This window comes from Anomaloglossus baeobatrachus, chromosome 5, assembly GCF_048569485.1.
Source record: "Anomaloglossus baeobatrachus isolate aAnoBae1 chromosome 5, aAnoBae1.hap1, whole genome shotgun sequence".
Classification (NCBI taxonomy): domain Eukaryota; kingdom Metazoa; phylum Chordata; class Amphibia; order Anura; family Aromobatidae; genus Anomaloglossus; species Anomaloglossus baeobatrachus.
In genome coordinates, this window is record NC_134357.1 from 598,444,646 (window position 1) to 598,588,824 (window position 144,179).

Consider the following 144,179-nt stretch of genomic DNA (forward strand, 5'->3'; position numbering starts at 1 on the left):
CCCCCTCCCTGGGCTGTGCCTCTCTCTCTGACTCCCCCTCCCTGGGCTGTGCCTCTCTCTCTGACTCCCCCTCCCTGGGCTGTGCCTCTCTCCGACTCCCCCTCCCTGGGCTGTGCCTCTCTCTCTGATTCCCCCTCCCTGTTCTGTGTCTCTCTCCGACTCACCCTCCCTGGGCTGTGCCTCTCTCCGACTCCCCCTCCCTGGGCTGTGCCTCTCTCTGACTCACCTTCCCTGGGCTGTGCCACTCTCCGACTCCCCCTCCCTGGGCTGTGTCTCCCTCTCCTACTCCACCTCCCTGAGCTGTGTCTCCCTCTCCGACTCCCCCTCCCTGGGCTGTGTCTCTCTCCGACTCCGCCTCCCTGGGCTGTGCCTCTCTCTCTGACTCCCCCTCCCTGGGCTGTGTCTCTCTCCGACTCCCCCTCCCTGGAATGTGCCTCTCTCTGACTCCCCTCCCTGGGCTGTGTCTCTGTCTCCGACTCCCCCTCCCTGGGCCGTGTCTCTCTCTCTGACTCCCCCTCCCTGGGCTGTGTCTCTCTCCGACTCCCCCTCCCTGGGCTGTGCCTCTCTCTCTGATTCCCCCTCCCTGGGCTGTGTCTCTCTCCGACTCACCCTCCCTGGGCTGTGCCTCTCTCCGACTCCCCCTCCCTGGGCTGTGCCTTTCTCTGACTCACCTTCCCTGGGCTGTGCCTCTCTCCGACTCCCCCTCCCTGGGCTGTGTCTCCCTCTCCTACTCCCCCTCCCTGAGCTGTGTCTCCCTCTCCGACTCCCCCTCCCTGGGCTGTGCCTCCCTCCGACTCCCCCTCCCTGGGCTGTGCCTCTCTCCGACTCCCCCTCCCTGGGCTGTGCCTCTCTCCGACTCCCCCTCCCTGGGCTGTGCCTCTCTCCGACTCCCCCTCCCTGGGCTGTGCTTCTCTCCGACTCCCCCTCCCTGGGCTGTGCCTCTCTCCGACTCCCCCTCCCTGGGCTGTGCCTCTCTCCGACTCCGCCTCCCTGGGCTGTGCCTCTCTCTCTGACTCCCCCTCTCTGGGCTGTGTCTCTCTCCGACTCCCCCTCCCTGGAATGTGCCTCTCTCTGACTCCCCTCCCTGGGCTGTGTCTCTGTCTCCGACTCCCCCTCCCTGGGCCGTGTCTCTCCCCGACTCCCCCTCCCTGGGCTGTGTCTCTCTCCGACTCCCCCTCCCTGGGCTGTGTCTCTCTCCGACTCCCCCTCCCTGGGCTGTGTCTCTCTCTCCGACTCCCCCTCCCTGGGCTGTGTCTCTCTCTGACTCCCCTCCCTGGGCTGTGTCTCTGTCTCTGACTCCCCCTCCTTGGGCTGTGTCTCTCTCCGACTCCCCCTCCCTGGGCTGTGTCTCTCTCCGACTCCCCCTCCCTGGGCTGTGTCTCTCTCCGACTCCCCCTCCCTGTGCTGTGTCTCTCTCCGACTCCCCCTCCCTGGGCTGTGTCTCTCTCTCCGACTCCCCCTCCCTGGGCTGTGTCTCTCTCTCTCTGACTCCCCTCCCTGGGCTGTGTCTCTGTCTCCGACTCCCCCTCCCTGGGCTGTGCCTCTTTCCCCGATTCCCCCTCCCTGAGCTGTGCCTCTCTCTCTGACTCCCCTCCCTGAGCTGTGCCTCTCTCTCTGACTCCCCCTCCCTGGGCTGTGCCTCTCTCTCTGACTCCCCCTCCCTGGGCTGTGCCTCTCTCTCTGACTCCCCCTCCCTGGGCTGTGTCTCTCTCCGACTCCCCCTCCCTGGGCTGTGCCTCTCTCTCTGATTCCCTTTCCCTGTTCTGTGTCTCTCTCCGACTCACCCTCCCTGGGCTGTGCCTCTCTCCGACTCCCCCTCCCTGGGCTGTGCCTCTCTCTGACTCACCTTCCCTGGGCTGTGCCTCTCTCCGACTCCCCCTCCCTGGGCTGTGTCTCCCTCTCCTACTCCCCCTCCCTGAGCTGTGTCTCTCTCTCCGACTCCCCCTCCCTGGGCTGTGTCTCTCTCCGACTCCGCCTCCCTGGGCTGTGCCTCTCTCTCTGACTCCCCCTCCCTGGGCTGTGTCTCTCTCCGACTCCCCCTCCCTGGAATGTGCCTCTCTCTGACTCCCCTCCCTGGGCTGTGTCTCTGTCTCCGACTCCCCCTCCCTGGGCCGTGTCTCTCTCTCTGACTCCCCCTCCCTGGGCTGTGTCTCTCTCCGACTCCCCCTCCCTGGGCTGTGCCTCTCTCTCTGATTCCCCCTCCCTGGGCTGTGTCTCTCTCCGACTCACCCTCCCTGGGCTGTGCCTCTCTCCGACTCACCCTCCCTGGGCTGTGCCTCTCTCTGACTCACCTTCCCTGGGCTGTGCCTCTCTCCGACTCCCCCTCCCTGGGCTGTGTCTCCCTCTCCTACTCCCCCTCCCTGAGCTGTGTCTCCCTCTCCGACTCCCCCTCCCTGGGCTGTACCTCTCTCCGACTCCCCCTCCCTGGGCTGTGCCTCTCTCCGACTCCCCCTCCCTGGGCTGTGCCTCTCTCCGACTCCCCCTCCCTGGGCTGTGCCTCTCTCTGACTCCCCCTCCCTGGGCTGTGCCTCTCTCCGACTCCCCCTCCCTGGGCTGTGCCTCTCTCCGACTCCCCCTCCCTGGGCTGTGCCTCTCTCCGACTCCCCCTCCCTGGGCTGTGCCTCTCTCCGACTCCCCCTCCCTGGGCTGTGCCTCTCTCTGACTCCCCCTCCCTGGGCTGTGTCTCTCTCTCCTACTCCCTCTCCCTGGATTGTGTCTCTCTCTCCTACTACCCCTCCCTGGGCTGTACCTCTGTCCGACTCCCCCTCCCTGGGCTGTGCCTCTCTCTCCTACTCCCCCTCCCTGGGCTGTACCTCTGTCCGACTCCCCCTCCCTGGGCTGTGCCTCTCTCCTACTCCCCCTCCCTGGGCTGTGCCTCTCTCCTACTCCACCTCCCTGGGCTGTGCCTCTCTCTGACTCCCCCTCCCTGGGCTGTGCCTATCTCTCCTACTCCCCCTCCCTGGGCTGTGCCTATCTCTCCTACTCCCCCTCCCTGGGCTGTGCCTGTCTCTCCTACTCCCCCTCCCTGGGCTGTGTCTCTCTCTCCTACTCCCCCTCCCTGGGCTGTGCCTCTCTCTCTGACTCCCCCTCCCTGGGCTTTGCCTCTCTCTGACTCCCCCTCCCTTTGCTGTGTCTCTCTCCTACTCCCCCTCCCTGGACTGTGTCTCTCTCCGACTCCCCCTCCCTGGGCTGTGTCTCCCTCTCCTACTCCCCCTCCCTGGGATGTGTCTCCCTCTCCGACTCCCCCTCCCTGGGCTGTGTCTCTCTCCGACTCTCCCTCCCTGGGCTGTGCCTCTCTCTCTGACTCCCCCTCCCTGGGCTGTGCCTCTCTCTCTGACTCCCCCTCCCTGGGCTGTGCCTCTCTCTCTGACTCCCCCTCCCTGGGCTGTGCCTCTCTCTCTGACTCCCCCTCCCTGGGCTGTGTCTCTCTCCGACTCCCCCTCCCTGGGCTGTGCCTCTCTCTCTGATTCCCCCTCCCTGTTCTGTGTCTCTCTCCGACTCACCCTCCCTGGGCTGTGCCTCTCTCCGACTCCCCCTCCCTGGGCTGTGCCTCTCTCTGACTCACCTTCCCTGGGCTGTGCCTCTCTCCGACTCCCCCTCCCTGGGCTGTGTCTCCCTCACCTACTCCCCCTCCCTGAGCTGTGTCTCCCTCTCCGACTCCCCCTCCCTGGGCTGTGTCTCTCTCCGACTCCGCCTCCCTGGGCTGTGCCTCTCTCTCTGACTCCCCCTCCCTGGGCTGTGTCTCTCTCCGACTCCCCCTCCCTGGAATGTGCCTCTCTCTGACTCCCCTCCCTGGGCTGTGTCTCTGTCTCCGACTCCCCCTCCCTGGGCCGTGTCTCTCTCTCTGACTCCCCCTCCCTGGGCTGTGTCTCTCTCCGACTCCCCCTCCCTGGGCTGTGCCTCTCTCTCTGATTCCCCCTCCCTGGGCTGTGTCTCTCTCCGACTCACCCTCCCTGGGCTGTGCCTCTCTCCGACTCCCCCTCCCTGGGCTGTGCCTCTCTCTGACTCACCTTCCCTGGGCTGTGCCTCTCTCCGACTCCCCCTCCCTGGGCTGTGTCTCCCTCTCCTACTCCCCCTCCCTGAGCTGTGTCTCCCTCTCCGACTCCCCCTCCCTGGGCTGTGTCTCTCTCCGACTCCGCCTCCCTGGGCTGTGCCTCTCTCTCTGACTCCCCCTCCCTGGGCTGTGTCTCTCTCCGACTCCCCCTCCCTGGAATGTGCCTCTCTCTGACTCCCCTCCCTGGGCTGTGTCTCTGTCTCCGACTCCCCCTCCCTGGGCCGTGTCTCTCCCCGACTCCCCCTCCCTGGGCTGTGTCTCTCTCCGACTCCCCCTCCCTGGGCTGTGTCTCTCTCCGACTCCCCCTCCCTGGGCTGTGTCTCTCTCTCCGACTCCCCCTCCTTGGGCTGTGTCTCTCTCCGACTCCCCCTCCCTGGGCTGTGTCTCTCTCCGACTCCCCCTCCCTGGGCTGTGTCTCTCTCCGACTCCCCCTCCCTGTGCTGTGTCTCTCTCCGACTCCCCCTCCCTGGGCTGTGTCTCTCTCTCCGACTCCCCCTCCCTGGGCTGTGTCTCTCTCTCTCTGACTCCCCTCCCTGGGCTGTGTCTCTGTCTCCGACTCCCCCTCCCTGGGCTGTGCCTCTTTCCCCGATTCCCCCTCCCTGAGCTGTGCCTCTCTCTCTGACTCCCCTCCCTGGGCTGTGTATCTCTCTCCGACTCCCCCTCCCTGGGCTGTGTCTCTCTCTGACTCCCCTCCCTGGGCTGTGTCTCTGTCTCCGACTCCCCCTCCCTGGGCCGTGTCTCTCCCCGACTCCCCCTCCCTGGGCTGTGTCTCTCTCCCCGACTCCCACTCCCTGGGCTGTGTCTCTCTCTCTGACTCCCCTCCCTGGGCTGTGTCTGTATCTCCGACTCCCCCTCCCTGGGCTGTGTCTCTGTCTCCGACTCCCCCTCCCTGGGCCGTGTCTCTCCCCGACTCCCCCTCCCTGGGCTGTGTCTCTCTCTCCTACTCCCCCTCCCTGGACCGCGTCTCTCCCCGACTCCCCCTCCCTGGGCTGTGTCTCTCTCTCCTACTCCCCCTCCCTGGGCTGTGTCTCTCTCCCCGACTCCCCCTCCCTGGGCTGTGTCTCTCTCTCTGACTCCCCTCCCTGGGCTGTGTCTGTATCTCCGACTCCCCCTCCCTGGGCTGTGTCTCTCTCTCCTACTCCCCCTCCCTGGGCCGCGTCTCTCCCCGACTCCCCCTCCCTGGGCTGTGTCTCTCCCCGACTCCCCCTCCCTGGGCTGTGTCTCTCTCTCCTACTCCCCCTCCCTGGGCTGTGTCTCTCCCCGACTCCCCCTCCCTGGGCTGTGTCTGTGTCTCCGACTCCCCCTCCCTGGGCTGTGTCTCTCCCCGACTCCCCCTCCCTGGGCTGTGCCTCTCTCTCTGACTCCCCCTCCCTGGGCTGTGTCTCTCTCCTACTCCCCCTCCCTGGGCTGTGTCTGTGTCTCCGACTCCCTCTCCCTGGGCTGTGTCTCTCCCCGACTCCCCCTCCCCCTCCCTGGGCTGTGTCTCTCCCCGACTCCCCGTCCCTGGGCTGTGCCTCTCTCTCTGATTCCCCCTCCCTGTTCTGTGTCTCTCTCCGACTCACCCTCCCTGGGCTGTGCCTCTCTCCGACTCCCCCTCCCTGGGCTGTGCCTCTCTCTGACTCACCTTCCCTGGGCTGTGCCTCTCTCCGACTCCCCCTCCCTGGGCTGTGTCTCCCTCTCCTACTCCCCCTCCCTGAGCTGTGTCTCCCTCTCCGACTCCCCCTCCCTGGGCTGTGTCTCTCTCCGACTCCGCCTCCCTGGGCTGTGCCTCTCTCTCTGACTCCCCCTCCCTGGGCTGTGTCTCTCTCCGACTCCCCCTCCCTGGGCTGTGTCTCTCTCCGACTCCCCCTCCCTGGGCTGTGCCTCTCTCTCTGATTCCCCCTCCCTGGGCTGTGTCTCTCTCCGACTCACCCTCCCTGGGCTGTGCCTCTCTCCGACTCCCCCTCCCTGGGCTGTGCCTCTCTCTGACTCACCTTCCCTGGGCTGTGTCTCTCTCCGACTCCCCCTCCCTGGGCTGTGTCTCCCTCTCCTACTCCCCCTCCCTGAGCTGTGTCTCCCTCTCCGACTCCCCCTCCCTGGGCTGTGCCTCTCTCCGACTCCCCCTCCCTGGGCTGTGCCTCTCTCCGACTCCCCCTCCCTGGGCTGTGCCTCTCTCCGACTCCCCCTCCCTGGGCTGTGCCTCTCTCCGACTCCCCCTCCCTGGGCTGTGCCTCTCTCCGACTCCCCTCCCTGGGCTGTGCCTCTCTCCGACTCCCCCTCCCTGGGCTGTGCCTCTCTCCGACTCCCCCTCCCTGGGCTGTGCCTCTCTCCGACTCCGCCTCCCTGGGCTGTGCCTCTCTCCGACTCCCCCTCCCTGGGCTGTGCCTCTCTCCGACTCCCCCTCCCTGGGCTGTGTCTCTCTCTCCTACTCCCTCTCCCTGGGTTGTGTCTCTCTCTCCTACTCCCCCTCCCTGGGCTGTACCTCTGTCCGACTCCCCCTCCCTGGGCTGTGCCTCTCTCTCTGACTCCCCTCCCTGGGCTGTGTCTGTATCTCCGACTCCCCCTCCCTGGGCTGTGTCTCTCTCTCCTACTCCCCCTCCCTGGGCCGCGTCTCTCCCCGACTCCCCCTCCCTGGGCTGTGTCTCTCCCCGACTCCCCCTCCCTGGGCTGTGTCTCTCTCTCCTACTCCCCCTCCCTGGGCTGTGTCTCTCCCCGACTCCCCCTCCCTGGGCTGTGTCTGTGTCTCCGACTCCCCCTCCCTGGGCTGTGTCTCTCCCCGACTCCCCCTCCCTGGGCTGTGCCTCTCTCTCTGACTCCCCCTCCCTGGGCTGTGTCTCTCTCCTACTCCCCCTCCCTGGGCTGTGTCTGTGTCTCCGACTCCCTCTCCCTGGGCTGTGTCTCTCCCCGACTCCCCCTCCCCCTCCCTGGGCTGTGTCTCTCCCCGACTCCCCCTCCCTGGGCTGTGCCTCTCTCTCTGATTCCCCCTCCCTGTTCTGTGTCTCTCTCCGACTCACCCTCCCTGGGCTGTGCCTCTCTCCGACTCCCCCTCCCTGGGCTGTGCCTCTCTCTGACTCACCTTCCCTGGGCTGTGCCTCTCTCCGACTCCCCCTCCCTGGGCTGTGTCTCCCTCTCCTACTCCCCCTCCCTGAGCTGTGTCTCCCTCTCCGACTCCCCCTCCCTGGGCTGTGTCTCTCTCCGACTCCGCCTCCCTGGGCTGTGCCTCTCTCTCTGACTCCCCCTCCCTGGGCTGTGTCTCTCTCCGACTCCCCCTCCCTGGGCTGTGTCTCTCTCCGACTCCCCCTCCCTGGGCTGTGCCTCTCTCTCTGATTCCCCCTCCCTGGGCTGTGTCTCTCTCCGACTCACCCTCCCTGGGCTGTGCCTCTCTCCGACTCCCCCTCCCTGGGCTGTGCCTCTCTCTGACTCACCTTCCCTGGGCTGTGTCTCTCTCCGACTCCCCCTCCCTGGGCTGTGTCTCCCTCTCCTACTCCCCCTCCCTGAGCTGTGTCTCCCTCTCCGACTCCCCCTCCCTGGGCTGTGCCTCTCTCCGACTCCCCCTCCCTGGGCTGTGCCTCTCTCCGACTCCCCCTCCCTGGGCTGTGCCTCTCTCCGACTCCCCCTCCCTGGGCTGTGCCTCTCTCCGACTCCCCCTCCCTGGGCTGTGCCTCTCTCCGACTCCCCTCCCTGGGCTGTGCCTCTCTCCGACTCCCCCTCCCTGGGCTGTGCCTCTCTCCGACTCCCCCTCCCTGGGCTGTGCCTCTCTCCGACTCCGCCTCCCTGGGCTGTGCCTCTCTCCGACTCCCCCTCCCTGGGCTGTGCCTCTCTCCGACTCCCCCTCCCTGGGCTGTGTCTCTCTCTCCTACTCCCTCTCCCTGGGTTGTGTCTCTCTCTCCTACTCCCCCTCCCTGGGCTGTACCTCTGTCCGACTCCCCCTCCCTGGGCTGTGCCTCTCTCTCCTACTCCCCCTCCCTGGGCTGTACCTCTGTCCGACTCCCCCTCCCTGGGCTGTGCCTCTCTCCGACTCCCCCTCCCTGGGCTGTGCCTCTCTCCGACTCCCCCTCCCTGGGCTGTGTCTCTCTCTCCTACTCCCTCTCCCTGGGTTGTGTCTCTCTCTCCTACTCCCCCTCCCTGGGCTGTACCTCTGTCCGACTCCCCCTCCCTGGGCTGTGCCTCTCTCTCCTACTCCCCCTCCCTGGGCTGTACCTCTGTCCGACTCCCCCTCCCTGGGCTGTGCCTCTCTCCTACTCCCCCTCCCTGGGCTGTGCCTCTCTCCTACTCCACCTCCCTGGGCTGTGCCTCTCTCCTACTCCACCTCCCTGGGCTGTGCCTCTCTCTGACTCCCCCTCCCTGGGCTGTGCCTATCTCTCCTACTCCCCCTCCCTGGGCTGTGCCTATCTCTCCTACTCCCCCTCCCTGGGCTGTGCCTGTCTCTCCTACTCCCCCTCCCTGGGCTGTGTCTCTCTCTCCTACTCCCCCTCCCTGGGCTGTGCCTCTCTCTCTGACTCCCCCTCCCTGGGCTTTGCCTCTCTCTGACTCCCCCTCCCTTTGCTGTGTCTCTCTCCTACTCCCCCTCCCTGGGCTGTGTCTCCCTCTCCTACTCCCCCTCCCTGGGCTGTGTCTCCCTCTCCGACTCCCCCTCCCTGGGCTGTGTCTCTCTCCGACTCCCCCTCCCTGGGCTGTGCCTCTCTCTCTGACTCCCCCTCCCTGGGCTGTGCCTCTCTCTCTGACTCCCCCTCCCTGGGCTGTGCCTCTCTCTCTGACTCCCCCTCCCTGGGCTGTGCCTCTCTCTCTGACTCCCCCTCCCTGGGCTGTGTCTCTCTCCGACTCCCCCTCCCTGGGCTGTGCCTCTCTCTCTGATTCCCCCTCCCTGTTCTGTGTCTCTCTCCGACTCACCCTCCCTGGGCTGTGCCTCTCTCCGACTCCCCCTCCCTGGGCTGTGCCTCTCTCTGACTCACCTTCCCTGGGCTGTGCCTCTCTCCGACTCCCCCTCCCTGGGCTGTGTCTCCCTCTCCTACTCCCCCTCCCTGAGCTGTGTCTCCCTCTCCGACTCCCCCTCCCTGGGCTGTGTCTCTCTCCGACTCCGCCTCCCTGGGCTGTGCCTCTCTCTCTGACTCCCCCTCCCTGGGCTGTGTCTCTCTCCGACTCCCCCTCCCTGGAATGTGCCTCTCTCTGACTCCCCTCCCTGGGCTGTGTCTCTGTCTCCGACTCCCCCTCCCTGGGCCGTGTCTCTCCCCGACTCCCCCTCCCTGGGCTGTGTCTCTCTCCGACTCCCCCTCCCTGGGCTGTGTCTCTCTCCGACTCCCCCTCCCTGGGCTGTGTCTCTCTCTCCGACTCCCCCTCCCTGGGCTGTGTCTCTCTCTGACTCCCCTCCCTGGGCTGTGTCTCTGTCTCTGACTCCCCCTCCTTGGGCTGTGTCTCTCTCCGACTCCCCCTCCCTGGGCTGTGTCTCTCTCCGACTCCCCCTCCCTGGGCTGTGTCTCTCTCCGACTCCCCCTCCCTGTGCTGTGTCTCTCTCCGACTCCCCCTCCCTGGGCTGTGTCTCTCTCTCCGACTCCCCCTCCCTGGGCTGTGTCTCTCTCTCTCTGACTCCCCTCCCTGGGCTGTGTCTCTGTCTCCGACTCCCCCTCCCTGGGCTGTGCCTCTTTCCCCGATTCCCCCTCCCTGAGCTGTGCCTCTCTCTCTGACTCCCCTCCCTGAGCTGTGCCTCTCTCTCTGACTCCCCCTCCCTGGGCTGTGTATCTCTCTCCGACTCCCCCTCCCTGGGCTGTGTATCTCTCTCCGACTCCCCCTCCCTGGGCTGTGTCTCTCTCTGACTCCCCTCCCTGGGCTGTGTCTCTGTCTCCGACTCCCCCTCCCTGGGCCGTGTCTCTCCCCGACTCCCCCTCCCTGGGCTGTGTCTCTCTCCCCGACTCCCCCTCCCTGGGCTGTGTCTCTCTCTCTGACACCCCTCCCTGGGCTGTGTCTGTATCTCCGACTCCCCCTCCCTGGGCTGTGTCTCTGTCTCCGACTCCCCCTCCCTGGGCCGTGTCTCTCCCCGACTCCCCCTCCCTGGGCTGTGTCTCTCTCTCCTACTCCCCCTCCCTGGACCGCGTCTCTCCCCGACTCCCCCTCCCTGGGCTGTGTCTCTCTCTCCTACTCCCCCTCCCTGGGCTGTGTCTGTGTCTCCGACTCCCCCTCCCTGGGCTGTGTCTCTCCCCGACTCCCCCTCCCTGGGCTGTGCCTCTCTCTCCTACTCCCCCTCCCTGGGCTGTGTCTCTCTCTCCTACTCCCCCTCCCTGGGCTGTGTCTGTGTCTCCGACTCCCCCTCTCTGGGCTGTGTCTCTCTCCCCGACTCCCCCTCCCTGGGCTGTGTCTCTCTCTCTGACTCCCCTCCCTGGGCTGTGTCTGTATCTCCGACTCCCCCTCCCTGGGCTGTGTCTCTGTCTCCGACTCCCCCTCCCTGGGCCGTGTCTCTCCCCGACTCCCCCTCCCTGGGCTGTGTCTGTGTCTCCGACTCCCCCTCCCTGGGCTGTGTCTCTCTCCCCGACTCCCCCTCCCTGGGCTGTGTCTCTCTCTCTGACTCCCCTCCCTGGGCTGTGTCTGTATCTCCGACTCCCCCTCCCTGGGCTGTGTCTCTCTCTCCTACTCCCCCTCCCTGGGCCGCGTCTCTCCCCGACTCCCCCTCCCTGGGCTGTGTCTCTCCCCGACTCCCCCTCCCTGGGCTGTGTCTCTCTCTCCTACTCCCCCTCCCTGGGCTGTGTCTCTCCCCGACTCCCCCTCCCTGGGCTGTGTCTGTGTCTCCGACTCCCCCTCCCTGGGCTGTGTCTCTCCCCGACTCCCCCTCCCTGGGCTGTGCCTCTCTCTCTGACTCCCCCTCCCTGGGCTGTGTCTCTCTCTCCTACTCCCCCTCCCTGGGCTGTGTCTGTGTCTCCGACTCCCTCTCCCTGGGCTGTGTCTCTCCCCGACTCCCCCTCCCCCTCCCTGGGCTGTGTCTCTCCCCGACTCCCCCTCCCTGGGCTGTGCCTCTCTCTCTGATTCCCCCTCCCTGTTCTGTGTCTCTCTCCGACTCACCCTCCCTGGGCTGTGCCTCTCTCCGACTCCCCCTCCCTGGGCTGTGCCTCTCTCTGACTCACCTTCCCTGGGCTGTGCCTCTCTCCGACTCCCCCTCCCTGGGCTGTGTCTCCCTCTCCTACTCCCCCTCCCTGAGCTGTGTCTCCCTCTCCGACTCCCCCTCCCTGGGCTGTGTCTCTCTCCGACTCCGCCTCCCTGGGCTGTGCCTCTCTCTCTGACTCCCCCTCCCTGGGCTGTGTCTCTCTCCGACTCCCCCTCCCTGGGCTGTGTCTCTCTCCGACTCCCCCTCCCTGGGCTGTGCCTCTCTCTCTGATTCCCCCTCCCTGGGCTGTGTCTCTCTCCGACTCACCCTCCCTGGGCTGTGCCTCTCTCCGACTCCCCCTCCCTGGGCTGTGCCTCTCTCTGACTCACCTTCCCTGGGCTGTGTCTCTCTCCGACTCCCCCTCCCTGGGCTGTGTCTCCCTCTCCTACTCCCCCTCCCTGAGCTGTGTCTCCCTCTCCGACTCCCCCTCCCTGGGCTGTGCCTCTCTCCGACTCCCCCTCCCTGGGCTGTGCCTCTCTCCGACTCCCCCTCCCTGGGCTGTGCCTCTCTCCGACTCCCCCTCCCTGGGCTGTGCCTCTCTCCGACTCCCCTCCCTGGGCTGTGCCTCTCTCCGACTCCCCTCCCTGGGCTGTGCCTCTCTCCGACTCCCCCTCCCTGGGCTGTGCCTCTCTCCGACTCCCCCTCCCTGGGCTGTGCCTCTCTCCGACTCCCCCTCCCTGGGCTGTGCCTCTCTCCGACTCCCCCTCCCTGGGCTGTGCCTCTCTCCGACTCCCCCTCCCTGGGCTGTGCCTCTCTCCGACTCCCCCTCCCTGGGCTGTGTCTCTCTCTCCTACTCCCTCTCCCTGGGTTGTGTCTCTCTCTCCTACTCCCCCTCCCTGGGCTGTACCTCTGTCCGACTCCCCCTCCCTGGGCTGTGCCTCTCTCTCCTACTCCCCCTCCCTGGGCTGTACCTCTGTCCGACTCCCCCTCCCTGGGCTGTGCCTCTCTCCTACTCCCCCTCCCTGGGCTGTGCCTCTCTCCTACTCCACCTCCCTGGGCTGTGCCTCTCTCCTACTCCCCCTCCCTGGGCTGTGCCTCTCTCTGACTCCCCCTCCCTGGGCTGTGCCTATCTCTCCTACTCCCCCTCCCTGGGCTGTGCCTATCTCTCCTACTCCCCCTCCCTGGGCTGTGCCTGTCTCTCCTACTCCCCCTCCCTGGGCTGTGTCTCTCTCTCCTACTCCCCCTCCCTGGGCTGTGCCTCTCTCTCTGACTCCCCCTCCCTGGGCTTTGCCTCTCTCTGACTCCCCCTCCCTTTGCTGTGTCTCTCTCCTACTCCCCCTCCCTGGACTGTGTCTCTCTCCGACTCCCCCTCCCTGGGCTGTGTCTCCCTCTCCTACTCCCCCTCCCTGGGCTGTGTCTCCCTCTCCGACTCCCCCTCCCTGGGCTGTGTCTCTCTCCGACTCCCCCTCCCTGGGCTGTGCCTCTCTCTCTGACTCCCCCTCCCTGGGCTGTGCCTCTCTCTCTGACTCCCCCTCCCTGGGCTGTGCCTCTCTCTCTGACTCCCCCTCCCTGGGCTGTGCCTCTCTCTCTGACTCCCCCTCCCTGGGCTGTGTCTCTCTCCGACTCCCCCTCCCTGGGCTGTGCCTCTCTCTCTGATTCCCCCTCCCTGTTCTGTGTCTCTCTCCGACTCACCCTCCCTGGGCTGTGCCTCTCTCCGACTCCCCCTCCCTGGGCTGTGCCTCTCTCTGACTCACCTTCCCTGGGCTGTGCCTCTCTCCGACTCCCCCTCCCTGGGCTGTGTCTCCCTCTCCTACTCCCCCTCCCTGAGCTGTGTCTCTCTCTCCGACTCCCCCTCCCTGGGCTGTGTCTCTCTCCGACTCCGCCTCCCTGGGCTGTGCCTCTCTCTCTGACTCCCCCTCCCTGGGCTGTGTCTCTCTCCGACTCCCCCTCCCTGGAATGTGCCTCTCTCTGACTCCCCTCCCTGGGCTGTGTCTCTGTCTCCGACTCCCCCTCCCTGGGCCGTGTCTCTCTCTCTGACTCCCCCTCCCTGGGCTGTGTCTCTCTCCGACTCCCCCTCCCTGGGCTGTGCCTCTCTCTCTGATTCCCCCTCCCTGGGCTGTGTCTCTCTCCGACTCACCCTCCCTGGGCTGTGCCTCTCTCCGACTCCCCCTCCCTGGGCTGTGCCTCTCTCTGACTCACCTTCCCTGGGCTGTGCCTCTCTCCGACTCCCCCTCCCTGGGCTGTGTCTCCCTCTCCTACTCCCCCTCCCTGAGCTGTGTCTCCCTCTCCGACTCCCCCTCCCTGGGCTGTACCTCTCTCCGACTCCCCCTCCCTGGGCTGTGCCTCTCTCCGACTCCCCCTCCCTGGGCTGTGCCTCTCTCCGACTCCCCCTCCCTGGGCTGTGCCTCTCTCCGACTCCCCCTCCCTTGGCTGTGCCTCTCTCCGACTCCCCCTCCCTGGGCTGTGCCTCTCTCCGACTTCCCCTCCCTGGGCTGTGCCTCTCTCCGACTCCCCCTCCCTGGGCTGTGCCTCTCTCCGACTCCCCCTCCCTGGGCTGTGCCTCTCTCTGACTCCCCCTCCCTGGGCTGTGTCTCTCTCTCCTACTCCCTCTCCCTGGATTGTGTCTCTCTCTCCTACTACCCCTCCCTGGGCTGTACCTCTGTCCGACTCCCCCTCCCTGGGCTGTGCCTCTCTCTCCTACTCCCCCTCCCTGGGCTGTACCTCTGTCCGACTCCCCCTCCCTGGGCTGTGCCTCTCTCCTACTCCCCCTCCCTGGGCTGTGCCTCTCTCCTACTCCACCTCCCTGGGCTGTGCCTCTCTCTGACTCCCCCTCCCTGGGCTGTGCCTATCTCTCCTACTCCCCCTCCCTGGGCTGTGCCTATCTCTCCTACTCCCCCTCCCTGGGCTGTGCCTGTCTCTCCTACTCCCCCTCCCTGGGCTGTGTCTCTCTCTCCTACTCCCCCTCCCTGGGCTGTGCCTCTCTCTCTGACTCCCCCTCCCTGGGCTTTGCCTCTCTCTGACTCCCCCTCCCTTTGCTGTGTCTCTCTCCTACTCCCCCTCCCTGGACTGTGTCTCTCTCCGACTCCCCCTCCGTGGGCTGTGTCTCCCTCTCCTACTCCCCCTCCCTGGGATGTGTCTCCCTCTCCGACTCCCCCTCCCTGGGCTGTGTCTCTCTCCGACTCTCCCTCCCTGGGCTGTGCCTCTCTCTCTGACTCCCCCTCCCTGGGCTGTGCCTCTCTCTCTGACTCCCCCTCCCTGGGCTGTGCCTCTCTCTCTGACTCCCCCTCCCTGGGCTGTGCCTCTCTCTCTGACTCCCCCTCCCTGGGCTGTGTCTCTCTCTGACTCCCCCTCCCTGGGCTGTGTCTCTCTCCGACTCCCCCTCCCTGGGCTGTGCCTCTCTCTCTGATTCCCCCTCCCTGTTCTGTGTCTCTCTCCGACTCACCCTCCCTGGGCTGTGCCTCTCTCCGACTCCCCCTCCCTGGGCTGTGCCTCTCTCTGACTCACCTTCCCTGGGCTGTGCCTCTCTCCGACTCCCCCTCCCTGGGCTGTGTCTCCCTCACCTACTCCCCCTCCCTGAGCTGTGTCTCCCTCTCCGACTCCCCCTCCCTGGGCTGTGTCTCTCTCCGACTCCGCCTCCCTGGGCTGTGCCTCTCTCTCTGACTCCCCCTCCCTGGGCTGTGTCTCTCTCCGACTCCCCCTCCCTGGAATGTGCCTCTCTCTGACTCCCCTCCCTGGGCTGTGTCTCTGTCTCCGACTCCCCCTCCCTGGGCCGTGTCTCTCTCTCTGACTCCCCCTCCCTGGGCTGTGTCTCTCTCCGACTCCCCCTCCCTGGGCTGTGCCTCTCTCTCTGATTCCCCCTCCCTGGGCTGTGTCTCTCTCCGACTCACCCTCCCTGGGCTGTGCCTCTCTCTGACTCACCTTCCCTGGGCTGTGCCTCTCTCCGACTCCCCCTCCCTGGGCTGTGTCTCCCTCTCCTACTCCCCCTCCCTGAGCTGTGTCTCCCTCTCCGACTCCCCCTCCCTGGGCTGTGTCTCTCTCCGACTCCCCCTCCCTGGGCTGTGTCTCTCTCCGACTCCCCCTCCCTGGAATGTGCCTCTCTCTGACTCCCCTCCCTGGGCTGTGTCTCTGTTTCCGACTCCCCCTCCCTGGGCCGTGTCTCTCCCCGACTCCCCCTCCCTGGGCTGTGTCTCTCTCTGTGAGGCAAATCCCGGGATATGAAGATGAATTATGACTCCAGTCATAGTCCCTCATCACTCCCTGGCAGTGCCCCCCTCCCTTCTTGTTCTCAGTGTTCCACTTACACCTCCATGGCCATGTCCTGTGATATGGAGATGAGGTGGTGTGGGAACAATGGACACAGGATGACTCCCTGCCGTCACCCTGTAGTAGGAGCTGCTATCTAATTAGCAAGGCTCTGGAAGTAGCCAGACAGAACGACTCCAGTAAAAAATGGTTCATATCTCGCAAGCCATATTTCCGATAAATATGGCAACCATAAAAATGGTGTCTCCGCATGCGGACGATGCCGGCACACCCTTTTTATGGGAGCAGGACTGTGAGGTAAATCCTGGGATATGAAGAGGAATTATGACTAGAAGTCATAATTGCTCTCATCACTCCCTGGCAGTGCCCCCCTCCCTCCTTGTTCCCAAATGTCCAGCATCTGTGAAGGTGTCACATCCCACTTACACCTCCAACAGCCATCTCCTCTGATATGGAGATGAGATGATGTGCGGACAATGGACACAGGATGGCTCCCTGCCGTCACCCTGTAACAAGAGTTGTATCTCATTAGCAAGGCTTGGAAGTAGCCAGACAGAACGACTCCAGTAAAAAATGGTTCATATCTCGCAAGCCATATCTCCGATAAATATGGCAACCATAAAAATGGTGTTTGCGCAGGCGGACGATGCTGGCACACCTTTTTTATGGAAGGGGGAGCTTGGGAAATACCCCAGGCGTGATATCAGCCATATGGGAACTCGTAGACAGGTCATGAGTCCCCTCGTTCTGTGGCTAAATTCATAACTGTCACAATGAGAGCATTGGCGTCCGCCTACGACGCTCCCAGGCAAAGTTATGGCCAATATCCCCTTTGCTGGATAATTCTGATCCATGCAGGGGGAGTGGCAGTGCTTCCCTGTGAGGTCACTAAGGTAGGAGGGGACCTGGATCTGCCCAGGTTGATAACCCTACTTCGGCCATTTTCCAGTGTTCTTCTGCTCGGGGGCCTGGTTGGGAAAGACCTGTGAGGAAGAATCCTAGAAACCTGGTCTACAGCGCCCCCCTGTGGCCAGACACACAAGGTAACTGATTGAATTGCATATCTGTTTGTAAACCATGCTTTATCTGTAACTGTACTCTGACATATGTATATTCTGTAGATTCCCTATTGTATATATTGTAGTTTCTAGTGTGCCTTAGGCGATTAAATTATATAATTAATCTTGGGCTGTTCTGTTATCTCGATCTTGAATCCCACGTCTGTGTGTTCGGCTAATAGTTACCGTAAATCGGTTGGTGGCAGCGAATTGTGCCAAGGATTATTGTGGGGAGGCCAGTGAGATTCGGGAAGATATTATATATTCCGCCCGCGGAGGTCGGGGGAATATATACCCTACTCTCACCGGGGACCCTTCAATAATCGGCATAAGTAGTATAGCGGCCTCCTTGCTTATGGTCGGGCAATTCCATAATTGGCCTGACTATAAGAGGGGCGCTAGAGAGCGCGTCACGTGCTCTGTCTGTCGGTCGGGAGGTATAAAGGAGGGGTGACCCCCACTTGTTACCCCCCGATTGTGACGTACTGGTAGCCAGCGCGGGGGATTTCTGAGTGACCCCCCCGGTGGTTTGTGACATATTGGTGGCAGCGGTGGGATCGAGATAATAGTGTGTGTGAGTGTGAGACCCATACTCCCAGACACTAAAGACTGCCTGCAGCAGCTGTGGCTGCTGGGGTCTTCAGACTAGCTCAACACTAGAGTGTCAGAGTGCAGATACTGTAAGGTGTGTGGAGGCATCAGGTGTCAGTTCTGTGTCAGTGACCAAAAGTCTGCAAGAATGGCTGAGAGCACCAGGAGCAAAGCCAAAGGAATGGCCGATGCTCAGGCCAGAGACGATGAGGAGGTTGTCCACGAGTCCTCCAGGAGCTCGACGCCAGAAAACAGCTCTGCAGAGGACATTGCACAACCTAGCAATTATGGACAAGATGAGGAGCAGCTCACCCAAGGGTCCTCAACGAGCCAGATGCCAGCCCTCCGCTCTGCAATGGACAGTGAATCACCAGGCTCCGCAGCGGGCCGCAGATCACCACGTGCCATTCCACCGAGCCTGGGAGGCTCGGATAGCCTTCTTCAAATGGCTATGGCCCTTCTCCAGGCTGGAGACCAGGAGGGCTACAAGGGACTCCTGGCAGAGCACAGGGCAGAGCGGCAGGCAGCGCGTGATGCTGAGGCTGCGGAGCGGCAAGCAGTGCGTGAGGCTGCGGAGCGGCAAGCAGCGCGTGAAGAGCGAGAGCGAGAGCGACAGGCAGAGCGTGACTACCAGCTGCAGCTAGCTCAGCTCCGGCCCTCATCAGCCACACGTGACCTTCAAGACACCAAACTTCCAAAGGTCCGTGTTGAGGACTTCCCAGTGCTGGAGAAGGATGGAGACTTGGACTCTTTCTTGACTGCTTTTGAACGGACTTGCTTGCAGCACCATCTGGACAAGGACCAGTGGGCCAAATACCTGACCCCCCGTTTAAGGGGTAAGGCCCTGGATGTCCTTGGGGACTTGCCTGCTGAGGCAGATCAGGGCTACGACCCCATCAAGCGGGCCCTGATCCAACAGTACAACCTCACCCCGGAGTCCTACCGCAAGAAGTTCCGGAGCCTACAGAAGGGACCAAAGGACTCCTGGGCTGACCACAGGCGGGCACTTGCCCGAGCTGCCGACCACTGGACCCAAGGCCTGCAGCTTTCCACCGGACCGGAGATCCTGGACTTGTTCATCACGGAGCAACTCTTGTGGAACTGCCCTGAGGATCTCCGCCAGTTCATCCGAGACCAGAAGCCAAAGGGGTCCACGGCTACAGCTGCCCTTGCCGATGACTACACCAACAACCGGGCCCCTGAGGCCAGGAGAGCGGCCACCAGCAGCACCTGGAGAGGGGGTAAGATGAATTCTGCGACTGCCCCACCTGCCCCTAGACTGCAGGGGGTGTCCCCCTCAACTCCCCTCTCCAGGCCCGTGGCAGAACCAAGACGGTGCCACCAGTGCAACCTACCTGGACACTTCAAGGCCATGTGCCCTCAGCGTCCCAAGGCCCCGGCTCCGTCCCCGTCCCAAGGGCCGCCCAAGGTGTATTGTGTGGGTGGGGGTGGTGGTAGGTCCCTGGACAGCTTCCAACCTGTCACCGTCGGCCGGTCTGTGACCATAGGACTGCGAGACAGCGCCTCGGAGGTGACTCTGGTGCGGCCTGAGATGGTGTCCTCCCAAGACTTGATCCCTGGAAAAACCCTCGCTGTCTCCGGGATTGGAGGCATTGACCCGGCGCTGCCTGTTGCTGACATTTATGTGGACTGGGGCGCAGGGCGAGGGGTGAGGGAGGTGGGGGTAACTGATCGGATCCCTGCAAACGTGCTACTTGGGACAGATTTGGGGCAAATAACCTCCCAGTTTGGCCCCGCCCCAAAGGCTGAACCTTCAGCCAGTGCTGACGTGCCTCCGGACAATGTTAATGTGTTATCTATGAATGATGTAAGGGAGGAGGGAGTGAACTCTGATATTTCTGCTTGCACAGACACCATAGACACACACTCAGCTGCAGCTGTGACAGGGGAGGGGGTCAGAGAAAGGTGTGACAATGCCTCTACAAGTAACCAGCCTGTGAGCTGGGATCTGCTGCCCTCTGCAGGGATAAGCAGAGAGCAGGGTGCTGCAGGGGGAGGACCAGTGTGTGGGGTGGGGGCTACCACAGCAAATGTGGGGTCCCCAGAGATTTCACAGCGGGGTTCTGTTGCTGCAGGGGGGGAACAGGCAGGTGAGATTGGGGCCGGTCCAGGAGCGGAAGTGCTCCCAGGTAAGATCTCGGTGCAGGGTTCCCCCACAACCGAGGTGTCAGGAAGCCAGGTAGGTCTGCCTGAACCGGCGACTTGGTCAGGAACGGAGGAGGAGCAGGCACGACCCACGGTCGCAGCGGCTGTGGCCGCTGTCACCCGCAGTGGGAGTGCTGGAAGCCAAGGGGCCTCCCGGAGGTCCGATAGCTCTTCCCCTTCTGACCAAGTGGCAGCCGAGTCAGGTGGAGGCCAGGACACAGGTCCCGGGGTACTGACCGAAGATGTGGCAGTCTCGTCGATTCTGGCCACATCTAGTCAGGGGTTTCAGGCAGCGTTAGAAGCTGACGACAGCCTGAAAGCTCTAAAGGAGCAGGCGGCACAGCCTCCCTCGGACTCGGACCCGGAGCGAGTGGTCTGGGACCAAGGACGGCTGTACCGGGCCACGGTCCAGCAGGGTTCACCGGAGGCGTGGCCCAGGGACCGACAGTTGGTGGTACCCTATCCGTTCCGGACGGAGTTGTTGCGGATCGCACATGAGATTCCGATGGCCGGACACCTAGGGATCGCTAAGACCAAGGCCAGGTTAAACCAGCATTTCTACTGGCCAAAAATGGGGGCCGATGTGGCTGCCTACTGCCGTTCGTGTGAAACCTGTCAGAGAGTGGGGAAGGCGGGGCCACGCCCCAAAGCCCCACTGGTATCTCTGCCCATCATCGATGAGCCTTTCAGGAGGGTGGCTGTGGATCTGGTCGGCCCGCTGGCCATCCCCAGCAGCTCCGGGAAACGCTTCATACTGACGGTAGTGGACTATGCCACCCGGTACCCAGAAGCAGTGGCCTTGTCGTCCATTCGGGCTGACAAGGTGGCCACCGCATTGCTGGAGATTTTCTCCCGAGTGGGTTTTCCCCAGGAAATGCTCACCGACCGGGGGACCCAATTCATGTCCCAGCTGATGGAGACCCTCTGTAAGCAAGTCCAGGTGCGACATCTGGTGGCCAGCCCGTACCATCCACAGACTAATGGCCTGTGCGAGCGGTTCAATGGCACCTTAAAGCAGATGCTTAAGATGTTGGTCGACTCCCATGGGCGTGACTGGGAGCGGTATCTCCCACACCTGTTATTTGCTTACCGGGAGGTTCCACAGGCCTCAACAGGATTCTCACCGTTTGAGCTCCTGTACGGGCGACGTGTGCGGGGCCCCCTGGCTCTGGTGAAAGAGGCTTGGGAAGGGGATTTGGCCACCCCTGGAGTGTCGGTTATCGAGTATGTCATGCGCTTCCGGGACAAAATGCAGGCCTTGACGCAACTGGTACACGACAATATGGCTCAAGCCCAGGCCGATCAGAAGCGTTGGTACGACCAGAACGCTTGTGAGAGGACCTACCAAGTGGGTCAAGAGGTGTGGGTACTGGTCCCCGTACCACAGGACAAGCTTCAGGCAGCCTGGGAAGGCCCATACCTCGTGTACCAGCAGCTCAACCCTGTGACGTACCTGGTCACCCTGGACCCTGCCCGTGGAAGGCGGAAGCCCTTCCATGTGAACATGATGAAGGCACATCATGAGCGGGAGGCATGTGCGCTCCCCGTGTGCAACCTGCCCGAGGAGGGAGAAGCGGAAACCCTCTTGGATATGCTAGCCCAGGTTAGGGCAGGCGGATCCATTGAGGATGTGGAGGTTGGCCACCAGCTCTTGGAGGACCAACGGTCCCAGCTGTGGGCCACCCTACACCCCTTCCGGGGGTTGTTTACCAACCAGCCCGGAAGGACTGACTTGGCTGTCCATCACGTGGACACTGGGGATCATCCCCCGATCCGGCGTTCAGCATATCGGGTCTCCCTGGAGGTGCAGCAACACATGCGCCAGGAGATTGACGAGATGCTGGAGCTGGGGGTGATCCAGGCATCCAACAGCGCTTGGGCCTCGCCTGTAGTCCTCGTCCCTAAGAAGGACCGAACCACTCGGTTCTGCGTGGACTACAGGGGGCTCAATGCTGTCACGGTCGCCGATGCGTACCCAATGCCACGCATCGATGACCTGCTCGATCAGTTGGCCGGGGCTCAGTACCTGACCATCATGGACCTGAGCCGGGGATATTGGCAGATCCCCCTGACTCGCAAGGCCAGGGAACGCTCTGCCTTTATTACCCCATTTGGACTGTACGAGTCCACGGTGATGCCATTCGGGATGAGGAATGCCCCTGCCACTTTCCAGCGGATGGTCAACACCCTGCTCAAGGGACTTGAAGGGTACGCGGCCGCGTACCTGGATGACATTGCCGTCTTCAGTCCCACCTGGGAGGACCACCTAGAGCATCTAGCACAGGTGCTCAGGCGGATCCACCGGGCAGGTTTGACCATCAAGCCGGGAAAGTGTCAGCTGGCCATGAGCGAGGTCCAGTACCTCGGTCACCGGGTAGGTGGGGGAACGCTGAAGCCCGAGCCTGAGAAAGTGGAGGCCATCGCATCCTGGCCCACCCCCAGGACCAAGAAGCAGGTGATGTCCTTCTTGGGGACCGCTGGGTACTATAGGAGGTTTGTTCCATGCTATAGTAGCCTGGCAAAGCCCTTGACGGACCTCACCAAGAAGAAGCTGCCCTCTGCAGTCGATTGGACAGTGGACTGCGAGACAGCCTTCCGGGCCCTAAAGGACGCCCTGTCCAGCCCGCCCGTGCTACAGGCAGCCGACTTCACGCGGCCGTTTGTAGTACAGACCGACGCCAGTGACTTCGGCCTCGGTGCGGTGCTCAGCCAGGTGGACTCTGCGAGCCAAGAGCACCCAGTCTTGTACCTGAGCAGGAAGCTGTTACCAAGGGAAGTGGCCTATTCTACAATGGAGAAGGAGTGCCTGGCCATAGTGTGGGCCCTGCAGCGTCTGCAACCCTATCTATACGGGCGCCACTTCATCGTGGAGACGGACCACAATCCCCTCAGCTGGTTGCACACCGTCTCTGGGACGAATGGGCGATTGTTGCGATGGAGCCTTGCGCTCCAGCAATACGACTTCACCATTCGCCACAAAAGGGGCCGTGACCACGGTAACGCAGACGGGCTGTCCCGACAAGGAGAGGTCGCGGACGGGCGCACGGGGGAACACCGGAGTGTGCTGCCCCCTAGCGCCCTCAAAAGGGGGGAGGTGTGAGGTAAATCCTGGGATATGAAGAGGAATTATGACTAGAAGTCATAATTGCTCTCATCACTCCCTGGCAGTGCCCCCCTCCCTCCTTGTTCCCAAATGTCCAGCATCTGTGAAGGTGTCACATCCCACTTACACCTCCAACAGCCATCTCCTCTGATATGGAGATGAGATGATGTGCGGACAATGGACACAGGATGGCTCCCTGCCGTCACCCTGTAACAAGAGTTGTATCTCATTAGCAAGGCTTGGAAGTAGCCAGACAGAACGACTCCAGTAAAAAATGGTTCATATCTCGCAAGCCATATCTCCGATAAATATGGCAACCATAAAAATGGTGTTTGCGCAGGCGGACGATGCTGGCACACCTTTTTTATGGAAGGGGGAGCTTGGGAAATACCCCAGGCGTGATATCAGCCATATGGGAACTCGTAGACAGGTCATGAGTCCCCTCGTTCTGTGGCTAAATTCATAACTGTCACAATGAGAGCATTGGCGTCCGCCTACGACGCTCCCAGGCAAAGTTATGGCCAATATCCCCTTTGCTGGATAATTCTGATCCATGCAGGGGGAGTGGCAGTGCTTCCCTGTGAGGTCACTAAGGTAGGAGGGGACCTGGATCTGCCCAGGTTGATAACCCTACTTCGGCCATTTTCCAGTGTTCTTCTGCTCGGGGGCCTGGTTGGGAAAGACCTGTGAGGAAGAATCCTAGAAACCTGGTCTACAGCGCCCCCCTGTGGCCAGACACACAAGGTAACTGATTGAATTGCATATCTGTTTGTAAACCATGCTTTATCTGTAACTGTACTCTGACATATGTATATTCTGTAGATTCCCTATTGTATATATTGTAGTTTCTAGTGTGCCTTAGGCGATTAAATTATATAATTAATCTTGGGCTGTTCTGTTATCTCGATCTTGAATCCCACGTCTGTGTGTTCGGCTAATAGTTACCGTAAATCGGTTGGTGGCAGCGAATTGTGCCAAGGATTATTGTGGGGAGGCCAGTGAGATTCGGGAAGATATTATATATTCCGCCCGCGGAGGTCGGGGGAATATATACCCTACTCTCACCGGGGACCCTTCAATAATCGGCATAAGTAGTATAGCGGCCTCCTTGCTTATGGTCGGGCAATTCCATAATTGGCCTGACTATAAGAGGGGCGCTAGAGAGCGCGTCACGTGCTCTGTCTGTCGGTCGGGAGGTATAAAGGAGGGGTGACCCCCACTTGTTACCCCCCGATTGTGACGTACTGGTAGCCAGCGCGGGGGATTTCTGAGTGACCCCCCCGGTGGTTTGTGACACTCTCTCTGACTCCCCCTCCCTGGGCTGTGTCTCTCTCCGACTCCCCCTCCCTGGAATGTGCCTCTCTCTGACTCCCTTCCCTGGGCTGTGTCTCTGTTTCCGACTCCCCCTCCCTGGGCCGTGTCTCTCCCCGACTCCCCCTCCCTGGGCTGTGTCTCTCTCTGTGAGGCAAATCCCGGGATATGAAGATGAATTATGACTCCAGTCATAGTCCCTCATCACTCCCTGGCAGTGCCCCCCTCCCTTCTTGTTCTCAGTGTTCCACTTACACCTCCATGGCCATGTCCTGTGATATGGAGATGAGGTGGTGTGGGAACAATGGACACAGGATGACTCCCTGCCGTCACCCTGTAGTAGGAGCTGCTATCTAATTAGCAAGGCTCTGGAAGTAGCCAGACAGAACGACTCCAGTAAAAAATGGTTCATATCTCGCAAGCCATATTTCCGATAAATATGGCAACCATAAAAATGGTGTCTCCGCATGCGGACGATGCCGGCACACCCTTTTTATGGGAGCAGGACATTGGGAAATGCCCCAGGCGTGATATCAGCCAGTGGGGAACTGGCAGACAGGTCATGAGTCCCCTCGTTCTGTAGCTAAATTCATAACTGTCACAATGAGAGCATTGGCGTCCGCCTACGACGCTCCCAGGCAAAGTTATGGCCCATATTCCATGTTGGGATATTGTCCATAACTCAAGCCAGGGGTGGAGCAGTGCTCCCTGTGAGGTCACGAAGGTAGGAGGGGACCTGGAATTGGCCAGGTTGATAACCCTACTTCGGCCATTTTCCAGTGTTCTTTTCGCTGGGGGCACGTGTAGGAAACATCTGTGGGAAGGATCCTAGAAACCTGGGTACAGCGCCCCCCTGTGGCCAGACGCAACAAGGTAACTGCTGGAACTGTGTATGCCTGTTTGTAACCCATGCTTTGATTGTAACTGTACTCTGACATATGTATATTCTGTAGATTCCCTATTGTATATATTGTAGTTTCTAGTGTGGCTTTAGGCTGATTAAATTATATAATTAATCTTGGGCTGTTCTGTTATCTCGATCTTGAATCCCACGTCTGTGTGTTCGGCTAATAGTTACCGTAAATCGGTTGGTGGCAGCGAATTGTGCCAAGGATTATTGTGGGGAGGCCAGTGAGATTCAGGGAGGTTTTATATATTCCGCCCGCGGAGGTCGGGGGAATATATACCCTACTCTCACCGGGGACCCTTCAATAATCGGCATAAGTAGTATAGCGGCCTCCTTGCTTATTGTCGGGCAATTCCATAATTGGCCTGACTATAAGAGGGGCGCTAGAGAGCGCGTCACGTGCTCTGTCTGTCGGTCGGGAGGTATAAAGGAGGGGTGACCCCCCACTTGTTACCCCCCGATTGTGACGTACTGGTAGCCAGCGCGGGGGATTTCTGAGTGACCCCCCCGGTGGTTTGTGACACTCTCCGACTCCCCCTCCCTGGGCTGTGTCTCTCTCCGACTCCCCCTCCCTGGGCTGTGTCTCTCTCTCCGACTCCCCCTCCCTGGGCTGTGTCTCTCTCTGACTCCCCTCCCTGGGCTGTGTCTCTGTCTCTGACTCCCCCTCCTTGGGCTGTGTCTCTCTCCGACTCCCCCTCCCTGGGCTGTGTCTCTCTCCGACTCCCCCTCCCTGGGCTGTGTCTCTCTCCGACTCCCCCTCCCTGTGCTGTGTCTCTCTCCGACTCCCCCTCCCTGGGCTGTGTCTCTCTCTCCGACTCCCCCTCCCTGGGCTGTGTCTCTCTCTCTCTGACTCCCCTCCCTGGGCTGTGTCTCTGTCTCCGACTCCCCCTCCCTGGGCTGTGCCTCTTTCCCCGATTCCCCCTCCCTGAGCTGTGCCTCTCTCTCTGACTCCCCTCCCTGAGCTGTGCCTCTCTCTCTGACTCCCCCTCCCTGGGCTGTGTATCTCTCTCCGACTCCCCCTCCCTGGGCTGTGTCTCTCTCTGACTCCCCTCCCTGGGCTGTGTCTCTGTCTCCGACTCCCCCTCCCTGGGCCGTGTCTCTCCCCGACTCCCCCTCCCTGGGCTGTGTCTCTCTCCCCGACTCCCCCTCCCTGGGCTGTGTCTCTCTCTCTGACTCCCCTCCCTGGGCTGTGTCTGTATCTCCGACTCCCCCTCCCTGGGCTGTGTCTCTGTCTCCGACTCCCCCTCCCTAGGCCGTGTCTCTCCCCGACTCCCCCTCCCTGGGCTGTGTCTCTCTCTCCTACTCCCCCTCCCTGGACCGCGTCTCTCCCCGACTCCCCCTCCCTGGGCTGTGTCTCTCTCTCCTACTCCCCCTCCCTGGGCTGTGTCTGTGTCTCCGACTCCCCCTCCCTGGGCTGTGTCTCTCCCCGACTCCCCCTCCCTGGGCTGTGCCTCTCTCTCTGACTCCCCCTCCCTGGGCTGTGTCTCTCTCTCCTACTCCCCCTCCCTGGGCTGTGTCTGTGTCTCCGACTCCCCCTCCCTGGGCTGTGTCTCTCTCCCCGACTCCCCCTCCCTGGGCTGTGTCTCTCTCTCTGACTCCCCTCCCTGGGCTGTGTCTGTATCTCCGACTCCCCCTCCCTGGGCTGTGTCTCTGTCTCCGACTCCCCCTCCCTGGGCCGTGTCTCTCCCCGACTCCCCCTCCCTGGGCTGTGTCTGTGTCTCCGACTCCCCCTCCCTGGGCTGTGTCTCTCTCCCCGACTCCCCCTCCCTGGGCTGTGTCTCTCTCTCTGACTCCCCTCCCTGGGCTGTGTCTGTATCTCCGACTCCCCCTCCCTGGGCTGTGTCTCTCTCTCCTACTCCCCCTCCCTGGGCCGCGTCTCTCCCCGACTCCCCCTCCCTGGGCTGTGTCTCTCCCCGACTCCCCCTCCCTGGGCTGTGTCTCTCTCTCCTACTCCCCCTCCCTGGGCTGTGTCTCTCCCCGACTCCCCCTCCCTGGGCTGTGTCTGTGTCTCCGACTCCCCCTCCCTGGGCTGTGTCTCTCCCCGACTCCCCCTCCCTGGGCTGTGCCTCTCTCTCTGACTCCCCCTCCCTGGGCTGTGTCTCTCTCTCCTACTCCCCCTCCCTGGGCTGTGTCTGTGTCTCCGACTCCCTCTCCCTGGGCTGTGTCTCTCCCCGACTCCCCCTCCCCCTCCCTGGGCTGTGTCTCTCCCCGACTCCCCCTCCTCCTCCCTGGGCTGTGTCTCTCCCCGACTCCCCCTCCTCCTCCCTGGGCCGCGTCTCTCCCCGACTCCCCCTCCCTGGGCTGTGTCTCTCCCCGACTCCCCCTCCCTGGGCTGTGTCTCTCTCTCCTACTCCCCCTCCCTGGGCTGTGTCTCTCCCCGACTCCCCCTCCCTGGGCTGTGTCTGTGTCTCCGACTCCCCCTCCCTGGGCTGTGTCTCTCCCCGACTCCCCCTCCCTGGGCTGTGCCTCTCTCTCTGACTCCCCCTCCCTGGGCTGTGCCTCTCTCTCCTACTCCCCCTCCCTGGGCTGTGTCTGTGTCTCCGACTCCCTCTCCCTGGGCTGTGTCTCTCCCCGACTCCCCCTCCCCCTCCCTGGGCTGTGTCTCTCCCCGACTCCCCCTCCCTGGGCTGTGCCTCTCTCTCTGATTCCCCCTCCCTGTTCTGTGTCTCTCTCCGACTCACCCTCCCTGGGCTGTGCCTCTCTCCGACTCCCCCTCCCTGGGCTGTGCCTCTCTCTGACTCACCTTCCCTGGGCTGTGCCTCTCTCCGACTCCCCCTCCCTGGGCTGTGTCTCCCTCTCCTACTCCCCCTCCCTGAGCTGTGTCTCCCTCTCCGACTCCCCCTCCCTGGGCTGTGTCTCTCTCCGACTCCGCCTCCCTGGGCTGTGCCTCTCTCTCTGACTCCCCCTCCCTGGGCTGTGTCTCTCTCCGACTCCCCCTCCCTGGGCTGTGTCTCTCTCCGACTCCCCCTCCCTGGGCTGTGCCTCTCTCTCTGATTCCCCCTCCCTGGGCTGTGTCTCTCTCCGACTCACCCTCCCTGGGCTGTGCCTCTCTCCGACTCCCCCTCCCTGGGCTGTGCCTCTCTCTGACTCACCTTCCCTGGGCTGTGTCTCTCTCCGACTCCCCCTCCCTGGGCTGTGTCTCCCTCTCCTACTCCCCCTCCCTGAGCTGTGTCTCCCTCTCCGACTCCCCCTCCCTGGGCTGTGCCTCTCTCCGACTCCCCCTCCCTGGGCTGTGCCTCTCTCCGACTCCCCCTCCCTGGGCTGTGCCTCTCTCCGACTCCCCCTCCCTGGGCTGTGCCTCTCTCCGACTCCCCTCCCTGGGCTGTGCCTCTCTCCGACTCCCCTCCCTGGGCTGTGCCTCTCTCCGACTCCCCCTCCCTGGGCTGTGCCTCTCTCCGACTCCCCCTCCCTGGGCTGTGCCTCTCTCCGACTCCCCCTCCCTGGGCTGTGCCTCTCTCCGACTCCCCCTCCCTGGGCTGTGCCTCTCTCCGACTCCCCCTCCCTGGGCTGTGCCTCTCTCCGACTCCCCCTCCCTGGGCTGTGTCTCTCTCTCCTACTCCCTCTCCCTGGGTTGTGTCTCTCTCTCCTACTCCCCCTCCCTGGGCTGTACCTCTGTCCGACTCCCCCTCCCTGGGCTGTGCCTCTCTCTCCTACTCCCCCTCCCTGGGCTGTACCTCTGTCCGACTCCCCCTCCCTGGGCTGTGCCTCTCTCCTACTCCCCCTCCCTGGGCTGTGCCTCTCTCCTACTCCACCTCCCTGGGCTGTGCCTCTCTCCTACTCCACCTCCCTGGGCTGTGCCTCTCTCTGACTCCCCCTCCCTGGGCTGTGCCTATCTCTCCTACTCCCCCTCCCTGGGCTGTGCCTATCTCTCCTACTCCCCCTCCCTGGGCTGTGCCTGTCTCTCCTACTCCCCCTCCCTGGGCTGTGTCTCTCTCTCCTACTCCCCCTCCCTGGGCTGTGCCTCTCTCTCTGACTCCCCCTCCCTGGGCTTTGCCTCTCTCTGACTCCCCCTCCCTTTGCTGTGTCTCTCTCCTACTCCCCCTCCCTGGACTGTGTCTCTCTCCGACTCCCCCTCCCTGGGCTGTGTCTCCCTCTCCTACTCCCCCTCCCTGGGCTGTGTCTCCCTCTCCGACTCCCCCTCCCTGGGCTGTGTCTCTCTCCGACTCCCCCTCCCTGGGCTGTGCCTCTCTCTCTGACTCCCCCTCCCTGGGCTGTGCCTCTCTCTCTGACTCCCCCTCCCTGGGCTGTGCCTCTCTCTCTGACTCCCCCTCCCTGGGCTGTGCCTCTCTCTCTGACTCCCCCTCCCTGGGCTGTGTCTCTCTCCGACTCCCCCTCCCTGGGCTGTGCCTCTCTCTCTGATTCCCCCTCCCTGTTCTGTGTCTCTCTCCGACTCACCCTCCCTGGGCTGTGCCTCTCTCCGACTCCCCCTCCCTGGGCTGTGCCTCTCTCTGACTCACCTTCCCTGGGCTGTGCCTCTCTCCGACTCCCCCTCCCTGGGCTGTGTCTCCCTCTCCTACTCCCCCTCCCTGAGCTGTGTCTCTCTCCCAGACTCCCCCTCCCTGGGCTGTGTCTCTCTCCGACTCCGCCTCCCTGGGCTGTGCCTCTCTCTCTGACTCCCCCTCCCTGGGCTGTGTCTCTCTCCGACTCCCCCTCCCTGGAATGTGCCTCTCTCTGACTCCCCTCCCTGGGCTGTGTCTCTGTCTCCGACTCCCCCTCCCTGGGCCGTGTCTCTCTCTCTGACTCCCCCTCCCTGGGCTGTGTCTCTCTCCGACTCCCCCTCCCTGGGCTGTGCCTCTCTCTCTGATTCCCCCTCCCTGGGCTGTGTCTCTCTCCGACTCACCCTCCCTGGGCTGTGCCTCTCTCCGACTCCCCCTCCCTGGGCTGTGCCTCTCTCTGACTCACCTTCCCTGGGCTGTGCCTCTCTCCGACTCCCCCTCCCTGGGCTGTGTCTCCCTCTCCTACTCCCCCTCCCTGAGCTGTGTCTCCCTCTCCGACTCCCCCTCCCTGGGCTGTACCTCTCTCCGACTCCCCCTCCCTGGGCTGTGCCTCTCTCCGACTCCCCCTCCCTGGGCTGTGCCTCTCTCCGACTCCCCCTCCCTGGGCTGTGCCTCTCTCCGACTCCCCCTCCCTGGGCTGTGCCTCTCTCCGACTCCCCCTCCCTGGGCTGTGCCTCTCTCCGACTCCCCCTCCCTGGGCTGTGCCTCTCTCCGACTCCCCCTCCCTGGGCTGTGTCTCTCTCTCCTACTCCCTCTCCCTGGATTGTGTCTCTCTCTCCTACTACCCCTCCCTGGGCTGTACCTCTGTCCGACTCCCCCTCCCTGGGCTGTGCCTCTCTCTCCTACTCCCCCTCCCTGGGCTGTACCTCTGTCCGACTCCCCCTCCCTGGGCTGTGCCTCTCTCCTACTCCCCCTCCCTGGGCTGTGCCTCTCTCCTACTCCACCTCCCTGGGCTGTGCCTCTCTCTGACTCCCCCTCCCTGGGCTGTGCCTATCTCTCCTACTCCCCCTCCCTGGGCTGTGCCTATCTCTCCTACTCCCCCTCCCTGGGCTGTGCCTGTCTCTCCTACTCCCCCTCCCTGGGCTGTGTCTCTCTCTCCTACTCCCCCTCCCTGGGCTGTGCCTCTCTCTCTGACTCCCCCTCCCTGGGCTTTGCCTCTCTCTGACTCCCCCTCCCTTTGCTGTGTCTCTCTCCTACTCCCCCTCCCTGGACTGTGTCTCTCTCCGACTCCCCCTCCCTGGGCTGTGTCTCCCTCTCCTACTCCCCCTCCCTGGGATGTGTCTCCCTCTCCGACTCCCCCTCCCTGGGCTGTGTCTCTCTCCGACTCTCCCTCCCTGGGCTGTGCCTCTCTCTCTGACTCCCCCTCCCTGGGCTGTGCCTCTCTCTCTGACTCCCCCTCCCTGGGCTGTGCCTCTCTCTCTGACTCCCCCTCCCTGGGCTGTGCCTCTCTCTCTGACTCCCCCTCCCTGGGCTGTGTCTCTCTCCGACTCCCCCTCCCTGGGCTGTGCCTCTCTCTCTGATTCCCCCTCCCTGTTCTGTGTCTCTCTCCGACTCACCCTCCCTGGGCTGTGCCTCTCTCCGACTCCCCCTCCCTGGGCTGTGCCTCTCTCTGACTCACCTTCCCTGGGCTGTGCCTCTCTCCGACTCCCCCTCCCTGGGCTGTGTCTCCCTCACCTACTCCCCCTCCCTGAGCTGTGTCTCCCTCTCCGACTCCCCCTCCCTGGGCTGTGTCTCTCTCCGACTCCGCCTCCCTGGGCTGTGCCTCTCTCTCTGACTCCCCCTCCCTGGGCTGTGTCTCTCTCCGACTCCCCCTCCCTGGAATGTGCCTCTCTCTGACTCCCCTCCCTGGGCTGTGTCTCTGTCTCCGACTCCCCCTCCCTGGGCCGTGTCTCTCTCTCTGACTCCCCCTCCCTGGGCTGTGTCTCTCTCCGACTCCCCCTCCCTGGGCTGTGCCTCTCTCTCTGATTCCCCCTCCCTGGGCTGTGTCTCTCTCCGACTCACCCTCCCTGGGCTGTGCCTCTCTCCGACTCCCCCTCCCTGGGCTGTGCCTCTCTCTGACTCACCTTCCCTGGGCTGTGCCTCTCTCCGACTCCCCCTCCCTGGGCTGTGTCTCCCTCTCCTACTCCCCCTCCCTGAGCTGTGTCTCCCTCTCCGACTCCCCCTCCCTGGGCTGTGTCTCTCTCCGACTCCGCCTCCCTGGGCTGTGCCTCTCTCTCTGACTCCCCCTCCCTGGGCTGTGTCTCTCTCCGACTCCCCCTCCCTGGAATGTGCCTCTCTCTGACTCCCCTCCCTGGGCTGTGTCTCTGTTTCCGACTCCCCCTCCCTGGGCCGTGTCTCTCCCCGACTCCCCCTCCCTGGGCTGTGTCTCTCTCTGTGAGGCAAATCCCGGGATATGAAGATGAATTATGACTCCAGTCATAGTCCCTCATCACTCCCTGGCAGTGCCCCCCTCCCTTCTTGTTCTCAGTGTTCCACTTACACCTCCATGGCCATGTCCTGTGATATGGAGATGAGGTGGTGTGGGAACAATGGACACAGGATGACTCCCTGCCGTCACCCTGTAGTAGGAGCTGCTATCTAATTAGCAAGGCTCTGGAAGTAGCCAGACAGAACGACTCCAGTAAAAAATGGTTCATATCTCGCAAGCCATATTTCCGATAAATATGGCAACCATAAAAATGGTGTCTCCGCATGCGGACGATGCCGGCACACCCTTTTTATGGGAGCAGGACATTGGGAAATGCCCCAGGCGTGATATCAGCCAGTGGGGAACTGGCAGACAGGTCATGAGTCCCCTCGTTCTGTAGCTAAATTCATAACTGTCACAATGAGAGCATTGGCGTCCGCCTACGACGCTCCCAGGCAAAGTTATGGCCCATATTCCATGTTGGGATATTGTCCATAACTCAAGCCAGGGGTGGAGCAGTGCTCCCTGTGAGGTCACGAAGGTAGGAGGGGACCTGGATTTGGCCAGGTTGATAACCCTACTTCGGCCATTTTCCAGTGTTCTTTTCGCTGGGGGCACGTGTAGGAAACATCTGTGGGAAGGATCCTAGAAACCTGGGTACAGCGCCCCCCTGTGGCCAGACGCAACAAGGTAACTGCTGGAACTGTGTATGCCTGTTTGTAACCTATGCTTTGATTGTAACTGTACTCTGACATAACTGTATATTCTGTAGATTCCCTATTGTATATATTGTAGTTTCTAGTGTGCTTTAGGCTGATTAAATTATATAATTAATCTTGGGCTGTTCTGTTATCTCGATCTTGAATCCCACGTCTGTGTGTTCGGCTAATAGTTACCGTAAATCGGTTGGTGGCAGCGAGTTGTGCCAAGGATTATTGTGGGGAGGCCAGTGAGATTCAGGGAGGTTTTATATATTCCGCCCGCGGAGGTCGGGGGAATATATACCCTACTCTCACCGGGGACCCTTCAATAATCGGCATAAGTAGTATAGCGGCCTCCTTGCTTATTGTCGGGCAATTCCATAATTGGCCTGACTATAAGAGGGGCGCTAGAGAGCGCGTCACGTGCTCTGTCTGTCGGTCGGGAGGTATAAAGGAGGGGTGACCCCCCACTTGTTACCCCCCGATTGTGACGTACTGGTAGCCAGCGCGGGGGATTTCTGAGTGACCCCCCCGGTGGTTTGTGACACTCTCCGACTCCCCCTCCCTGGGCTGTGTCTCTCTCCGACTCCCCCTCCCTGGGCTGTGTCTCTCTCCGACTCCCCCTCCCTGGGCTGTGTCTCTCTCCGACTCCCCCTCCCTGTGCTGTGTCTCTCTCCGACTCCCCCTCCCTGGGCTGTGTCTCTCTCTCCGACTCCCCCTCCCTGGGCTGTGTCTCTCTCTCTCTGACTCCCCTCCCTGGGCTGTGTCTCTGTCTCCGACTCCCCCTCCCTGGGCTGTGCCTCTTTCCCCGATTCCCCCTCCCTGAGCTGTGCCTCTCTCTCTGACTCCCCTCCCTGAGCTGTGCCTCTCTCTCTGACTCCCCCTCCCTGGGCTGTGTATCTCTCTCCGACTCCCCCTCCCTGGGCTGTGTCTCTCTCTGACTCCCCTCCCTGGGCTGTGTCTCTGTCTCCGACTCCCCCTCCCTGGGCCGTGTCTCTCCCCGACTCCCCCTCCCTGGGCTGTGTCTCTCTCCCCGACTCCCCCTCCCTGGGCTGTGTCTCTCTCTCTGACTCCCCTCCCTGGGCTGTGTCTGTATCTCCGACTCCCCCTCCCTGGGCTGTGTCTCTGTCTCCGACTCCCCCTCCCTGGGCCGTGTCTCTCCCCGACTCCCCCTCCCTGGGCTGTGTCTCTCTCTCCTACTCCCCCTCCCTGGACCGCGTCTCTCCCCGACTCCCCCTCCCTGGGCTGTGTCTCTCTCTCCTACTCCCCCTCCCTGGGCTGTGTCTGTGTCTCCGACTCCCCCTCCCTGGGCTGTGTCTCTCCCCGACTCCCCCTCCCTGGGCTGTGCCTCTCTCTCTGACTCCCCCTCCCTGGGCTGTGTCTCTCTCTCCTACTCCCCCTCCCTGGGCTGTGTCTGTGTCTCCGACTCCCCCTCCCTGGGCTGTGTCTCTCTCCCCGACTCCCCCTCCCTGGGCTGTGTCTCTCTCTCTGACTCCCCTCCCTGGGCTGTGTCTGTATCTCCGACTCCCCCTCCCTGGGCTGTGTCTCTGTCTCCGACTCCCCCTCCCTGGGCCGTGTCTCTCCCCGACTCCCCCTCCCTGGGCTGTGTCTGTGTCTCCGACTCCCCCTCCCTGGGCTGTGTCTCTCTCCCCGACTCCCCCTCCCTGGGCTGTGTCTCTCTCTCTGACTCCCCTCCCTGGGCTGTGTCTGTATCTCCGACTCCCCCTCCCTGGGCTGTGTCTCTCTCTCCTACTCCCCCTCCCTGGGCCGCGTCTCTCCCCGACTCCCCCTCCCTGGGCTGTGTCTCTCCCCGACTCCCCCTCCCTGGGCTGTGTCTCTCTCTCCTACTCCCCCTCCCTGGGCTGTGTCTCTCCCCGACTCCCCCTCCCTGGGCTGTGTCTGTGTCTCCGACTCCCCCTCCCTGGGCTGTGTCTCTCCCCGACTCCCCCTCCCTGGGCTGTGCCTCTCTCTCTGACTCCCCCTCCCTGGGCTGTGTCTCTCTCTCCTACTCCCCCTCCCTGGGCTGTGTCTCTCCCCGACTCCCCCTCCCTGGGCTGTGTCTCTCTCTCCTACTCCCCCTCCCTGGGCTGTGTCTGTGTCTCCGACTCCCCCTCCCTGGGCTGTGTCTCTCCCCGACTCCCCCTCCCTGGGCTGTGCCTCTCTCTCTGACTCCCCCTCCCTGGGCTGTGCCTCTCTCTCTGACTCCCCCTCCCTGGGCTGTGCCTCTCTCTCTGACTCCCCCTCCCTGGGCTGTGCCTCTCTCTCTGACTCCCCCTCCCTGGGCTGTGCCTCTCTCTCTGACTCCCCCTCCCTGGGCTGTGTCTCTCTCTCCTACTCCCCCTCCCTGGGCTGTGTCTGTGTCTCCGACTCCCTCTCCCTGGGCTGTGTCTCTCCCCGACTCCCCCTCCCCCTCCCTGGGCTGTGTCTCTCCCCGACTCCCCCTCCTCCTCCCTGGGCTGTGTCTCTCCCCGACTCCCCCTCCTCCTCCCTGGGCTGTGTCTCTTGTTTTCCTTTTCTCTCCTTCTTGGTTGTGAGTCAGAGAGTGTGAATCGAAACTTGAGCCTGGGTGTGTACAGGGGGAGGAGGACGTGTGGCTGGGGAGGAGGACATGCGGCTGCAGGACAGAGCTCCAGATACAGGGGAAGAGGACGTGTGACTGCAGGACAGATCTCTGTATACAGGGGGAGGAGGACGTGCGGCTGCAGGCCAGAGCTCCAGATACAGGGGGAGGAGGACGTGCGGCTGCAGGCCAGAGCTCCAGATACAGGGGGAGGAGGACGTGCGGCTGCAGGCCAGAGCTCCAGATACAGGGGGAGGAGGACGTGTGGCTTCAGGACAGAGCTCCATATACAGGGGAAGAGGACGTGTGGCTGCAGAGCTCCATATACAGGGTAATGGCGATGTCTCTGGACAAGGTGGCGGAGGAGCTCACCTGCTCCATCTGTCTGAGTTACTTCACCACACCCGTCACTCTGCCCTGTGCCCACAACTTCTGCCTCCAGTGCCTGGACCTCACCTGGAAGGGGGCAGAGGAGTCCTCGTACAGCTGCCCCCAGTGCCGGGAGGTCTTCTCCAGTAAGCCTGAACTCAAGAAGAACACCGTACTGACTAACCTAGTGAACCAGCTGAGGACCGTCCGCAAAGAAGACCCCGATACCCCAGCTGAGAATGAGGACGAGGAGGTGGAGGAGGAGGAAGACCATGAGCCTCAGGCTCCAGACATGGGGACGGTGCTGTGTGACAGCTGCAGGAAGGTGGCAGCCTCCAAGACCTGCCTCACCTGCATGGCCTCCTTCTGCCAGGAGCACCTGCAGCCTCACCTGACGAGCCCGGCGTTCCTGGACCACTTGCTCAGCCAACCGCTGGGGGACCTGAAGAAGAGGAAGTGTGCGGAACACAACAAGCTGATGGACCACTACTGCTGGGACCACGGCCAGTGTGTGTGCTGCTACTGTGCCATGAGCCACAAGGCCTGCAAGACCTACCCCGTGGAGGAGGCCAAGCGCCAGAAGGAGGTGAGCCCCCCGTACACAGTGCATGACGTGTGCTATACAAGAGGTGAGCCCCCCGTACAGAGTGCAGGACGTGTGCTATACAGGAGCTGAGCCCCCCGTACACAGTGCAGGACGTGTGCTAATCAGGAGGTGAGCCCCCCGTACACAGTGCATGACGTGTGCTATACAAGAGGTGAGCCCCCCGTACACAATGCAGGACGTGTACTATACAAGAGGTGAGCCCCCCGTACACAGTGCAGGACGTGTGCTAATCAGGAGGTGAGCCCCCCGTACACAGTGCAGGACGTATGCTATACAGGAGGTGAGGGCCCCCCGTACACAGTGCATGACGTGTGCTATACAGGAGGTGAGGGCCCCCCGTACACAGTGCATGACGTGTGCTACACAGGAGGTGAGGGCCCCCCGTACACAGTGCAGGACGTGTGCTATACAGGAGGTGAGCCCCCCGTACACAATGCAGGACGTGTGCTATACAGGAGGTGAGGGCCCCCAGTACACAGTGCAGGATGTGTGCTATACAGGAGGTGAGGGCCCCCCGTACACAGTGCAGGACGTGTGCTACACAGGAGGTGAGGGCCCCCCGTACACAGTGCAGGACGTGTGCTATACAGGAGGTGAGGGCCCCGTACACACACACACTGTATAGAGGAGAGGAACACATGGTGTATAACACAAAGGAGAGGAGAACACGTGGGATTGTGAGGTGCGGGGGCCGCAGTGTCTTGATGTCCCTGTGATTTGATCTCTTTTCAGCTACATTACATGAATGTGTTGAGATCTATGAACCAGAAGATTGAGAAGGCAACGAGCACAGTGGAGGAGGTGCAGATTGAGCAGAGGCAGCTTTTGGTGAGTGGGCGGAGTCTGGTAAAAGGCCCCACCCCTGAGGAGCGACACATATTAATTTTTTTTTTGTTTGTTTTCAGGAAAGCACCAGAAAGAAAAAAGAGCTACTGGAGGCGGAGTATGACGAGATCAAGTGTCTGATCGATGAAGAGCGGCGCAAAGCGATGGCGAAGATCGAAGAGGAAGAGAAAAAAGTCACCAGCAAATTTAACTACACACAGAGTGTCCTGACCAAAAAACGTCATGAGTACGAGAGGCTGAGGAGCAAAGTGCAGAGCCTCCTCCAGGAGCAGGACGACTTCCAGTTCCTGCAGGTGAGGACCAAAACGTGAGGCGAGACACTACTACACAGACTAAGGAGATCCTAGAATGTGAGGAGAGACAGTACACAGACTAAGGAGATCCTAGAATGTGAGGAGAGACACTACACAGACTAAGGAGATCCTAGAATGTGAGGAGAGACACTACAGAGACTAAGGGGATCCTAGAATGTGAGGAGAGACACTACACAGACTAAGGAGATCCTAGAATGTGAGGAGAGACACTACACAGACTAAGGAGATCCGAGAATGTGAGGAGAGACAGTACACAGACTAAGGAGATCACAGAATGTGAGGAGAGACACTACACAGACTAAGGAGATCCTAGAATGTGAGGAGAGACACTACACAGACTAAGGAGATCCTAGAATGTGAGGAGAGACACTACACAGACTAAGGAGATCCTAGAATGTGAGGAGAGACACTACACAGACTAAGGAGATCCTAGAATGTGAGGAGAGACACTACACAGACTAAGGGGATCCTAGAATGTGAGGAGAGACACTACACAGACTAAGGAGATCCTAGAATGTGAGGAGAGACACTACACAGACTAAGGAGATCCCAGAATGTGAGGAGAGACACTACACAGACTAAGGAGATCCCAGAATGTGAGGAGAGACACTACACAGACTAAGGAGATCCTAGAATGTGAGGAGAGACACTACACAGACTAAGGAGATCCCAGAATGTGAGGAGAGACACTACACAGACTAAGGAGATCACAGAATGTGAGGAGAGACACTACACAGACTAAAGAGATCACAGAATGTGAGGAGAGACATTACACAGACTAAGGAGATCCCAGAATGTGAGGAGAGACACTACACAGACTAAGTAGATCCCAGAATGTGAGGAGAGACACTGCACAGACTAAGGAGATCCCAGAATGTGAGGAGAGACACTACACAGACTAAGGAGATCCCAGAATGTGAGGAGAGAAACTACACAGACTAAGGAGATCCTAGAATGTGAGGAGAGACACTACACAGACTAAGGAGATCCCAGAATGTGAGGAGAGACACTACACAGACTAAGGGGATCCTAGAATGTGAGGAGAGATACTACACAGACTAAGGAGATCCTAGAATGTGAGGAGAGACACTACACAGACTAAGGAGATCCTAGAATGTGAGGAGAGACACTACACAGACTAAGGAGATCCCAGAATGTGAGGAGAGACACTACACAGACTAAGGGGATCCTAGAATGTGAAGAGAGACACTACACAGACTAAGTAGATCCCAAAATGTGAGGAGAGACACTACACAGACTAAGTAGATCCCAGAATGTGAGGAGAGACACTACACAGACTAAGGAGATCCTAGAATGTGAGCAGAGACACTACACAGACTAAGGAGATCCTAGAATGTGAGGAGAGACACTGCACAGACTAAGGAGATCCTAGAATGTGAGGAGAGACACTACACAGACTAAGTAGATCCCAGAATGTGAGGAGAGACACTACACAGACTAAGGAGATCCCAGAATGTGAGGAGAGACACTACACAGACTAAGGAGATCCTAGAATGTGAGGAGAGACACTACACAGACTAAGGAGATCATAGACTGTGAGGAGAGACACTACACAGACTAAGGAGATCCCAGACTGTGAGGAAAGACACTACACAGACTAAGGAGATCACAGACTGTGAGGAAAGACACTACACAGACTAAGGAGATCCCAGACTGTGAGGAAAGACACTACACAGACTAAGGAGATCCCAGAATGTGAGGAGAGACACTACACAGACTAAGGAGATCACAGACTGTGAGGAAAGACACTACACAGACTAAGGAGATCCCAGACTGTGAGGAAAGACACTACACAGACTAAGGAGATCCCAGAATGTGAGGAGAGACACTACACAGACTAAGGAGATCCCAGAATGTGAGGAGAGACACTACACAGACTAAGGAGATCCCAGAATGTGAGGAGAGACACTGCACAGACTAAGGAGATCCTAGAATGTGAGGAGAGACACTACACAGACTAAGTAGATCCCAGAATGTGAGGAGAGACACTACACAGACTAAGGAGATCCCAGAATGTGAGGAGAGACACTACACAGACTAAGGAGATCCTAGAATGTGAGGAGAGACACTACACAGACTAAGGAGATCACAGACTGTGAGGAGAGACACTACACAGACTAAGGAGATCCTAGAATGTGAGGAGAGACACTACACAGACTAAGAAGATCACAGAATGTGAGGAGAGACACTACACAGACTAAGGAGATCACAGAATGTGAGGAGAGACACTACACAGACTAAGAAGATCACAGAATGTGAGGAGAGACACTACACAGACTAAGGAGATCACAGACTGTGAGGAGAGACACTACACAGACTAAGAAGATCACAGAATGTGAGGAGAGACACTACACAGACTAAGAAGATCACAGAATGTGAGGAGAGACACTACACAAACTAAGGAGATCACAGACTGTGAGGAGAGACACTACACAGACTAAGGAGATCCTAGAATGTGAGGAGAGACACTACACAGACTAAGGAGATCCCAGAATGTGAGGAGAGACACTACACAAACTAAGGAGATCCCAGAATGTGAGGAGAGACACTACACAGACTAAGGAGATCCTAGAATGTGAGGAGAGACACTACACAGACTAAGGAGATCCCAGAATGTGAGGAGAGACACTACACAGACTAAGGAGATCACAGAATGTGAGGAGAGACACTACACAGACTAAAGAGATCACAGAATGTGAGGAGAGACATTACACAGACTAAGGAGATCCCAGAATGTGAGGAGAGACACTACACAGACTAAGTAGATCCCAGAATGTGAGGAGAGACACTACACAGACTAAGGAGATCACAGAATGTGAGGAGAGACACTACACAGACTAAGGAGATCCTAGAATGTGAGGAGAGACACTACACAGACTAAGGAGATCACAGAATGTGAGGAGAGACAGTACACAGACTAAAGAGATCACAGAATGTGAGGAGAGACATTACACAGACTAAGGAGATCCCAGAATGTGAGGAGAGACACTACACAGACTAAGGAGATCCCAGAATGTGAGGAGAGACACTACACAGACTAAGGAGATCCCAGAATGTGAGGAGAGACACTACACAGACTAAGGAGATCCTAGAATGTGAGGAGAGACACTACACAGACTAAGGAGATCCCAGAATGTGAGGAGAGACACTACACAGACTAAGGGGATCCTAGAATGTGAGGAGAGACACTACAGAGACTAAGTAGATCCCAGAATGTGAGGAGAGACACTACACAGACTAAGGGGATCCTAGAATGTGAGGAGAGACACTACACAGACTAAGGAGATCCTAGAATGTGAGGAGAGACACTACACAGACTAAGGAGATCCTAGAATGTGAGGAGAGACACTACACAGACTAAGGAGATCCCAGAATGTGAGGAGAGACACTACACAGACTAAGGGGATCCTAGAATGTGAAGAGAGACACTACACAGACTAAGTAGATCCCAAAATGTGAGGAGAGACACTACACAGACTAAGTAGATCCCAGAATGTGAGGAGAGACACTACACAGACTAAGGAGATCCTAGAATGTGAGGAGAGACACTACACAGACTAAGGAGATCCTAGAATGTGAGGAGAGACACTACACAGACTAAGGAGATCCTAGAATGTGAGGAGAGACACTGCACAGACTAAGGAGATCCTAGAATGTGAGGAGAGACACTACACAGACTAAGTAGATCCCAGAATGTGAGGAGAGACACTACACAGACTAAGGAGAACCCAGAATGTGAGGAGAGACACTACACAGACTAAGGAGATCCTAGAATGTGAGGAGAGACACTACACAGACTAAGGAGATCATAGACTGTGAGGAGAGACACTACACAGACTAAGGAGATCCCAGACTGTGAGGAAAGACACTACACAGACTAAGGAGATCACAGACTGTGAGGAAAGACACTACACAGACTAAGGAGATCCCAGACTGTGAGGAAAGACACTACACAGACTAAGGAGATCCCAGAATGTGAGGAGAGACACTACACAGACTAAGGAGATCACAGACTGTGAGGAAAGACACTACACAGACTAAGGAGATCCCAGACTGTGAGGAAAGACACTACACAGACTAAGGAGATCCCAGAATGTGAGGAGAGACACTACACAGACTAAGGAGATCCCAGAATGTGAGGAGAGACACTACACAGACTAAGGAGATCCCAGAATGTGAGGAGAGACACTGCACAGACTAAGGAGATCCTAGAATGTGAGGAGAGACACTACACAGACTAAGTAGATCCCAGAATGTGAGGAGAGACACTACACAGACTAAGGAGATCCCAGAATGTGAGGAGAGACACTACACAGACTAAGGAGATCCTAGAATGTGAGGAGAGACACTACACAGACTAAGGAGATCACAGACTGTGAGGAGAGACACTACACAGACTAAGGAGATCCTAGAATGTGAGGAGAGACACTACACAGACTAAGAAGATCACAGAATGTGAGGAGAGACACTACACAGACTAAGGAGATCACAGAATGTGAGGAGAGACACTACACAGACTAAGAAGATCACAGAATGTGAGGAGAGACACTACACAGACTAAGGAGATCACAGACTGTGAGGAGAGACACTACACAGACTAAGAAGATCACAGAATGTGAGGAGAGACACTACACAGACTAAGAAGATCACAGAATGTGAGGAGAGACACTACACAAACTAAGGAGATCCTAGAATGTGAGGAGAGACACTACACAGACTAAGGAGATCACAGAATGTGAGGAGAGACACTACACAGACTAAGGAGATCACAGACTGTGAGGAGAGACACTACACAGACTAAGGAGATCCCAGAATGTGAGGAGAGACACTACACAGACTAAGGAGATCATAGACTGTGAGGAGAGACACTACACAGACTAAGGAGATCACAGAATGTGAGGAGAGACACTACACAGACTAAGGAGATCACAGAATGTGAGGAGAGACACTACACAGACTAAGGAGATCACAGAATGTGAGGAGAGACACTACACAGACTAAGGAGATCCTAGACTGTGAGGAGAGACACTACACAGACTAAGGAGATCACAGACTGTGAGGAGAGACACTACACAGACTAAGGAGATCCTAGAATGTGAGGAGAGACACTACACAGACTAAGGAGATCACAGACTGTGAGGAAAGACACTACACAGACTAAGGAGATCCTAGAATGTGAAGAGAGACACTACACAGACTAAGGAGATCACAGAATGTGAGGAGAGACACTACACAAACTAAGGAGATCACAGAATGTGAGGAGAGACACTGCACAGACTAAGAAGATCCCAGAATGTGAGGAGAGACACTACACAGACTAAGGAGATCACAGAATGTGAGGAGAGACACTACACAGACTAAGGAGATCACAGAATGTGAGGAGAGACACTACACAGACTAAGGAGATCACAGAATGTGAGGAGAGACACTACACAGACTAAGAAGATCCCAGAATGTGAGGAGAGACACTACACAGACTAAGGAGATCCCAGAATGTGAGGAGAGACACTACACAGACTAAGGAGATCACAGACTGTGAGGAGAGACACTACACAGACTAAGGAGATCACAGAATGTGAGGAGAGACACTACACAGACTAAGGAGATCACAGAATGTGAGGAGAGACACTACACAGACTAAGGAGATCACAGACTGTGAGGAGAGACACTACACAGACTAAGGAGATCCTAGAATGTGAGGAGAGACACTACACAGACTAAGGAGATCCCAGAATGTGAGGAGAGACACTACACAGACTAAGGAGGTCCCAGAATGTGAGGAGAGACACTACACAGACTAAGGAGATCCCAGAATGTGAGGAGAGACACTAAACAGACTAAGGAGATCCCAGAATGTGAGGAGAGACACTACACAGACTAAGGAGATCCCAGAATGTGAGGAGAGACACTACACAGACTAAGGAGATCCCAGAATGTGAGGAGAGACACTACACAGACTAAGGAGATCACAGAATGTGAGGAGAGACACTACACAGACTAAGAAGATCACAGAATGTGAGGAGAGACACTACACAGACTAAGGAGATCCCAGAATGTGAGGAGAGACACTTCACAGACTAAGGAGATCACAGACTGTGAGGAGAGACACTACACAGACTAAGGAGATCCCAGAATGTGAGGAGAGACACTACACAGACTAAAGAGATCACAGAATGTGAGGAGAGACACTACACAGACTAAGGAGATCACAGAATGTGAGGAGAGACACTACACAGACTAAGGAGATCACAGAATGTGAGGAGAGACACTACACAGACTAAGGAGATCCCAGAATGTGAGGAGAGACACTACACAGACTAAAGAGATCACAGAATGTGAGGAGAGACACTACACAGACTAAGGAGATCACAGAATGTGAGGAGAGACACTACACAGACTAAGGAGATCCCAGAATGTGAGGAGAGACACTACACAGACTAAGGAGATCCTAGAATGTGAGGAGAGACACTACACAGACTAAGTAGATCCCAGACTGTGAGGAGAGACACTACACAGACTAAGGAGATCACAGAATGTGAGGAGAGACACTACACAGACTAAGTAGATCCCAGAATGTGAGGAGAGACACTACACAGACTAAGGAGATCACAGAATGTGAGGAGAGACACTACACAGACTAAGGAGATCACAGAATGTGAGGAGAGACACTACACAGACTAAGGAGATCCTAGAATGTGAAGAGAGACACTACACAGACTAAGGAGATCACAGACTGTGAGGAGAGACACTACACAGACTAAGGAGATCCCAGAATGTGAGGCGAGACACTACACAGACTAAGGAGATGCCAGAATGTGAGGAGAGACACTACACAGACTAAGGAGATCACAGAATGTGAGGAGAGACACTACACAGACTAAAGAGATCACAGAATGTGAGGAGAGACACTACACAGACTAAGGAGATCACAGACTGTGAGGAGAGACACTACACAGACTAAGGAGATCACAGACTGTGAGGAGAGACACTACACAGACTAAGTAGATCCCAGAATGTGAGGAGAGACACTACACAGACTAAGGAGATCCTAGAATGTGAGGAGAGATACTACACAGACTAAGGAGATCCCAGAATGTGAGGAGAGACACTGCACAGACTAAGGAGATCCCAGAATGTGAGGAGAGACACTGCACAGACTAAGGAGATCCCAGCATGTGAGGAGAGACACTACACAGACTAAGGAGATCCCAGAATGTGAGGAGAGACACTACACAGACTAAGGAGATCACAGACTGTGAGGAGAGACACTACACAGACTAAGGAGATCCTAGAATGTGAGGAGAGACACTACACAGACTAAGGAGATCCTAGAATGTGAGGAGAGACACTACACAGACTAAGGAGATCCCACAATGTGAGGAGAGACACTACACAGACTAAGTAGATCCCAGAATGTGAGGAGAGATACTACACAGACTAAGTAGATCCCAGAATGTGAGGAGAGACACTACACAGACTAAGGAGATCCCAGAATGTGAGGAGAGACACTACACAGACTAAGGAGATCCTAGAATGTGAGGAGAGACACTACACAGACTAAGGAGATCACAGACTGTGAGGAGAGACACTACACAGACTAAGGAGATCACAGACTGTGAGGAGAGACACTACACAGACTAAGGAGATCACAGACTGTGAGGAGAGACACTACACAGACTAAGGAGATCACAGACTGTGAGGAGAGACACTACACAGACTAAGACTGTGGAGACCCGTATGTTTGAAGCGGTGCCCTCCCCTCTTCCCTCCAGTCCCCAAATGAAAACACGGGCAGGCCTAGATGGGGTGAAAACAGGTCGGTCACAGTTTATTAAGTTCATAGGTAGAGAAGGGGCCTTCCATGTCATTACGAGCTCGTCGCCGCAACCTTGTCTGCGACCGACCGGCGTGCAGCCAACGAGCTGTTACGACCTTGGCCCCCTCTCCGCCTTTTTCCGCTGTGACGTAATTTCAAATACAAGGGTTGCATCTATATTCATATATTCAGTTAACACACAATTATTCTGGTAAAAAAACAATAAAACTAATAAGAGGGTGCTGAGCATATAAGGGAGGGAGGGTGGGACAAAAGCTTCTAGAGGGGCAGCCAGAGGGAAAGAGGAAATCGCTGACCCCGGGCACTGAATTTAACCCCTGTAGGTGTGGCTGGACCCCCCTTTCCCTTGTCATCCCGTTGGTCAGCTGGGCATCCCAATTAGTGGCTCACCTAGGGAATGGTGGAAAGAGGGGATATGGGCACGACCCTTGCTTCCTTTAGGATTGGTCAGGGGGGCTCCACAGTCAGAGACACGTTCCTTAAGCAGTATCGTGCTTGCCAGACTGTGGAGACCCGTATGTTTGAAGCGGTGCCCTCCCCTCTTCCCCCCAGTCCCCAAATGAAAACACGGGCAGGCCTAGATGGGGTGAAAACAGGTCGGTCACAGTTTATTAAGTTCATAGGTAGAAAAGGGGCCTTCCATGTCATTACGAGCTCGTCGCCGCAACCTTGTCTGCGACCGACCGGCGTGCAGCCAACGAGCTGTTACGACCTTGGCCCCCTCTCCGCCATTTTCCGCCACGGAGGATCATGTGTACCGCCTACACAGGACTCCGACCCCACCCATCACCTTCAGGGCCTGATCCACTCCGTCCTGTATCCCGGACAACAAAATGTCTTGACCAATGTCCGTAAGGTGCACTCCGTCTGCCCTCAGCAGTGCAGAGTTATCGGTTAGTAGTTCGACCGTACTGCGTTTCACCAAATCATTGCCACCAGCATGAATCACCATTACCAACGGCCCCGTGGCCGACCTGGAGATGTCCACCATCTCCGGGAAAATTTGTTGCCATCTTAGCCCTCTGATGCCTCTCCAATTGACCTCAACGTTTCTGAAGCCCAGGTTCTTTCCTCCTGGTCGAATCATGGCTCTTTTTTCTGCCCAGTAAATATAAGAGTGACCAACTACCCAGACTGCCGGTCTGCAGTCGCCTGTAATAGATAAACGTGTTATTTCAGCAAATCCGGTCTTATATATCTGGCAAAGCAAGCGGACTTCCATCGACCCATTCTCTGCACTTCAGCCTCCGTTACTCCTGCCCTCGCTGCCTCAGTGGCTGCCCTGATTCGGAAGGAATGGGTCCCGTATTCCTTCGGATTCTCCCCAGCTTTCGCTAAGCACTGTTTAAACATTGCTTGGAATTGATACTTGGTAAGCGGGGACCCGTCCGTATGGGAAAGAAAAAATCTGCTTGCGTGTCTGATCAGCGCGTACTGTTTGACTATTTTTAGTGGGCATACTGGGCCGTCTGCTGAGTTAACCAGGACCCACGTGCCCCTCCCGGTGGGGTCGCATTTGGATTTACGCACGCGACTAAATCCTCGTTGAGTAACCCGCCTTCAGTTGCTGTTTTTGAGCGTGGTAACAATTCACCAATGCGCAGCGCGCCGAAAAAAACGATAGCGAAGGATGCTGATATGAGGGACGCCTCGTATGGAGACTTGCATATTGAGGGGGATATTGCAATAATGTCGTGTAGTAATTTCAGTGACATGGGGCGACGACATTCCTGACTAGGTTGAAGCCTTTTCCAGCCTTTAATGGCTTGCTTAATGACAAAGAACTTCGTCACATCCACCCACCCTGCTAATTGAAAAAAGAAGGCTATCCCTGATAAATGCCGTTGTGCCGATGTGCCCGACGCCCCTTGTTCTTTGAGCCGAAGCAAAAATTCCGTCGTCACTTCGCTTCTTGCGCGGTCGCAGTTATGAACGGGCCTACCCTGGATTAGTGAACACCACTCCTCCCAAGCCTTACCATAGACCTGCCAGGTAGCCGGTGTAACGGAGGCACGGATTAGAGGCATTAGTGATTGGCTACAGTGTCCCATAGCGATGGAGGACACGGGATACCCTTTGGATGCGCCATTGAGAGATGGTCTGTGAAGGATGAACGGTCGTTTGTCCTCCTTTCTTTATCTATAGTCAGTTGGTCGGGGGATAATAGGGACCATATGTCAATATAGTCATTATTCCAGATTTTTGTCTCTTGTCTCCTGATCTATGTGCGCCCCTAGGGGGCTAATACCGCAGAAGAACGCGTCCTTGTGAAGGCTCGCTAGCTGCGGTGTAGCTTTATCTTCTGGTGTAGCGCTAGAGCGCGTCAGCTGATGAATTAATGCCTTAATGGTTGACGCTAGCTCGTTCCCCACTGCGTTATGCCCGATATTATGTACGGTGTCGTGTGCATTGGCCTCGGAGAACTCACCGATGTGTGATGCAGGAAGAGCGACTCCATGTGATGGAGGGACCTCGGCTCCCACTCGATTGACGGACGGAGGAGCGACTCCATGTGATGGAGGGACCCCGGCTCCCGCTGGGATGATGGCTAGAGGAGCGACTCCAGGTGATCTGCGCTATTTTCGGTCTATTTCTGTCGGGCAGCCAGAGGGAAAGAGGAAATCGCTGACCCCGGGCACTGAATTTAACCCCTGTAGGTGTGGCTGGACCCCCCTTTCCCTTGCGATCCTGTTGGTCAGCTGGGCATCCCAATTAGTGGCTCACCTAGGGAATGGTGGAAAGAGGGGATATGGGCACGACCCTTGCTTCCTTTAGGATTGGTCAGGGGGGCTCCACAGTCAGAGACACGTTCCTTAAGCAGTATCGTGCCTGCCAGGAGATCACAGAATGTGAGGAGAGACACTACACAGACTAAGGAGATCACAGAATGTGAGGAGAGATACTACACAGACTAAGGAGATCCCAGAATGTGAGGAGAGACACTACACAGACTAAGGAGATCCCAGAATACGAGGAGAGACACTACTCAGACTAAGGAGATCCTAGAATGTGAGGAGAGATACTACACAGACTAAGGAGATCCCAGAATGTGAGGAGAGACACTACACAGACTAAGGAGATCACAGAATGTGAGGAGAGACACTACACAGACTAAGGAGATCACAGAATGTGAGGAGAGACACTGCACAGACTAAGGAGATCCCAGAATGTGAGGAGAGACACTGCACAGACTAAGGAGATCCTAGAATGTGAGGAGAGACACTACACAGACTAAGGAGATCCCAGAATGTGAGGAGAGACACTACACAGACTAAGGAGATCACAGACTGTGAGGAGAGACACTACAAAGACTAAGGAGATCACAGACTGTGAGGAGAGACACTACACAGACTAAGGAGATCCCAGAGTGTGAGGAGAGACACTACACAGACTAAGGAGATCACAGACTGTGAGGAGAGACACTACAAAGACTAAGGAGATCACAGAATGTGAGGAGAGACACTACACAGACTAAGGAGATCACAGACTGTGAGGAAAGACACTACACAGACTAAGAAGATCACAGAATGTGAGGAGAGACACTACACAGACTAAGGAGATCCCAGAATGTGAGGAGAGACACTACACAGACTAAGGAGATCCTAGAATGTGAGGAGAGACACTACACAGACTAAGTAGATCCCAGAATGTGAGGAGAGACACTACACAGACTAAGTAGATCCCAGAATGTGAGGAGAGACACTACACAGACTAAGGAGATCCTAGAATGTGAGGAGAGACACTACACAGACTAAGGAGATCCTAGAATGTGAGGAGAGACACTACACAGACTAAGGAGATCCTAGAATGTGAGGAGAGACACTACACAGACTAAGGAGATCCCAGAATGTGAGGAGAGACACTACACAGACTAAGGAGATCACAGAGTGTGAGGAGAGACACTACACAGACTAAGGAGATCCCAGAATGTGAGGAGAGACACTACACAGACTAAGGAGATCACAGAATGTGAGGAGAGACACTACACAGACTAAGGAGATCCCAGAATGTGAGGAGAGATACTACACAGACTAAGGAGATCCTAGAATGTGAGGAGAGACACTACACAGACTAAGTAGATCCCAGAATGTGAGGAGAGACACTACACAGACTAAGGAGATCCCAGAATGTGAGGAGAGATACTACACAGACTAAGGAGATCCCAGAATGTGAGGAGAGACACTACACAGACTAAGGAAATCACAGAATGTGAGGAGAGATACTACACAGACTAAGGAGATCCCAGAATGTGAGGAGAGACACTACACAGACTAAGGAGATCCTAGAATGTGAGGAGAGACACTACACAGACTAAGGAGATCCTAGAATGTGAGGAGAGACATTACACAGACTAAGGAGATCCTAGAATGTGAGGAGAGACACTACACAGACTAAGGAGATCCCAGAATGTGAGGAGAGACACTACACAGACTAAGGAGATCCCAGAATGTGAGGAGAGACACTACACAGACTAAGGAGATCCCAGAATGTGAGGAGAGACACTACACAGACTAAGGAGATCCTAGAATGTGAGGAGAGACATTACACAGACTAAGGAGATCCTAGAATGTGAGGAGAGACACTACACAGACTAAGGAGATCCCAGAATGTGAGGAGAGACACTACACAGACTAAGGAGATCCCAGAATGTGAGGAGAGACACTACACAGACTAAGGAGATCCCAGAATGTGAGGAGAGACACTACACAGACTAAGTAGATCCCAGAATGTGAGGAGAGACACTACACAGACTAAGGAGATCACAGAATGTGAGGAGAGACACTACACAGACTAAGTAGATCACAGCCTGTGAGGAGAGACACTACACAGACTAAGGAGATCCTAGAATGTGAGGAGAGACACTACACAGACTAAGGAGATCCCATAATTTGAGGAGAGACACTACACAGACTAAGAAGATCACAGAATGTGAGGAGAGACACTACACAGACTAAGGAGATCCCAGACTGTGAGGAGAGACACTACACAGACTAAGGAGATCACGGAATGTGAGGAGAGACAGTACATAGACTAAGGAGATCCTAGAATGTGAGGAGAGACACTACACAGACTAAGGAGATCACGGAATGTGAGGAGAGACAGTACATAGACTAAGGAGATCCTAGAATGTGAGGAGAGATACTACACAGACTAAGAAGATCACAGAATGTGAGGAGAGACACTACACAGACTAAGTAGATCACAGCCTGTGAGGAGAGACACTACACAGACTAAGGAGATCCTAGAATGTGAGGAGAGACACTACACAGACTAAGGAGATCACAGAATGTGAGGAGAGACACTACACAGACTAAGAAGATCACAGACTGAGGAGAGATACTACACAGACTAAGGAGATCCCAGAATGTGAGGAAAGACACTACACAGACTAAGAAGATCACAGAATGTGAGGAGAGACACTACACAGACTAAGGAGATCACAGAATGTGAGGAGAGACACTACACAGACTAAGGAGATCCCAGAATGTGAGGAGAGATACTACACAGACTAAGGAGATCCCAGAATGTGAGGAGAGACACTACACAGACTAAGGAAATCACAGAATGTGAGGAGAGATACTACACAGACTAAGGAGATCCCAGAATGTGAGGAGAGACACTACACAGACTAAGGAGATCCTAGAATGTGAGGAGAGACACTACACAGACTAAGGAGATCCTAGAATGTGAGGAGAGACATTACACAGACTAAGGAGATCCTAGAATGTGAGGAGAGACACTACACAGACTAAGGAGATCCCAGAATGTGAGGAGAGACACTACACAGACTAAGGAGATCCCAGAATGTGAGGAGAGACACTACACAGACTAAGGAGATCCCAGAATGTGAGGAGAGACACTACACAGACTAAGGAGATCCTAGAATGTGAGGAGAGACATTACACAGACTAAGGAGATCCTAGAATGTGAGGAGAGACACTACACAGACTAAGGAGATCCCAGAATGTGAGGAGAGACACTACACAGACTAAGGAGATCCCAGAATGTGAGGAGAGACACTACACAGACTAAGGAGATCCCAGAATGGGAGGAGAGACACTACACAGACTAAGTAGATCCCAGAATGTGAGGAGAGACACTACACAGACTAAGGAGATCACAGAATGTGAGGAGAGACACTACACAGACTAAGTAGATCACAGCCTGTGAGGAGAGACACTACACAGACTAAGGAGATCCTAGAATGTGAGGAGAGACACTACACAGACTAAGGAGATCCCATAATTTGAGGAGAGACACTACACAGACTAAGAAGATCACAGAATGTGAGGAGAGACACTACACAGACTAAGGAGATCCCAGACTGTGAGGAGAGACACTACACAGACTAAGGAGATCACGGAATGTGAGGAGAGACAGTACATAGACTAAGGAGATCCTAGAATGTGAGGAGAGACACTACACAGACTAAGGAGATCACGGAATGTGAGGAGAGACAGTACATAGACTAAGGAGATCCTAGAATGTGAGGAGAGATACTACACAGACTAAGAAGATCACAGAATGTGAGGAGAGACACTACACAGACTAAGTAGATCACAGCCTGTGAGGAGAGACACTACACAGACTAAGGAGATCCTAGAATGTGAGGAGAGACACTACACAGACTAAGGAGATCACAGAATGTGAGGAGAGACACTACACAGACTAAGAAGATCACAGACTGAGGAGAGATACTACACAGACTAAGGAGATCCCAGAATGTGAGGAAAGACACTACACAGACTAAGAAGATCACAGAATGTGAGGAGAGACACTACACAGACTAAGGAGATCACAGAATGTGAGGAGAGACACTACACAGACTAAGTAGATCACAGCCTGTGAGGAGAGACACTACACAGACTAAGGAGATCCTAGAATGTGAGGAGAGACACTACACAGACTAAGGAGATCCCATAATTTGAGGAGAGACACTACACAGACTAAGAAGATCACAGAATGTGAGGAGAGACACTACACAGACTAAGGAGATCCTAGAATGTGAGGAGAGACACTACACAGACTAAGAAGATCACAGAATGTGAGGAGAGACACTACACAGACTAAGAAGATCACAGACTGTGAGGAGAGACACTACACAGACTAAGGAGATCCCAGAATGTGAAGAGAGACACTACACAGACTAAGAAGATCACAGACTGAGGAGAGATACTACACAGACTAAGGAGATCCCAGAATGTGAGGAAAGACACTACACAGACTAAGAAGATCACAGAATGTGAGGAGAGACACTACACAGACTAAGGAGATCACAGAATGTGAGGAGAGACACTACACAGACTAAGTAGATCACAGCCTGTGAGGAGAGACACTACACAGACTAAGGAGATCCTAGAATGTGAGGAGAGACACTACACAGACTAAGGAGATCCCATAATTTGAGGAGAGACACTACACAGACTAAGAAGATCACAGAATGTGAGGAGAGACACTACACAGACTAAGAAGATCACAGACTGTGAGGAGAGACACTACACAGACTAAGGAGATCCCAGAATGTGAAGAGAGACACTACACAGACTAAGGAGATCCTAGAATGTGAGGAGAGACAGTACATAGACTAAACCATGACACAGAATGCAGCCTCGCGGCTCCTCGCACCCCCGCGGCACCTCGCCCCCCCCGCGGCTCCTCGCCCCCCCCCCGCGGCTCCTCGCCCCCCCGCAGCACCTCGCCGCCCCGCGGCACCTCGCCCCCCCCGCGGCTCCTCGCCCCCCCCCGCGGCTCCTCGCACCCCCACGGCTCCTCGCACCCCCGCGGCTCCTCGCCCCCCCGCGGCTCCTCGCCCCCCCCCCCCCCGCGGCTCCTCGCCCCCCCCCCCGCGGCTCCTCGCCCCCCCCGCGGCACCTTGCCCCCCCGCGGCACCTCGCCCCCCCGCGGCTCCTCGCCCCCCCCGCGGCTCCTCGCACCCCCGCGGCTCCTCGCACCCCCGCGGCTCCTCGCCCCCCCCGCGGCTCCTCGCACCCCCGCGGCTCCTCGCACCCCTGCGGCTCCCCGCACCCCCGCGGCTCCTCGCACCCCCGCGGCACCTCGCACCCCCGCGGCTCCTCGCGGCACCTCGCACCCCCGTGGCACCTCGCACCCCTGCGGCTCCTCGCACCCCCGCGGCACCTCGCACCCCCTCGCACCCTCTCGGCTCCTCGCACCCCCCGCGGCATCGTGCGACACCTTGCACTCCCGCGGCTCCTTGCACTCCCGCGGCACCTCGCACCCCCGTGGCACCTCGCCCCCCGCGGCACCTCGCCCCCCCGCGGCTCCTCGCCCCTCCCGCGGCACCTCGCCCCCCCCGCGGCTCCTCGCCCCCCCCGCGGCACCTCGCACCCCCGCGGCTCCTCGCACCACCGCGGCTCCTTGCACCCCCGCAGCTCCTCGCACTTGCCCTCACGTCTCCTCTGTGTTTGGCTCAGAAAGCCACTAGGGTGAAGGACGCGACCTCTAAGGAGCCCTTCAAGCCAAGGACGGAGTTTGATGAGAAGTTGCTGCAGAGCATCTATAAGAGCGCGGTCGGCCTGAAAGACGCGGTGAAGTCCCACCTCTGCCAGACGGGTAAGAGCGGCTCCTGTCCCCCGCCATGCTGGGACCTGTAGTGCTACCCGCTGACCCCTGACCTTCTCTCCTCACACAGCGGAGACACCAGAGTGGAGGTCACATCCCAAGCAGAAGCCGCCGGGGGCAGAGCCGGGGGCGGAGCCAGGTAGGACGCTCCGGCCGCTGCAGCCGCCATCTACACAGCACTAGCCGCTGTTTGGGGGTCTCCTGTATTTTAGGTTCAGGCATTCATTTATTTCCCACAGAGGAGGCCAGAAAAAAGTGGGGCCGCACGTCACCTGCACCCGGACCCCCGGAGGAGACGCCCCCCACCAAGAGTAAGTGACCACGTTACAGGAAAGGGGGGGGTATGTATTATGTGACCTCATCACCCAGAGGACGGTGACATCATCACAGTATAACGGGGGGGAGACGATGACATCATCACCCAGAGGACGGTGACATCATCACAGTATAACGGGGGGAGATGGTGACATCATCACCCAGAGGACGGTGACATCATCACAGTATAACGGGGGGGAAGATGGTGACATCATCACCCAGAGGACGGTGACATCATCACCCAGAGGACGGTGACATCATCACAGTATAACGGGGGGATACGATGACATCATCACCCAGAGGACGGTGACATCATCACAGTATAACGGGGGGGAGATGGTGACATCATCACCCAGAGGACGGTGACATCATCACAGTATAACGGGGGGGAGACGATGACATCATCACCCAGAGGACGGTGACATCATCACAGTATAACGGGGGGAGATGGTGACATCATCACCCAGAGGACGGTGACATCATCACAGTATAACGGGGGGAGACAATGACATCATCACCCAGAGGACGGTGACATCATCACAGTATAACGGGGGGGAGATGGTGACATCATCACCCAGAGGACGGTGACATCATCACCCAGAGGACGGTGACATCATCACAGTATAACGGGGGGGAGATGGTGACATCATCACCCAGAGGACGGTGACATCATCACCCAGAGGACGGTGACATCATCACAGTATAACGGGGGGGAGATGGTGACATCATCACCCAGAGGACGGTGACATCATCACAGTATAACGGGGGGGGGAGATGGTGACATCATCACCCAGAGGACGGTGACATCATCACCCAGAGGACGGTGACATCATCACAGTATAACGGGGGGGAGATGGTGACATCATCACCCAGAGGACGGTGACATCATCACAGTATAACGGGGGGAGACGATGACATCATCACAGTATAACGGGGGGGGAGATGATGACATCATCACCCAGAGGACGGTGACATCATCACAGTATAACGGGGGGGAGACGATGACATCATCACCCAGAGGACGGTGACATCATCACAGTATAACGGGGGGGAGATGGTGACATCATCACCCAGAGGACGGTGACATCATCGCAGTATAACGGGGGGGAGATGGTGACATCATCACCCAGAGGACGGTGACATCATCACAGTATAACGGGGGGGAGACGATGACATCATCACCCAGAGGACGGTGACATCATCACAGTATAACGGGGGGGAGATGGTGACATCATCACCCAGAGGACGGTGACATCATCACAGTATAACGGGGGGGGAGATGGTGACATCATCACCCAGAGGACGGTGACATCATCACAGTATAACGGGGGGGGAGACGATGACATCATCACCCAGAGGACGGTGACATCATCACAGTATAACGGGGGGGGAGATGGTGACATCATCACCCAGAGGACGGTGACATCATCACAGTATAACGGGGGGGGGAGACGATGACATCATCACCCAGAGGACGGTGACATCATCACAGTATAACGGGGGGGAGATGGTGACATCATCACCCAGAGGACGGTGACATCATCACCCAGAGGACGGTGACATCATCACCCAGAGGACAGTGACATCATCACCCAGAGGAAGGTGACATCATCACAGTATAACGGGGGGAGATGATGACATCATCACAGTATAACGGGGGGGAGACGATGACATCATCACCCAGAGGACGGTGACATCATCACCCAGAGGACGGTGACCTCATCACCCAGAGGACGGTGACATCATCACAGTATAACGGGGGGAGACGATGACATCATTACCCAGAGGACGGTGACATCATCACAGTATAACGGGAGGAGACGATGACATCATCACCCAGAGGACGGTGACATCATCACCCAGAGGACGGTGACCTCATCACCCAGAGGACGGTGACATCATCACAGTATAACGGGGGGGAGATGGTGACATCATCACCCAGAGGACGGTGACATCATCACAGTATAACGGGGGGGAGATGGTGACATCATCACCCAGAGGACGGTGACATCATCACAGTATAACGGAGGGAGACGATGACATCATCACACAAAGGACGGTGACATCATCACCCAAAGGACGGAGACATCATCACAGTATAACGGGGGGGAGACGGTGACATCATCACCCAGAGGACGGTGACATCATCACCCAGAGGACGGTGACATCATCACAGTATAACGGAGGGAGACGATGACATCATCACCCAGAGGAAGGTGACATCATCACAGTATAACGGGGGGGAGACGATGACATCATCACCCAGAGGACGGTGACATCATCACAGTATAACGGGGGGGGAGATGGTGACATCATCACCCAGAGGACGGTGACATCATCACCCAGAGGACGGTGACATCATCACCCAGAGGACGGTGACATCATCACAGTATAACGGAGGGAGACGATGACATCATCACCCAGAGGAAGGTGACATCATCACAGTATAACGGGGGGGAGATGATGACATCATCACACAAAGGACGGTGACATCATCACCCAGAGGACGGTGACATCATCACCCAGAGGAAGGTGACATCATCACAGTATAACGGGGGGGAGACGATGACATCATCACCCAGAGGAAGGTGACATCATCACAGTATAACGGGGGGGAGATGATGACATCATCACACAAAGGACGGTGACATCATCACCCAGAGGACGGTGACATCATCACAGTATAATGGGGAGACGATGACATCATCACCCAGATGACGGTGACATCATCACAGTATAACGGGGGGGAGACGATGACATCATCACCCAGAGGAAGGTGACATCATCACAGTATAACGGGGGGGAGACGATGACATCATCACCCAGAGGAAGGTGACATCATCACAGTATAACGGGGGGGAGATGATGACATCATCACCCAGAGGACGGTGACATCATCACAGTATAACGGGGGGGAGACGATGACATCATCACCCAGAGGACGGTGACATCATCACAGTATAACGGGGGGAGACGATGACATCATCACCCAGATGACGGAGACATCATCACCCAGATGACGGAGACATCATCACAGTATAACGAGAGGGGGAGACGGTGACATCATCACCCAGAGGAAGGTGACATCATCACAGTATAACGGGGGGAGATGATGACATCATCACCCAGAGGACGGTGACATCATCACAGTATAACAGGGGGAGACGATGACATCATCACCCAAAGGACGGTGACATCATCATAGTATAACGGGGGGGAGATGGTGACATCATCACCCAGAGGACGGTGACATCATCACCCAGAGGACGGTGACATCATCACCCAGAGGACGGTGACATCATCACCCAAAGGACGGTGACATCATCACAGTATAACGGGGGGGAGACGATGACATCATCACAGTATAACGGGGGGGAGACGATGACATCATCACAGTATAACGGGGGGGAGACGATGACATCATCACAGTATAACGGGGGGGAGACGATGACATCATCACCCAGAGGACGGTGACATCATCACAGTATAACGGGGGGAGACGATGACATCATCACCCAGATGACGGAGACATCATCACCCAGATGACGGAGACATCATCACAGTATAACGGGGGGGAGACGATGACATCATCACCCAGAGGACGGTGACATCATCACAGTATAACGGGGGGAGATGATGACATCATCACCCAGAGGACGGTGACATCATCACAGTATAACGGGGGGGAGACGATGACATCATCACCCAGAGGAAGGTGACATCATCACAGTATAACGGGGGGAGATGATGACATCATCACCCAGAGGACGGTGACATCATCACAGTATAACAGGGGGAGACGATGACATCATCACCCAAAGGACGGTGACATCATCATAGTATAACGGGGGGAGATGATGACATCATCACCCAGAGGACGGTGACATCATCACAGTATAACGGGGGGAGACGATGACATCATCACCCAGAGGACGGTGACATCATCATAGTATAACGGGGGGGGAGACGATGACATCATCACCCAAAGGACGGTGACATCATCACAGTATAACGGGGGGAGATGGTGACATCATCACCCAGAGGACGGTGACATCATCATAGTATAACGGGGGGAGATGGTGACATCATCACCCAGAGGACGGTGACATCATCACCCAGAGGACGGTGACATCATCACCCAGAGGACGGTGACATCATCACAGTATAACGGGGGGAGATGATGACATCATCACCCAGAGGACGGTGACATCATCATAGTATAACGGGGGGAGATGGTGACATCATCACCCAGAGGACGGTGACATCATCATAGTATAACGGGGGGAGACGATGACATCATCACCCAAAGGACGGTGACATCATCACAGTATAACGGGGGGAGACGATGACATCATCACCCAGAGGACGATGACATCATCACAGTATAACGGGGGGAGACGATGACATCATCACCCAGAGGACGGTGACATCATCACCCAGAGGGCGGTGACATCATCACCCAGAGGACGGTGACATCATCACAGTATAACGGGGGGAGACGATGACATCATCACCCAGAGGACGGTGACATCATCACAGTATAACGGGGGGGAGACGATGACATCATCACCCAGAGGACGGTGACATCATCACAGTATAACGGGGGGAGACGATGACATCATCACCCAGAGGACGGTGACATCATCACAGTATAACGGGGGGAGACGATGACATCATCACCCAGAGGACGGTGACATCATCACAGTATAACGGGGGGGAGACGATGACATCATCACCCAGAGGACGGTGACATCATCACAGTATAACGGGGGGAGACGATGACATCATCATTTAGAGGACGGTGACATCATCACAGTATAACGGGGGGGAGATGGTGACATCATCACCCAGAGGACGGTGACATCATCACCCAGAGGACAGTGACATCATCACCCATAGGACGGTGACATCATCACCCAGAGGACGGTGACATCATCATAGTATAACGGGGGGGAGACGATGACATCATCAACCAGAGGACGGTGACATCATCACCCAGAGGACGGTGACATCATCACAGTATAACGGGGGGAGACGATGACATCATCACCCAGAGGACGGTGACATCATCACCCAGAGGACGGTGACATCATCACCCAGAGGACGGTGACATCATCACAGTATAACGGGGGGGAGACGGTGACATCATCACCCAGAGGACGGTGACATCATCACCCAGAGGACGGTGACATCATCACAGTATAATGTAGAGGGAGACGATGACATCATCACCCAAAGGACGGTGACATCATCACCCAGAGGACGGTGACATCATCACAGTATAACGGGGGGAGACGATGACATCATCACCCAGAGGACGGTGACATCATCACCCAGAGGACGGTGACATCATCACAGTATAACGGGGGGAGACGATGACATCATCACCCAGAGGAAGGTGACATCATCACAGTATAACGGGGGTAGACGATGACATCATCACCCAGAGGACGGTGACATCATCACAGTATAACGGGGGGAGACGATGACATCATCACCCAGAGGACGGTGACATCATCACCCAAAGGACGGTGACATCATTACAGTATAACGGGGGGGGAGACGATGACATCATCACCCAGAGGACGGTGACATCATCACAGTATAACGGGGGGGAGACGATGACATCATCACCTAGAGGACGGTGACATCATCACAGTATAACGGGGGGGAGATGGTGACATCATCACCCAGAGGACGGTGACATCATCACCCAGAGGACGGTGACATCATCACCCAGAGGACGGTGACATCATCACAGTATAATGTAGAGGGAGACGATGACATCATCACCCAGAGGACGGTGACATCATCACCCAGAGGACGGTGACATCATCACAGTATAACGGGGGGGAGACGATGACATCATCACCTAGAGGACGGTGACATCATCACAGTATAACGGGGGGGAGATGGTGACATCATCACCCAGAGGACGGTGACATCATCACCCAGAGGACGGTGACATCATCACCCAGAGGACGGTGACATCATCACCCAGAGGACGGTGACATCATCACAGTATAGCGGGGAGGGGGATGATGACATCATCACAGTATAGCGGGGAGGGGGATGATGACATCATAACAGTATAGCGGGGAGGGGGATGATGACATCATCACAGTATAGCGGGGAGGGGGATGATGACATCATCACAGTATAGCGGGGAGGGGGATGATGACATCATCACAGTATAGCGGGGAGGGGGATGATGACATCATCACAGTATAGCGGGGAGGGGGTTGATGACATCATCACAGTATAGCGGGGAGGGGGATGATGACATCATCACAGTATAGCGGGGAGGGGGATGATGACATCATCACAGTATAGCGGGGAGGGGGATGATGACATCATCACAGTATAGCGGGGAGGGGGATGATGACATCATCACAGTATAGCGGGGAGGGGGATGATGACATCATAACAGTATAGCGGGGAGGGGGATGATGACATCATCACAGTATAGCGGGGAGGGGGATGATGACATCATCACAGTATAGCGGGGAGGGGGATGATGACATCATCACAGTATAGCGGGGAGGGGGATGATGACATCACAGTATAGCGGGGAGGGGGATGATGACATCATCACAGTATAGCGGGAAGGGGGATGATGACATCATCACAGTATAGCGGGGAGGGGGATGATGACATCACTGACATAACATTATTTTATAGGTAACTTTAAGACTAAGAAAACACCGAACACAGCAGGAACTGACAGCAGAAAACCAGCACCGCACGGTATGATACCGAGTATAGCGATAGGAGGTATGGATGATGGATGATGGCAGTGTAGTGTAGGAGGTATGGATGATGGATGATGGCAGTGTAGTGTAGGAGGTATGGATGATGGATGATGGCAGTGTAGTGTAGGAGGTATGGATGATGGGTGATGGCAGTGTAGTGTAGGGGGTATGGATGATGGATGATGGCAGTGTAGTGTAGGAGGTATGGATGATGGATGATGGTAGTGTAGTGTAGGAGGTATGGGTGATGGGTGATGGCAGTGTAGTGTAGGAGGTATGGATGATGGATGATGGCAGTGTAGTGTAGGAGGTATGGGTGATGGGTGATGGCAGTGTAGTGTAGGAGGTATGGATGATGGGTGATGGCAGTGTAGTGTAGGGGGTATGGATGATGGATGATGGCAGTGTAGTGTAGGAGGTATGGATGATGGATGATGGTAGTGTAGTGTAGGAGGTATGGGTGATGGGTGATGGCAGTGTAGTGTAGGAGGTATGGATGATGGATGATGGCAGTGTAGTGTAGGAGGTATGGATGATGGGTGATGGCAGTGTAGTGTAGGGGGTATGGATGATGGATGATGGTAGTGTAGTGTAGGAGGTATGGGTGATGGGTGATGGCAGTGTAGTGTAGGAGGTATGGATGATGGATGATGGCAGTGTAGTGTAGGAGGTATGGATGATGGGTGATGGCAGTGTAGTGTAGGGGGTATGGATGATGGGTGATGGTAGTGTAGTGTAGGAGTTATGGATGATGGCAGTGTAGTGTAGGAGGTATGGATGATGGATGATGGCAGTGTAGTGTAGGAAGTATGGATGATGGGTGATGGCAGTGTAGTGTAGGAGGTATGGATGATGGGTGATGGCAGTGTAGTGTAGGAGGTATGGATGATGGGTGATGGCAGTGTAGTGTAGGAAGTATGGATGATGGTAGTGTAGGAGGTATGGATGATGGATGATGGCAGTGTAGTGTAGGAGGTATGGATGATGGGTGATGGTAGTGTAGTGTAGGAGTTATGGATGATGGATGATGGCAGTGTAGTGTAGGAGGTATGGATGATGGATAATGGCAGTGTAGTGTAGGAGGTATGGGTGATGGATGATGGCAGTGTAGTGTAGGAGGTATGGATGATGGTAGTGTAGTGTAGGAGGTATGGATGATGGTAGTGTAGTGTAGGAGGTATGGATGATGGCAGTGTAGTGTAGGAGTTATGGATGATGGTAGTGTAGTGTAGGAGGTATGGATGATGGCAGTGTAGTGTAGGAGGTATGGATGATGGATTATGGCAGTGTAGTGTAGGAGGTATGGATGATGGATGATGGCAGTGTAGTGTAGGAGGTATGGATGATGGATTATGGCAGTGTAGTGTAGGAGGTATGGGTGATGGGTGATGGCAGTGTAGTGTAGGAGGTATGGATGATGGATTATGGCAGTGTAGTGTAGGAGGTATGGATGATGGATTATGGCAGTGTAGTGTAGGAGGTATGGATGATGGGTGATGGCAGTGTAGTGTAGGAAGTATGGATGATGGCAGTGTAGTGTAGGAGGTATGGATGATGGGTGATGGCAGTGTAGTGTAGGAAGTATGGATGATGGTAGTGTAGGAGGTATGGATGATGGATGATGGCAGTGTAGTGTAGGAGGTATGGATGATGGGTGATGGTAGTGTAGTGTAGGAGTTATGGATGATGGATGATGGCAGTGTAGTGTAGGAGGTATGGATGATGGATAATGGCAGTGTAGTGTAGGAGGTATGGGTGATGGATGATGGCAGTGTAGTGTAGGAGGTATGGATGATGGTAGTGTAGTGTAGGAGGTATGGATGATGGTAGTGTAGTGTAGGAGGTATGGATGATGGCAGTGTAGTGTAGGAGTTATGGATGATGGTAGTGTAGTGTAGGAGGTATGGATGATGGCAGTGTAGTGTAGGAGGTATGGATGATGGATTATGGCAGTGTAGTGTAGGAGGTATGGATGATGGATGATGGCAGTGTAGTGTAGGAGGTATGGATGATGGATTATGGCAGTGTAGTGTAGGAGGTATGGGTGATGGGTGATGGCAGTGTAGTGTAGGAGGTATGGATGATGGATTATGGCAGTGTAGTGTAGGAGGTATGGATGATGGATTATGGCAGTGTAGTGTAGGAGGTATGGATGATGGATTATGGCAGTGTAGTGTAGGAGGTATGGATGATGGATGATGGCAGTGTAGTGTAGGAGGTATGGATGATGGGCGATGGCAGTGTAGTGTAGGAGGTATGGGTGATGGGTGATGGCAGTGTAGTGTAGGAGGTATGGATGATGGCAGTGTAGTGTAGGAGGTATGGATGATGGATGATGGCAGTGTAGTGTAGGAGGTATGGATGATGGATTATGGCAGTGTAGTGTAGGAGGTATGGGTGATGGGTGATGGCAGTGTAGTGTAGGAGTTATGGATGATGGTAGTGTAGTGTAGGAGGTATGGATGATGGCAGTGTAGTGTAGGAGGTATGGATGATGGATTATGGCAGTGTAGTGTAGGAGGTATGGATGATGGATGATGGCAGTGTAGTGTAGGAGGTATGGATGATGGGTGATGGCAGTGTAGTGTAGGAGGTATGGGTGATGGCAGTGTAGTGTAGGAGGTATGGATGATGGATGATGGCAGTGTAGTGTAGGAGGTATGGATGATGGATGATGGCAGTGTAGTGTAGGAGGTATGGGTGATGGCAGTGTAGTGTAGCAGGTATGGATGATGGATGATGGCAGTGTAGTGTAGGAGGTATGGGTGATGGGTGATGGCAGTGTAGTGTAGGAGGTATGGATGATGGGTGATGGCAGTGTAGTGTAGGAGGTATGGATGATGGTAGTGTAGTGTAGGAAGTATGGATGATGGATGATGGCAGTGTAGTGTAGGAGGTATGGATGATGGGTGATGGCAGTGTAGTGTAGGAAGTATGGATGATGGATGATGGTAGTGTAGGAGGTATGGATGATGGGTGATGGCAGTGTAGTGTAGGAGGTATGGATGATGGGTGATGGTAGTGTAGTGTAGGAGGTATGGATGATGGATGTGTAGTGTAGGAGGTATGGATGATGGGTGATGGCAGTGTAGTGTAGGAAGTATGGATGATGGATGATGGTAGTGTAGGAGGTATGGATGATGGGTGATGGCAGTGTAGTGTAGGAGGTATGGGTGATGGGTGATGGCAGTGTAGTGTAGGAGGTATGGATGATGGGTGATGGCAGTGTAGTGTATGAGGTATGGATTATGGCAGTGTAGTGTAGGAGGTATGGGTGATGGATGATGGCAGTGTAGTGTAGGAGGTATGGATGATGGCAGTGTAGTGTAGGAGGTATGGATGATGGGTGATGGCAGTGTAGTGTAGGAGGTATGGATGATGGATGATGGCAGAGTAGTGTAGGAGGTATGGGTGATGGGTGATGGCAGTGTAGTGTAGGAGGTATGGATGATGGGTGATGGCAGTGTAGTGTAGGAGGTATGGATGATGGATGATGGTAGTGTAGTGTAGGAAGTATGGATGATGGATGATGGCAGTGTAGTGTAGGAGGTATGGATGATGGGTGATGGCAGTGTAGTGTAGGAAGTATGGATGATGGATGATGGTAGTGTAGGAGGTATGGATGATGGGTGATGGCAGTGTAGTGTAGGAGGTATGGATGATGGGTGATAGTAGTGTAGTGTAGGAGGTATGGATGATGGGTGATGGCAGTGTAGTGTAGGAAGTATGGATGATGGATGATGGTAGTGTAGGAGGTATGGATGATGGGTGATGGCAGTGTAGTGTAGGAGGTATGGGTGATGGGTGATGGCAGTGTAGTGTAGGAGGTATGGATGATGGGTGATGGCAGTGTAGTGCAGGAGGTATGGATTATGGCAGTGTAGTGTAGGAGGTATGGGTGATGGATGATGGCAGTGTAGTGTAGGAGGTATGGATGATGGCAGTGTAGTGTAGGAGGTATGGATGATGGATTATGGCAGTGTAGTGTAGGAGGTATGGATGATGGATGATGGCAGTGTAGTGTAGGAGGTATGGATGATGGGCGATGGCAGTGCAGTGTAGGAGGTATGGGTGATGTGTGATGGCAGTGTAGTGTAGGAGGTATGGATGATGGCAGTGTAGTGTAGGAGGTATGGATGATGGATGATGGCAGTGTAGTGTAGGAGGTATGGATGATGGATGATGGCAGTGTAGTGTAGGAGGTATGGATGATGGATTATGGCAGTGTAGTGTAGGAGGTATGGGTGATGGGTGATGGCAGTGTAGTGTAGGAGTTATGGATGATGGTAGTGTAGTGTAGGAGGTATGGATGATGGCAGTGTAGTGTAGGAGGTATGGATGATGGATTATGGCAGTGTAGTGTAGGAGGTATGGATGATGGATGATGGCAGTGTAGTGTAGGAGGTATGGATGATGGGTGATGGCAGTGTAGTGTAGGAGGTATGGGTGATGGGTGATGGCAGTGTAGTGTAGGAGGTATGGATGATGGCAGTGTAGTGTAGGAGGTATGGATGATGGATGATGGCAGTGTAGTGTAGGAGGTATGGGTGATGGCAGTGTAGTGTAGCAGGTATGGATGATGGATGATGGCAGTGTAGTGTAGGAGGTATGGGTGATGGGTGATGGCAGTGTAGTGTAGGAGGTATGGATGATGGGTGATGGCAGTGTAGTGTAGGAGGTATGGATGATGGATGATGGTAGTGTAGTGTAGGAAGTATGGATGATGGATGATGGCAGTGTAGTGTAGGAGGTATGGATGATGGGTGATGGCAGTGTAGTGTAGGAAGTATGGATGATGGATGATGGTAGTGTAGGAGGTATGGATGATGGGTGATGGCAGTGTAGTGTAGGAGGTATGGATGATGGGTGATGGTAGTGTAGTGTAGGAGGTATGGATGATGGATGTGTAGTGTAGGAGGTATGGATGATGGGTGATGGCAGTGTAGTGTAGGAAGTATGGATGATGGATGATGGTAGTGTAGGAGGTATGGATGATGGGTGATGGCAGTGTAGTGTAGGAGGTATGGGTGATGGGTGATGGCAGTGTAGTGTAGGAGGTATGGATGATGGGTGATGGCAGTGTAGTGTATGAGGTATGGATTATGGCAGTGTAGTGTAAGAGGTATGGGTGATGGATGATGGCAGTGTAGTGTAGGAGGTATGGATGATGGCAGTGTAGTGTAGGAGGTATGGATGATGGGTGATGGCAGTGTAGTGTAGGAGGTATGGATGATGGATGATGGCAGTGTAGTGTAGGAGGTATGGATGATGGGTGATGGCAGTGTAGTGTAGGAGGTATGGATGATGGATGATGGCAGTGTAGTGTAGGAGGTATGGGTGATGGGTGATGGCAGTGTAGTGTAGGAGGTATGGATGATGGGTGATGGCAGTGTAGTGTAGGAGGTATGGATGATGGTAGTGTAGTGTAGGAAGTATGGATGATGGATGATGGCAGTGTAGTGTAGGAGGTATGGATGATGGGTGATGGCAGTGTAGTGTAGGAAGTATGGATGATGGATGATGGTAGTGTAGGAGGTATGGATGATGGGTGATGGCAGTGTAGTGTAGGAGGTATAGATGATGGGTGATGTAGTGTAGTGTAGGAGGTATGGATGATGGGTGATGGCAGTGTAGTGTAGGAGGTATGGATGATGGATGATGGCAGTGTAGTGTAGGAGGTATGGATGATGGGTGATGGCAGTATAGTGTAGGAAGTATGGATGATGGTAGTGTAGGAGGTATGGATGATGGTTGATGGCAGTGTAGTGTAGGAAGTATGGATGATGGATGATGGTAGTGTAGGAGGTATGGATGATGGGTGATGGCAGTGTAGTGTAGGAGGTATGGATGATGGATGATGGCAGTGTAGTGTAGGAGGTATGGATGATGGGTGATGGCAGTATAGTGTAGGAAGTATGGATGATGGATGATGGTAGTGTAGGAGGTATGGATGATGGGTGATGGCAGTGTAGTGTAGGAGGTATGGATGATGGGTGATGGCAGTGTAGTGTAGGAGGTATGGATGATGGGTGATGGCAGTGTAGTGTAGGAGGTATGGATGATGGGTGATGGCAGTGTAGTGTAGGAGGTATGGGTGATGGGTGATGGCAGTGTAGTGTAGGAGGTATGGGTGATGGCAGTGTAGTGTAGGAGGTATGGATTATGGCAGTGTAGTGTAGGAGGTATGGGTGATGGATGATGGCAGTGTAGTGTAGGAGGTATGGATGATGGCAGTGTAGTGTAGGAGGTATGGATGATGGGTGATGGCAGTGTAGTGTAGGAGGTATGGATGATGGATGATGGCAGTGTAGTGTAGGAGGTATGGATGATGGGTGATGGCAGTGTAGTGTAGGAGGTATGGATGATGGATGATGGCAGTGTAGTGTAGGAGGTATGGGTGATGGGTGATGGCAGTGTAGTGTAGGAGGTATGGATGATGGGTGATGGCAGTGTAGTGTAGGAGGTATGGATGATGGATGATGGTAGTGTAGGAAGTATGGATGATGGATGATGGCAGTGTAGTGTAGGAGGTATGGATGATGGGTGATGGCAGTGTAGTGTAGGAAGTATGGATGATGGATGATGGTAGTGTAGGAGGTATGGATGATGGGTGATGGCAGTGTAGTGTAGGAGGTATGGATGATGGGTGATGGTAGTGTAGTGTAGGAGGTATGGATGATGGATGATGGCAGTGTAGTGTCGGAGGTATGGATGATGGGTGATGGCAGTGTAGTGTAGGAAGTATGGATGATGGGTGATGGCAGTGTAGTGTAGGAGGTATGGATGATGGCAGTGTAGTGTAGGAGGTATGGGTGATGGATGATGGCAGTGTAGTGTAGGAGGTATGGATGATGGATGATGGCAGTGTAGTGTAGGAGGTATGGATGATGGGTGATGGCAGTGTAGTGTAGGAGGTATGGATGATGGATGATGGCAGTGTAGTGTAGGAGGTATGGATGATGGGTGATGGCAGTGTAGTGTAGGAGGTATGGATGATGGGTGATGGCAGTGTAGTGTAGGAGGTATGGATGATGGATGATGGCAGTGTAGTGTAGGAGGTATGGATGATGGATGATGGCAGTGTAGTGTAGGAGGTATGGATGATGGATGATGGCAGTGTAGTGTAGGAAGTATGGATGATGGATGATGGCAGTGTAGTGTAGGAAGTATGGATGATGGCAGTGTAGTGTAGGAGGTATGGATGATGGGTGATGGCAGTGTAGTGTAGGAGGTATGGATGATGGGTGATGGCAGTGTAGTGTAGGAGGTATGGATGATGGATGATGGCAGTGTAGTGTAGGAGGTATGGATGATGGGTGATGGCAGTGTAGTGTAGGAGGTATGGATGATGGATGATGGCAGTGTAGTGTAGGAGGTATGGATGATGGGTGATGGCAGTGTAGTGTAGGAGGTATGGATGATGGGTGATGGCAGTGTAGTGTAGGAGGTATGGATGATGGATGATGGCAGTGTAGTGTAGGAGGTATGGATGATGGATGATGGCAGTGTAGTGTAGGAGGTATGGATGATGGATGATGGCAGTGTAGTGTAGGAAGTATGGATGATGGCAGTGTAGTGTAGGAGGTATGGATGATGGGTGATGGCAGTGTAGTGTAGGAGGTATGGATGATGGGTGATGGCAGTGTAGTGTAGGAGGTATGGATGATGGATGATGGCAGTGTAGTGTAGGAGGTATGGATGATGGATGATGGCAGTGTAGTGTAGGAGGTATGGATGATGGATGATGGCAGTGTAGTGTAGGAGGTATGGATGATGGATGATGGCAGTGTAGTGTAGGAGGTATGGATGATGGATGATGGCAGTGTAGTGTAGGAGGTATGGATGATGGATGATGGCAGTGTAGTGTAGGAAGTATGGATGATGGATGATGGCAGTGTAGTGTAGGAAGTATGGATGATGGCAGTGTAGTGTAGGAGGTATGGATGATGGGTGATGGCAGTGTAGTGTAGGAGGTATGGATGATGGGTGATGGCAGTGTAGTGTAGGAGGTATGGATGATGGATGATGGCAGTGTAGTGTAGGAGGTATGGATGATGGGTGATGGCAGTGTAGTGTAGGAGGTATGGATGATGGATGATGGCAGTGTAGTGTAGGAGGTATGGATGATGGGTGATGGCAGTGTAGTGTAGGAGGTATGGATGATGGGTGATGGCAGTGTAGTGTAGGAGGTATGGATGATGGATGATGGCAGTGTAGTGTAGGAGGTATGGATGATGGATGATGGCAGTGTAGTGTAGGAGGTATGGATGATGGATGATGGCAGTGTAGTGTAGGAGGTATGGATGATGGATGATGGCAGTGTAGTGTAGGAAGTATGGATGATGGCAGTGTAGTGTAGGAGGTATGGATGATGGGTGATGGCAGTGTAGTGTAGGAGGTATGGATGATGGGTGATGGCAGTGTAGTGTAGGAGGTATGGATGATGGGTGATGGCAGTGTAGTGTAGGAGGTATGGATGATGGGTGATGGCAGTGTAGTGTAGGAGGTATGGATGATGGATGATGGCAGTGTAGTGTAGGAGGTATGGATGATGGGTGATGGCAGTGTAGTGTAGGAGGTATGGATGATGGATGATGGCAGTGTAGTGTAGGAGGTATGGATGATGGGTGATGGCAGTGTAGTGTAGGAGGTATGGATGATGGGTGATGGCAGTGTAGTGTAGGAGGTATGGATGATGGATGATGGCAGTGTAGTGTAGGAAGTATGGATGATGGCAGTGTAGTGTAGGAGGTATGGATGATGGGTGATGGCAGTGTAGTGTAGGAGGTATGGATGATGGATGATGGCAGTGTAGTGTAGGAGGTATGGATGATGGGTGATGGCAGTGTAGTGTAGGAGGTATGGATGATGGGTGATGGCAGTGTAGTGTAGGAGGTATGGATGATGGATGATGGCAGTGTAGTGTAGGAGGTATGGATGATGGATGATGGCAGTGTAGTGTAGGAGGTATGGATGATGGGTGATGGCAGTGTAGTGTAGGAGGTATGGATGATGGATGATGGCAGTGTAGTGTAGGAGGTATGGATGATGGATGATGGCAGTGTAGTGTAGGAGGTATGGATGATGGGTGATGGCAGTGTAGTGTAGGAGGTATGGATGATGGATGATGGCAGTGTAGTGTAGGGGGTATGGGTGATGGATGATGGGTGATGGTTGTGCCTCTCTGTATAGATTGTGAAGTTTCCTTGTTAAATAACATTTCAGAAAAACTGAAGAATAAGAACATGGCGGGCGCCGCATCATCCGATACCAGCGCCCCTCCCCCGCACGGTATGACCGCCTCCCATATATGATGTAAAGGGGTATATTAGTGGGGAAGGTAGTGTGTGTGTGTATATATATATATATCTGGTTAATCTTCCGGTAATCCACACACATCCGCATGGTGCCGTCTTTCTTCTTAACCAGTACCAACGGGGCGGCCCAGGGACTACAGCTGTCCCTGATAACCCCGGCCTCCCTCATATTCCTCAGCATGTCTTTGGCGCACTGGTAGTGGGCAGGGGGAAGGGGCCTGTACCTCTCCTTGATAGGGGGGTGTTCAGCGGTAGGGAGATCATAGTATCATAGTTTTAAGGTTGAAGGGAGACTCTTAGTCCATCTAGTTCACCCCGTAGCCTAACATGTTGATCCAGAGGAAGGCAAAAAAAACCCCCAATGTGGCAAACAAGTTCCAATGGGGAAAAAATGTCCTTCCTTCGTCCACATCCGGCAATCAGACTAGTTCCCTGGATCAATACCCTGTCATAAAATCTAATATACATAACTGGTAATATTACATTTTTCAGGGAAAGGCATCCAGGCTCTGCTTAATGTTACTAGTGAATCACTCATTACAACATCATGCGGCAGAGAGTTCCATAGTCTCACTGCTCGTACAGTAAAGAATCCTCGTCTGTGATTATGATTAAACCTTCTTTCCTCAAGACGTAGCGGATGCCCCCGTGTTCCAGTCGCAGGCCTAGGTGTAAAAAGATCTTTGGAAAGGTCTCTGTACTGTCCCCTCATATATTTATACATTGTGATTAGATCCCCCCTAAGCCTTCGTTTTTCCTGTCTTGGTATTGCAGCCCCCCCATTCCTCTAATAATCTTGGTGGCTCTTCTCTGCACCCTCTCCAGTTCAGCTATGTCCTTCTTATGTATCGGTGAGCAGAATTGTACACAGTATATAAGTGCGGTCGCACTAGTGACTTGTACAGAGGTAGAACTATATTTTTTTCATGAACACTTCTACCTCTTTTAATACATCCCATTATTTTATTAGCCCTGGCAGCAGCTGCCTGACACTGGCCACTAAAGTGAAGTTTACCATCCACCCATACACCCAAGTCTTTTCTGTGTCTGTTTTACCCAGTGTTCTACAATTAAGTACATAATCATAAATGTTATTTCCTCTACCCAAGTGCATGACCTTACATTTATCTACATTAAACTTCAAATCAGTGTATATATATATTTATTGTATACAGGTAGTAGAGGGGTAGGCGGTGTATATATATATTTATTGTATACAGGTAGTAGAGGGGTAGGCTGTGTATATATATATTTATTGTATACAGGTAGTAGAGGGGTAGGAGATGTGTATATATATATATATTGTATACAGGTAGTAGAGGGGTAGGCTGTGTATATATATATTTATTGTATACAGGTAGTAGAGGGGTAGGCTGTGTATATATATATTTATTGTATACAGATAGTAGAGGGGTAGGCTGTGTATATATATATTTATTGTATACAGGTAGTAGAGGGGTAGGCTGTGTATCTATATATTTATTGTATACAGGTAGTAGAGGGGTAGGCTGTGTATATATATATTTATTGTATACAGGTAGTAGAGGGGTAGGCGGTGTATATATATATTTATTGTATACAGGTAGTAGAGGGGTAGGAGATGTGTGTATATATATATATATATATATATATATATATATATATATATATATATTGTATACAGGTAGTAGAGGGGTAGGCGGTGTGTGTATATATATATACACTGTATACAGGTAGCAGTAATATTTTACATTTACAGCACAATTTTCACATCATTGTTTTAATTTCCAGAGAAAGATCCTCGATCCAAACCCGCGGCCCGGAGCCCAGAAACCCGGGAGCAGCTGCTAATGTGTAAGAATTATCCCCCCCCCCCCCCCCCCCCCCCGGACCATGGTCTACCACAGGGGGCGCAATCTGCCAGAGAAAGGGCGAGGATATACACAGATATAGAGGCTGATATATAAGAACGATATATCACTACAGTCATGGCCAAAAGTTTTGAGAATGCTACAAATATTAATTTTTACAAAGTCTACTGCTTCAGTTTTTCTAATGACAATTTGCATATACTCCAGAATGTCATAAAGAGTGATCAGCTTAACAGCAATTACTTGCAAAGTCAATATTGGTAAGAAAATGAACTTTAACCCCCAAAACACATTTCAACAGCATTGCATTCCTGCCTTAAAAGGAGCAGCTAACATTGTTTTAGTGATTCTTCCATTAACACAGGTGTGGGTGTTGATGAGGACAGGGCTGGCCATCAATCAGTCATGATTAAGTAAGAATAACACCACTGGACACTTTAAAAGGAGGCTGGTGCTTGGTATCATTGTTTCTCTTCAGTTAACCATGGTTCTCTCTAAAGAAACGCGTGCAGCCATCATTGCTCTGCACAAAAATGGCCTAACAGGGAAGAGTATCGCAGCTACAAAGATTGCACCTCAGTCAACAATCTATCGCATAATCAAGAACTTCAAAGGAGAGAGCTTCCATTGTTGCCAAAAAGGCTCCAGGGCGCCCAAGAAGAACCAGCAAACGCCAGGACCGTATCTTACAACGGTTTCAGCTGCGGGATGGGACTAGCAGCAGTGGCGAGCTAGCGCTGCAATGGCAGCAGGCTGGTGTGAGTGCTTCTGCACGCACTGTGAGGCGGAGACGGCTGGAGCAAGGCCTGGTTTCAAGGAGGGCAGCAAAGAATCCACTTCTCTCCAGAAAAACATCAGGGACCGACTGATATTCTGCAGAAGGTACAGGGAGTGGACTGCTGAGGACTGGGGGAAAGGCATTTCTTAGATGAATCCCCTTTTGGATTGTTTGGGACATCTGGAAACAGCTTATTAGGAGAAGAAGAGGTGAGCGCTACCACCAGTCTTGTCTCATGCCAACTGTGAAGCATCCGGAAACCATTCATGTGTGGGGTTGCTTCTCAGCCAAGGGAATCGCACCACTCACAGTCTGGCCTAAAAACACCGCCATGAATAAAGAATGGGACCAGAATGTCCTCCAAGAGCAACTTCTCCCAACCGTCCAAGAGCAGGCGCCCAACAATGCCTTTTCCAGCATGATGGAGCTCCTTGCCATAAAGCAAAGGTGATCACTAAATGGCTCATGGAACAAAACATAGAGATTTTGGGTCCATGGCCTGGAAACTCCCCAGATCTTAATCCCATTGAGAACTTGTGGGCAATCATCAAGAGACGGGTGGACAAACAAAAACCAACAAATTCTGGCAAAATGCAAGCATTGCTTATGCAAGAATGGACAGCGATCAGTCAGGATATGTCCAGAAGTGGATTGAGAGCTGCCAGGGAGAATTGCAGAGGTCCTGAAGAAGAAGGGGCAACACTGCAAATATTGACTTGCTGCAGTAACCCATTCTAATGTCAATATAACCTTCTGGTCTCATAATATGATTGCAATTATATTTCTGTATGTGATGTAAACATCAGACAAACACAATTAAACACCAGAGGGAACAGATCATGGGAAAATAGCATTGTGGGGTCATTCTCAAAACTTCTGCCCATGACTGTACATTGCGAGCAGATATGTAGTGATGAATATCAGCATGTGGAGGACAGATATGTAATAATGGTATTCCAGTATATGGAGGGCAGATATGTAATAATGGTATTCCAGTATATGGAGGGCAGATATGTACTAATGGTATTCCAGTATATGGAGGGCAGATATGTAATAATGGTATTCCAGTATATGGAGTGCAGATATGTAATAATGGTATTCCAGTATATGGAGGGCAGATATGTAATAATGGTATTCCAGTATATGGAGGGCAGATATGTAATAATGGTATTCCAGTATATGGAGGGCAGATATGTAATAATGGTATTCCAGTATATGGAGGGCAGATATGTAATAATGGTATTCCAGTATATGGAGGGCAGATATGTAATAATGGTATTCCAGTATATGGAGGACAGATATGTAATAATGGTATTCCAGTATATGGAGGACAGATATGTAATAATGGTATTCCAGTATATGGAGGGCAGATATGTAATAATGGTATTCCAGTATATGGAGGGCAGATATGTACTAATGGTATTCCAGTATATGGAGGGCAGATATGTAATAATGGTATTCCAGTATATGGAGTGCAGATATGTAATAATGGTATTCCAGTATATGGAGGGCAGATATGTAATAATGGTATTCCAGTATATGGAGGGCAGATATGTAATAATGGTATTCCAGTATATGGAGGGCAGATATGTAATAATGGTATTCCAGTATATGGAGGGCAGATATGTAATAATGGTATTCCAGTATATGGAGGGCAGATATGTAATAATGGTATTCCAGTATATGGAGGACAGATATGTAATAATGGTATTCCAGTATATGGAGGACAGATATGTAATAATGGTATTCCAGTATATGGAGGGCAGATATGTACTAATGGTATTCCAGTATATGGAGGACAGATATGTAATAATGGTATTCCAGTATATGGAGGACAGATATGTAATAATGGTATTCCAGTATATGGAGGGCAGATATGTAATAATGGTATTCCAGTATATGGAGGGCAGATATGTAATAATGGTATTCCAGTATATGGAGGGCAGATATGTAATAATGGTATTCCAGTATATGGAGGGCAGATATGTAATAATGGTATTCCAGTATATGGAGGACAGATATGTAATAATGGTATTCCAGTATATGGAGGCAGATATGTAATAATGGTATTCCAGTATATGGAGGGCAGATATGTAATAATGGTATTCCAGTATATGGAGGACAGATATGTAATAATGGTATTCCAGTATATGGAGGGCAGATATGTAATAATGGTATTCCAGTATATGGAGGACAGATATGTAATAATGGTATTCCAGTATATGGAGGACAGATATGTAATAATGGTATTCCAGTATATGGAGGACAGATATGTAATAATGGTATTCCAGTATATGGAGGGCAGATATGTAATAATGGTATTCCAGTATATGGAGGGCAGATATGTAATAATGGTATTCCAGTATATGGAGGACAGATATGTAATAATGGTATTCCAGTATATGGAGGGCAGATATGTAATAATGGTATTCCAGTATATGGAGGACAGATATGTAATAATGGTATTCCAGTATATGGAGGACAGATATGTAATAATGGTATTCCAGTATATGGAGGGCAGATATGTACTAATGGTATTCCAGTATATGGAGGACAGATATGTAATAATGGTATTCCAGTATATGGAGGGCAGATATGTACTAATGGTATTCCAGTATATGGAGGGCAGATATGTAATAATGGTATTCCAGTATATGGAGTGCAGATATGTAATAATGGTATTCCAGTATATGGAGGGCAGATATGTAATAATGGTATTCCAGTATATGGAGTGCAGATATGTAATAATGGTATTGCAGTATATGGTGGGCAGATATGTAATAATGGTATTCCAGTATATGGAGGGCAGATATGTAATAATGGTATTCCAGTATATGGAGGGCAGATATGTAATAATGGTATTCCAGTATATGGAGGGCAGATATGTAATAATGGTATTCCTGTATATGGAGGGCAGATATGTAATAATGGTATTCCAGTATATGGAGTGCAGATATGTAATAATGGTATTGCAGTATATGGAGGGCAGATATGTAATAATGGTATTTCAGTATATGGAGGGAAGATATGTAATAATGGTATTCCAGTATATGGAGGACAGATATGTAATAATGGTATTCCAGTATATGGAGGGCAGATATGTAATAATGGTATTTCAGTATATGGAGGGCAGATATGTAATAATAGTATTCCAGTATATGGACGCAGATATGTAATAATGGTATTCCAGTATATGGAGGACAGATATGTAATAATGGTATTCCAGTATATGGAGGGAAGATATGTAATAATGGTATTCCAGTATATGGAGGGCAGATATGTAATAATGGTATTCCAGTATATTGAGGGCAGATACAGTTAGGTCCAGAAATCTTTGGCCAGTGACACAATTTTGGCGAGTTGGGCCCTGCATGCCACCACATTGGATGTGAAATGAAACCTCTACAACAGAATTCAAGTGCAGATTGTAACGTTTAATTTGAAGGTTTGAACACAAATATCTGATAGAAATTGTAGGAATTGTCACATTTCTTTACAAACACTCCACATTTTAGGAGGTCAAAAGTAATTGGACAAATAAACCAAACCCAAACAAAATATTTTTATTTCAATATTTTGTTGCGAATCCTTTGGAGGCAATCACTGCCTTAAGTCTGGAACCCATGGACATCACCAAACGCTGGGTTTCCTCCTTCTTAATGCTTTGCCAGGCCTTTACAGCCGCAGCCTTCAGGTCTTGCTTGTTTGTGGGTCTTTCCGTCTTAAGTCTGGATTTGAGCAAGTGAAATGCATGCTCAATTGGGTTAAGATCTGGTGATTGACTTGGCCATTGCAGAAGGTTCCACTTTTTTGCACTCATGAACTCCTGGGTAGCTTTGGCTGTATGCTTGGGGTCATTGTCCATCTGTACTATGAAGCGCTGTCCGATCAACTTTGCGGCATTTGGCTGAATCTGGGCTGAAAGTATATCCCGGTACACTTCAGAATTCATCCGGCTACTCTTGTCTGCTGTTATGTCATCAATAAACACAAGTGACCCAGTGCCATTGAAAGCCATGCATGCCCATGCCATCACGTTGCCTCCACCATGTTTTACAGAGGATGTGGTGTGCCTTGGATCATGTGCTGTTCCCTTTCTTCTCCACACTTTTTTCTTCCCATCATTCTGGTACAGGTTGATCTTGGTCTCATCTGTCCATAGAATACTTTTCCAGAACTGAGCTGGCTTCATGAGGTGTTTTTCAGCAAATGTAACTCTGGCCTGTCTATTTTTGGAATTGATGAATGGTTTGCATCTAGAATTGAACCCTTTGTATTTACTTTCATGGAGTCTTCTCTTTACTGGTGACTTAGAGACAGATACACCTACTTCACTGAGAGTGTTCTGGACTTCAGTTGATGTTGTGAACGGGTTCTTCTTCACCAAAGAAAGTATGCGGCGATCATCCACCACTGTTGTCATCCGTGGACGCCCAGGCCTTTTTGAGTTCCCAAGCTCACCAGTCAATTCCTTTTTTCTCAGAATGTCCCCGACTGTTGATTTTGCTACTCCAAGCATGTCTGCTATCTCTCTGAGGGATTTTTTCTTTTTTTTCCAGCCTCAGGATGTTCTGCTTCACCTCAATTGAGAGTTCCTTAGACCGCATGTTGTCTGGTCACAGCAACAGCTTCCAAATGCAAAACCACACACCTGTAATCAACCCCAGACCTTTTAACTACTTCATTGATTACAGGTTAACGAGGGAGACGCCTTCAGAGTTAATTGCAGCCCTTAGAGTCCCTTGTCCAATTACTTTTGGTCCCTTGAAAAAGAGGAGGCTATGCATTACAGAGCTATGATTCCTAAACCCTTTCTCCGATTTGGATGTGAAAACTCTCATATTGCAGCTGGGAGTGTGCACTTTCAGCCCATATTATATATAGAATTGTATTTCTGAACATGTTTTTGTAAACAGCTAAAATAACAAAACTTGTGTCACTGTCCAAATATTTCTGGACCTGACTGTATGTAATAATGGTATTCCAGTATATGGAGGGCAGATATGTAATAATGGTATTCCAGTATATGGAGGGCAGATATGCAATAATGGTATTCCAGTATATGGAGGGCAGATATGTAATAATGGTATTCCAGTATATGGAGGGCAGATATGTAATAATGGTATTCCAGTATATGGAGGGCAGATATGCAATAATGGTATTCCAGTATATGGAGGGCAGATATGTAATAATGGTATTCCAGTATATGGAGGGCAGATATGTAATAATGGTATTCCAGTATATGGAGGGCAGATATGTAATAATGGTATTCCAGTATATGGAGGGCAGATATGCAATAATGGTATTCCAGTATATGGAGCAGATATGTAATAATGGTATTCCAGTATATGGAGCGCAGATATGCAATAATGGTATTGCAGTATATGGAGGGCAGATATGTAATAATGGTATTCCAGTATATGGAGGGCAGATATGTAATAATGGTATTGCAGTATATGGAGGGCAGATATGTAATAATGGTATTCTAGTATATGGAGGGCAGATATGTAATAATGGTATTGCAGTATATGGAGGGCAGATATGTAATAATGGTATTCCAGTATATGGAGCAGATATGTAATAATGGTATTCCAGTATATGGAGGGCAGATATGCAATAATGGTATTCCAGTATATGGAGGGCAGATATGTAATAATGGTATTCCAGTATATGGAGGGCAGACATGTAATAATGGTATTCCAGTATATGGAGCGCAGATATGTAATAATGGTATTCCAGTATATGGAGGGCAGATATGTAATAATGGTATTCCAGTATATGGAGGGCAGATATGTAATAATGGTATTCCAGTATATGGAGGGCAGATATGTAATAATGGTATTCCACTATATGGAGGGCAGATATGTAATAATGGTATTCCAGTATATGGAGGGCAGATATGTAATAATGGTATTCCAGTATATGGAGGGCAGATATGTAATAATGGTATTGCAGTATATGGAGGGCAGATATGTAATAATGGTATTCCAGTATATGGAGGGCAGATCTGTAATAATGGTATTCCAGTATATGGAGCAGATATGTAATAATGGTATTCCAGTATATGGAGGGCAGATATGCAATAATGGTATTCCAGTATATGGAGGGCAGATATGTAATAATGGTATTGCAGTATATGGAGGGCAGATATGTAATAATGGTATTCCAGTATATGGAGGGCAGATATGTAATAATGGTATTGCAGTATATGGAGGGCAGATATGTAATAATGGTATTCCAGTATATGGAGGGCAGATATGTAATAATGGTATTGCAGTATATGGAGGGCAGATATGTAATAATGGTATTCCAGTATATGGAGCAGATATGTAATAATGGTATTCCAGTATATGGAGGGCAGATATGCAATAATGGTATTCCAGTATATGGAGGGCAGATATGTAATAATGGTATTCCAGTATATGGAGGGCAGACATGTAATAATGGTATTCCAGTATATGGAGCGCAGATATGTAATAATGGTATTCCAGTATATGGAGGGCAGATATGTAATAATGGTATTCCAGTATATGGAGGGCAGATATGTAATAATGGTATTCCAGTATATGGAGGGCAGATCTGTAATAATGGTATTCCAGTATATGGAGCAGATATGTAATAATGGTATTCCAGTATATGGAGGGCAGATATGCAATAATGGTATTCCAGTATATGGAGGGCAGATATGTAATAATGGTATTGCAGTATATGGAGGGCAGATATGTAATAATGGTATTCCAGTATATGGAGCAGATATGTAATAATGGTATTCCAGTATATGGAGGGCAGATATGCAATAATGGTATTCCAGTATATGGAGGGCAGATATGTAATAATGGTATTCCAGTATATGGAGGGCAGACATGTAATAATGGTATTCCAGTATATGGAGCGCAGATATGTAATAATGGTATTCCAGTATATGGAGGGCAGATATGTAATAATGGTATTCCAGTATATGGAGGGCAGATATGTAATAATGGTATTCCAGTATATGGAGGGCAGATCTGTAATAATGGTATTCCAGTATATGGAGGACAGATCTGTAATAATGGTATTCCAGTACATGAAGGGCAGATATGTAATAATGGTATTCCAGTATATGGAGGGCAGATATGTAATAGTGATATATCAGTATATTGAAGGCAGATATGTAATAGTGATATATCCGTATATGGAGGACAGATATGAAATAATGATATATCAGTATATGGAGGGCAGATATGTAATAGTGATATATCAGTATATGGAGGGCAGATATGTAATAGTGATATATCAGTATATAGAGGGCAGATATGTAATAGTGATATATCAGTATATAGAGGGCAGATATGTAATGGTGATATATCAGTATATGGAGGGCAGATATGTAATAGTGATATATCCGTATATAGAGGGCAGATATGTATTAGTGATATATCAGTATATAGAGGGCAGATATGTAATAGTGATATATCCGTATATAGAGGGCAGATATGTAATAGTGATATATCCGTATTTAGAGGGCAGATATGTAATGGTGATATATCAATATATGGAGGGCAGATATGTAATAGTGATATATCATTATAAAGAGGTCAGATAGGTAATAGTGATATATCAGTATATTGAAGGCAGATATGTAATAGTGATATATCCGTATATGGAGGACAGATATGAAATAATGATATATCAGTATATGGAGGGCAGATATGTAATAGTGATATATCAGTATATGGAGGGCAGATATGTAATAGTGATATATCAGTATATAGAGGGCAGATATGTAATAGTTATATATCAGTATATAGAGGGCAGATATGTAATGGTGATATATCAGTATATGGAGGGCAGATATGTAATAGTGATATATCAGTATATAGAGGGCAGATATGTAATGGTGATATATCAGTATATAGAGGGCAGATATGTAATGGTGATATATCAGTATATGAAGGGCAGATATGTAATAGTGATATATCAGTATATAGAGGGCAGATATGTAATAGTGATATATCAGTATATAGAGGGCAGATATGTAATAGTGATATATCAGTATATGGAGGGCAGATATGTAATAGTGATATATCAGTATATAGAGGGCAAGATATGTAATGGTGATATATCAGTATATGGAGGGCAGATATGTAATAGTGATATATCCGTATATGGAGGGCAGATATGTAATAGTGATATATCCGTATATAGAGGGCAGATATGTAATGGTGATATATCAGTATATAGAGGGCAGATATGTAATGGTGATATATCAGTATATGGAGGGCAGATATGTAATAGTGATATATCAGTATATAGAGGGCAGATATGTAATAGTGATATATCAGTATATAGAGGGCAGATATGTAATAGTGATATATCAGTATATGGAGGGCAGATATGTAATAATGATATATCAGTATATGGAGGGCAGATATGTAATAGTGATATATCAGTATATAGAGGGCAGATATGTAATAGTGATATATCCGTATATAGAGGGCAGATATGTAATAGTGATATATCCGTATATAGAGGGCAGATATGTAATAGTGATATATCAGTATATAGAGGGCAGATATGTAATAGTGATATATCAGTATATAGAGGGCAGATATGTAATAGTGATATATCCGTATATGGAGGGCAGATATGTAATAGTGATATATCCGTATATGGAGGGCAGATAGGTAATAGTGATATATCAGTATATAGAGGGCAGATATGTAATAGTGATATATCAGTATATAGAGGGCAGATATGTAATAGTGATATATCCGTATATGGAGGGCAGATAGGTAATAGTGATATATCAGTATATGGAGGGCAGATATGTAATAGTGATATATCCGTATATAGAGGGCAGATATGTAATAGTGATATATCAGTATATAGAGGGCAGATATGTAATAGTGATATATCAGTATATAGAGGGCAGATATGTAATAGTGATTTATCAGTATATAGAGGGCAGATATGTAATAGTGATATATCCGTATATGGAGGGCAGATATGTAATAGTGATATATCCGTATATGGAGGGCAGATATGTAATAGTGATATATCAGTATATGGAGGGCAGATATGTAATGGTGATATATCAGTATATGGAGGGCAGATATGTAATAGTGATATATCAGTATATAGAGGGCAGATATGTAATAGTGATATATCCGTATATAGAGGGCAGATATGTAATAGTGATATATCCGTATATGGAGGGCAGATATGTAATAGTGATATATCCGTATATGGAGGGCAGATATGTAATAGTGATATATCCGTATATGGAGGGCAGATATGTAATAGTGATATATCAGTATATAGAGGGCAGATATGTAATAGTGATATATCCGTATATGGAGGACAGATATGAAATAATGATATATCAGTATATTGTGGGCAGATATGTAATAGTGATATATCAGTATATGGAGGGCAGATATGTAATAGTGATATATCCGTATATGGAGGGCAGATATGTAATAGTGATATATCCGTATATGGAGGGCAGATATGTAATAGTGATATATCCGTATATGGAGGGCAGATATGTAATAGTGATATATCCGTATATGGAGGGCAGATATGTAATAGTGATATATCCGTATATGGAGGGCAGATATGTAATAGTGATATATCCGTATATGGAGGGTAGATATGTAATAGTGATATATCCGTATATGGAGGGCAGATATGTAATAGTGATATATCCGTATATGGAGGGCAGATATGTAATAGTGATATATCCGTATATGGAGGGCAGATATGTAATAGTGATATATCAGTATATAGAGGGCAGATATGTAATAGTGATATATCAGTATATAGAGGGCAGATATGTAATAGTGATATATCAGTATATAGAGGGCAGATATGTAATAGTGATATATCCGTATATGGAGGGCAGATATGTAATAGTGATATATCCGTATATGGAGGGCAGATATGTAATAGTGATATATCCGTATATGGAGGGCAGATATGTAATAGTGATATATCAGTATATGGAGGGCAGATATGTAATAGTGATATATCCGTATATGGAGGGCAGATATGTAATAGTGATATATCAGTATATGGAGGGCAGATATGTAATAGTGATATATCAGTATATAGAGGGCAGATATGTAATAGTGATATATCAGTATATAGAGGGCAGATATGTAATAGTGATATATCCGTATATGGAGGGCAGATATGTAATAGTGATATATCAGTATATAGAGGATAGATATGTAATAGTGATATATCCGTATATAGAGGGCAGATATGTAATAGTGATATATCAGTATATAGAGGGCAGATATGTAATAGTGATATATCAGTGTATATATAGGGAGCAGTTATGTAATAGTGATATATCAGTGTATATATAGGGAGCAGATATGTAATAGTGATATATCAGTATATAGAGGACAGATATGAAATAATGATATATCAGTATATAGAGGGCAGATATGTAATAGTGATATATCAGTATATAGAGGGCAGATATATAATAGTGATATATCCATATATAGAGGGCAGATATGTAATAGTGATATATCCGTATATAGAGGGCAGATATGTAATAGTGATATATCCGTATATGGAGGGCAGATATGTAATAGTGATATATCCGTATATGGAGGGCAGATATGTAATAGTGATATATCCGTATATGGAGGGCAGATATGTAATAGTGATATATCAGTATATGGAGGGCAGATATGTAATGGTGATATATCAGTATATGGAGGGCAGATATGTAATAGTGATATATCAGTATATAGAGGGCAGATATGTAATAGTGATATATCCGTATATAGAGGGCAGATATGTAATAGTGATATATCCGTATATGGAGGGCAGATATGTAATAGTGATATATCCGTATATGGAGGGCAGATATGTAATAGTGATATATCCGTATATGGAGGGCAGATATGTAATAGTGATATATCAGTATATAGAGGGCAGATATGTAATAGTGATATATCCGTATATGGAGGACAGATATGAAATAATGATATATCAGTATATTGTGGGCAGATATGTAATAGTGATATATCAGTATATGGAGGGCAGATATGTAATAGTGATATATCCGTATATGGAGGGCAGATATGTAATAGTGATATATCCGTATATGGAGGGCAGATATGTAATAGTGATATATCCGTATATGGAGGGCAGATATGTAATAGTGATATATCCGTATATGGAGGGCAGATATGTAATAGTGATATATCCGTATATGGAGGGCAGATATGTAATAGTGATATATCCGTATATGGAGGGTAGATATGTAATAGTGATATATCCGTATATGGAGGGCAGATATGTAATAGTGATATATCCGTATATGGAGGGCAGATATGTAATAGTGATATATCCGTATATGGAGGGCAGATATGTAATAGTGATATATCAGTATATAGAGGGCAGATATGTAATAGTGATATATCAGTATATAGAGGGCAGATATGTAATAGTGATATATCAGTATATAGAGGGCAGATATGTAATAGTGATATATCCGTATATGGAGGGCAGATATGTAATAGTGATATATCCGTATATGGAGGGCAGATATGTAATAGTGATATATCCGTATATGGAGGGCAGATATGTAATAGTGATATATCAGTATATGGAGGGCAGATATGTAATAGTGATATATCCGTATATGGAGGGCAGATATGTAATAGTGATATATCAGTATATGGAGGGCAGATATGTAATAGTGATATATCAGTATATAGAGGGCAGATATGTAATAGTGATATATCAGTATATAGAGGGCAGATATGTAATAGTGATATATCCGTATATGGAGGGCAGATATGTAATAGTGATATATCAGTATATAGAGGATAGATATGTAATAGTGATATATCCGTATATAGAGGGCAGATATGTAATAGTGATATATCAGTATATAGAGGGCAGATATGTAATAGTGATATATCAGTGTATATATAGGGAGCAGTTATGTAATAGTGATATATCAGTGTATATATAGGGAGCAGATATGTAATAGTGATATATCAGTATATAGAGGACAGATATGAAATAATGATATATCAGTATATAGAGGGCAGATATGTAATAGTGATATATCAGTATATAGAGGGCAGATATATAATAGTGATATATCCATATATAGAGGGCAGATATGTAATAGTGATATATCCGTATATAGAGGGCAGATATGTAATAGTGATATATCCGTATATGGAGGGCAGATATGTAATAGTGATATATCCGTATATGGAGGGCAGATATGTAATGGTGATATATCCGTATATGGAGGGCAGATATGTAATCGTGATATATCCGTATATAGAGGGCAGATATGTAATAGTGATATATCAGTATATGGAGGGCAGATATGTAATAGTGATATATCCGTATATAGAGGGCAGATATGTAATGGTGATATATCAGTATATGGAGGGCAGATATGTAATAGTGATATATCCGTATATGGAGGGCAGATATGTAATAGTGATATATCAGTATATGGAGGGCAGATATGTAATAGTGATATATCAGTATATAGAGGGCAGATATGTAATAGTGATATATCAGTATATAGAGGGCAGATATGTAATAGTGATATATCCGTATATGGAGGGCAGATATGTAATAGTGATATATCAGTATATAGAGGATAGATATGTAATAGTGATATATCAGTATATGGAGGGCAGATATGTAATGGTGATATATCAGTATATGGAGGGCAGATATGTAATAGTGATATATCCGTATATGGAGGGAATACATAACTCCTGTATCCCGTGTATTAGTCTTTTGACATGCTTTCTTGCCCTCAGATGCGGAGAAGTTGTCTGCAGATGCCAGCTCTGTGCACAAGAAGATCTTCATGTCCGACCTCTTTACCAAGTTATCGGTCAGCGACGTTCCTCAGAGCTACCCTGAGTGTGAGCAGAGATTCATCAGCTGCTCTCAGTTCCTCTGCTCGCAGGGCTTCTCACAAGGCGTCCATTACTGGGAGATCATGAAAGAAGGCGGGCACTTCAGCGGCTTGGGCGTGGCCTATAATAACATCGCTCGCTTTGGGCCGGAGAGTCGTCTGGGCCGCAATAAGGTGTCCTGGTGCATCGAGTGGTGTAACGGGAAGCTGCAGGCCTGGCACGATGACAAGCAGACCGACCTCACCACCCCCAACACCGGCAAGTACGGCGTGCTGCTCAACTGCGACCAGGGCTTCGTCTCATTCTTCTGCATCGGGAAGAAGTTCAGTGAAATCTACAAGTTTCGGGCCCGGTTTACAGCGCCGGTGTACCCCGCCTTCTGGATGTTCTCCAGTAGCACTGTCCTGAGCCTTAATGCATTCCACCTCGAGCCGTGACGTCTCCACAGATGGGGAATACGGGGGGGGGGGGGGGGGGGATCTAGTCTGTAGAGCCATACAATGATACTTCTATCTGCTGAGTACAGCTCCTGAGTCACTCCAGAGCTGCACTCACCTCTCACCATCTACTCTAATCACCTCCAGAGCTGCACTCACATCTCGCCATCTACTCTAATCATCTCCAGAGCTGCACTCACATCTCTCCTTCCAATCTAATCCTCTCCAGTGCTGCATTCACATCACACCATCTACTCTAATCACCTCCAGAGCTGCACTCACATCTCACTATCTACTCTAATCACCTCCAGAGCTGCACTCACCTCTCACCATCTACTCTAATCACCTCCAGAGCTGCACTCACATCTCGCCATCTACTCTAATCATCTCCAGAGCTGCACTCACATCTCGCCTTTTACTCTAATCACCTCCAGAGCTGCACTCACATCAGACCTTCCACTCTAATCATCTCCAGAGCTGTACTCACATCATGCCTTCCAATCTAATCATCACCAGAGCTGCAATCACATCTCGCCATCTACTCTAATCATCTCCAGAGCTGCACTCACATCACACCTTCCACGCTAAAAAAAAGTTATCTGTAGATGCCTGGTGACATCAGCGTTAGGAGGAGGGGCCATCTGTACATGCCTGGTGACGTCAGCGTTAGGAGGAGGGGCCATCTGTGGATACCTGGTGACGTCAGCGTTAGGAGGAGGGGCCATCTGTAGATGCCTGGTGACATCAGAGTTAGGAGGAGGGGCCATCTGTAGATGCCTGGTGACGTCAGCGTTAGGAGGAGGGGCCATCTGTGGATACCTGGTGACGTCAGCGTTAGGAGGAGGGGCCATCTGTAGATGCCTGGTGACATCAGAGTTAGGAGGAGGGGCCATCTGTAGATGCCTGGTGACATCAGCGTTAGTAGGAGGGGCCATCTGTAGATGCCTGGTGACATCAGCGTTAGGAGGAGGGGCCATCTGTAGATGCCTGATGACGTCAGCGTTAGGAGGAGGGGCCATCTGCAGATGCCTGGTGACATCAGCATTAGGAGGAGGGGCCATCTGTGGATGCCTGGTGACATCAGCATTAGGAGGAGGGGCCATCTGTAGATGCCTGGTGACATCAGCGTTCGGAGGAGGGGCCATCTGTAGATGCCTGGTGACATCAGCGTTAGGAGGAGGGGCCATCTGTAGATGCCTGGTGACATCAGTGTTAGGAGGAGGGGCCATCTGTAGATGCCTGGTGACATCAGTGTTAGGAGGAGGGGCCATCTGTAGATACCTGGTGACATCAGCGTTAGGAGGAGGGGCCATCTGTAGATGCCTGGTGACATCAGCGTTAGGAGGAGGGGCCATCTGTAGATGCCTGGTGACATCAGCGTTAGGAGGAGGGGCCATCTGTAGATGCCTGGTGACGTCAGCGTTAGGGGGAGGGGCCATCTGCAGATGCCTGGTGACGTCAGCGTTTTGAGGAGGGGCCATCTGAGGATACCTGGTGACATCAGCGTTGGGAGGAGGGGCCATCTGCAGATGCCTGGTGACATCAGCATTAGGAGGAGGGGCCATCTGTAGATGCCTGGTGACATCAGCGTTAGGAGGAGGGGCCATCTGTAGATGCCTGGTGACATCAGCGTTAGGAGGAGGGGCCATCTGTAGATGCCTGGTGACGTCAGCGTTAGGAGGAGGGGCCATCTGTGGATACCTGGTGACATCAGCGTTAGGAGGAGGGGCCATCTGTAGATGCCTGGTGACATCAGCGTTAGGAGGAGGGGCCATCTGTAGATGTCTGGTGACATCAGCGTTAGGAGGAGGGGCCATCTGTAGATGCCTGGTGACGTCAGCGTTAGGAGGAGGGGCCATCTGTAGATGCCTGGTGACATCAGCGTTAGGAGGAGGGGCCATCTGTAGATGCCTGGTGACATCAGTGTTAGGAGGAGGGGTCATCTGTAGAAGCCTGGTGACATCAGAGTTAGGAGGAGGGGTCATCTGTAGATGCCTGGTGACATCAGCATTAGGAGGAGGGGCCATCTGTAGATGCCTGGTGACATCAGAGTTAGGAGGAAGGGCCATCTGCAGATGCCTGGTGACATCAGCGTTAGGAGGAGGGGCCATCTGTAGATGCCTGGTGACATCAGAGTTAGTAGGAGGGGCCATCTGTAGATGCCTGGTGACATCAGAGTTAGTAGGAGGGGCCATCTGTAGATGCCTGGTGACATCATCGTTAGTAGGAGGGGCCATTTTTAGATGCCTGGTGACATCAGAGTTAGGAGGAAGGCCATCTATAGATGCCTGGTGACATCAGCGTTAGGAGGAGGGGCCATCTCTAGATGCCTGGTGACATCAGAGTTAGGAGGAGGGTCATCTATAGATGCCTGGTGACATCAGCGTTAGGACTTATCTGTAGATGCCTGGTGACATCAGCGTTAGGAGGAGGGGCTATCTGTAGATGCCTGGTGACGTCAGCGTTAGGAGGAGGGGGGCCATCTGTAGATGCCTGGTGACGTCAGCGTTAGGAGGAGGGTCATCTGTAGATGCCTGGTGACGTCAGCGTTAGGAGGAGGGTCATCTGTAGATGCCTGGTGACATCAGCGTTAGGAGGAGGGTCATCTGTAGATGCCTGGTGACGTCAGCGTTAGGAGGAGGGGCCATCTGTAGATGCCTGGTGACGTCAGCGTTAGGAGGAGGGGCCATCTGTAGATGCCTGGTGACGTCAGCGTTAGGAGGAGGGTCATCTGTAGATGCCTGGTGACGTCAGCGTTAGGAGGAGGGGCCATCTGTAGATGCCTGGTGACGTCAGCGTTAGGAGGAGGGGCCATCTGTAGATGCCTGATGACGTCAGCGTTAGGAGGAGGGGCCATCTGTGGATGCCTGGTGACATCAGCGTTAGGAGGAGGGGCCATCTGTAGATGCCTGGTGACGTCAGCGTTAGGAGGAGGGGCCATCTGTGGATGCCTGGTGACGTCAGCGTTAGGAGGAGGGGCCATCTGTAGATGCCTGGTGACATCAGAGTTAGGAGGAGGGGCCATCTGTAGATGCCTGGTGACATCAGCGTTAGGAGGAGGGGCCATCTGTAGATGCCTGGTGACGTCAGCGTTAGGAGGAGGGGCCATCTGTGGATGCCTGGTGACGTCAGCGTTAGGAGGAGGGGCCATCTGTAGATGCCTGGTGACGTCAGCGTTAGGAGGAGGGGCCATCTGTAGATGCCTGGTGACGTCAGCGTTACGAGGAGGGGCTATCTGTAGATACCTGGTGACGTCAGCGTTAGGAGGAGGGGCCATCTGTAGATGCCTGGTGACGTCAGCGTTAGGAGGAGGGGCCATCTGTGGATGCCTGGTGACATCAGCGTTAGGAGGAGGGGCCATCTGTAGATGCCTGGTGACGTCAGCGTTAGGAGGAGGGGCCATCTGTAGATACCTGGTGACATCAGCGTTAGGAGGAGGGGCCATCTGTAGATGCCTGGTGACATCAGCGTTAGGAGGAGGGGCTATCTGTAGATGCCTGGAGACGTCAGCGTTAGGAGGAGGGGCCATCTGTAAATGCCTGGTGACGTCAGCGTTAGGAGGAGGGGCCATCTGTAAATGCCTGGTGACATCAGCGTTAGGAGGAGGGGCCATCTGTGGATGCCTGGTGACATCAGAGTTAGGAGGAGGGGCCATCTGTAAATGCCTGGTGACATCAGAGTTAGGAGGAGGGGCCATCTGTAGATGCCTGGTGACATCAGAGTTAGGAGGAGGGACCATCTGTAGATGCCTGGTGACGTCAGCGTTAGGAGGAGGGGCCATCTGTGGATGCCTGGTGACGTCAGCGTTAGGAGGAGGGGCCATCTGTAGATGCCTGGTGACGTCAGCGTTAGGAGGAGGGGCCATCTGTAGATGCCTGGTGACGTCAGCGTTAGGAGGAGGGGCCATCTGTAGATGCCTGGTGACGTCAGCGTTAGGAGGAGGGGCCATCTGTAGATGCCTGGTGACGTCAGCGTTAGGAGGAGGGGCCATCTCTAGATGCCTGGTGACGTCAGCGTTAGGAGGAGGGGCCATCTGTAGATGCCTGGTGACGTCAGTGTTAGGAGGAGGGGCCATCTGTAGATGCCTGGAGACGTCAGCGTTAGGAGGAGGGGCCATCTGTGGATGCCTGGTGACATCAGCGTTAGGAGGAGGGGCCATCTGTAGATGCCTGGTGACGTCAGCGTTAGGAGGAGGGGCCATCTGTAGATGCCTGGTGACATCAGCGTTAGGAGCTTTCTGTGGAGGAGTGACATCACAGTGCTGACCAGAGGGTGGGACTCCAGGGCTTGGATCATCCCCGCTCTAGAGTATCAGGTGTCTTATACTTGGGGTGGGCTATATAACCCCTCAGCTGCATATGGCTATATAAGCCCCATACTTTGGGGTGTTTAAGGTCTCTGTTCTGCTGTAAAGTCAGTAGACTTCGTATTGATCACTTGCATTAATCCCAAGTGATCCACCATGACTGCTCATATCACACTGTGATTTGTTGGGGACCGCCCATTATCTTATTGTCATGTGACGCAGCAGAGACCACCTGTATAGTGAATGTCATGGGACTACTTATGTCATTTTGCAATTTTGCAGACGGCTGATATCAGTTTGTCATGTGACTCGTGGAAGACCGCGTGTAGATCGTTGTCACGTGACTTGGTACAGACGGCTCATGACATATTGTCATGTGACTAACTGGGGACCATCATGTCATATCATTGTCCTATGACTAAGAATGGACCCCCCATGTCATTTCAATCTGATGTGACTAATTGGGTCATATCGTTATAATGTGACCAGTTGGGGACCGCCATGTCCTGTCATTGTCATGTGACACATGGAGGACTCAACATATCAGTCATGTGACTATGTGAGGACTATCCACGTCATATCAGTCATGTGACCTGGTTAGGACTGTCCATGTCATATCAGTCATGTGACTATGTGAGGACGGCCCACATCATATCAGTCATGTGACTATGTGAGGACTCAACATATCAGTCATGTGAGGACCGCCCATATCATATCAGTCATGTGACTATGTGAGGACGGCCCACATCATATCAGTCATGTGACTATGTGAGGACGGCCCACATCATATCAGTCATGTGACTATGTGAGGACTCAACATATCAGTCATGTGACTATGTGAGGACGGCCCACATCATATCAGTCATGTGACTATGTGAGGACTCAACATATCAGTCATGTGACTATGTGAGGACGGCCCACATCATATCAGTTATGTGACTAATCGGGAACAACCTGTGCTATATGACTGTGAGGACGGTCCATGTAATATCAACCATGTGACTAGTTGGGGACTGCCAATATCATATCAGTCATGTGACTATGTGAAGACCGCCCATATCATATCAGTCATGTGACTATGTGAGGACGGCCCACATCATATCGGTCATGTGACTATGTGAGGACCGCCCATATCATATCAGTCATGTGACTGTGAGGACGGCCCATATCATATCAGTCATGTGAATATGTGAAGACCGCCCATATCATATCAGTCATGTGACTGTGAGGACGGCCCATATCATATCAGTCATGTGAATATGTGAAGACCGCCCATATCATATCAGTCATGTGACTGTGAGGACGGCCCATATCATATCAGTCATGTGAATATGTGAAGACCGCCCATATCATATCAGTCATGTGACTGTGAGGACGGCCCATATCATATCAGTCATGTGACTATGTGAAGACCGCTCATATCATATCAGTCATGTGACTATGTGAGGATTGTCCACATCATATCGGTCATGTGACTATGTGAGGACCGCCCATATCATATCAGTCATGTGACTGTGAGGACGGCCCATATCATATCAGTCATGTGACTGTGAGGACGGCCCATATCATATCAGTCATGTGACTGTGAGGACGGCCCATATCATATCAGTCATGTGACTGTGAGGACGGCCCATATCATATCAGTCATGTGACTATGTGAAGACCGCTCATATCATATCAGTCATGTGACTATGTGAGGATTGTCCACATCATATCGGTCATGTGACTATGTGAGGACCGCCCATATCATATCAGTCATGTGACTGTGAGGACGGCCCATATCATATCAGTCATGTGACTGTGAGGACGGCCCATATCATATCAGTCATGTGACTGTGAGGACCGCCCATATCATATCAGTCATGTGAATATGTGAAGACCGCCCATATCATATCAGTCATGTGACTGTGAGGACGGCCCATATCATATCAGTCATGTGACTGTGAGGACGGCCCATATCATATCAGTCATGTGACTGTGAGGATTGTCCACATCATATCGGTCATGTGACTATGTGAGGACCGCCCATATCTTATCAGTCATGTGACTGTGAGGACGGCCCATATCATATCAGTCATGTGACTGTGAGGACGGCCCATATCATATCAGTCATGTGACTATGAGGACCGCCCATATCATATCAGTCATGTGACTGTGAGGACCGCCCATATCATATCAGTCATGTGAATATGTGAAGACCGCCCATATCATATCAGTCATGTGACTGTGAGGACGGCCCATATCATATCAGTCATGTGACTATGTGAGGACGGCCCATATCATATCAGTCATGTGACTGTGAGGACGGCCCATATCATATCAGTCATGTGACTATGTGAGGACGGCCCATATCATATCAGTCATGTGACTGTGAGGACGGCCCATATCATATCAGTCATGTGACTGTGAGGACGGCCCATATCATATCAGTCATGTGACTGTGAGGACGGCCCATATCATATCAGTCATGTGACTATGTGAGGACGGCCCACATCATATCAGTCATGTGACTGTGAGGACGGCCCATATCATATCAGTCATGTGACTGTGAGGACGGCCCATATCATATCAGTCATGTGAATATGTGAAGACCGCCCATATCATATCAGTCATGTGACTGTGAGGACTGCCCATGTCATATCAGCCATGTGAATATGTGAAGACCGCCCATATCATATCAGTCATGTGACTATGTGAGGACGGCCCACATCATATCAGTCATGTGACTGTGAGGACGGCCCATATCATATCAGTCATGTGACTGTGAGGACCGCCCATATCATATCAGTCATGTGAATATGTGAAGACCGCCCATATCATATCAGTCATGTGAATATGTGAAGACCGCCCATATCATATCAGTCATGTGACTATGTGAGGACCGCCCATATCATATCAGTCATGTGACTGTGAGGACGGCCCATATCATATCAGTCATGTGACTATGTGAGGACGGCCCATATCATATCAACCATGTGACTAGTTGGGGACTGCCAATATCATATCAGTCATGTGACTGTGAGTATTGCCCATGTCATATGAGTCATGTGACTATGTGAGGACCGCCCATATCATATCAGTCGTGATTAGTGAGGACAGCCCATATCATATCAGTCATGTGACTATGTGAGGACAGCTCATGTCATATCATTGTTATGTGATTATATGAGGACTGCCCATGTTAAATTAGTCATGTGACTAGTTGGGGACAGCCCACATCATATACGTCATGTATCTACTTGGGACTGCCCATGTCATGTCAACCATGTGACTGTGAGGACAGTCCATGTCATATCAACCATGTGACTAGTTGGGGACTGCCAATATCATATCAGTCATGTGACTATGTGAAGACCGCCCATATCATATCAGTCATGTGACTATGTGAGGATTGCCCACATCATATCAGTCATGTGACTATGTGAGGACCGCCCATATCATATCAGTCATGTGACTATGTGAAGATCGCCCATATCATATCAGTCATGTGACTGTGAGGACGGCCCATATCATATCAGTCATGTGACTGTGAGGACCGCCCATATCATATCAGTCATGTGACTATGTGAGAACCGCTCATATCATCAGTCATGTGACTGTGAGGACCGCCCATATCATATCAGTCATGTGACTATGTGAGGATGGCCCATATCATATCAACCATGTGACTAGTTGGGGACTGCCAATATCATATCAGTCATGTGACTATGTGAGGATGGCCCATATCATATCAACCATGTGACTAGTTGGGGACTGCCAATATCATATCAGTCATGTGACTATATGAGGACTGCCCATATCATATCAACTATGTGACTAGTTGGGGACATCCCGGGTTATATCAGCCATGTGACTATGTGAGGATGGTCCATGTCATATCAGTCGTGATTATATGAGGACTGCCCATGTCATATCAATCATGTGACTACATACGGACATCCCATGTCATATCAGCCATGTGACTGTGAGGACTGCCCATGTCATATCAGCCATGTGACTGTGAGGACGGCCCATATCATATCAGCCATGTGACTGTGAGGACGGCCCATGTCATATCAGCCATGTGACTGTGAGGACGGCCCATATCATATCAGCCATGTGACTGTGAGGACGGCCCATGTCATATCAACCATGTGACTGTGAGGACGGCCCATGTCATATCAGCCATGTGACTGTGAGGTCGGCCCATATCATATCAGCCATGTGACTGTGAGGACTGCCCATGTCATATCAGCCATGTGACTGTGAGGACGGCCCATATCATATCAGCCATGTGACTGTGAGGACGGCCCATATCATATCAGCCATGTGACTGTGAGGACGGCCCATGTCATATCAACCATGTGACTGTGAGGACGGCCCATGTCATATCAGCCATGTGACTGTGAGGTCGGCCCATATCATATCAGCCATGTGACTGTGAGGACGGCCCATATCATATCAGTCATGTGACTGTGAGGACGGCCCATATCATATCAGCCATGTGACTGTGAGGACGGCCCATGTCATATCAGCCATGTGACTGTGAGGACGGCCCATATCATATCAGCCATGTGACTGTGAGGACGGCCCATGTCATATCAACCATGTGACTGTGAGGACGGCCCATGTCATATCAACCATGTGACTGTGAGGACGGCCCATGTGATATCAATCATGTGACTACATACGGACATCCCATGTCATATCAGCCATGTGACTGTGAGGACGGCCCATGTCATATCAGCCATGTGACTGTGAGGACGGCCCATGTCATATCAGCCATGTGACTGTGAGGTCGGCCCATATCATATCAACCATGTGACTGTGAGGACGGCCCATGTCATATCAGCCATGTGACTGTGAGGACGGCCCATGTCATATCAGCCATGTGACTGTGTGAGGATGGTTCATGTCATATCAACCATGTGACTGTGAGGACGGCCCATGTCATATCAGCCATGTGACTGTGAGGACGGCCCATGTCATATCAGCCATGTGACTGTGTGAGGTCGGCCCATATCATATCAACCATGTGACTGTGAGGACGGCCCATGTCATATCAGCCATGTGACTGTGAGGACGGCCCATGTCATATCAGCCATGTGACTGTGTGAGGATGGTTCATGTCATATCAACCATGTGACTATGTGAGGATTGCCCCAGACGTTTCAGTCGTGACTATGTGGGGACAGCCTATGACATAGTCATGTTACTAAAGGGGACACCTCATGTTATATCAGTCATGTGGTTATATGAGGACCGCCCTTGTGACTACATGAGGACCGCCCTTGTGACTACATGAGCACAGCCTGTATGATTATATGAGGACCGCCCATGTGACTACATGAGCACAGCCTGTATGATTATATGAGGACCGCCCTTGTGACTACATGAGGACCGCCCTTGTGACTACATGAGCACAGCCTGTATGATTATATGAGGACCGCCCTTGTGATCAGGGTGTGACTGGAGAAACGGGCGTGTCAGCACCGCTGTGTATGGAGAGTAGTATCCTGATCCTAGAATATTTGCACTATATACAGTATGTGTGCATTATACCATCCATAATCATCATACACCGCCCATAGTCATCACACATCAGGATTGATCATCATCCATAGCACTCACCACACTTCATCCACAGTCTCGGTCCTAGCGGCCTCCTCAGATGTATAGTGATGGCGGGGTGTGGCTGATATGCAGTATCTTGCACACGTCCTCTGCTCCTTTCTGATGAGCCCAGTGAGGACGGGGCAATGACAGCACTCACTACACTTCATCCACAGTCTCGGTCCTAGCAGCCTCCTCAGATGTATAGTGATGGCAGGGTGTGGCTGATATGCAGTATCTTGCACACGTCCTCTGCTCCCTTTCTGATGAGCCCGGTGAGGACGGGGCAATGACAGCACTCACTACACTTCATCCACAGTCTCGGTCCTAGCGGCCTCCTCAGATGTATAGTGATGGCGGGGTGTGGCTGATATGCAGTATCTTGCACACGTCCTCTGCTCCTTTCTGATGAGCCCGGTGAGGACGGGGCAATGACAGCACTCACTACACTTCATCCACAGTCTCGGTCCTAGCGGCCTCCTCAGATGTATAGTGATGGCGGGGTGTGGCTGATATGCAGTATCTTGCACACGTCCTCTGCTCCTTTCTGATGAGCCCGGTGAGGACGGGGCAATGACAGCACTCACTACACTTCATCCACAGTCTCGGTCCTAGCGGCCTCCTCAGATGTATAGTGATGGCGGGGTGTGGCTGATATGCAGTATCTTGCACACGTCCTCTGCTCCTTTCTGATGAGCCCAGTGAGGACGGGGCAATGACAGCACTCACTACACTTCATCCACAGTCTCGGTCCTAGCGGCCTCCTCAGATGTATAGTGATGGCGGGGTGTGGCTGATATGCAGTATCTTGCACACGTCCTCTGCTCCCTTCTGATGAGCCCGGTGAGGACGGGGCAATGACAGCACTCACTACACTTCATCCACAGTCTCGGTCCTAGCGGCCTCCTCAGATGTATAGTGATGGCGGGGTGTGGCTGATATGCAGTATCTTGCACACGTCCTCTGCTCCTTTCTGATGAGCCCAGTGAGGACGGGGCAATGACAGCACTCACTACACTTCATCCACAGTCTCGGTCCTAGCGGCCTCCTCAGATGTATAGTGATGGCGGGGTGTGGCTGATATGCAGTATCTTGCACACGTCCTCTGCTCCCTTTCTGATGAGCCCGGTGAGGATGGGGCAATGACAGCACTCACTACACTTCATCCACAGTCTCGGTCCTAGCGGCCTCCTCAGATGTATAGTGATGGCGGGGTGTGGCTGATATGCAGTATCTTGCACACGTCTTCTGGTCCTTTCTGATGAGCCCGGTGAGGACGGGGCAATGACAGCACTCACTACACTTCATCCACAGTCTCGGTCCTAGCGGCCTCCTCAGATGTATAGTGATGGCGGGGTGTGGCTGATATGCAGTATCTTGCACACGTCCTCTGCTCCCTTTCTGATGAGCCCGGTGAGGACGGGGCAATGACAGCACTCACTACACTTCATCCACAGTCTCGGTCCTAGCGGCCTCCTCAGATGTATAGTGATGGCGGGGTGTGGCTGATATGCAGTATCTTGCACACGTCCTCTGCTCCCTTTCTGATGAGCCCGGTGAGGACGGGGTAATGACAGCACTCACTACACTTCATCCACAGTCTCGGTCCTAGCGGCCTCCTCAGATGTATAGTGATGGCGGGGTGTGGCTGATATGCAGTATCTTGCACACGTCCTCTGCTCCTTTCTGATGAGCCCGGTGAGGACGGGGCAATGACAGCACTCACTACACTTCATCCACAGTCTCGGTCCTAGCAGCCTCCTCAGATGTATAGTGATGGCAGGGTGTGGCTGATATGCAGTATCTTGCACACGTCCTCTGCTCCCTTTCTGATGAGCCGGTGAGGACGGGGTAATGACAGCACTCACTACACTTCATCCACAGTCTCGGTCCTAGCAGCCTCCTCAGATGTATAGTGATGGCGGGGTGTGGCTGATATGCAGTATCTTGCACACGTCCTCTGCTCCTTTCTGATGAGCCCGGTGAGGACGGGGTAATGACAGCACTCACTACACTTCATCCACAGTCTCGGTCCTAGCGGCCTCCTCAGATGTATAGTGATGGCAGGGTGTGGCTGATATGCAGTATCTTGCACACGTCCTCTGCTCCCTTTCTGATGAGCCCGGTGAGGACGGGGCAATGACAGCACTCACTACACTTCATCCACAGTCTCGGTCCTAGCGGCCTCCTCAGATGTATAGTGATGGCGGGGTGTGACTGATATGCAGTATCTTGCACACGTCCTCTGCTCCTTTCTGATGAGCCCGGTGAGGACGGGGTAATGACAGCACTCACTACACTTCATCCACAGTCTCGGTCCTAGCAGCCTCCTCAGATGTATAGTGATGGCAGGGTGTGGCTGATATGCAGTATCTTGCACACGTCCTCTGCTCCTTTCTGATGAGCCCGGTGAGGATGGGGTAATGACAGCACTCACTACACTTCATCCACAGTCTCGGTCCTAGCGGCCTCCTCAGATGTATAGTGATGGCGGGGTGTGGCTGATATGCAGTATCTTGCACACGTCCTCTGCTCCTTTCTGATGAGCCCGGTGAGGACGGGGCAATGACAGCACTCACTACACTTCATCCACAGTCTCGGTCCTAGCGGCCTCCTCAGATGTATAGTGATGGCAGGGTGTGGCTGATATGCAGTATCTTGCACACGTCCTCTGCTCCTTTCTGATGAGCCCGGTGAGGACGGGGTAATGACAGCACTCACTACACTTCATCCACAGTCTCGGTCCTAGCGGCCTCCTCAGATGTATAGTGATGGCGGGGTGTGGCTGATATGCAGTATCTTGCACACGTCCTCTGCTCCTTTCTGATGAGCCCGGTGAGGACGGGGTAATGACAGCACTCACTACACTTCATCCACAGTCTCGGTCCTAGCGGCCTCCTCAGATGTATAGTGATGGCAGGGTGTGGCTGATATGCAGTATCTTGCACACGTCCTCTGCTCCTTTCTGATGAGCCCAGTGAGGACGAGGCAATGACAGCACTCACTACACTTCATCCACAGTCTCGGTCCTAGCGGCCTCCTCAGATGTATAGTGATGGCGGGGTGTGGCTGATATGCAGTATCTTGCACACGTCCTCTGCTCCCTTTCTGATTAGCCCAGTGAGGACGGGGCAATGACAGCACTCACTACACTTCATCCACAGTCTCGGTCCTAGCGGCCTCCTCAGATGTATAGTGATGGCAGGGTGTGGCTGATATGCAGTATCTTGCACACGTCCTCTGCTCCTTTCTGATGAGCCCGGTGAGGACGGGGCAATGACAGCACTCACTACACTTCATCCACAGTCTCGGTCCTAGCGGCCTCCTCAGATGTATAGTGATGGCGGGGTGTGGCTGATATGCAGTATCTTGCACACGTCCTCTGCTCCTTTCTGATGAGCCCGGTGAGGACGGGGCAATGACAGCACTCACTACACTTCATCCACAGTCTCGGTCTTAGCGGCCTCCTCAGATGTATAGTGATGGCGGGGTGTGACTGATATGCAGTATCTTGCACACGTCCTCTGCTCCTTTCTGATGAGCCCGGTGAGGACGGGGCAATGACAGCACTCACTACACTTCATCCACAGTCTCGGTCCTAGCGGCCTCCTCAGATGTATAGTGATGGCGGGGTGTGGCTGATATGCAGTATCTTGCACACGTCCTCTGCTCCTTTCTGATGAGCCCAGTGAGGACGGGGTAATGACAGCACTCACTACACTTCATCCACAGTCTCGGTCCTAGCGGCCTCCTCAGATGTATAGTGATGGCGGGGTGTGGCTGATATGCAGTATCTTGCACACGTCCTCGGCTCCCTTTCTGATGAGCCGGTGAGGACGGGGTAATGACAGCACTCACTACACTTCATCCACAGTCTCGGTCCTAGCGGCCTCCTCAGATGTATAGTGATGGCGGGGTGTGGCTGATATGCAGTATCTTGCACACGTCCTCTGCTCCTTTCTGATGAGCCCGGTGAGGATGGGGCAATGACAGCACTCACTACACTTCATCCACAGTCTCGGTCCTAGCGGTCTCCTCAGATGTATAGTGATGGCGGGGTGTGGCTGATATGCAGTATCTTGCACACGTCCTCTGCTCCTTTCTGATTAGCCCGGTGAGGACGGGGCAATGACAGCACTCACTACACTTCATCCACAGTCTCGGTCCTAGCGGCCTCCTCAGATGTATAGTGATGGCGGGGTGTGGCTGATATGCAGTATCTTGCACACGTCCTCTGCTCCTTTCTGATGAGCCCGGTGAGGACGGGGCAATGACAGCACTCACTACACTTCATCCACAGTCTCGGTCCTAGCGGCCTCCTCAGATGTATAGTGATGGCGGGGTGTGGCTGATATGCAGTATCTTGCACACGTCCTCTGCTCCTTTCTGATGAGCCCGGTGAGGACGGGGCAATGACAGCACTCACTACACTTCATCCACAGTCTCGGTCCTAGCGGCCTCCTCAGATGTATAGTGATGGCGGGGTGTGGCTGATATGCAGTATCTTACACACGTCCTCTGCTCCTTTCTGATGAGCCCAGTGAGGACGGGGCAATGACAGCACTCACTACACTTCATCCACAGTCTCGGTCCTAGCGGCCTCCTCAGATGTATAGTGATGGCGGGGTGTGGCTGATATGCAGTATCTTGCACACGTCCTCTGCTCCTTTCTGATGAGCCCGGTGAGGACGGGGCAATGACAGCATTCACTACACTTCATCCACAGTCTCGGTCCTAGCAGCCTCCTCAGATGTATAGTGATGGCGGGGTGTGGCTGATATGCAGTATCTTGCACACGTCCTCTGCTCCTTTCTGATGAGCCCGGTGAGGACGGGGCAATGACAGCACTCACTACACTTCATCCACAGTCTCGGTCCTAGCAGCCTCCTCAGATGTATAGTGATGGCGGGGTGTGGCTGATATGCAGTATCTTGCACACGTCCTCTGCTCCTTTCTGATGAGCCCGGTGAGGACGAGGCAATGACAGCACTCACTACACTTCATCCACAGTCTCGGTCCTAGCGGCCTCCTCAGATGTATAGTGATGGCGGGGTGTGGCTGATATGCAGTATCTTGCACACGTCCTCTGCTCCTTTCTGATGAGCCCGGTGAGGACGGGGCAATGACAGCACTCACTACACTTCATCCACAATCTCGGTCCTAGCGGCCTCCTCAGATGTATAGTGATGGCGGGGTGTGGCTGATATGCAGTATCTTGCACACGTCCTCTGCTCCTTTCTGATGAGCCCGGTGAGGACGAGGCAATGACAGCACTCACTACACTTCATCCACAGTCTCGGTCCTAGCAGCCTCCTCAGATGTATAGTGATGGCGGGGTGTGGCTGATATGCAGTATCTTGCACACGTCCTCTGCTCCTTTCTGATGAGCCCGGTGAGGACGGGGCAATGACAGCACTCACTACACTTCATCCACAGTCTCGGTCCTAGCGGCCTCCTCAGATGTATAGTGATGGCGGGGTGTGGCTGATATGCAGTATCTTGCACACGTCCTCTGCTCCTTTCTGATGAGCCCGGTGAGGACGGGGCAATGACAGCACTCACTACACTTCATCCACAGTCTCGGTCCTAGCGGCCTCCTCAGATGTATAGTGATGGCGGGGTGTGGCTGATATGCAGTATCTTGCACACATCCTCTGCTCCCTTTCTGATGAGCCCGGTGAGGACGGGGCAATGACAGCACTCACTACACTTCATCCACAGTCTCGGTCCTAGCGGCCTCCTCAGCTGTATAGTGATGGCAGGGTGTGGCTGATATGCAGTATCTTGCACACGTCCTCTGCTCCTTTCTGATGAGCCCGGTGAGGACGGGGCAATGACAGCACTCACTACACTTCATCCACAGTCTCGGTCCTAGCGGCCTCCTCAGATGTATAGTGATGGCGGGGTGTGGCTGATATGCAGTATCTTGCACACATCCTCTGCTCCTTTCTGATGAGCCCGGTGAGGACGGGGTAATGACAGCACTCACTACACTTCATCCACAGTCTCGGTCCTAGCGGCCTCCTCAGATGTATAGTGATGGCGGGGTGTGGCTGATATGCAGTATCTTGCACACGTCCTCTGCTCCTTTCTGATTAGCCCGGTGAGGACGGGGCAATGACAGCACTCACTACACTTCATCCACAGTCTCGGTCCTAGCGGCCTCCTCAGATGTATAGTGATGGCGGGGTGTGGCTGATATGCAGTATCTTGCACACGTCCTCTGCTCCTTTCTGATTAGCCCGGTGAGGACGGGGCAATGACAGCACTCACTACACTTCATCCACAGTCTCGGTCCTAGCGGCCTCCTCAGATGTATAGTGATGGCGGGGTGTGGCTGATATGCAGTATCTTGCACACATCCTCTGCTCCTTTCTGATGAGCCCGGTGAGGACGGGGTAATGACAGCACTCACTACACTTCATCCACAGTCTCGGTCCTAGCGGCCTCCTCAGATGTATAGTAACGGCGGGGTGTGGGTGATATGCAGTATCTTGCACACGTCCTCTGCTCCTTTCTGATGAGCCCGGTGAGGATGGGGTAATGACAGCACTCACTACACTTCATCCACAGTCTCGGTCCTAGCGGCCTCCTCAGATGTATAGTGATGGCGGGGTGTGGGTGATATGCAGTATCTTGCACACGTCCTCTGCTCCTTTCTGATGAGCCCGGTGAGGATGGGGTAATGACAGCACTCACTACACTTCATCCACAGTCTCGGTCCTAGCGGCCTCCTCAGATGTATAGTGATGGCGGGGTGTGGCTGATATGCAGTATCTTGCACACGTCCTCTGCTCCCTTTCTGATGAGCCCGGTGAGGACGAGGCAATGACAGCACTCACTACACTTCATCCACAGTCTCGGTCCTAGCGGCCTCCTCAGATGTATAGTGATGGCGGGGTGTGGCTGATATGCAGTATCTTGCACACGTCCTCTGCTCCTTTCTGATTAGCCCGGTGAGGACGGGGCAATGACAGCACTCACTACACTTCATCCACAGTCTCGGTCCTAGCGGCCTCCTCAGATGTATAGTGATGGCGGGGTGTGGCTGATATGCAGTATCTTGCACACATCCTCTGCTCCTTTCTGATGAGCCCGGTGAGGACGGGGTAATGACAGCACTCACTACACTTCATCCACAGTCTCGGTCCTAGCGGCCTCCTCAGATGTATAGTGATGGCGGGGTGTGGCTGATATGCAGTATCTTGCACACGTCCTCTGCTCCTTTCTGATGAGCCCGGTGAGGACGGGGCAATGACAGCACTCACTACACTTCATCCACAGTCTCGGTCCTAGCGGCCTCCTCAGATGTATAGTGATGGCGGGGTGTGGCTGATATGCAGTATCTTGCACACGTCCTCTGCTCCCTTTCTGATGAGCCCGGTGAGGACGGGGCAATGACAGCACTCACTACACTTCATCCACAGTCTCGGTCCTAGCGGCCTCCTCAGATGTATAGTGATGGCGGGGTGTGGCTGATATGCAGTATCTTGCACACGTCCTCTGCTCCCTTTCTGATGAGCCCGGTGAGGACGGGGCAATGACAGCACTCACTACACTTCATCCACAGTCTCGGTCCTAGCGGCCTCCTCAGATGTATAGTGATGGCGGGGTGTGGCTGATATGCAGTATCTTGCACACGTCCTCTGCTCCTTTCTGATGAGCCCGGTGAGGACGGGGTAATGACAGCACTCACTACACTTCATCCACAGTCTCGGTCCTAGCGGCCTCCTCAGATGTATAGTGATGGCGGGGTGGGGCTGATATGCAGTATCTTGCACACGTCCTCTGCTCCCTTTCTGATGAGCCCGGTGAGGATGGGGCAATGACAGCACTCACTACACTTCATCCACAGTCTCGGTCCTAGCGGCCTCCTCAGATGTATAGTGATGGCGGGGTGTGGCTGATATGCAGTATCTTGCACACGTCCTCTGCTCCCTTTCTGATGAGCCCGGTGAGGACGGGGCAATGACAGCACTCAGCGCTGGAGCTATGACAATCAGTGGATTTTGGCCTCCATAGTGGGAATAGGTGACCGATTGGCGGCTGCCCCTCCCCCATACACCTTTAAGCTCAAGGACGGTCCGATCCTCAGTTGCCGGTGATCACAAGGTTAATATTGTGGAATCTGTCATAACAATGTAATCAAGCATGTAACAAATAAACTGGATCCAGTGCACAGTGTGATGTCTGCAGCCTCATGGTGTTCAGCACCGCCACCACTTCACCGTAGACTCCGCCGAGCCCCCGGCGTGCTTCACTGTAGACAGCGCCGAACTTCACCATAGATGACTCCAAGCCCCTGTCGTGCTTCACTGTAGATGTCGCCTCTGCCGCGTTTCACCGTAGATGCCACAGAACGTCCGCCATGCTGCAGGTCAACGATGCCAAAGAGCTTCCACCGTGCTTCACCGTAGATGCCGCTAAGCCTCCACCATGTTTCATGGTGGATGACGCAAATGAGCCTCCACCATGCTTCACCGCAGATGCCGCTAAGCCACTGCCGTGCTTCACGGTAGACGGCGTTGAAGAACCTCCGCCGTGCTTCACCGTAGACGCCGCTAAGCCTCCGCCATGCTTCACGGTGGATGCAAAAGCGCCTCCACCATGCTTCACCGTAGATGCCGCTAAGCCTCTGCCGTGCTTCATGGTGGACGGCGTTGAAGAGCCTCCGCTGTGCTTCACCGTAGATGCCGCCGACCCTCCGCCATGCTGCACGGTGGACGACGCGTAAAAGCCTCTGAGTGCTTTATCATAAATGCCGCCAATTCCTACGCCATGCTTTACGGTGGACGTCGCCAAGCCCCCGCTGTGCTTCACCATACATGTAGCCAAAGAGCCACCACCATGCTTCACTGCAGATGTCATTGAGCCCCTGCCGCATTTCACTGTAGATGGTGCTGAGCTTCAAAGCAGACGTGGTCAAGCCCCCGTCGTGTTTCACTGTAGATGCTGTTGAGCTTCACTGCAGACGTCTTCGAGCCCCCGCCGTGCTTTACTGCAGACATCATCGAGCCCCCACCATGTTTCATTGTAGATGACGTCAAGCCTCCGCCGTGCTTTACTCTAGGTAGGGTGTTCTTGTTAGAGACTACTTCAATCTTCCTCCTCCAGGCACTGCTGCTCTAGGGGCCTGAAAAGTTCCAGTTGTTTCATTGCTGCAGATAACCGAATCCCAGCACTTGTATTATTTCTAGTTTTGAGCATACTTGTGGGGACTTTTCTGCGATTTCAGTTAGTAGATGTCAGGACAACAGAAGTGAAGATCGATGTCGGCCAATGATGGTTGTGGGAGATGAAGAACCAACTGGTCTGATCCCAAAAAACAACTGGACCACAAATTACTGATAAATACATCCCAAATTTAACATGAGCGGCAGCGAAAAAGGCCAAAAAAATTCCATGATTGTGTCACAAACCACCGGGGGGGTCACTCAGAAATCCCCCGCGCTGGCTACCAGTACGTCACAATCGGGGGGTAACAAGTGGGGGTCACCCCTCCTTTATACCTCCCGACCGACAGACAGAGCACGTGACGCGCTCTCTAGCGCCCCTCTTATAGTCAGGCCAATTATGGAATTGCCCGACCATAAGCAAGGAGGCCGCTATACTACTTATGCCGATTATTGAAGGGTCCCCGGTGAGAGTAAGGTATATATTCCCCCGACCTCCGCGGGCGGAATATATAAAATCTCCCCGAATCTCACTGGCCTCCCCACAATAATCCTTGGCACAATTCGCTGCCACCAACCGATTTACGGTAACTATTAGCCGAACACACAGACGTGGGATTCAAGATCGAGATAACAGAACAGCCCAAGATTAATTATATAATTTAATCAGCCTAAAGCACACTAGAAACTACAATATATACAATAGGGAGTCTACAGAATATACATAGGTCAGAGTACAGTTACAATCAAAGCATGGGTTACAAACAGGCATACACAGTTCCAGCAGTTACCTTGTTGCGTCTGGCCACAGGGGGGCGCTGTAGACCAGGTTTCCAGGAACTCCCTCACAGGTCTTTCCCAACCAGGCCCCCGAGCAGAAGAACCCTGGAAAATGGCCGAAGTAGGGTTATCAACCTGGGCAATCCAGGTCCCCTCCTACCTTAGTGACCTCACAGGGAGCACTGCTCCACCCCTGGCTTGAGTTATGGACAATATCCCAACATGGAATATGGGCCATAACTTTGCCTGGGAGCGTCGTAGGCGGACGCCAATGCTCTCATTGTGACAGTTATGAATTTAGCTACAGAACGAGGGGACTCATGACCTGTCTGCCAGTTCCCCATTGGCTGATATCACGCCTGGGGCATTTCCCAATGTCCTGCTCCCATAAAAAGGGGGTGCCGGCATCGTCCACATGCGGAGACACCATTTTTATGGTTGCCATATTTATCGGAAATATGGCTTGCGAGATATGAACCATTTTTTACTGGAGTCGTTCTGTCTAGCTAGTTCCATAGCCTTGCTAATGAGATACAACTCTTGTTACAGGGTGACGGCAGGGAGTCATCCTGTGTCCATTGTTCCCACACCACCTCATCTCCATACCACAGGAGATGGCCATGGGATTTGTTGCTAAACCAGTTGTGTGAAGGAAAGGGGGGGGTGACACCAGGAGAGGGCTTCCTGACATACTTGAATATCATGATTTATCGTCATCTCCGGATTTACCTCACACCTCCCCCCTTTTGAGGGCGCTAGGGGGCAGCACACTCCGGTGTTCCCCCGTGCGCCCGTCCGCGACCTCTCCTTGTCGGGACAGCCCGTCTGCGTTACCGTGGTCACGGCCCCTTTTGTGGCGAATGGTGAAGTTGTATTGCTGGAGCGCAAGGCTCCATCGCAACAATCGCCCATTCGTCCCAGAGACGGTGTGCAACCAGCTGAGGGGATTGTGGTCCGTCTCCACGATGAAGTGGCGCCCGTATAGATAGGGTTGCAGACGCTGCAGGGCCCACACTATGGCCAGGCACTCCTTCTCCATCGTGGAATAGGCAACTTCCCTTGGTAACAGCTTCCTGCTCAGGTACAAGACTGGGTGCTCTTGGCTCGCAGAGTCCACCTGGCTGAGCACCGCACCGAGGCCGAAGTCACTGGCGTCGGTCTGTACTACAAACGGCCGCGTGAAGTCGGCTGCCTGTAGCACGGGCGGGCTGGACAGGGCGTCCTTTAGGGCCCGGAAGGCTGTCTCGCAGTCCATTGTCCAATCGACTGCAGAGGGCAGCTTCTTCTTGGTGAGGTCCGTCAAGGGCTTTGCCAGGCTACTATAGCATGGAACAAACCTCCTATAGTACCCAGCGGTCCCCAAGAAGGACATCACCTGCTTCTTGGTCCTGGGGGTGGGCCAGGATGCGATGGCTTCCACTTTCTCAGGCTCGGGCTTCAGTGTTCTCCCACCTACCCGGTGACCGAGGTACTGGACCTCGCTCATGGCCAGCTGACACTTTCCCGGCTTGATGGTCAAACCTGCCCGGTGGATCCGCCTGAGCACCTGTGCTAGATGCTCTAGGTGGTCCTCCCAGGTGGGACTGAAGACGGCAATGTCATCCAGGTACGCGGCCGCGTACCCTTCAAGTCCCTTGAGCAGGGTGTTGACCATCCGCTGGAAAGTGGCAGGGGCATTCCTCATCCCGAATGGCATCACCGTGGACTCGTACAGTCCAAATGGGATAATAAAGGCAGAGCGTTCCCTGGCCTTGCGAGTCAGGGGGATCTGCCAATATCCCCGGCTCAGATCCATGATGGTCAGGTACTGAGCCCCGGCCAACTGATCGAGCAGGTCATCGATGCGTGGCATTGGGTACGCATCGGCGACCGTGACAGCATTGAGCCCCCTGTAGTCCACGCAGAACCGAGTGGTTCGGTCCTTCTTAGGGACGAGGACTACAGGCGAGGCCCAAGCGCTGTTGGATGCCTGGATCACCCCCAGCTTCAGCATCTCGTCAATCTCCTGGCGCATGTGTTGCTGCACCTCCAGGGAGACCCGATATGCTGAACGCCGGATCGGGGGATGATCCCCAGTGTCCACGTGATGGACAGCCAAGTCAGTCCTTCCGGGCTGGTTGGTAAACAACCCCCGGAAGGGGAGGAGGGTGGCCCACAGCTGGGACCGTTGGTCTTCCAAGAGCTGGTGGCCAACCTCCACATCCTCAATGGATCCGCCTGCCCTAACCTGGGCTAGCATATCCAAGAGGGTTTCCGCTTCTCCCTCCTCGGGCAGGTTGCACACGGGGAGCGCACATGCCTCCCGCTCATGATGTGCCTTCATCATGTTCACATGGAAGGGCTTCCGCCTTCCACGGGCAGGGTCCAGGGTGACCAGGTACGTTACAGGGTTGAGCTGCTGGTACACGAGGTATGGGCCTTCCCAGGCTGCCTGAAGCTTGTCCTGGGGTACGGGGACCAGTACCCACACCTTTTGACCCACTTGGTAGGTCCTCTCACAAGCGTTCTGGTCGTACCAACGCTTCTGATCGGCCTGGGCTTGAGCCATATTGTCGTGTACCAGTTGCGTCAAGGCCTGCATTTTGTCCCGGAAGCGCATGACATACTCGATAACCGACACTCCAGGGGTGGCCAAATCCCCTTCCCAAGCCTCTTTCACCAGAGCCAGGGGGCCCCGCACACGTCGCCCGTACAGGAGCTCAAACGGTGAGAATCCTGTTGAGGCCTGTGGAACCTCCCGGTAAGCAAATAACAGGTGTGGGAGATACCGCTCCCAGTCACGCCCATGGGAGTCGACCAACATCTTAAGCATCTGCTTTAAGGTGCCATTGAACCGCTCGCACAGGCCATTAGTCTGTGGATGGTACGGGCTGGCCACCAGATGTCGCACCTGGACTTGCTTACAGAGGGCCTCCATCAGCTGGGACATGAATTGGGTCCCCCGGTCAGTGAGCATTTCCTGGGGAAAACCCACTCGGGAGAAAATCTCCAGCAATGCGGTGGCCACCTTGTCAGCCCGAATGGACGACAAGGCCACTGCTTCTGGGTACCGGGTGGCATAGTCCACTACCGTCAGTATGAAGCGTTTCCCGGAGCTGCTGGGGATGGCCAGCGGGCCGACCAGATCCACAGCCACCCTCCTGAAAGGCTCATCGATGATTGGCAGAGATACTAGTGGGGCTTTGGGGCGTGGCCCCGCCTTCCCCACTCTCTGACAGGTTTCACACGAACGGCAGTAGGCAGCCACATCGGCCCCCATTTTTGGCCAGTAGAAATGCTGGTTTAACCTGGCCTTGGTCTTAGCGATCCCTAGGTGTCCGGCCATCGGAATCTCATGTGCGATCCGCAACAACTCCGTCCGGAACGGATAGGGTACCACCAACTGTCGGTCCCTGGGCCACGCCTCCGGTGAACCCTGCTGGACCGTGGCCCGGTACAGCCGTCCTTGGTCCCAGACCACTCGCTCCGGGTCCGAGTCCGAGGGAGGCTGGGCCGCCTGCTCCTTAAGAGCTTTCAGGCTGTCGTCAGCTTCTAACGCTGCCTGAAACCCCTGACTAGATGTGGCCAGAATCGACGAGACTGTCACATCTTCGGTCAGTACCCCGGGACCTGTGTCCTGGCCTCCACCTGACTCGGCTGCCACTTGGTCAGAAGGGGAAGAGCTATCGGACCTCCGGGAGGCCCCTTGGCTTCCAGCACTCCCACTGCGGGTGACAGCGGCCACAGCCGCTGCGACCGTGGGTCGTGCCTGCTCCTCCTCCGTTCCTGACCAAGTCGCCGGTTCAGGCAGACCTACCTGGCTTCCTGACACCCCGGTTGTGGGGGAACCATGCACCGAGATCTTACCTGGGAGCACTTCCGCTCCTGGACCGGCCCCAATCTCACCTGCCTGTTCCCCTCCTGCAGCAACAGAACCCCGCTGTGAAATCTCTGGGGACCCCACATTTGCTGTGGTAGCCCCCACCCCACACACTGGTCCTCCCCCTGCAGCACCCTGCTCTCTGCTTATCCCTGCAGAGGGCAACAGATCCCAGCTCACAGGCTGATTACTTGTAGAGGCATTGTCACACCTTTCTCTGACCCCCTCCCCTGTCACAGCTGCAGCTGAGTGTGTGTCTATGGTGTCTATGCAAGCAGAAATATCAGAGTTCACTCCCTCCTCCCTTACATCATTCATAGATAACACATTAACATTGTCCGGAGGCATGTCAGTACTGGCTGAAGGTTCAGCCCTTGGTTGGGGCCCAAACTGGGAGGTTATCTGCCCCAAATCTGTCCCAAGTAGCACGTTTGCAGGGATCCGATCAGTTACCCCCACCTCCCTCACCCCTCGCCCTGCGCCCCAGTCCACATAAATGTCAGCAACAGGCAGCGCCGGGTCAGTGCCTCCAATCCCGGAGACAGCGAGGGTTTTTCCAGGGATCAAGTCTTGGGGGGACACCATCTCAGGCCGCACCAGAGTCACCTCCGAGGCGCTGTCTCGCAGTCCTATGGTCACAGACCGGCCGACGGTGACAGGTTGGAAGCTGTCCAGGGACCTACCACCACCCCCACCCACACAATACACCTTGGGCGGCCCTTGGGACGGGGACGGAGCCGGGGCCTTGGGACGCTGAGGGCACATGGCCTTGAAGTGTCCAGGTAGGTTGCACTGGTGGCACCGTCTTGGTTCCGCCACGGGCCTGGAGAGGGGAGTTGAGGGGGACACCCCCTGCAGTCTAGGGGCAGGTGGGGCAGTCGCAGAATTCATCTTACCCCCTCTCCAGGTGCTGCTGGTGGCCGCTCTCCTGGCCTCAGGGGCCCGGTTGTTGGTGTAGTCATCGGCAAGGGCAGCTGTAGCCGTGGACCCCTTTGGCCTCTGGTCTCGGATGAACTGGCGGAGATCCTCAGGGCAGTTCCACAAGAGTTGCTCCGTGATGAACAAGTCCAGGATCTCCGGTCCGGTGGAAAGCTGCAGGCCTTGGGTCCAGTGGTCGGCAGCTCGGGCAAGTGCCCGCCTGTGGTCAGCCCAGGAGTCCTTTGGTCCCTTCTGTAGGCTCCGGAACTTCTTGCGGTAGGACTCCGGGGTGAGGTTGTACTGTTGGATCAGGGCCCGCTTGATGGTGTCGTAGCCCTGATCTGCCTCAGCAGGCAAGTCCCCAAGGACATCCAGGGCCTTACCCCTTAAACGGGGGGTCAGGTATTTGGCCCACTGGTCCTTGTCCAGATGGTGCTGCAAGCAAGTCCGTTCAAAAGCAGTCAAGAAAGAGTCCAAGTCTCCATCCTTCTCCAGCACTGGGAAGTCCTCAACACGGACCTTTGGAAGTTTGGTGTCTCGAAGGTCACATGTGGCTGATGAGGGCCGGAGCTGAGCTAGCTGCAGCTGGTAGTCACGGTCTGCCTGTCGCTCTCGCTCTTCACGCGCTGCCTGCCGCTCTCGCTCCGCAGCCTCACGCTCTGCGTGCCGCTCTGCCCTGCGCTCTGCCAGGAGTTCCTTGTAGCCCTTCTGGTCTCCAGCCTGGAGAAGGGCCATAGCCATTTGAAGAAGGCTATCCGAGCCTCCCAGGCTCGGTGGAATGGCACGTGGTGATCTGCGGCACGCTGCAGAGCTAGGCGATTCACTGTCCCTTTCAGAGCGGAGGGCTGGCATCTGGCTCGTTGAGGAACCTTGGGTGAGCTGCTCCTCATCTTGTCCAGCAGTGCCAGGTTGCGCAATGTCCTCGGCAGAACGGTTTTCTGGCGTCGAGCTCCTGGAGGACTCGTGGGCAACCTCCTCATTGCTGTCCACAGCACCGTCCTCCCTCTCTTCGGCTCCTGCCTTAGCATTGGCCAGTTGCATAGCTCTGCTCCTGGTGCCATCAGCCATTCTTGCAGACTTTTGGTCACTGACACAGAACTGACACCTGATGCCTCCACACACCTTACAGTATCTGCACTCTGACACTCTAGTGTTGAGCTAGTCTGAAGACCCCAGCAGCCACAGCTGCTGCAGGCAGTCTTTAGTGTCTGGGAGTATGGGTCTCACACTCACACACACTATTATCTCGATCCCACCGCTATGCCACCAATATGTCACAAACCACCGGGGGGTCACTCAGAAATCCCCCGCGCTGGCTACCAGTACGTCACAATCGGGGGGTAACAAGTGGGGGTCACCCCTCCTTTATACCTCCCGACCGACAGACAGAGCACGTGACGCGCTCTCTAGCGCCCCTCTTATAGTCAGGCCAATTATGGAATTGCCCGACCATAAGCAAGGAGGCCGCTATACTACTTATGCCGATTATTGAAGGGTCCCCGGTGAGAGTAGGGTATATATTCCCCCGACCTCCGCGGGCGGAATATATAAAATCTCCCCGAATCTCACTGGCCTCCCCACAATAATCCTTGGCACAATTCGCTGCCACCAACCGATTTACGGTAACTATTAGCCGAACACACAGACGTGGGATTCAAGATCGAGATAACAGAACAGCCCAAGATTAATTATATAATTTAATCAGCCTAAAGCACACTAGAAACTACAATATATACAATAGGGAGTCTACAGAATATACATATGTCAGAGTACAGTTACAATCAAAGCATGGGTTACAAACAGGCATACACAGTTCCAGCAGTTACCTTGTTGCGTCTGGCCACAGGGGGGCGCTGTAGACCAGGTTTCCAGGAACTCCCTCACAGGTCTTTCCCAACCAGGCCCCCGAGCAGAAGAACCCTGGAAAATGGCCGAAGTAGGGTTATCAACCTGGGCAATCCAGGTCCCCTCCTACCTTCGTGACCTCACAGGGAGCACTGCTCCACCCCTGGCTTGAGTTATGGACAATATCCCAACATGGAATATGGGCCATAACTTTGCCTGGGAGCGTCGTAGGCGGACGCCAATGCTCTCATTGTGACAGTTATGAATTTAGCTACAGAACGAGGGGACTCATGACCTGTCTGCCAGTTCCCCATTGGCTGATATCACGCCTGGGGCATTTCCCAATGTCCTGCTCCCATAAAAAGGGGGTGCCGGCATCGTCCACATGCGGAGACACCATTTTTATGGTTGCCATATTTATCGGAAATATGGCTTGCGAGATATGAACCATTTTTTACTGGAGTCGTTCTGTCTAGCTAGTTCCATAGCCTTGCTAATGAGATACAACTCTTGTTACAGGGTGACGGCAGGGAGTCATCCTGTGTCCATTGTTCCCACACCACCTCATCTCCATACCACAGGAGATGGCCATGGGATTTGTTGCTAAACCAGTTGTGTGAAGGAAAGGGGGGGGTGACACCAGGAGAGGGCTTCCTGACATACTTGAATATCATGATTTATCGTCATCTCCGGATTTACCTCACAGATTGTATCTAGACAAGCATTGACTATAGATGAAGAGAGGACATTATTCCCCTATACTCTGCGCTGGTCAGACCCCAAAGTGTATAGTGCTGTGAGCTCCACAAAGATGGCAGCATCTCCTCCCAGGGTTGTGATCTGAACAGCCCAGGGGGTAACATGGGGGCACAGTAATAGGAAGGACAGTATATAGGGGGCACAGTATTATGGGGGCATTGTAAAATGGGGACAAAGTAATATAGTGGCAGAGTATATGGGGTACAGTATACAGTGGAGCACTATGCCAGCTGTCCTTGGTGACAATTTCCACAGTTCAGGATCACTTTGCAGTCACCAACAAAATGGTTCCGCACTGTGATCCTACACTTCTTCCTCCCTTATCCGCTTGGAAACAGTTGTGGCTAAATCCCAGTGGCTAGAAGGACCTGGGTTGTGGCCACATGGGCGCAGAATCCACCCTCTTACTGCAGTTATAATGTGAGCTAGTTGTACACTAGGTTTTCAGCAGCTGCTCCCCCTGGTGTTTAAAAGTGGAAAATATCGACTTTTTACAATAATTTCTTATATTTTGCTCAATTAAAAACATATGATGAGATTTAAAAACATTAAATACAATACATTTCTTCAGTTATTGAAATTTTTTTTATGGCACCTTCCACAAATATCTGAGAGGTGGTCACAGAGGGGACAGCCCTATTCTCATTAGTACAAGGAAGTACAAGAAGCAACGGAGGAAACTAAAAGAAGATTCAGATTAGACATTAGGAAAAACTTTGACAGTGAAGGCAGTCAGGGAGTGCAACAGGCGACCATGAGAGGCAGTGAGGGCAGTCAGAGAGTGCAACAGGCGACCATGAGAGGCAGTGAGGGCAATCAGAGAGTGCAACAGGCGACCATGAGAGGCAGTGAGGGCAATCAGAGAGTGCAACAAGCGACCATGAGAGGCAGTCAGAGAGTGCAACAGGCGACCATGAGAGGCAGTGAGGGCAGTCAGAGAGTGCAACAGGCGACCAGGAGAGGCAGTGAGGGCAGTCAGAGAGTGCAACAGGCGACCAGGAGAGGCAGTGAGGGAAATCAGAGAGTGCAACAGGCGACCATGAGAGGCAGTCAGAGAGTGCAACAGGCGACCATGAGAGGCAGTGAGGGCAATCAGAGAGTGCAACAGGCGACCATGAGAGGCAGTGAGGGCAATCAGAGAGTGCAACAAGCGACCATGAGAGGCAATCAGAGAGTGCAACAGGCGACCATGAGAGGCAGTGAGGGCAGAGAGTGCAACAGGCGACCATGAGAGGCAGTGAGGGCAGTCAGAGAGTGCAACAGGCGACCATGAGAGGCAGTGAGGGCAGAGAGTGCAACAGGCGACCATGAGAGGCAGTGAGGGCAGTCAGTGAGTGCAACAGGCGACCATGAGAGGCAGTGAGGGCAGAGAGTGCAACAGGCGACCATGAGAGGCAGTGAGGGCAGTCAGAGAGTGCAACAGGCGACCATGAGAGGCAGTGAGGGCAATCAGAGAGTGCAACAAGCGACCATGAGAGGCAGTCAGAGAGTGCAACAGGCGACCATGAGAGGCAGTGAGGGCAGTCAGAGAGTGCAACAGGTGACCATGAGAGGCAGTGAGGGCAATCAGAGAGTGCAACAGGCGACCATGAGAGGCAGTGAGGGCAGTCAGAGAGTGCAACAGGCGACCATGAGAGGCAGTGAGGGCAGTCAGAGAGTGCAACAGGCGACCATGAGAGGCAGTGAGGGCAGTCAGAGAGTGCAACAGGCGACCATGAGAGGCAGTGAGGGCAATCAGAGAGTGCAACAGGCGACCATGAGAGGCAGTGAGGGCAATCAGAGAGTGCAACAGGCGACCATGAGAGGCAGTGAGGGCAATCAGAGAGTGCAACAAGCGACCATGAGAGGCAGTCAGAGAGTGCAACAGGCGACCATGAGAGGCAGTGAGGGCAGTCAGAGAGTGCAACAGGTGACCATGAGAGGCAGTGAGGGCAATCAGAGAGTGCAACAGGCGACCATGAGAGGCAGTGAGGGCAGTCAGAGAGTGCAACCGGCGACCATGAGAGGCAGTGAGGGCAATCAGAGAGTGCAACAGGCGACCATGAGAGGCAGTGAGGGCAGTCAGAGAGTGCAACAGGCGATCATGAGAGGCAGTGAGGGCAATCAGAGAGTGGAGCAGGCAGCCACAGGAGTGAGCTCTCCCTCAATGGAAATTGTCGGGAGGAAGCTGGGAAAAATATAGCTGGAATGTACAAAAAAAAAACCAACCCGATAGCCTGGAGGTCCCTGCCAACTCTACCAATCTATGATTCTATGTAATGTTGGCTACGATGGAGAGGTGTCCAGACCTAAGAGGCATAGAGGCTAGAAGAGATAGGTGTCAGGATGCACGAAGCATCGCCCCTACGATAGGAAGATGACAGTGGCTAGGAAGCATCGCCCCTACGACAGGAAGATAACAGTGGCTAGGAAGCATCGCCCCTACAACAGGAAGATACTAGTGACTATGAAGCTTCGCCCCCTACGATAGGAAGATGACAGTGGCTATGAAGCATCGTCCCCTACGATAGGAAGATGACAGTGGCTAGGAAGCATCGCCCCTACAACAGGAAGATACTAGTGACTATGAAGCATCGCCCCCTACGATAGGAAGATACTAGTGACTATGAAGCTTCGCCCCTACGATAGGAAGATACTAGTGACTATGAAGCATCGCCCCTACGATAGGAAGATGCCAGTGATTATGAAGCATCGCACCTACGATAGGAAGATAATAGTGACTATGAAGCATCGCCCCTACGATAGGAAGATGACAGTGGCTATGAAGCATCGTCCCCTACGATAGGAAGATGACAGTGGCTATGAAGCTTCGCCCCCTACGATAGGAAGATGACAGTGACTATGAAGCATCGTCCCCTACGATAGGAAGATACTAGTGACTATGAAGCATCGCACCTACGATAGGAAGATACTAGTGACTATGAAGCTTCGCCCCCTACGATAGGAAGATGACAGTGGCTATGAAACATCGCCCCCTACGATAGGAAGATGACAGTGGCTATGAAGCATCGCCCCCTACGATAGGAAGATGACAGTGGCTATGAAGCATCGTCCCCTACGATAGGAAGATGACAGTGGCTATGAAGCATCGCCCCCTACGATAGGAAGATGACAGTGGCTATGAAGCATCGTCCCCTACGATAGGAAGATGACAGTGGCTATGAAGCTTCGCCCCCTACGATAGGAAGATGACAGTGGCTATGAAGCATCGTCCCCTACGATAGGAAGATGACAGTGGCTATGAAGCATCGCCCCCTACGATAGGAAGATGACAGTGGCTATGAAGCATCGTCCCTACGATAGGAAGATGACAGTGGCTACGAAGCATCGCCCCCTACGATAGGAAGATGACAGTGGCTATGAAACATTGTCCTTACAATAGGAAGATGACAGTGGCTACGAAGCATCGCCCCTACGATAGGAAGAGGACAGTGGCTATGAAGCATCGCCCCCTACGATAGGAAGATGACAGTGGCTATGAAGCATCGCCCCTATGATAGGAAGATGCCAGTGGCTATGAAGCATCGCACTTACGATAGGAAGAGGACAGTGGCTATGAAGCATCGCCCCTAAGATAGGAAGATACTAGTGACTATGAAGCTTCGCCCCTACGATAGGAAGAGGACAGTGGCTACGAAGCATCGCCCCTACGATAGGAAGATGACAGTGGCTACGAAGCATCGCCCCTACGATAGGAAGAGGACAGTGGCTATGAAGCATCGCCCCCTACGATAGGAAGATGATAGTGGCTATGAAGCTTCGCCCCCTACGATAGGAAGATGACAGTGGCTATGAAGCATCGTCCCTACGATAGGAAGATGACAGTGGCTATGAAGCATCGCCCCTTACGATAGGAAGATGACAGTGGCTATGAAGCATCGCCCCCTACGATAGGAAGATGACAGTGGCTATGAAGCATCGCCCCTACGATAGGAAGAGGACAGTGGCTATGAAACATCGTCCCTACGATAGGAAGATGACAGTGGCTATGAAGCATCGCCCCCTACGATAGGAAGATGACAGTGGCTATGAAGCATCGCCCCTTACGATAGGAAGATGCCAGTGGCTATGACGCATCGCCCCTATGATAGGAAGATACTAGTGACTATGAAGCATCGTCCCTACGATAGGAAGATGCTAGTGATTATGAAGCATCGTCCCTACGATAGGAAGATGACAGTGGCTACGAAGCATCGCCCCTAAGATAGGAAGATACTAGTGACTATGAAACATCGCCCCCTACGATAGGAAGATACTAGTGACTATGAAGCTTCGCCCCCTACGATAGGAAGATGCCAGTGATTATGAAGCATCGCCCCCTACGATAGGAAGATGACAGTGGCTATGAAGCATCGCCCCTTACGATAGGAAGATGACAGTGGCTATGAAGCATCGCCCCCTACGATAGGAAGATGACAGTGGCTATGAAGCATCGCCCCTACGACAGGAAGATACTAGTGACTATGAAGCATCGCCCCTACGATAGGAAGATGACAGTGGCTATGAAGCATCACCCCTACGATAGGAAGATGACAGTGGCTATGAAGCATCGCCCCTTACGATAGGAAGATGACAGTGGCTATGAAGCATCGCCCCCTACGATAGGAAGATGACAGTGGCTATGAAGCATCGCCCCTACGATAGGAAGATGACAGTGGCTATGAAGCATCACCCCTACGATAGGAAGATGACAGTGGCTATGAAGCTTCGCCCCCTACGATAGGAAGATGACAGTGGCTATGAAGCTTCGCCCCCTACGATAGGAAGATGCCAGTGATTATGAAGCATCGCCCCTACGATAGGAAGATGCCAGTGGCTATGACACATCGCCCCTACGATAGGAAGATGACAGTGGCTATGAAGCATCGCACCTACGATAGGAAGAGGACAGTGGCTATGAAACATCGTCCCTACGATAGGAAGATGACAGTGGCTATGAAGCTTCGCCCCCTACGATAGGAAGATACTAGTGACTATGAAGCTTCGCCCCCTACGATAGGAAGATGCCAGTGGCTATGAAGCATCGCCCCCTACGATAGGAAGATGACAGTGGCTATGAAGCATCGTCCCTACGATAGGAAGATGACAGTGGCTATGAAGCATCGCCCCCTACGATAGGAAGATGCCAGTGGCTATGAAGCATCGCCCCCTACGATAGGAAGATGACAGTGGCTATGAAGCATCGCCCCCTACGATAGGAAGATGACAGTGGCTATGAAGCATCGCCCCCTACGATAGGAAGATGACAGTGGCTATGAAGCATCGCCCCCTACGATAGGAAGATACTAGTGACTATGAAGCTTCGCCCCCTACGACAGGAAGATACTAGTGACTATGAAGCTTCGCCCCCTACGATAGGAAGATACTAGTGACTATGAAGCTTCGCCCCCTACGATAGGAAGATGCCAGTGATTATGAAGCATCGCCCCCTACGATAGGAAGATGACAGTGGCTATGAAGCATCGCCCACTACGATAGGAAGATGACAGTGGCTATGAAGCATCGCCCCTTACGATAGGAAGATGACAGTGGCTATGAAGCATCGTCCCTACGATAGGAAGATGACAGTGGCTATGAAGCATCGCCCCCTACGATAGGAAGATGACAGTGGCTATGAAGCATCGTCCCTACGACAGGAAGATACTAGTGACTATGAAGCTTCGCCCCCACGATAGGAAGAGGACAGTGGCTATGAAGCATCGCCCCTACGATAGGAAGATGCCAGTGATTATGAAGCATCGCACCTACGACAGGAAGATGACAGTGGCTATGAAGCATCGCCCCTTACGATAGGAAGATGCCAGTGATTATGAAGCATCGCACCTACGATAGGAAGAGGACAGTGGCTATGAAGCATCGCCCCCTACGATAGGAATATGACAGTGGCTATGAAGCATCGCCCCTATGATAGGAAGATGACAGTGACTATGAAGCATAGTCCCTACGATAGGAAGATGACAGTGGCTATGAAGCATCGTCCCCTACGATAGGAAGATGCCAGTGATTATGAGGCATCGCACCTACGACAGGAAGATGACAGTGGCTATGAAGCATCGCCCCTTACGATTGGAAGATGCCAGTGATTATGAAGCATCGCCCCCTACGATAGGAAGATGACAGTGACTATGAAGCTTCGCCCCCTACGATAGGAAGATGCCAGTGACTATGAAGCTTCGCCCCCTACGATAGGAAGATGACAGTGGCTATGAAGCTTCGCCCCCTACGATAGGAAGATGACAGTGGCTATGAAGCATCGCCCCCTACGATAGGAAGATGACAGTGGCTATGAAGCATCGTCCCTACGATAGGAAGATGACAGTGACTATGAAGCATCGCCCCTATGATAGGAAGATGACAGTGACTATGAAGCATCGTCCCCTACGATAGGAAGATGCCAGTGGCTATGAAGCATCGCCCCTACGATAGGAAGAGGACAGTGGCTATGAAGCATCGCCCCTACAATAGGAAGAGGACAGTGGCTATGAAGCATCGCCCCTACGATAGGAAGATGCCAGTGACTATGAAGCATCGCCCCTACGATAGGAAGAGGACAGTGGCTACGAAGCATCGCCCCTACGATAGGAAGATGACAGTGACTACGAAGCATCGCCCCTACGATAGGAAGATGACAGTGGCTATGAAGCATCGCACCTACGATAGGAAGAGGACAGTGGCTATGAAGCATCGCCCCCTACGATAGGAAGATGACAGTGGCTATGAAGCATCGCCCCCTACGATAGGAAGATGACAGTGGCTACGAAGCATCGCCCCCTACGATAGGAAGATACTAGTGACTATGAACATTGATACATGATACATTTGGCCTGGGACAACTCATAAAGTCCCATGGCTTCCAGTACCACCTATATGCCGATGACACTCAGATCTACCTCTCTGGTCCAGATGTCACTTCTCTGCTGTCCAGAATCCCAGAGTGCCTATCTGCTATATCTTCCTTCTTCTCCTCTCGCTTCCTAAAGCTCAATGTGGCCAAAACTGAGCTGATCATCTTTCCTCCATCTCCCCTACACTCTCTACCTGATCTATCTATTACAATAAATAACATCACGCTCTCCCCAGCATCCAAAGTTCGGTGCCTCGGAGTGACCTTTGACTCTGCCTTGTCCTTCATACCACACATTCAATCCCTCACCACCTCCTGTCGTCTTCAACTCAAAAATATTTCCAGAATCCGTCCCTTCATCAATTCTCAATCTACAAAAATGCTAGTGCATGCTCTCATAATCTCCCGCCTCGACTACTGCAACATCCTCCTATGTGGTCTCCCTGCTAACACGCTCGCCCCTCTCCAGTCCATCCTTAATGCTGCTGCCCGACTGATCCACCTCTCGCCTCACTACCACCCCGCTTCTCCTCTCTGCATGTCCCTTCACTGGCTCCCAATCTTCCATCGTATCCAATTCAAACTACTAATACTGACTTACAAAGCCATCCACAAATTGTCTCCTCCATATATCTCTGAACTAATCTCTCGCTACACTCCAAAACGTAATCTCCGGTCCTCCCAAGATCTCCTTCTATCCTCCTCTCTCATTCGCTCCTCATGCAACCGTCTCCAAGACTTCTCCCGAACATCCCCAGTCTTCTGGAACTCACTGCCTCAACACGTCAGATTATCTACTACACTTGCAAACTTCAAACGGAACCTAAAGACTCATCTGTTCAGAAATGCCTATAACCTTGAATGACCTCACTGCCCCACCACCGTGCGGAGCTGCCGCCCCACCACCGTGCGGAGCTGCCGCCCCACCACCGTGCGGAGCTGCCGCCCCACCACCGTGCGGAGCTGCCGCCCCACCACCGTGCGGAGCTGCCGCCCCACCTACACCCCACCTACTGTCTCCTCCCCATAATCCTATAGAATGTAAGCCCGCAAGGGCAGGGCCCTCTTCCCTCTGTACTAGTCTGTCTACTGTAACTTGTACATGTATTTTGTATGTAACCCCCTTCTCATGTACAGCACCATGGAATCACTGGTGCTCTATAAATAAATAATAATAATAATAATAATAATAAATATGAAACATCGCCCCCTACGATAGGAAGATACTAGTGACTATGAAGCATCGCCCCTACGATAGGAAGATACTAGTGACTATGAAGCTTCGCCCCCTACGATAGGAAGATACTAGTGACTATGAAGCTTCGCCCCCTACGATAGGAAGATGCCAGTGATTATGAAGCATCGCCCCCTACGATAGGAAGATACCAGTGATTATGAAGCATCGCCCCTACGATAGGAAGATGACAGTGATTATGAAGCATCGCCCCTACGATAGGAAGATGCCAGTGATTATGAAGCATCGCCCCCTACGATAGGAAGATACCAGTGATTATGAAGCATCGCCCCTACGATAGGAAGATGACAGTGATTATGAAGCATCGCCCCCTACGATAGGAAGATGCCAGTGATTATGAAGCATCGCCCCTACGATAGGAAGATGCCAGTGATTATGAAGCATCGCCCCTACGATAGGAAGATGACAGTGATTATGAAGCATCGCCCACTACGATAGGAAGATGCCAGTGATTATGAAGCATCGCCCCTACGATAGGAAGATGCCAGTGATTATGAAGCATCGCCCCTACGATAGGAAGATGACAGTGACTATGAAGCATCGCCCCTACGACAGGAAGATACTAGTGACTATGACGCTTCGCCCCCACGATAGGAAGATGACAGTGGCTATGAAGCATCGCCCCTATGATAGGAAGATATTAGTGACTATGAAGCATCGCACCTACGATAGGAAGATGACAGTGGCTATGAAGCATCGCCCCCTACGATAGGAAGATGACAGTGGCTATGAAGCATCGCCCCTTACGATAGGAAGATGACAGTGGCTATGAAGCATCGCCCCTACGATAGGAAGATGCCAGTGATTATGAAGCATCGCACCTACGACAGGAAGATGACAGTGGCTATGAAGCATCGCCCCTTACGATAGGAAGATGCCAGTGATTATGAAGCATCGCACCTACGATAGGAAGAGGACAGTGGCTATGAAGCATCGCCCCCTATGATAGGAAGATGACAGTGGCTATGAAACATTGTCCTTACAATAGGAAGATGACAGTGGCTATGAAGCATAGTCCCTACGATAGGAAGATGACGGTGGCTATGAAGCATCGCCCCTTACGATAGGAAGATGACAGTGGCTATGAAGCATCGTCCCCTACGATAGGAAGATGCCAGTGATTATGAAGCATCGCACCTACGACAGGAAGATGACAGTGGCTATGAAGCATCGCCCCTTACGATAGGAAGATGCCAGTGATTATGAAGCATCGCACCTACGATAGGAAGAGGACAGTGGCTATGAAGCATCGCCCCTACGATAGGAAGATGACAGTGGCTACGAAGCATCGCCCCTACGATAGGAAGATGACAGTGGCTATGAAGCATCGCACCTACGATAGGAAGAGGACAGTGGCTATGAAGCTTCGCCCCCTACGATAGGAAGATGACAGTGGCTATGAAGCATCGCCCCTTACGATAGGAAGATACTAGTGACTATGAAGCATCGCCCCCTACGATAGGAAGATGACAGTGGCTATGAAGCATCGCCCCCTACGATAGGAAGATGACAGTGGCTATGAAGCATCGCCCCCTACGATAGGAAGATGACAGTGACTATGAAGCTTCGCCCCCTACGATAGGAAGATGACAGTGGCTATGAAGCATCGCCCCCTACGATAGGAAGATGACAGTGGCTACGAAGCATCGCCCCCTACGATAGGAAGATACTAGTGACTATGAAGCATCGCCCCCTACGATAGGAAGATACTAGTGACTATGAAGCTTCGCCCCCTACGATAGGAAGATACTAGTGACTATGAAGCTTCGCCCCCTACGATAGGAAGATGCCAGTGATTATGAAGCATCGCCCCCTACGATAGGAATATACCAGTGATTATGAAGCATCGCCCCTACGATAGGAAGATGACAGTGATTATGAAGCATCGCCCCCTACGATAGGAAGATGCCAGTGATTATGAAGCATCGCCCCCTACGATAGGAAGATGCCAGTGATTATGAAGCATCGCCCCTACGATAGGAAGATGACAGTGACTATGAAGCATCGCCCCTACGACAGGAAGATACTAGTGACTATGAAGCTTCGCCCCCACGATAGGAAGATGACAGTGGCTATGAAGCATCGCCCCTATGATAGGAAGATATTAGTGACTATGAAGCATCGCACCTACGATAGGAAGAGGACAGTGGCTACGAAGCATCGCACCTACGATAGGAAGAGGACAGTGGCTACGAACCATCGTCCCTACAATAGGAAGATGACAGTGGCTACGAAGCATCGCACCTACGATAGGAAGAGGACAGTGGCTATGAAGCACTGTCCCTACAATATCATAGTATCATAGTTTTTAAAGTTGAAGGGAGACTCTAAGTCCATCTAGTTCAACCCGTAGCCTAACATGTTGATCCAGAGGAAGGCAAAAAAAACCCAATGTGGCAAACAAGTTCCAATGGGGAAAAAATTTCCTTCCTGACTTCACATCCGGCAATCAGACTAGTTCCCTGGATCAATACCCTGTCATAAAATCTAATATACATAACTGGTAATATTAAATTTTTCAAGAAAGGCATCCAGGCTCTGCTTAATGTTAGTAGTGAATCACTCATTACAACATCATGGGGCAGAGAGTTCCATAGTCTCACTGCTCGTACAGTAAAGAATCCTCGTCTGTGATTATGATTAAACCTTCTTTCCTCAAGACGTAGCGGATGCCCCCATGTTCCAGTCGCAGGCCTAGGTGTAAAGAGATCTTTGGAAAGGTCTCTGTACAGTCCCCTCATATATTTATACATTGTGATTAGATCCCCCTAAGCCTTCGTTTTTCCTGTCTTGGTATTGCAGCCCCCCCATTCCTCTAATAATCTTGGTGCTCTTCTCTGCACCCTCTCCAGTTCAGCTATGTCCTTCTTATATATCGGTGACCAGAATTGTACACAGTATATAAGTGCGGTCGCACTAGTGACTTGTACAGAGGTAGAACTATATTTTTTTCATGAACACTTCTACCTCTTTTAATACATCCCATTATTTTATTAGCCCTGGCAGCAGCTGCCTGACACTGTCCACTAAAGTGAAGTTTACCATCCACCCATACACCCAAGTCTTTTTCTGTGTCTGTTTTACCCAGTGTTCTACAATTAAGTACATAATCATAAATGTTATTTCCTCTACCCAAGTGCATGACCTTACATTTATCTACATTACACTTCAATTGCCACTTCTCAGCCCAATCCTCCAATTTACATAAATCTCCCTGTAATATAAAATTATCCTCCTCTGTATTGATTACCCAGCAGAGTTTAGTAGGAAGGATGACAGTGGCTACAAAGCATCGTCCCTATGATAGGAAGATGACAGTGGCTACGAAGCATCGTCCCTATGATAGGAAGATGACAGTGGCTACGAAGCATCGCCCCTACGATAGGAAGATGACAGTGACTATGAAGCATAGCCCCTACGATAGGAAGATGACAGTGGCTACGAAGCATCGCCCCTACGATAGGAAGATGACAGTGGCTACGAAGCATCGCCCCTACGATAGGAAGATGACAGTGGCTACGAAGCATCGTCCCTATGATAGGAAGATGACAGTGGCTATGAAGCATCGTCCCTATGATAGGAAGATGACAGTGACTATGAAGCATCGCCCCCTACGATAGGAAGATGACAGTGGCTATGAAGCATCGTCCCTATGATAGGAAGATGACAGTGACTATGAAGCATCGTCCCTACGATAGGAAGATGACAGTGGCTACGAAGCATCGTCCCTATGATAGGAAGATGACAGTGGCTATGAAGCATCGTCCCTATGATAGGAAGATGACAGTGACTATGAAGCATAGCCCCTACGATAGGAAGATGACAGTGGCTATGAAGCATCGCCCCTACGATAGGAAGATGACAGTGGCTACGAAGCATCGCACCTACGATAGGAAGATGACAGTGGCTATGAAGCATCGTCCCTATTATAGGAAGATGACAGTGGCTATGAAGCATCGTCCCTACGATAGGAAGATGACAGTGGCTACGAAGCATCGCCCCTACGATAGGAAGATGACAGTGGCTACGAAGCATCGTCCCTATGATAGGAAGGATGACAGTGGCTATGAAGCATCGTCCCTATGATAGGAAGATGACAGTGGCTATGAAGCATCGTCCCTATGATAGGAAGATGACAGTGGCTACAAACCATCAGTGCTTGCTGTATACTGGGACGCGTATCTGCAGAGCTACATGTACTAATTGATGAGATTTCAATGTATATAGTTAATTTCAAATCATATACTATCCCTTTAACACTAGAACTACTGAGGTAGTCATTTTTACTACTTTGCACCATGTATTTCTATATAGGTGTCACGAGTCCAGTAGTTCTAGTGTTAAGCATCCCTTTAAGTTCTACTGTAAAATAGAAAAATAAACTTTTTAGTATAAAACTTCAACTTTATGGATCCAAAATTAATAAGTAATCAATAAACAAATAGCATTTACAGAAGCTTCAAAAGCGAAGACACCAAGGTCTCGGGGTTGACAATGGTGGTCACTCGGACCTCAGGGCAGTGTGGTCTGAGGTGAAAACCTTGGATCCTGCTAAGATCACCCCATCTGTAGGCTGTACCTAATTATAATATGTGACCTCCTGATTGATAATAATTGGTTGTTGAAGTATCGTGTTTCCGCCTAATTGGTTATATGTTGATTAGGACATGTGATTTCACTATAATAATGCACAGCAGCATAATGGAGGCAGATCTGTCCAGTTTTGCTCAGAGGTCATGTAGCTACAACAAAGTGGTTGTGTAATCCTTGGGAGACTGAGAAGTGATTCCTTATCACATGATCATCCGTACTGGAGGAGATCCGGTGTGATGAAGCACGTGGACAGCCGGGAGCGTCTCTCCACAGTCATCCATTGTAGATTGTAAGCTCTCACGAGCAGGGTTGTATTTTTTTTCCCCTCTAAATATTGTATTTCTATAACTGTTACTTGTTTGTATATGATCCTCCTGAATTGTAAAGCGCTACGGAATATGTTGGCGCTATAGAAATAAAGATTATTATTATTATTATTATTATCTAGTAAACAACCAAATCAGTAAAGCTGCCCCTACACAGACCCACTGTTTAAGGAGGTCTCAGGACAACAGATGTCAGGGAACAGAACAGTCCGACAGACTGAGCCTTTTCTTACAGATAACCTCAATATAGAAATGAGAAGAGTGTGTTAGGGTGAACACTTAACCAGGGTTCACGCGTGTTGCCTACTGCCTGGCCTAATTGGTGGGGATCGAGTGCATGCTTGAAAAATGAGATCAGACACACACAGTCGGATATTCATCTTTCCTCGATCGAGGTAGGCCCAAAACTGACTGATTTATTCCAAGAACATGCTCTTGTAAAAACTAGGAAAAGGGGCATGATCAGCCCTACTGTGGGCATACTTGGATGTGTCCATCGGTCAGTGGGTTGAACAATGTGTTAGTCCCATGAGCTGATTGGTGGGCGTCATCGTAGGCAGGTCTGACATCATTATCTGTGGTGATGCTGATGGGAGATACGTCATCTGGTGGATCCATGCTTATGGGATTGGTCTATGATGTAATTGGTGCTATCTTAGTTATCTCTGAAAACCTGGTTCACGTAAGGCAAATCGACACTTCTCACAATCCTGTCAAGATGTTAATCAAGTATTTGATCTAATGGCTCTCCTCAAGTGAAGGGATGAAAGTTTGCAGCTTTTAGGAAGAAACATGTGGTGGATCTGCTGAGAGGAGCCGTATCTTGAGGACGCTGGATATCAGCACCTCTTATCTCAGTGATATATCTTGTATTGTACAGGGGGAAAGATATAAACGCTTTTGTATAAACACATTTATTGGCCGCCCTGTACATATTCTGTATCCAAACAGAGACCAGTGCGAAACATGAACAGCATAAAAAACAAAAACTGCTGCATTCTAGAAAACTAATGATAGAAATGACACCAGCTCAAAACATAAGGTCTCGCGAGTAACACGGAGATTCATCCACATCAGCCACAAAAAAAACGCAAACCTAGGTCTGAAAGAAAGTGTAGACATTAGAGGAAGTCATCTCAGAGGTTTGGACTGGTGGAGATGGAGGCCGATCACTAAGCAGAGGGGGGACAGGACTCAGGGGGAGCTCAGCTTTCCTCCGACCCTGAAGACAGCCTAAGTCTACATCTGTCTGAAGGGCTGGAGCAAAGCGGCTCTTCTACAACTATCACCATACAATCCACCGACCAAAGCTTGATGGCGGTCCACTCCCAGGAGATAGCCTAAATTTCCAGCTAAAATGGTTTTTTGGTGTTGTCTTGTTCTGATTTGGCTCCATCACTTCTTCCCAGCATTACATACCTCTTGCTTGGGAGATGGCGCACGCTTAATAAATGGTGCTGAAATCTATGCCAGTTATGTATACGGTTAAACTGGCACAATTCACACCAATTTCTGGGCATACTTGCTAATAAATGTTTTAGAACAATGGCCCGGCCCACCCTGCCGAATCCTAACGACTTTAGAGGCCCGTGCCCACCATCAGTCTTAGCAGCATGTTGAATGCTGAGTGTTTTTGCCCCGTTATACAATAGATGCACAATGAATAGGATTATAGAAATCTCTTGCCCACTCTGCTTCTATTTAACGCTGTGTAAACTCACCTGCGGCGCGGGTCTCTCAGCCACAGCATGTCAATTTATTCTTGCAGAGACGTTCGTGCTCAGAGTGGGAGAACAGAGCGAAAATACGCTGTCTGGCCAAGTAACACTGATCACGGGCACGTACCGCACGTTCTCCAAACCCAGGACACTGGCGCCTCAACAAGAGAAATTACGCTGGGTCCAGAAGATGCCAGTAACCATGATCGTGGGCACGTACCGCACGTTCTCCCAAACCCAGGACACTGGCGCCTCAACAAGAGAAATTACGCTGGGTCCAGAACGCCAGTGACACTGATCGTGTGGGCAGGTACCGCATGTTCTCCAAACCCAGGACACTAGCGCCTCGACAAGAGAAATGACGCTGGGTCCAGAATAACAAGAAGCCTGATTGTGAGCACATACTCCCCCCCCCAGGACACCAGCGCCTCCGAAAACAGAAATTACGCTGGGTCCAGAACACCAGGAAGCCTGATCGTGGTCACATACCGCATGTTCTCCCACTCAGGACACTAGCATCTCCACAAGAGGAATTGCGCTGGGTCCTGGACCCAGCGTAATTTCTGTTGTGGAGGGGCCAGTGTTCTGTTTCTGATGTCCATAAAAACACTGTACAGAGTTCACACGAAATGAAGGAAGAATATGGGGTGAAACTGTTGCCAAACTGTGGAGCGACGGTTGAGAGCAGGAGGATGAATGCACAAGCTCCAGTCAAGAAGCCGCTCATCTCTGCAAAGATCCGGAAGGTCAGACTTAAGTTTACCAAACAACACAGCCAATGGAAAGAGACAGATTAGTCTAAGCTGCTTTGGTTGGATGAATACAAGTTCAATCTGTTTGGTAGTGATGGCAGCACTATATATACTGCCCAGTTGGAAAACGTAATGATGGAAGGTACCAAACACCTACAGTGAAGCATGGTGGAGGCCATGTCAGTGTTTGGGGCTGCTTTTATGCATCTGCCATTGTTCGTCTGCATCAAATTAATATCAAACATCAAATTAATATAAATATATACTGGAGAATGTATTGCTGTCATATGGTAAAACCAACCTAGGCCAGGGCTGGAAATTCCAGCAAGACAATGATCCTGATCACACATCCAATTTAGGAAGAAAAAGGTTCGCCTGCTGCAACGGCCAAGTCATTCCCCTGACTTCCCCCCTATGGAGCAACATGGCAGGAGTTAGGGCGACGAGCTGAAGCCGTACCCAGACCAATAAAGAAGAATTGTTTGCAAGGATCCCTCAAGATGTCATGAATCCCCGAGTGGCTTCAATGCCCCGTCGGTGTGGTGCAGTAATTAAAGGGAGGGGTTACAAAATACTAAGTTATGGCAGCGTAAAGATTGAATTACTCTCTACGTTGTCAGCAATAAGATTTGCAGAACTTTTATCAGTTTTCTGTAAGGAAATGACCAGACCGATATTCACAAGCATTGTGGTGACAATTAAGGTCTTGTATGATGACAACTTCATGCACTTTATCTCCTGGAAAATGACAACGACCAGACAGAAGCAATCACACATTAAAGAAAACAGCTAAACTTTTGGTCACCACGGTATACGGGGCCCTCCAACAACAGGAGGCTGAAATAACACGCAAGATACGTCTGACCGCGGGGAAACAAGCCACCGATAAAATGGGTAGGATTCAGCAGAGGCGGGCAGACCATCCATCATACAATATCTATCATCATAAAGGGGTCGGCCCACAAAGTACATTATAGGCAATAGATCTTGAAATAATAAAGTTTTACAATCTGGTCTGCTATATTATATATATATATATATATATATATATATATATACACACACATACATATATATATATATATATATATATATATATATATATATATATATATATAAAAAATGTTCCTGTGCTGAGATAATCTGGTATGTAATAGCTGTGTGTGACAGTGCAGGAACATGGTCGGCACATGCTTATTGCCTGGCCATGAGGGGGAATAAGTGATGATGCAGATGACAGCGGCTAGACTTACAGCTTATTTCTGGGGAGTAACATTTCCCTGCCTGTTTTATCACAGGAGCGGGTGTTTTGGACACAGCACCTCCAGTCCCCGGTGAGGTGGGAGCTCCGGCTGTGTGTGACAGTGCAGGAACATGGTCGGCACATGCCACAGCTCCTGGTCATGAGGGGGAATAAGTGATGATGTGGATGACAGCGGCTGGGCTTACAGCTTATTTCTGTGGAGTAACATTTCCCTGCCTGTTTTATCACAGGAGCGGGTGTTTTGGACACAGCACCTCCAGTCCCCGGTGAAGTGGGAGCTCCGGCTGCAGGGAGCTCATGTCACTGACTTGATTATGAAGCCTTCAGGGTGTTGTGAGATGCAGCAGAAACACTCGCTCCTGTGATAAAACAGGCAGGAAAAAGTGATTGCATGCTGACGTTTCTGTCTACTCTGTCGCTTCCTCACCTGGTCAGGAGCTGTAATATGTGCTTTCCATGCCCCTTCCCGGTCAGACACAACTATACATATAGGGGCGCATTTATAACAACTCGGCACAGGAACATTTTTATCACATCCAATTGTGGAACTTATTATTACTCCAGGATGTCTTCACTAAAATGTACTTTGTTAATGGGACGACAACACTAATTACAAGAGCCATCCTAAATTGCAACACAAAAGTTTGGTGACACCCAACCAAAATGACAGAAATGGTGATTTAATAATGTGGCGCTACAGTCAGATAGAGCTCATTTCGGAACGACACAACGAACATAGTCCAGTCCTCAGAGAAAGCGGAGTGACACTTGCGTGAGGGCAACGTCTCGGTTGTTGAGGGTGTCTATGGCAGACTCGGTGGCCGTGTAGCTCATCATACACACGATGGCTTCGCCTCTTTCTATATTTTGGAGGTTCACAGAAGTTACATTAAATTTACAAAAAAAAATTAAAAATAAAAATTTCAGTGGCAGTGATAGAAACAGGCAAGTTCCTCATGACCCTTCATTGCTCGTCTGCTCCCCATCACAGTTCAATCTCTCATTACAACCATTTACACGGTGCGGACATTGCTCTGGAAGGCTGCTGTAAGTCACTGGGGTGGTCTGTATAAAGTCTACTGTGTCCTCTGTGAAGTCTATAGCTGAGAGGGGGACGATGTTGAAATAAGAGCTCACCCCTACCTTGTCCAGTGCTGACTGTTTTAGGACAGTGTGTACTTGGGCACCTGGTACCACCGGCGGCAGGGTGGTTTGTACTAGTGTCACTGGCGTGTTAGCTTGTACTGGTGTGTTGGTTTGTACTGGTGCCACTAGTGCGTTGGTTTGTACTGGTAAGTTGGCTTCTACTGGTGCCACGAGCGTGCTGGTTTGTACTGGTGAGATGGATTGCACTGGTGCCACTGGCAGGTTGGCATGTACTGGTACATGGGGTACTGACTTTGAAGAGACACCCAACACGCCATCTGCCTCAATAACCGTTGCTTGTATCTCCTTTGCTTGCTCCTTAGTTATGCGGATGACCAGGATTTTGAGCCCTGATAGGTCTGATTATTCTGCTTTTCAGCGCTGGACGCCTCTTTACCATCTCTATACGTTACCAGCACATCTCCGAGCCAATCCCCTTCTCGTTATGTAATAGACAAATGTCGTCTTCGTTCACATTTCGCCCGGTGAAGAATTTCAGGATATCTGATTTAGAGACATTGGATGGAAAGTTTCGCAGATACAGGCACCTTCGCTCTGGTGACCTCTTTTCTATAGGATAGTAACGCTCCCGTGAGGCTCGACTTCGTGACCTCCTCCTACCTCGGTGATCATTACGGTGATGCGAGGATCGACTTCGTGACCTCCTCCTACCTCGGTGATCATTACGGTGATGTGAGGATCGACTTCGTGACCTCCTCCTACCTCGGTGATCATTACGGGCATGCGAGGATCGACTTCGTGATCTCTTCTTATCTGGGTGATCAGTACGGTCATGCGAGGATCGACTTTGTGACCTCTTCTTATCTGGGCGATCAGTACGGTCATGCGAGGATCGACTTTGTGACCTCTTCTTATCTGGGCGATCAGTACGGTCATGCGAGGATCGACTTTGTGACCTCTTCTTATCTGGGCGATCAGTACGGTCATGCGAGGATCGACTTCGTGATCTCTTCTTATCTGGGCGATCAGTACGTCATGCGAGGATCGACTTCGTGACCTCTTCTTATCTGGGCGATCATTAAGGTCATGCGAGGATCGGCTTTGTGACAGCTTACTATCTGGGAGATCGTTACAGTCTTGTGAGGACTTACTGGGTGACGTACTATTATCTGGGCGATCGTTACAGGCCGAGACTCTCATATGATCAATCAACCTGTACATGGACCCCTTTGAGATGGGTAGTATTTTCAGAGGACTGCCCTTCAGAGTTTCCTTGTTGTAGGTGAGTGCTCGCTTGTAATCTCGCTCCTCCTGAACATGATGAATGCTTCTCTGGTACGTCTGCCTGTTTTATCAACGAGGAAGGTGATCTCCGAGTCTTTGATGCCCGCATCGGAGAAGAACTGTTTGATATCACTTTTCTCTGCTTCAAAGTTGAGATTAAGGAGATGCACATAGTACTCCTGTACATAAACAGCTCCTTGTCTTGTTACTCTGACGCTTGGTGATCTGGACCTGCTCATGGATGTGTGTTCTGGAGGGCGCGCCCGCTTTGCAACGAAGTCTCCACCATTTTCGTTCCACTCTTCCTCATTGGAGAGCGTAAGAAGAACAGGTGAGTAGCAGAGGGGCTTATTATTAAGCTTCAAAGCTTGTTTGGCGTCAGTTTCATTCTGAACTTCACGTAGGCCTTTCCACATTTACTTCCATTATAAGGATTCAGAAACAGGATATCTTCCACACTGAGTCCCTTGAAAAACTCTTGGACGTCTACCCATGTGGCTTCAAGTGTAAGCCCGCGTATGAACAGATAAACATTTGGCGCACGTTTCTTTTCAGGACCTTTTGGAGCATCAGAGGTAGTCAATGATGTCTTCAGCCCGATCCGGACTATCTCCAAAGCATGTCTCATCTCATCTTCATTGCTGTACTCCAGATAGACAAATGAATCCTTAAGTAGACGACCCGACAGGTTCATGGCTTGGCGTGCATCATCATGTGTGGCGAAAACAATGTACGCTTCACCATATATTCCACCAATGATGGATATTCCTCCTCTAGGTATATTCAATCCACAGAAGAACTGCCGAATGTCAGAAGAAGTTGCCGTAGCAGGAAGACCCTTCAGCTTGACGATCAGAGACATCATGCGGTCAACACCTGCGGAGAGGAAAAACAAAGGTATACAGAGTGAGGAAATACTTGGATGCGGTCCTGATCGGACATAAATCAGATACATAAGTAGCCACATGAGCAGGCTGCACTGGCCAGTGAAACGCACGGGCGAACAATGTACTACCCAGAGGGTGGCCTACCTCAGCTACTGGAAGGCAAACATGGCCTCTCCAGTGGGTCAGTGAAGGGACTAGGAAGCAGGACCGGGGTCAGTGAAGGGACTAGGAAGCAGGGACCGGGGTCAGTGAGGGACTAAAAAGCAGGGACCGGGGTCAGTGAAGGGACTAGGAAGCAGGGACCGGGTAAGTGAAGGGACTAGGAAGCAGGGACCAGGGATTATGACAATGATACAGATGTGAGCACGGGCCTAGACCAGGTGCCTTTTATTATACAACCAGTAAGGAGATTTCACAGCTAGAGCGCGATAAGTGCTGCATAGTGAAAGCGATGGAGATTGCTCTATAAAGCCGAGGCCTAAACATACTCAATCCAAGGGCCGGAATAAAGCGGCTCCTGCACTGTGCCCCGATGGAAGACCATGGCCCTGCACCCAGCAAGACAATCACACGACACTGCCATTCATGATGGTGAGGAACCCGTCTCCCCCCCTCCCCGTCACCCCCCCTCCTTCCTCCCCGTCACCCCCCCTCCTTCCTCCCCGTCACCCCCCCTCCTTCCTCCCCGTCACCCCCCTTCCTTCCTCCCCGTCACCCCCCCTTCCTCCCCGTCACCCCCCTCCTTCCTCCCCGTCACCCCCCCTCCTTCCTCCCCGTCACCTCCCCTCCTTCCTCCCCGTCACCCCCCTCCTTCCTCCCCGTCACCCCCCTCCCCGTCACCCCCCTTCCTTCCTCCCCGTCACCCCCCCTCCTTCCTCCCCGTCACCCCCCCTCCTTCCTCCCCGTCACCCCCCTTCCTCCCCGTCACCCCCCCTCCTTCCTCCCGTCACCTCCCCCTCCTTCCTCCCCGTCACCCCCCCTCCTTCCTCCCCGTCACCCCCCTCCTTCCTCCCCGTCACCCCCCTCCTTCCTCCCCGTCACCCCCCTCCCCGTCACCCCCCTTCCTTCCTCCCCGTCACCCCCCCTCCTTCCTCCCCGTCACCCCCCCTCCTTCCTCCCCGTCACCCCCCTTCCTCCCCGTCACCCCCCCTCCTTCCTCCCCGTCACCCCCCTCCCCGTCACCCCCCTCCTTCCTCCCCATCACCCCCCTCCCCCGTCACCCCCCCTCCTTCCTCCCCGTCACCCCTCATCTTCCCCCCTCCATTATCCCCGTCACCCCCCACTCTTCCCCCTCCATTATCCCCGTCACCCCCCCTCCTTCCTCCCTTCACCCCCCATCTTCCCCCCTCCATTATCCCCGTCACCCCCCCCCCTCCTTCCTCCCCTTCACCCCCCATCTTCCCCCCTCCATTATCCCCGTCACCCCCCCCTCCTTCCTCCCCGTCACCCCCCATCTTCCCCCCTCCATTATCCCCGTCACCCCCCCTCCTTCCTCCCCGTCACCCCCCATCTTCCCCCCTCCATTATCCCCGTCACCCCCCCTCCTTCCTCCCCGTCACCCCCCATCTTCCCCCCTCCATTATCCCCGTCACCCCCCCCTCCTTCCTCCCCGTCACCCCCCATCTTCCCCCCTCCATTATCCCCGTCACCCCCCCTCCTTCCTCCCCGTCACCCCCCATCTTCCCCCTCCATTATCCCCGTCACCCCCCCTCCTTCCTCCCCGTCACCCCCCCATCTTCCCCCCTCCATATCCCCGTCACCCCCCCTCCTTCCTCCCGTCACCCCCCCATCTTCCCCCCTCCATTATCCCCGTCACCCCCCCTCCTTCCTCCCCGTCACCCCCCCATCTTCCCCCCTCCATTATCCCCGTCACCCCCCCTCCTTCCTCCCCGTCACCCCCCCATCTTCCCCCCTCCATTATCCCCGTCACCCCCCCTCCTTCCTCCCCGTCACCCCCCATCTTCCCCCTCCATTATCCCCGTCACCCCCCCTCCTTCCTCCCCGTCACCCCCCATCTTCCCCCCTCCATATCCCCGTCACCCCCCCTCCTTCCTCCCCGTCACCCCCCATCTTCCCCCCTCCATTATCCCCGTCACCCCCCCTCCTCCTCCCCGTCACCCCCCATCTTCCCCCCCCCTCCATTATCCCCGTCACCCCCCCTCCTTCCTCCCCGTCACCCCCCATCTTCCCCCTCCATTATCCCCGTCACCCCCCCTCCTTCCCCCCGTCACCCCCCATCTCCCCCCTCCATTATCCCCGTCACCCCCCCCCCTCCTCCCGTCACCCCCATCTCCCCCCTCCATATCCCCGTCACCCCCCCTCCCTCCTCCCCGTCACCCCCCCTCTTCCCCCCTCCATTATCCCCGTCACCCCCCCCTCCTTCCTCCCCGTCACCCCCCATCTTCCCCCTCCATTATCCCCGTCACCCCCCCTCCTTCCTCCCCGTCACCCCCATCTTCCCCCCTCCATTATCCCCGTCACCCCCCCTCCTTCCTCCCCGTCACCCCCCATCTTCCCCCCTCCATTATCCCCGTCACCCCTCCCCTTCCTCCCCGTCACCCCCCATCTTCCCCCTCCATTATCCCCGTCACCCCCCCTCCTTCCTCCCCGTCACCCCCCATCTTCCCCCCTCCATATCCCCGTCACCCCCCCCCCTCCTTCCTCCCCGTCACCCCCCATCTTCCCCCCTCCATTATCCCCGTCACCCCCCCCTCCTTCCTCCCCCCGTCACCCCCCATCTTCCCCCCTCCATTATCCCCGTCACCCCCCCTCCTTCCTCCCCGTCACCCCCCATCTTCCCCCCTCCATTATCCCCGTCACCCCCCCTCCTTCCTCCCCCGTCACCCCCCATCTTCCCCCCTCCATTATCCCCGTCACCCCCCCTCCTTCCTCCCCGTCACCCCCCATCTTCCCCCCTCCATTATCCCGTCACCCCCCCTCCTTCCTCCCCGTCACCCCCCATCTTCCCCCCTCCATTATCCCCGTCACCCCCCCTCCTTCCTCCCCGTCACCCCCCATCTTCCCCCCTCCATTATCCCCGTCACCCCCCCTCCTTCCTCCCCGTCACCCCCATCTTCCCCCCTCCATTATCCCCGTCACCCCCCCCTCCTTCCTCCCCGTCACCCCCCCATCTTCCCCCCTCCATTATCCCCGTCACCCCCCCCTCCTTCCTCCCCGTCACCCCCCCATCTTCCCCCCTCCATTATCCCCGTCACCCCCCCTCCTTCCTCCCCGTCACCCCCCATCTTCCCCCCTCCATATCCCCGTCACCCCCCCTCTTCCTCCCCGTCACCCCCCATCTTCCCCCCTCCATTATCCCCGTCACCCCCCCCTCCTTCCTCCCCGTCACCCCCCATCTTCCCCCTCCATTATCCCCGTCACCCACCCTCCTTCCTCCCCGTCACCCCCCATCTTCCCCCCTCCATTATCCCCGTCACCCCCCCTCCTTCCTCCCCGTCACCCCCCATCTTCCCCCCTCCATTATCCCCGTCACCCCCCCTCCCTTCCTCCCCGTCACCCCCCCCATCTTCCCCCCTCCATTATCCCCGTCACCCCCCCTCCTTCCTCCCCGTCACCCCCCATCTTCCCCCTCCATTATCCCCGTCACCCCCCCCTCCTTCCTCCCCGTCACCCCCCCATCTTCCCCCCTCCATTATCCCCGTCACCCCCCCTCCTTCCTCCCCGTCACCCCCCATCTTCCCCCCTCCATTATCCCCGTCACCCCCCCTCCTTCCTCCCCGTCACCCCCCATCTTCCCCCTCCATTATCCCCGTCACCCCCCCTCCTTCCTCCCCGTCACCCCCCATCTTCCCCCCTCCATTATCCCCGTCACCCCCCCCTCCTTCCTCCCCGTCACCCCCCATCTTCCCCCCTCCATTATCCCCGTCACCCCCCCTCCTTCCTCCCCGTCACCCCCCATCTTCCCCCCTCCATTATCCCCGTCACCCCCCCTCCTTCCTCCCCGTCACCCCCCATCTTCCCCCTCCATTATCCCCGTCACCCCCCCTCCTTCCTCCCCGTCACCCCCCATCTTCCCCCTCCATTATCCCCGTCACCCCCCCTCCTTCCTCCCGTCACCCCCCATCTTCCCCCCTCCATTATCCCCGTCACCCCCCCTCCTTCCTCCCCGTCACCCCCCATCTTCCCCCCTCCATTATCCCCGTCACCCCCCCTCCTTCCTCCCCGTCACCCCCCATCTTCCCCCCCTCCATTATCCCCGTCACCCCCCCCTCCTTCCTCCCCGTCACCCCCCATCTTCCCCCCTCCATTATCCCCGTCACCCCCCCTCCTTCCTCCCGTCACCCCCCATCTTCCCCCCTCCATTATCCCGTCACCCCCCCTCCTTCCTCCCCGTCACCCCCCATCTTCCCCCCTCCATTATCCCCGTCACCCCCCCTCCTTCCTCCCCGTCACCCCCCATCTTCCCCCCTCCATTATCCCCGTCACCCCCCCTCCTTCCTCCCCCGTCACCCCCCCATCTTCCCCCCTCCATTATCCCCGTCACCCCCCTCCTTCCTCCCCGTCACCCCCCATCTTCCCCCCTCCATTATCCCCGTCACCCCCCCCTCCTTCCTCCCCGTCACCCCCCATCTTCCCCCCTCCATTATCCCCGTCACCCCCCCTCCTTCCTCCCCGTCACCCCCCATCTTCCCCCCCTCCATTATCCCCGTCACCCCCCCTCCTTCCTCCCCGTCACCCCCCATCTTCCCCCCTCCATTATCCCCGTCACCCCCCCCTCCTTCCTCCCCGTCACCCCCCATCTTCCCCCCTCCATTATCCCCGTCACCCCCCCTCCTTCCTCCCCGTCACCGCCCCATCTTCCCCCCTCCATTATCCCCGTCACCCCCCCTCCTTCCTCCCCGTCACCCCCCATCTTCCCCCCTCCATTATCCCCGTCACCCCCCCTCCTTCCTCCCCGTCACCCCCCATCTTCCCCCCTCCATTATCCCCGTCACCCCCCCCTCCTTCCTCCCCGTCACCCCCCATCTTCCCCCCTCCATTATCCCCGTCACCCCCCCTCCTTCCTCCCCGTCACCCCCATCTTCCCCCCTCCATTATCCCCGTCACCCCCCCTCCTTCCTCCCCGTCACCCCCCATCTTCCCCCCTCCATTATCCCCGTCACCCCCCCTCCTTCCTCCCCGTCACCCCCCATCTTCCCCCCTCCATTATCCCCGTCACCCCCCCCTCCTTCCTCCCCGTCACCCCCATCTTCCCCCCTCCATTATCCCCCGTCACCCCCCCTCCTTCCTCCCCGTCACCCCCCATCTTCCCCCCTCCATTATCCCCGTCACCCCCCCCTCCTTCCTCCCCGTCACCCCCCATCTTCCCCCCTCCATTATCCCCGTCACCCCCCCCTCCTTCCTCCCCGTCACCCCCCATCTTCCCCCCCTTCCCCCCCTTCTCCCCGTCACCCCCCATCTTCCCCCCTCCATTATCCCCGTCACCCCCCCTCCTTCCTCCCCGTCACCCCCCATCTTCCCCCCTCCATTATCCCGTCACCCCCCCCTCCTTCCTCCCCGTCACCCCCCATCTTCCCCCCTCCATTATCCCCGTCACCCCCCCCTCCCTCTCCTCCCCCGTCACCCCCCATCTTCCCCCCTCCATTATCCCCGTCACCCCCCCTCCTTCCTCCCCGTCACCCCCCATCTTCCCCCCTCCATTATCCCCGTCACCCCCCCTCCTTCCTCCCCGTCACCCCCCATCTTCCCCCCTCCATTATCCCCGTCACCCCCCCCTCCTTCCTCCCCGTCACCCCCCATCTTCCCCCCTCCATTATCCCCGTCACCCCCCCTCCTTCCTCCCCGTCACCCCCCATCTTCCCCCTCCATTATCCCCGTCACCCCCCCTCCTTCCTCCCCGTCACCCCCCATCTTCCCCCCTCCATTATCCCCGTCACCCCCCCTCCTTCCTCCCCGTCACCCCCCATCTTCCCCCTCCATTATCCCCGTCACCCCCCCTCCTTCCTCCCGTCACCCCCCATCTTCCCCCTCATTATCCCCGTCACCCCCCCTCCTTCCTCCCCCGTCACCCCCCATCTTCCCCCCTCCATTATCCCGTCACCCCCCCTCCTTCCTCCCCGTCACCCCCCATCTTCCCCCCTCCATTATCCCCGTCACCCCCCCTCCTTCCTCCCCGTCACCCCCCATCTTCCCCCCTCCATTATCCCCCGTCACCCCCCCTCCTTCCTCCCCGTCACCCCCATCTTCCCCCTCCATTCTCCCCGTCACCCCCCTCCTTCCTCCCCTCACCCCCCATCTTCCCCCCTCCATTATCCCCGTCACCCCCCCTCCTTCCTCCCCGTCACCCCCCCATCTTCCCCCCTCCATATCCCCGTCACCCCCCCCTCCTCCCTCCCCGTCACCCCCCCATCTTCCCCCCCTCCCTTCCCCCGTCACCCCCCCCTCCTCCTCCCCGTCACCCCCCATCTCCCCCCTCCATTATCCCCGTCACCCCCCCTCCTTCCTCCCCGTCACCCCCCATCTTCCCCCCTCCCTTATCCCCGTCACCCCCCCCTCCTCCTCCCCGCACCCCCCCTCTTCCCCCCCCCTCCCATTACTCCCCGTCCCCCCCCCTCCTCCTCCCGTCACCCCCCATCTCCCCCCTCCATTATCCCGTCACCCCCCCTCCTTCCTCCCCGTCACCCCCCATCTCCCCCCTCCCTTATCCCCGTCACCCCCCTCCCCTCCCCCCCCTCCTCCTCCCCGTCACCCCCCCTCCTCTCTCCTCCGTCGACTCCGCTCCCCCTCCCGTCCTCCCCGTCAGCCTCCCCACCTCTTCGTCCCCCCCTCACGTTCTCCTCCGTCGTCCCTCCCGTCTCCCCCTACCGTCCTCGTACCCTCACGTCTCCCCCCCGTCCTCGTATCTCACGTCTCCCCCCTCGTCTTCGTTATCTCACGTCTCTCCTCCGTCGTTACCTCACGTCTCCCCCCTACGTCCTCGTTACCTCACGTCTCCCCCCTCCGTCCTCGTATCTCACGTCTCTCCTCCGTCGTTACCTCACGTCTCCCCCCTACGTCCTCGTTACCTCACGTCTCCCCCCTCCGTCCTCGTTATCTCACGTCTCTCCTCCGTCGTTACCTCACGTCACCTCCTCCGTCCTCGTTACCTAACGTCTCCCCCCTCCGTCCTCGTTATCTCACGTCTCTCCTCCGTCGTTACCTCACGTCTCCCCCCTACGTCCTCGTTATCTCACGTCTCTCCTCCGTCGTTACCTCACGTCCCCCCCCTACGTCCTCGTTACCTCACGTCTCCCCTCCGTCCTCGTTACCTCACGTCTCCCCCCTCCGTCCTCGTTATCTCACGTCTCTCCTCCGTCTTCGTTACCTCACGTCTCTCCTCCGTCGTTACCTCACGTCTCTCCTCCGTCTTCGTTACCTCACGTCTCCCCCCTACGTCCTCGTTACCTCACGTCTCTCCTCCGTCGTTACCTCACGTCTCCCCCCTCCGTCCTCGTTACCTCACGTCTCCCCCCTCGTTACCTCACGTCTCCCCCTCCGTCCTCGTTACCTCACGTCTCCCCCTCCGTCCTCGTCACCTCACGTCTCCCCCCTCCGTCCTCGTCACCCTCACGTCTCCCCCCTCCGTCCTCGTCACCTCACGTCTCCCCCCCTCCGTCCTCGTCACCTCACGTCTCCCCCCTCCGTCCTCGTCACCTCACGTCTCCCCCCCTCCGTCCTCGTCACCTCACGTCTCCCCCCCTCCGTTCTCGTCATCTGACGTCTCCCCCCTCCGTTCTCGTCACCTGACGTCTCCCCCCTCCGTTCTCGTCACCTGACGTCTCCCCCCCTCCGTCTTCGTTACCTCACGTCTCCCCCCCTCCGTCCTCGTCACCTCACGTCTCCCCCCTCCGTCCTCGTCACCTCACGTCTCCCCCCCCTCCGTCCTCGTCACCTCACGTCTCCCCCCCTCCGTTCTCGTCATCTGACGTCTCCCCCCTCCGTTCTCATTACCTCACGTCTCCCCCCCTCCGTCTTCGTTACCTCACGTCTCCCCCCCTCCGTCTTCGTTACCTCACGTCTCCCCCCCTCCGTCTTCGTTATCTCACGTCTCCCCCCCTCCGTCCTCGTCACCTCACGCTCCCCCCCTCCGTCCTCGTCACCTCACGTCTCCCCCCCCTCCGTCCTCGTCACCTCACGTCTCCCCCCCTCCGTCCTCGTCACCTCACGTCTCCCCCCTCCATCCTCGTCATCTGACGTCTCCCCCCTCCGTTCTCGGTCACCTCACGTCTCCCCCCCTCCGTCCTCGTCACCCTCACGTCTCCCCCCCCTCCATCCTCGTCATCTGACGTCTCCCCCCTCCGTTCTCGTCACCTGACGTCTCCCCCCTCCGTTCTCATTACCTCACGTCTCCCCCCCTCCGTCTTCGTTACCTCACGTCTCCCCCCCTCCGTCTTCGTTATCTCATGTCCCCCCCGCCTCCGTCTTCGTTATCTCACGTCCCCCCCCTCAGTCTTCGTTACCTCACATCTCCCCCCCCTCAGTCTTCGTTACCTCACGTCTCCCCCCCTCAGTCTTCGTTACCTCACGTCTCCCCCCCCTCCGTTACCTCACGTCTCCCCCCCTCCGTCTTCGTTACCTCACATCTCACCCCCTCCGTCCTCGTCACCTCACGTCTCACCCCCTCCGTTACCTCACGTCTCCCCATCCTCATCACCTCACGTCTCCCCCCATCCTCATCACCTCGCGTCTCCCCCCCTCCGTCCTCATCACCTCACGTCTCACCCCCTCCGTCCTCGTCACCTCACGTCTCTCCCCCCCTCAGTCTTCGTTACCTCACGTCTCCCCCCCCCCTCAGTCTTCGTTACCTCACGTCTCCCCCCCCTCCGTCTTCATCACCTCACGTCCCCCCCCCTCCGTCTTCGTTACCTCACGTCTCCCCCATCCTCATCACCTCACGTCTCCCCCTCCGTCTTCATCACCTCACGTCTCCCCCCTCCGTCTTCGTTACCTCACGTCTCCCCCCATACTCATCACCTCACGTCTCCCCCCTCCGTCTTCGTTACCTCACGTCTCCCCCCTCCGTCTTCGTTACCTCATGTCTCTCCCCCCCTCAGTCTTCATTACCTCACGTCTCTCCCCCCCTCAGTCTTCGTTACCTCACGTCTCTCCCCCCCTCAGTCCTCGTTACCTCACGTCTCCCCCCCTCCGTCTTCGTTACCTCACGTCTCTCCCCTTCCGTCCTCGTCACCTCACGTCTCCCCCTCCGTCTTCGTTACCTCACGTCTCCCCCCTCCGTCTTCGTTACCTCACGTCTCCCCCCTCCGTCTTCGTTACCTCACGTCTCTCCCCCTCCGTCTTCGTTACCTCACGTCTCCCCCTCCGTCTTCGTTACCTCACGTCTCCCCTTCTCCGTCTTCGTTACCTTCACGTCTCCCCCCTCCGTCTTCGTTACCTCACGTCTCTCCCCTCCGTCTTCGTTACCTCACGTCTCTCCCCTTCTGTCCTCGTCACCTCACGTCTCCCCCCCCTCGTCTTCGTCACCTCACGTCTCTCCCCCCCCTCAGTCTTCGTTACCTCACGTCCTCTCCCCCTCCGTCTTCGTTACCTCACGTCTCCCCCTCTCCGTCTTCGTTACCTCACGTCTCTCCCCCTCCGTCTTCGTCACCTCACGTCTCCCCCTCCGTCTTCGTTACCTCACGTCTCCCCCCTCCGTCTTCGTTACCTCACGTCTCCCCCCTCCGTCTTCGTTACCTCACGTCTCTCCCCCTCCGTCTTCGTTACCTCACGTCTCCCCCTCCGTCTTCGTTACCTCACGTCTCCCCTTCTCCGTCTTCGTTACCTCACGTCTCCCCCCTCCGTCTTCGTTACCTCACGTCTCTCCCCCTCCGTCTTCGTTACCTCACGTCTCTCCCCCTTCCGTCCTCGTCACCTCACGTCTCCCCCCCCTCGTCTTCGTCACCTCACGTCTCTCCCCCCTCAGTCTTCGTTACCTCACGTCTCTCCCCCTCCGTCTTCGTTACCTCACGTCTCCCCTCTCCGTCTTCGTTACCTCACGTCTCTCCCCCTCCGTCTTCGTCACCTCACGTCTCCCCCTCCGTCTTCGTTACCTCACGTCTCCCCCCTCCGTCTTCGTTACCTCACGTCTCCCCCCTCCGTCTTCGTTACCTCACGTCTCTCCCCCTCCGTCTTCGTTACCTCACGTCTCCCCCCTCCGTCTTCGTTACCTCACGTCTCCCCTTCTCCGTCTTCGTTACCTCACGTCTCCCCTTCTCCGTCTTCGTTACCTCACGTCTCCCCCCTCCGTCTTCGTTACCTCACGTCTCTCCCCCTCCGTCTTCGTTACCTCACGTCTCTCCCCTTCCGTCCTCGTCACCTCACGTCTCCCCCCCTCGTCTTCGTCACCTCACGTCTCTCCCCCCCTCAGTCTTCGTTACCTCACGTCTCCCCGCCTCAGTCTTCGTTACCTCACGTCCCCCCCCCCTCCTCATTCCTTCACGTCTCCCCTCTCCGTCTTCGTTACCTCACGTCTCCCCTCTCCGTCTTCGTCACCTCACGTCTCTCCCCCTCCGTCTTCGTTACCTCACGTCCCCCCCCAGGCCCTCCATACAGCACATGGCAGCCAGGCCCTGGTTGCTATGGGTAACCGCCCCACATAACGCACGGGCCGCCATACTTCACGTCCTCCCCGACGCACGTCCTGCCAGCGGATAACGGAACTCACCAGCGGTGACCGCCGTCCTTCTCTACCGGAGTAAGGCTGAGAAATATGGCGGCCGCGGAGTCACCAGGGCGCAAGCGCAGCTCCCGGCCGCTTCTCCTCAGTAAACGCGCAATTCAGGAGTTTAGTGAGATGTAACTGACATATGCCCGGTAATGTACAGAACCGCGCGGGGACTCTCCGCCATAGCCGGGCCTTACTGCTGCGAGCTGAAACCAAACAAATGGCGGCCTTCACACAGCGACAGTATCCGGCCAGTGACGTCACCAAACATTCCCCGCCTTCTGCGGGGCACAGGAACCCAGAGTACGTGCTTCCGGGAGGAGGTCACATGACGCGGTCACATGGGGCAGGGACAGGGCTGGTGTAGAAGAGGAGGGAGGGGAAGAGCTAACAGTGGTGTGGGGAGGAAGGAGTGTGAGGGGAAGTGGAGAGGAGGGGCGTGAGGGGAAGAGGAGAGAAGGGGCGTGAGGGGTGTGAGGGGAAGAGGAGAGAAGGGGCGTGAGGGGAAGAGGAGAGAAGGGGTGTGAGGAGAAGTGGAGAGGAGTGTGAGGGGAGGAGGGGTGTGAGGGGAAGAGGAGAGAAGGAGTGTGAGGGGAAGAGGGGAGGAGGGGTGTGAGGGGAAGAAGAGAGAAGGGGTGTGAGGAGAAGTGGAGAGAAGGGGTGTGAG

At 53.3% G+C, this 144,179-nt stretch overlaps 1 protein-coding gene across 2 annotated transcripts; it reads left to right on the forward strand.

The window, feature by feature from the left end:
• The first annotated feature begins 34,591 nt into the window (after positions 1 to 34,591).
• On the forward strand, positions 34,592 to 85,618 carry LOC142312549 (E3 ubiquitin/ISG15 ligase TRIM25-like). Of its 2 annotated transcripts, XM_075351535.1 has the most exons (10): positions 34,593 to 35,620; positions 36,374 to 36,469; positions 36,547 to 36,780; positions 53,092 to 53,230; positions 53,310 to 53,378; positions 53,479 to 53,550; positions 60,236 to 60,301; positions 69,532 to 69,597; positions 71,394 to 71,456; positions 85,052 to 85,618. In XM_075351535.1, exons 1-10 carry the CDS (start codon positions 35,000 to 35,002, stop codon positions 85,588 to 85,590), a joined length of 1,965 nt encoding a protein of 654 aa, XP_075207650.1. In that variant the 5' UTR covers positions 34,593 to 34,999; the 3' UTR covers positions 85,591 to 85,618. The 2 variants fall into 2 exon arrangements, with proteins under 2 accessions (XP_075207651.1, XP_075207650.1); XM_075351536.1 differs by lacking the exon at positions 69,532 to 69,597 and having other exon boundaries at positions 34,592 to 35,620.
• Positions 85,619 to 144,179: the final 58,561 nt, after the last annotated feature.

What these genes read in the sequence shown, in the direction of transcription:
- LOC142312549 (XM_075351535.1), top strand. Translation starts at nt 35,000, where the DNA reads ATGGCGATGTCTCTGGACAAGGTGGCGGAGGAGCTCACCTGCTCCATC. An exon ending in ACGACTTCCAGTTCCTGCAG is followed by an intron (nt 36,781 to 53,091) that starts GTGAGGACCAAA and finishes TGTTTGGCTCAG; the next exon opens with AAAGCCACTAGGGTGAAGGA. An exon ending in CAGAAAACCAGCACCGCACG is followed by an intron (nt 60,302 to 69,531) that starts GTATGATACCGA and finishes ATAACATTTCAG; the next exon opens with AAAAACTGAAGAATAAGAAC.